This window comes from Prionailurus bengalensis, chromosome D1, assembly GCF_016509475.1.
Source record: "Prionailurus bengalensis isolate Pbe53 chromosome D1, Fcat_Pben_1.1_paternal_pri, whole genome shotgun sequence".
Lineage (NCBI taxonomy): Eukaryota > Metazoa > Chordata > Mammalia > Carnivora > Felidae > Prionailurus > Prionailurus bengalensis.
In genome coordinates, this window is record NC_057346.1 from 71,895,082 (window position 1) to 72,039,260 (window position 144,179).

The following is a 144,179-nucleotide window of genomic DNA, read 5'->3' on the forward strand; positions in this document are numbered from 1 at the left end:
ATTGTGTAAGCTTAAGGTATACAATGTAAAGATTTGATAAACGTATTTATTGTGAAATTATTACCACCATAAGGTGAGTTAATACATCCATCACCTGATGGATGACAGTTACGCTTTTTGTAACTGTGATGAGAATACTGAAGATCAACTCTTAGCCACTTGCAAATATACAATATAGTATTTTTTTTAAATGTTTATTTATTTATTTTGAGAGAGAGCATGCGAGCAGGGGAGGGGCAGAGAGAGACGGGGAGAGAGGGAACCAAGCAGGCTCCACGCTGTCAGAGCAGAGCCCAATGCGGGGCTTGATCTCACGGTCAAGTGAGAGCCTGATCTGAGCCAAAATCAAGTTGGATGCTTAACTGACTGAGCCACCCAGGTGCCCCAACAATATAGTATTGTTAACTATAGTCACCCTCCATGTCGTATGCTAGATCCCTAGAACTTATCCATCTGGCATTTGTAACTTTTGACTAATATCTCTTCATTTCCCCCAACCCTTAGCCCCAGGGAACCACCATTCTACTCTCTATGAATTCAGCATTTTTAGATGCTACATATAAGTGAGGTCATACAGTATTTGTCTTTCTCAGCCTGACTTATTTCACTTAGCATAATGCTCTCAAGATTCATCCGTATTATTACAAAAGGCAGGATTTCCTTTTTTATGGTTGAATAATATCCCATTGCATATGTATGTATGTATATGTACACACGTATATAAAGAAAATGTGTTATTTCCATGTCTCAGCTATTGTGAATAATGGTGTAAGGAATGTGGGGGTACAGATAGCTCTTTGAGATACTGATTTCATTTCCTTCAGATATATACCAAGAAGTAAGATTGCTGGATCATATGATATATATTTTTTAATGTTTATTTATTCTTTTTTTCAAATACACAATTTTTATTTTTGTTTTGTTTTGTTTTACTTTGAATTAATTTTTTTAATTAATTTTTAAAATTTACATTCAAGTTAGTTGTCATATAATGCAACAATGATTCTAAGAGTAGATTCCTTAATGCCCCTTACCCATTTAGCCCATCCCCCTTCCCACAACCTCTCCAGTAACTCTGTTTGTTCTTCGTATTTTAGAGTCTCTTATGTTTTGTCCCCCTTCCTGTTTTTATATTATTTTTGCTTCCCTTCCCTTATGTTCATCTGTTTTGTATCTTAAAATCCTCATATGAGTGAAGTCATATGATATTTGTCTTTCTCTGACTAATTTTGCTTAGCATACTACCTTCTAGTTCCATCCATGTAGTTGCAAATGGCAAGATTTTATTCTTTTCGATGGACATTTGGGATCTTTCCATACTTTGGCTATTATTGATAGTGCTGCTATAAACATTCAGATGCATGTGTCCCTTCGAAACAGCATACTTGTATCCCTTGGTTAAATACCTAGGAGTGCAGTTGCTGGGTTGTAGGGTAATGTTTATTTACTCTTGAGAGAGAAAGAAGAGAGAGAGAGAGAGAGAGAGAGAGAGAGAGCGAGCGAGCATGAATGGGGGAGGGGCAGAGAGAGAGGGAGACACAGAATCTGAAGCAGGCTCCAGGCTCCGAGCTGTCAGCACAGAGCCCAATGTGGGGCTTGAACCCATGAACCGTGAGATCATGACCTGAGCCAAAGTCAGACACTTAACTGACTGCACCACCCAGGTGCCCCAATAGTTCTATTTTTAATTTTTTGAGGAGCTTCCATACTATTTTTCATAGTGGTTGCACCAATTTACATTCCCACTGACAGTGCATAAGGGCTCCCTTTTCTCGATGTCCTCACCAACACTTACTTATTCTCTCTTGTCTTTTTGATGCTGGCCATTCTGACAGGTGTGAGGTGATGTCTCATTGTGGTTGTGATTTGCATTTCCCTGGTGATGAGTGATGATGAACACCTTTCACGTATATGTTGGTCCTTTGTGTGTCTTCTTTGAAAAAAAGTGTCTATTCAAGCCTTTTGCACATTTTACAATAGATTTTTATTTTTATTTTTTTTTAATTTTTAATTTTTATTTTATTTTATTTTTTTTTCAACGTTTATTTATTTTTGGGACAGAGAGAGACAGAGCATGAACGGGGGAGGGGCAGAGAGAGAGGGAGACACAGAATCAGAAACAGGCTCCAGGCTCTGAGCCATCAGCCCAGAGTCCAACGCGGGGCTCGAACTCACGGACCACGAGATCGTGACCTGGCTGAAGTCGGACGCCCAACCGACTGCGCCACCCAGGCGCCCCTACAATAGATTTTTAAATTAAAAAATTTTTTTTTGCTCTTGAGTTGTATGAGCTCCTTATATATTTTGAATATTAACCCCTTATCAGATATATAGTGTGCTAATTTTTTTTTAACCATTCTACAGGTTACCTTTCCATTTTGTTGACTGTTTCTTTGCTGTGCAGAAGCTTTTTAGTTTGATGTAGTCCCACTTGTTTATTTTTACTTCTGTTGCTTGTGTTTTATTTCGCTCTTGTTAACTTTAATGCTCCACATTTATCTTGATCACAATGGTGGTAACCTCTTCGTCAACAACCTTGTGAATTGACAAGTTGGCTCTCGTTCTTCTGTCCATCAGGCAGATGTACTCTCCTCAGCTGGTCTGACTTAAGTATGGAGCCTCCATTCTTCTTCTTTTTGTTAATGTAATTTTTTATCAAACTGGCTAACATACAGTGTGTACCGTGTGCTCTTGGTTTTGGGGTTAGATTCCCATGGTTCATCGCTTACATACAACACCCAGTGCTCATCCCAACAAGTGTCCTCCTCAATGCCCATCACCCATTTTCCTTTCTCCCCCCACTACCCTCTCCCCAATCAACCCTCAGTTTGTTCTCTATATTTAAGAGTCTCTTATGGTTTGCATCTCTCCTGGAGCTTCTACTCTTCACATGACAAGACAGAAAAGCACAGATTGCTGGGTGATCAGCCTTCTGAAGTGGGATGTTGGCTTCTAGGCACATTTTCATAAAGTCCCAGAGAACACTTTCTCTGTGTGCACAGTACTTTTGCACCGAAGGGATGCATTTAGGAGCCTCTGCTTCTTCCTCACCTTCTGCTCTTCAAATTCTGCCTTCCTCTTGGTATGAGTCTTTGACTTAAGGTGGTCACTAATGGTGGACTTGTGAACATGGTTCAGAACCACGATGTAAGAAGTACAGCAGAGTTTTCCTCTGTCTTTGTGCAGCTCACTTCAAAACTCAAAGTCAGTGGCTGGATCCAGGGGAGTCCCATACAAAGCAATCTTAGAATGGTTTGGAGCAGGTGGTGCTGTCACTACAAACCTTTCCATTGTGACTTCGAATAAGGTTCCAATCAGTTTCCAGTTTTTTTTTCATCTTGATACTTAGTAGTGAAGGGTCTCCAGTGCAAAACCAGGGATGCTTGAAATCCTGAAATTTTTGTTTGCTCAAACTTGGAGATGCTTTCAAATCAGTTTTTTTTTAGAAGTGGTGATGGGGAGTTAGTTTCTGGGGCTGCACCATATTTTCCGTGGGGTGCTGGGAAGTCATGCCTTTATGTAGGATTGGGGATGCCATTAGGGGAAGTGGATGAGACCTGGTGGGAAGAGAAAGCAGAAGGAAGAAGAAAAGGATCAAGGGAGTTAGGGAGAAGGAAGAGCCTTGCTGCGCCTCCCCCCACCCCTCCCCATCGCCCCTGCTATTGACCTCTAGGGGTTTTACAGTTTTAGGTCTGACAATTAAGTCTTTAATCTATTTTGAGTTAATTTTTGTGCGTGGTGTAGGATAGGGGTCCAATTTCATTCTTTTGAATGTGACTAGTTATTGAAGAGATTCTCTTTTCCTTATTGAGTGTTCTTATCTCCCTGTCAAATATTAGTTAACTATACATATGGGTGATTATTTCTAGGCTCTCAGTTTTTTTCCACTGGTCTATGTGTCTGTTTTTATACTTGTCCCATACAGTTTTGATTCGTATAGCTTTATAATATAGTTTGAAATCAGAAAGTGTGATGTCTCCAGCCTTGTTCTTTTTTTTTTTTTAATTTTTTTTTCAACGTTTATTTATTTTGGGGACAGAGAAAGACAGAGCATGAATGGGGGAGGGGCAGAGAGAGGGAGACACAGAATCGGAAACAGGCTCCAGGCTCTGAGCCATCAGCCCAGAGCCTGACGCGGGGCTCGAACTCACAGACCGCGAGATCGTGACCTGGCTGAAGTCGGACGCTTAACCGACTGCGCCACCCAGGCGCCCCATCCAGCCTTGTTCTTAAGATTGCTTTGGTTATTTAGAGTCTTTTGTGGTGCCATTTGAATTTTAGGATAGTTTTCTCTTTTGTGAAAAAAAAAAAAAAACCGCCATTAGAATTTTGATAAGAATTAGATTGTGTCTGTAGATGGCTTTGTGTAATATGGACACTTTAACAACATTAATTATTTTCAGCTGTGAATATGGTATGTCTTTCCATTTATTTGTGTCTTCTTCAATTTCTTTAATCAATGTCTTTTTTTTGTTTTTTTGAGAGAGAGCGAGTAGAGGAGAGGGGCAGAGGGAGAGAGACAGAGAGACTCCATGATCAGCATGGAACCTGATGTGGGGCTCGATCCCACAACCCTGGGATCATGACCTGAGCTGAAATCAAGAGTTGGGTGCTCCACTGACTGAGACACCCAGGTGCCCTTTCATCAATGTCTTATAGTTGTCAGTGTATGTATTTTTCACCTCCCTGGTTAAATTTATTCCTAAGTACTTCATTCTTTTTGATGCTATTATAAGTGAGATTTTTTTCTTTATTTCTTTTTTGGATAGTCTGTTATTAGTGTATAGACATGTAACTGTTTTTTGTATGTCGATATTGAATCCTGAAACTATACTGAATTCATTTGTTAGTTCTAACAGTTTTTTTTTTTTTTGGTGGACTCTTTAGGGTTTTTAAAAAATATATAACATCATGTCATCTGCAAACAAAGCCAGTTTTACTTCTTCCTTTCTGATTTGGATTCCTTTTATTTCCTTTTCTTAAATAATTGCTCTGGCTAGGACTTTCAGTACTATGTTGAATGGGAGTGTTGAAAGTGAGCACCATTGTACTGTTTTTGACCATAGAGGAAGAGATTTTAATCTTTCATCATTGACTATGATGTTAACTATGAGTTTGTTATATCTGTTTTTTATTATGTTGGGGTATGGTTTTTTGGTACTCAATTCGTTGAACACTTTTTTTTTCACAAAAAGACACTGAATTTTGTCAAATGCCTTTTCTGTATCTGTTGAGGTGATCATGTAATTTTTTATCCTTCATTTTATTAATGTGGTGTAAAATGTTTATTGATTTCTGTACATTGAACCTTCCTTGCATCCCAGGGATAAATCCCACTTGATCATTCTAACTGAATTCAACCACACATTAAAACATTCATATACCAGGTCATCTTAATTAACCTTTCCTTTCTCATTTTCAGAAGCTTTTTCATTGGCTTTTCCTGGAGATGGCTGTTCTTTTTGGTCTGCAGAAGGGGACTTTTAGAGCAACGCTTTTGCCTGGTTCTCTCTGGCTCAAACCAACTAGATTTTTGCTCTGGGACAAGCAGGAGCTTCAGGGAAAGGAGTGTGTGGTCAAGAAGGAGCTCACCTCTCATAGACCAGGCAGGAGCAATCACCCCTCAGCCCCCAACACACATAACCTCATTCACTTTCTGCTTGTGATTTGGGATGTGCTGTGTGCTCTGACTCTGACTCCCTCTGTTTCCCCCTCCACTGTCATTAATCATATTTCTACAGTTGCTTTGGTCTGTTTTGGGGCTTGCTACTTGATTCTCTAAGTTTATCCGGGGTCAGTATCACATGGTGTATACTACTTGAAAATAAGTCTTGTTATCTGGCAGGAAAAGTCCCTTAATTTATTTTTCTTTTTCAGGAATAATCTTGGTTATACAGTTCAGATTTAACTCATGAAGTTCTAGGGGAAAAAATCCTGTGAGGACTTGGTTGGGATTACACTGTATCTATATATCAGCTTATGGTAAATTTACATTTTCGTATCTATATCTATATGCAATAAATTTTCATTTATTTTGGGCCTATTTAATATCTTTTCATAATTTTTGTTTTTTTCATTAAGGAACTTGTACATGTTAAGATTCATTTTTATATACCTTAAATATTTTTGTTGCTCTTGTTAATGCTTTTTCTTCTAAATTTCACTTTATGTTTGTGCCAGTGTCTAGGACTCTACTTGACTATTGTGTATTCCTTTCTGTCCAACTTTCTAAGCCATTTTATGAATTAAAATAGTTCATTAGTAGGTACTTTGGAGTTTTCTATATTGACAACGAGAGTGACTTACCAGCTCATGCTGCATTTTAGGAACAATTAGGGAAAGCCATGTCTCTCCAGACATGACTGATGGATCCAGTCGTGTGTAAGGTGTGTGACAGGAGGGCACAGCAGAGGCCTGATACAGCCCGCACTCACTCCCTTGGCTGTGTGCACTGGCTGATGTGGCAGCCCATCATATCAGCTGCAAATGATGACAGTTTGGGTTCTTTCCATTCTTACAAATTCTCTTTCTTTCTACACTAGCTAAGATCTGTAGTACAATAATGAATAGAAGTTAGTGGGAGCTGGGCATTTTTATTTTGTTTTTGGTTTTATAGGGAATGCTTTCAACACGTCGTGATTAAGTATGGTATATATTTTTTTCTGGGCAGATGCCCTTTAATCTATTTAGGGAGGGTCTATTTCTTTACTAAAAGATTTTATTATAAATGGCTGTAGAATTTTATAAAGTTGGTTTTATTCATCTACTGAGATGACCATAACGTTTTCTTTTTTTACCTTATTAATGTAGTGAGTTTCCTTCATCTATTTTCTAATGTTAAAACAGCCATGAATTTTGGGGCTAAACCCAACTTGGCCGTAGTATATTATCCTTTTCATATACAGCTGGACTTCTTGCTAATATTTTGTTTAGTATATTTTCATCTATGTTCTTACATGAAATTGGCCCATGAATTTCCTTTCTTGTGATTTGCTGCGTTTCAGTATCAAAATTATGTCAGCTTCCTAAAATGATTGAAGTGTGCTTTCTTTTTTCTTGTTCTCTGGAAGAGTTTGAGTGAGTTTGTCTTTTTTTTTTTTTTTTTTTTTTTTTTGAAATGATAGAAACTCATCTGTGAACTTCTCTGTGCCTGGTGTTTTCATTATGGAAAGCTTTTAAAGTACTGATTAATTTATTTGGTAGTTATAGATCTATTTCTTCCTGAGTCAATTTTGGCTAATTGTATTATTCTATAAATTTGTCTAGAACAAGTAACTTATTTATTTAACTTGTTTATGATTTCAGTGATATTGCAGAATATTCTTATCCATATAATATTATCCATAACATTCTTTTATCTCTGCTGCATCTGTAGTAATAAACTCCCTTTTATTGCTAATATTGATTATTTGTGTTTCTTTTATTTTTTTTTTCTGATCTCTCTCCCCCCGCTCCCCACTGATCTTTCCAAAGGTTTGTCTATTTTATTTGTATTTTCAAAAACTAACTTTAACTCTGTTGATCCTTTTATTTGTGTGTACATTTTGTTTTGTGTCTTTGTTGTGTTTTGCTTAATGTTAGTTCCTATATTAACTATTTTTCTTCTGCTAATTTCTTTGGAATTATTCTCCTCTTGTCTAAAATTTCTTATACTGTTAGAAGTTAAAAATCTAATTTTTATATTTTCTTGTTTTCTAATTTAATGCTTCAATTTTTGCTTTTAATTTTACTTACCTGTATACTACATTATTTTTGTATATGCATTTTCATAATCATTTGGGTTTGTTTTCTAATTTCTGTTATAGTTTCTTCTTTGACCTCTAATTTGTATGTTTAAAATTTCTAAATATATGGGGGTATATGTATTGGGGTAGAGATTGCAATCCATAGGATACCACTCATTTGAAATTTGTGGAGGCTTGCTTATGATCTAGCAGTCACTGGTCATTTAAAAAAAAAGAAAAAGAACGATTCATAAATCCTTGAAAAGAATGTGTATTCCTGATAACTTGAATGCAGTGTTGTTTATAAACACTAAATCTAATCTGTGTCATTCAAATATCCTATACTGTTACTAATAATTTTTCTGCTTCAGCTATCAATTAATGACAAAATTGTGTTGTAATCTCCACCTGTGATTCTGGATTTGTTCATTTTTCCTTGAAATTTTTCAGTTTTTATTTTGTATATTTTAAGATTGTTGTTGTTATTATGTATATCCTCACTATTATATCTACTTGATGGGCTAATCTTTTTATTTTTATGTAGCAAATCTCTTCATTTCTATCATAGTTATTGTCTTGAAGTTTGTCTTGTATTATATGAATACGTTAGCACCAGAATTCTTTAGGTAAGTATTTCTGTGGTATATCTTTTGGAGCCTTTAACTTAAGCTGTTTTGGGTCTCTTTGTTTTAGGTATATTATAAACAGAACATAGCACACTTTCTCTCTTTTTTCTGTACTTCTCTCTCTTTCTCTTTCTCTTTGTGTGTGTGTGTGTGTGTGTGTGTATGTGTGTAATGCACACTTTATAATCTTTGCTCACAATTGGCTGATTTAATTCATCCCTCCTTACTGTGTTTACTATTATTTATTAATGCTTGCCCCCCAAACTTCTTTTTTTCTTCTTTTTTATTGCTTTTTTTATTACTCATTTATTTTTTCCCCTCTTAACTTATTTGAATGGTAATATTTATTTTTATCTTTACATATATTCTTTTAGTTATACATAGATATTATAGAATTTATTATAACCTAATAAGGTAACTCTAGATATTACAGCATTAATCATAACCTAATAAGGCTGAAGTTAATTTACATCTCTATTTTCCTCCTCCTCAAATAAAAGAAACTCAGAACACTTTGACTTACTTTAGTCATCCCCTTTTGAATTCGCATGCAATATTTTAGATTTATCTTGTTTTCTCTTACCCCATAAATGAGGTATAATTGTTTCTTATAGTCAAGATTTGTTTGGATTTCCTGAAATAGTTACAAGTAAGTTTGCTCACCATTCTTTCTTGTATCTCAAATTTTCCGTCAGGCATTACATTTTTCCTGCCTGAAATCAATCCTTTAGAATTTCCTTTGTGGGGTGCCTGGGTTTCTCAGTTGGTTAAGCATCCAACTCTTGATTTCGGCTCAGGTCATGATCTCATGGTTCATGAGTTTGAGCCTCACATCAGGCTCTGCGCTGACAGCACAGAGCCTGCTTGTGATTGATTGTCTCTCTCCATCTCTCTCTCTGCCCCTCCCCTGCTCATTCCCTCTCTCTTTCTCTCAAAATGTATACATAAACGTTAAAAAAAGAGAATTTCCTTTGTGGGATTTTTACCTGCTTGAAAATGTCTTTAGTTCACCCTTAGTCTTGAAAGAGGGTTTCTCGGTGTGTAGAATTTTAGGACCATTATTCTCTGTAATCAGATATTTTCTCATTGTCAGCTGACTTTCATCATTGCTCTTAAGTGGTCACCTATTGATCTAATTCCTCTCTCTCTCTTTTTTTCTTTCCCCTTTGGAAACTTTCAAAATCTTCTCTGTCTTTGGTGTTCTTTAGTCTTATGAGTTTTCTTAAAAAAAATTTTTTTTTAATGTTTATTTATTTTAGAGAGAGACAGAGAGACAGAGCATGAGCGGGAGAGGGGCAGAGAGGGGGATACAGAATCCCAAGCAGGCTCCAGGGTCCGAGCTGTCAGCACAGAGCCTGACACGGGGCTCAAACCCATGAACCGTGAGATTGTGACCTGAGCCGAAGTCAGATGCTCAACTGACTGAGCCACCCGGGCACCCCAGTCTTATGAGTTTTCTATGGTTTGTGTATGTTTTGTATTTTTTCTGCTTAAAATTCATTGGCATTCCTGGGTTTGAAAGTTGTTTTGTCTTTCAAACTTTCTGAGAAAAATTTCAGCCACTATTTCTTTGAATATCACTTTTCCCCCTGTTCTTTTTCTTCTCTCCCTTTGAAAATCTGATTAAATCCTTGGTAGACTACTTTTCACTCCTTGGTTTTACTTCTGTCATGTTTTCTTTCCCTTTGTCTTTCTGGGATGCATTTCAGATCAATTCTTTTGTTCTGTCTTTTACACTAATTCATCCTTGAGCTGTGATTAAGATCTCTAATGAGTTTTTTCATTTTAATTGTTATATTTTTAATTTATAGAAGTTCCATCTCAAATCTGGTTCTTTCTCAAATCTGCTTGGTTATATTTTATAGCCTTTGTTCCTTGAAAAATATTTCCATGACTCTTTTATTTCTTGAAGCTAAGTTCTCTAATTGAGTCCCTTCACCACCACCCCCCACCCCCACAATGGATAGTGTGAACTCAGGTCACAAACCTATATGAAGATCGTTAATTCTTGGGAGAGATTTTACTTTCCTTTACTCAGTGGTGAAATTGGGATACAACTTTTCTTGCATCTTCTGTATAGAAGATTATTTCTCATTTACCCTTAACATTGAGCTTCTGGTCTTTTGGACTCTATTTGATCCTTTCCCTAGTCCCTAGGCTTTGTGCCTAGTTTTCCCTACCCAATACACATGTGAAACAGAGCTTAAGGAATACAGTAGCAGATCTTCTTAGGGCAAAAACTCCCTTCAGTTCTTGCTTCTTTCCCCTGGTTCCTGCTTTTGCTTTCCTCCTGGCCTCTCCAGCTTTCTTATCTTTTTGCCAGTTCAGTGATGCATTTAAAAAACATCAAGCATCTTTGTCAATCCTTTCAAATTCTTCTCATGGAAAAGTATTTTAGAATATGTGGTCCATCATATTGCCAAACACAAAATTTCTGTGCGAGTGTTGTCTATAAGAAGGGGACACAGTTGTCAACTAAAAACCAGGTGCTGAAAAATAGTGGCATAGTGTGGAGTTCCTTAAAGAGAATGTTGTCTTGATCGCCACTCAACTTACTAGCTGTGTACCTTGGCAAATTTTAGAATCTCTCTGGGTCTTCATTTCCCCATCTTTAAAATGGGGATAATAGCAGTACTGATTAGTTTGGATTTTTTTTTTTTGAGAAATAAATGAATTTATTTGTATGAAGCACTTGGAAGAGTGCTTGGCACATAATTAAGTGCCCAATATTATATTTCATTGAGTTTAAAATGCCATAGATTATAAGATGCCCTGTTGCTTCATAAAAAAGAAAATATGCTTTCAGTTAAACTGTAACAGTGCAAAGATGCCATTGACTGAAACATGCATCCCAATGTCAGATGCTAAAATATGAAAAAAATGCACCTTAGAACCACCTGAGTATAGTAAAATGTAGCTATTATTGTGAATGGATACATGTGAGTGACAAGGCAGTGACTGAGAAACAGAATCGTAGTCTCAGAATTGATAGGACTTTAAATGTTTGTAGGTATTTATTCCATCCTACTGTCACCTCATCAACTTCTGGACTCTAGCCATATTGTGCCTGAACTGGAGCCAGTGTCCAGAGACTAACTGTTAGACAAACACAGCATTCTACCATCTCCTACAAGACCAAGGAAGATAGGAAAAGGGACTTATATTTACAGAGAGACTTCTGTGTCTAGCACTCTTCTGGATGCCTTAAATATAGCACTTACCTTAGTTTTCATAGTTAGGTTAATTCAGATTGTTTGCTATAATAAACAACCCCCAAAACACATTATGTTTATTTCTTGTTTATCCCTCAGACTGATGTGAGTTGGGTGGCTCTGCTCTAAACCATGCTCAGGACTCATCTTCTTCCATCTTTTGGCCTCACCGTGTTGGTGTGGCTTTCCAGTTGCTCTGGCATCACTTAACGGGCAGACAGGGGAAGAGAGAGGGCCATGGAGAAAGCATCCCTACCATTATAACTTAAAACTGTTCAAGACCTCGCAGCTTTATTGAGTCCTAGATAACTCTTTGGAGGGAGAAATCACATAGGTTAGAGTGGTTGGAGATGGCCTCCCAGATGAGGTGGGATTAGAGCTGCGTCCCGAAACCTTGGTATGACCTGGAGATAGAAAAAGAGAGTGGAGGAGATTTTGATCTGGATGTGTTGGGATGCCATGAGCAATGCATAGCATTATGGAAGAGCAAGATGTTTTTGGAGAACCACGGAATCCCCTGTTGGGTAATGACCAATATTTGTTGAACTCCTACTCTGAAGTAGACACCATGCAGTGAACCGTTTCAACCCTGCTGTGATATGCAGCGTACCAGGCAGAGATGAGCCTTGATAATACAGCATTCTGTAAATTGGCTGTTTTTTCACGTTTGACTCACTCTATGCCCCAGATCGTATGCTTCTCCCTCCTATGTCTTCTTTCCCAAGGGTATACAGACCCCTTCAACCTGGGGCCTCATCATGACTCAGAGAGGGAAATAGCTCGCCCAGTGTAACCCCTGAGCATGATTTATGAAACAGGATGTATCCAAATTTTCACCACGCTGGAGCTATTCAATTTTCTCTAATGGCTTTTATCTGAGAGTTATGTCTGTTCGTGGCAGTCACGACCAGTAAGTCATTAGCTTAAAGTATACTGATTGTTAATTTTAGCACCCTGGGATCTGGGCCCAGTGAGAGAGGGCTCTCGCTTTTGCAAATCGGAGCTAAGGAACATTTGAGCAGTTGGCTAACATTCACATCAGGAAAAGTTAGAAAGTAAGAGGGGATAATTAAAAAGTGAAAGAGTAAAAACCAGTTGACTAGCTGGATATAGTTCAGGAGGCTGTAGACTGGCCTCCATCTGGCTGCCCCCCCTGCTGCTGGCTACTTGTCCTCACCAGAAGAGAAACAGAACCAGTCTGATTCTGAGCACCCCTGTGTACCAGGTACTTCACATCTGTGATCTCCCTGATCCGCATAGCAGTGCCATGAGGAAGGAACCGTTACTCCCATTATCTTTATTATGTACCCCACTTCACAGATAAGGACACTTAATGCCCAAGGTCACACAGCTAGGCACTGACTCCGAATCTGTGTTCTTAAGCAACAGGGGTTCTGGATGGGGGTGGCCCAAAGGCCCGGCATAGCTTCTCTCGGGGGCTACACTCTGCCTAAGGTCTTGGACGTCTGGGGTACCAGTGTCTCACTTTCGCCTATTAGATGATCAGCAGCTCAGGGCCAGCTCCCAGAAGGCAGTAACTGCAGTTTCCTTGTGTGGTTCAGGGCTGGGTGCTCCTCTTATGGGCAGCTGGGGTGTCATAGCCCTAGAATCAGGAAGGGGCCACCCTGAGATACGAGATGGAGCAGCCATGGCTTTCCTGGTTCCAGGAATTTTGGGCTTCCCCCTGGGACAATTACACATGCTCATTTAAGAGAGGCTGCCTGGCAGTTGGCTTTGACAAGCTGGAGCCCTTTAGAGGATGGGCAATCATATTGATCAGGGACTGGGGCACCTGGACCTCAGCAGGGAGGCTGGCTCCTTTCTCTCAGACCTCTGAGGACTCGTGGACATCTCTGCATCAACCTGCCTGTCTTATTCCAAGGCTGAGCTGAATTAGACTAGGATTCCCTGAAGTTTCCTATCCACTGGTTATTCCCCTGTGCTTGATAGCTACAGCAAAGGAGAAAGAGCATGAGTAATTATCCTAGATTTATAGATGGGGAACTGCCAGAGCCATTGATTTCCCAGGGAAAATCACACTGAGCCTGAGTGGGGTCTCTGGGCTCTAACCATACAAAGCCTTGTTTGGATTTCTCATGGGGAAGTTTCTGGGAGTGAGAAAACCCGAATGCAAGTTCCAGATATAGCTCAGTTTGCTGTGTGACCTCAGGCAGATCTCTTCCCCTCTCTGAACAGGTCTTTCCATCTGCCCATGTTAATCTCTCCGTGATTCAGTTTTATCATCTGAAAAATGGGGCTAACATGAGCTGTTCATAAGATTATTCTGAGGATGAATAACTGTAAAGCATTTACAACAGTGCTTGACAAATAGCACCCTCTTCTCCCTCTTCTCCTCCTACTTATTATTAGCATCATTATAGTTTTTATTACAAGGGAATAATCTCTAAGGCCTCCTACTAATTCTAATACTCTAACAGTATGATGTGAGCTCCTCCAGGAAGGCTGCCCAGATTGTGGCTGGAGGGCTCTAGTCTTGCCCCGGACATATTTGCGCAGGTGGGATTCTTGTTACCTTTTAGGTAAAGCCTAGAAGGTAGATGTATCCAGTTAATCAAGGGGAGGCTTGGGGCCTTGTTTGTGCTTTGTTGAAACTGTTCTGGCTCTGGAATTGAGGAGCAGGGCTGAGGTCTGATGCACAGTCCTTCCCGGCTGCCTGGCCAGGGTCTTCAGGGCCTGAGGGGCAAGCCCAGCTCCTGTGAGCCCTGAGGTCTATTCTGCCCACCTGCTTGCCTCTGCTGCCTGACAGCTGTGAGTGGCCACCCAGGCTTCCTCCAGGGAGCCGGAGCTGTCTATATTTCATGAGGCTCAGTCTATTCAGTAGGGCTAGGTGACAGCTTGCTTAGTTTCTTGCATCTCCCCTGGGAATGAGGGTTCTTAGAGTATCTGATTGCTGCAGCATGCTGGTCACCCCAGCTAGCAATACTGAAATATCTCGAGGACTGCTGCCATGCTCCCACAGATCAACAGTGCCTCGAGTTGGGGTGAGGAGGGAAGCTCATTGCTGTTACCTCTCAAAGCTCATTGCAGCCGCCCTCCTTTTTGCCCCAGGTCTCCATGCCTCCAACCCAGGCTTTGGTGGTCCCCTTGGGAGTTGCACCTGTCTCTTAAATGGACCGCTGCTACTGGCCCCACTCCCTGGAGTCCATCCACTTACTGGTCACCATGGGAGCTGAAATTTCACTCTGATCATTTTACTCCCCTGCTTAAACCATCAGTGGCTCCCTACCACCCACAGGAAAGAGGCCGAAGAATCCATTCCTTTCGTATGCAGGACCACAGAAGCACCTTCCCTCCAGCGCCCTGCGAGAGATCTGGGTCCCTGAATACTTGCTTCATTTTCTGGTCTTTATGCCACTGTTCACACTGCTCTCTTGGCACTGAATGTCCTTGTCCCATTGCACCTGGCAAAATCCCACCCTGCATTCAGGACCCACTTCAGATGTCATCTCCTCTAAGAAGTGTGGCCTACTTTCCCAGCTGAAAGTGGCCACTCCTTTTTCTGTATTCCCACGCTACTGGGGTCGTTTCCTCTAAACTCCATCACCAGCCCGGGGTGCTCACTTCAGCCTTCTAGAAGCACTGGCAGTTCCTTAATCTCCCCGTGTTCTTCCCTCTGTCTGCCCACCCTTCCTTCCACACCTTCCTTTCTCCTGTGTTTTCACACTCCTCTTGCAAGTGTCAGCTTTGAAGTCAGGCCTTGACCCCTTTTCCCCACCTGTTCTCACCTAGTACCGCTGGGAAGCCCCCTGGACCTCCCTTAGCACCCACTTGCTTCTTTGGCAGTTTTTGCAGTTGTGATGCAACTGTCCATTGTCCCTGTCTCTCTGTCAGGGAGAATCTGCCGGGTCACAGCTCAGGGTGGGGAGGGAGCCTGCCTAGCCAGGTGTGATCAGACAGTGAGGGCCACAGAAACTCAGGAGGGGACAGGTGGCTTTGTGTCAGTGGGTGTAAGCATGCAGAGCCCTCTCCATGTAGCCTGCATGGTTGGAAAAGGCCCTCCTATCACCCTCTCAATGAATACTCATCACGGTGCAGAATAGGCACCTGCCAGGGCTCCTTCAGTGAGAACCCATCCAGGCAGTCAGGAAGTGTTAGTGGATCTGATAATTGTGCACCAGGTACAGAGTCAGGAGCGGGGTGGGGGATATGGCAGTGGGCAGGACAGACCTCTAGTCCCTGACCCTGGGATCCTCAGGGGGCAAAACTTTAAGCTACTAATTTCAGTTAATTGTTTAGTTACAATTATGATAAATTCTAGGGAGGAGAAAAATGAGGGGGCAAAGGATCACATAATGAGGGACATGACTGAATCCCCACTCTCATTCCTCTCCCAGTCACCCCTCCCCCGCCCCACCCCCAGCTGCTTCCTCCCAGTGCCTAGCGCTGCATTGGAGTTTAACTGCTTTCTACAATATTTACTGTCCTGCCCCTGTTGACAGCCCTAATGGATTCTGCAGATTAAATAATCTCAGCCCAGCCTTGAGCTGTATTGGGATTGGCCCATTAGACAATGGCAGAAGCCGCCCCAGTCATTGTTCTAATTGAATAATTTGCTGTAAATCGCCTCCATTTCCTTCTGAGCCCAAACTGGCTTGTTAGCCAAATGGAGGCGAGCTAGGGCTGCCTCTAATGGGATGTAGGAGTAGAAATGAGCTGTCTAAATGAGCCGTTGTCTCATTGGGCATGGAATTAAATCAGAGACACTTAAGGCTTCAAGTCCTTCTTGTAAACTAGCCTCTCCTGGGATGGGAAGGCATAGCCAAGAGCCTTCAGAACAAAGGCTGCAAAGCTCCAGGGTGAGATTTCCAATGAGTTAGGAAGGGCTTTGGGTGGGGTTAGGGGTTGGGGCTGGAGGTAATGGAGTTTCCTCTTTCTTGCTAACTTTTGCTTGTGTCTTTTCTACCCCTCTCATGGGCAAGACAACATCTCTGCCCTGAGATACATTTCTCAATAACTCCTTCCATGAGGAGGAACACTTCTTCTTGAAGCTACCCTGTGTCAAACACATGATTTTTATTTTATTTTATTTTATTTTATTTTATTTTATTTTATTTTATTTTAATCTATTAGGGGCTTTTGCAAGTGATCTCATTTAATCTTTATGAAGCTCCTAGGAGGCAGGTATAATGGAGGGAACCACATTCATGGGTGTTCATGATTTTCTCAAGGTCAGGTACCAGTCTGGTACAGAGTCAGGATTTGAATCCAGATCCGTCAGACCCCAAAATTCAAGTTCTTTTTGCAATAACATTGAGGACAGACAGTGTGGGGCAAAGGGGCTACTTTGAATCCACTCTCTGACATGCTATGTAGCTTTGGAGGTATGTAATCAGAATCTCTGCTCAGTAGGATGAGTCCAGCGCAGGGCAGTAGGGGAGGCGGCTGCCGGGGCAGCAGCCTTTGGGGGCTTTCCTGAGGGCTGCATGCTTGAAATAGGCCTCTCTGTAAAGCTAGTGACACTTCAGGCTTTAGCTGGGACTGTGGTCTGCTCATCTCCTGATCCCCTTGGGGCCCACAACTGTCCACACAATTCTCGCGAAAGGAACCAAGAAATGAGGAACAGAAGAGATGTCCCCACTGTCCGTGCCTGTCTTCTTTGTACCCTTTGACTGCAGTCTTTGCAATCTGCTTCATTTCTGCAGGGACCGTTGTTCTGTCCTCCGGCTGCGTTATTGAGAGCCGGCACTAGACGAAGCTGGAGGACACTCACAGTCCTTCCGGGGGATGGGAGCAGCGGGAGGCACTGGTGACAGGGAAGAGGGCTGGCTGGCTGTGAGGTCTTGGGGCTGGGTGTAGTTGCCACTATGGAATGGAGTCGGGCTTCCTGTTAGCAAATGCCAGACACGTGCCACTCGTTTGTTACCGTCATCATCTCCACCTGCTCTAGCACCTCCCCTCTAAATCCTAAAACCTTGATCCTAGTCCTCTGTCACCTACCAGCATTGTGATCTTGAGCAATGCATATGCCTCCACTGAATTTCTGGGTCATCAGTAACAGGGGGATGGTGATAGTATTCAATGAGTTAATACCATATGAGGCATTTAGAACAGTGCTTGGCTCATGGTACACACTCAGTAAATATTAGCTCTTATTATTGGTGGAGACATTTTATAAACATCAGCTGGGTTAAACTCTTGGTCCTTCCTATCTCACTTTCCAGATATTCTCTCTTACCTGTGCCTCATCCGCACTGAATATGAGCCATGGCTCTCCTGAGAGCCAGTCTGACTCACAATCCTGGCTTCAACCATGCAGGTCATTATGTAGGGTCCTGGGATCAGTCCCACATTGAGCAAGATTTGGTTTCAGGCATCAAGGAGTCTTGTCCTACTGGGGGAAAGAGGCAGGCATAAATAATATAGTCTGTGAATAGGTCCTTGATACAGATGCTTCCCAAATGTCCCCAAGAGGCTTCTCTAGCCTCGGGGAAAACATGCAATCACAAGAACCAAGGTTTTGTTTGCTGGAAGGCTCCACTGGCACAACTCTGGGAGGCTATGGGTGAAATGGTTGAGCAAGGACGTCTCATCAGGGCATTTAAGCGAAATCAAGATATATCAGGTTTATTGTTGTGTTCCCCTCGGCTAGGAGCCCAGTGGTCCCTAACGAAACGGAAGCAGATGGTTTGGACATGACTTGTTCCTACTGTGCTCTAGCTGGCTTCTGCCCAAAGGGCTCACAGATCAGCAGTTAGGCATCTGTTCTAGAATTTCATGGTCACCAAGCTATGTTTCTAGAATCTACCTCTTAGAAATTCACATCATTCTCTTGCATCCTTCTGCTCATGACCGCGCTCCCTTTTTCTAGGTCCATCAGATATGACTTGATCAGATCCAAAGGTCCTCCAATACCAAGGGCATGCTTCATCTCCTCACAGAACCCTAACTGCTTCACACTTCAAAAGGGCCTTGCAGCTTCCTTACCGTCTCCGTGTCCTCACCTGGCATAAGCTCAAATTCCTTCTTGACTGTTCTTACTCTGTACCCCTTTCTTCTTTGTGACGGAGATGGAGGTAAAATAAGATCTGCTTGCTCACTGCTATCTGATGACATCATAGCATTCACTCTGAAAAGCTGGTATTTCCCTTTGGAGTTCAAACAAATTGGAAAGGGAACAGTTACCTCCTTTTGTTGTTTTTTTCTTTTGTGCCATCCTTTTGTGCCTGCTGACTCACTGGGTTTCAAAAATATACTTTTTCAGTAATGATAATAATGCTAGAAATAACAATGGTGATACTCCTGATGTTGATGGGCACTATCAAAGCTTTATATGCTTTGTCTCATTTGCTGCATCTCCCTCAACCTAGCTGACCACAGGGCAGGTATACAATGGACTCTCTGGGCATAAGAATAACAAAGGCTACTATTTATCGAGCTCTCACCCTGGCCTGACACTTCCATATTCTTTATGTCTTGTCATTGCTGTAATAGCCCTGTACAATAGATATTATTACTCTCAGTTACAGATAAAGAATTAGGGCTCAGCAGAAAGGTACTAAAAATGTGTTCCACTCATCTTTTCAACAGACCCATAGAGTGCTTGCTGCATGCCCGGCTCTTGGCTCAGTGCTAGGAGCACAAAGGGTCCCTGCCCTTGAGGGGTTCATACTGTGGTGGGACCCACAGACTGGGAGACAGGCAGTGGCCATGAGTCTCTGGAATTACACAATTCCCTAGTTTATTCTGAGCTCCTGTCTCCCATACTTTTCAGATCAACTGACTTATTCTTTATTCCAAGCATCATAAAGGGTACTTTATGTCCAGCGTGATCACTATTAATTAAAGTCCTCCTCCGCTCTTTTCTCATAAGGGTCATTTGTAATCATGGAGTAAGAGTTTAATTTTTCTGGACTTATCTTCCTCTTCTCAGCTGTTATCTTCCCACAAGCTCATACTTGCATTTTCCCTGAAAGTCTTGAAATCTGCTGTCCTCAAGCGCAGGGCATGCTGGGTGATGGCCAACCCTTCTTCTGTTGCTTTACCCAGGCAACGGTGAAAGAATCTCCATTTTCCTCAGGGAGAACTTCCTCACCAGCTTGGAGAAGGAGGTGGCAGAGAGGAAGAACAAGGAAGGGACAAGGTAACAGGAGGAGTCAAACAGGTGGGCAGCTGATTGGATGGAGGAAGGGCACCATTGTCTTGGTGCAACTTTCGAGGCACAGACAAGCCAGGTGGGTCCTCAGTGCTGGGACGGAGGCCCCTGGAATCTGGTTTATCTTTATCAGACTGCTTTTGGCTGTCCACTAACAAAATTTTCACTTTAAACAACAAGGACTTTATCATCTTACATAACAGGGAGGCCTAGGGGTCGGCCAGACTCCAGGGTTCGTTGATTCAGTGGCTTAGTGACCAGGGACCCAGATTTATTATTCTCTGTGTGCCAGCTTTATTCTTCCAGCTAGGTCCTCTCTTGATTGCAAGCTGGTCTCCAGCAGCAATGATGTGACGTATTTCCTTGTTCAGGTCCAATGGGAGAGATACTGTCTCCTGTGGTTCGCAGTTAAGAGGAAGAAAACTTTTTGTAGAAGCAATCCTATCATGGCTCATTGGTCTGAATTGAGTCCCATGCCTATTTCTGAACCAGTTACTAGCAGTTCGAGTGAAATTATATCATCTGAAGTGGAATGGATTTTGGGAAGCAACCACTATGCCCACTACAGCGTCACATTTCCCATGCATAATCGACATGAATAACCCCACGCTGTGATGGTTATAGAGAATTAGCATGTAGACTTTCCAGATTTAGCAAATAATACAGGCTGCCCAGTTAAGTGTGAATTTCAGATAAACCATAGATACTTTCAGAGTATGAGTATGTCCCATGCAGTATTTGCTGGTCTGTGTGTCCCTGTGTTTGGTACAAAGCAAGATGGGTCAGGCAAATGTTTGATATTGGGAGATAAAAGATTGTAGGGATTCATGGTGAGCTTGGGACATTTGACTAAGTCCTGTACTACTTGTGTGAGGGCAGTGGAGTGTAAACCGGTTCAAAAAGGAGAGGAGGGTTAGGGGGCCTTCCCTCCATAGCTGCCTTGGCTCCTTGTGGCCTGGATCTGAGAGCAAAAGTGATTGCACCTTCTCTCTAAGGACATCTGTTGACCCCATCCTGCCCTCTCTTTTTCCAGGGTCACAACCACTGTGGGCAGGCTTTGCTGCAGATTGGGATCAACATGATGGCGTTGCCTGGAGGCCGCCACCTGGACTCCATCCCTCTGCCGGGTCAGCGGTAAGTCCCATAGGTGTCTCTTAAGGCCAGGCCTGCTCTATCTGGCCAATGGCTGAGGCCCAGCTCCAGGATCTTGAGGCTGCAGGTGGCTCCACCTCTCCATGCACTGTCCTGGGGTGGAAGCTTAAGACAAAGCATTGGGGATGCTATGTTCACTCAGCAAATACTGATGCAAGTGGGCCCTGAGACATGAAGGAAACAGGCATGTCTAGTCCCCCAAGGGACGGTCTCCTTAAGATACAGGCAGACAATGAAACATTTTTAAAAATTTTTTTTTAACGTTTATTTATTTTTGAGACAGAGAGAGACAGAGCATGAACGGGGGAGGGTCAGCGAGAAGGAGACACAGAATCTGAAACAGGCTTCAGGCTCTGAGTTGTCAGCACAGAGCCCGACGCAGGGCTCAAACTCACGGACCATGAGATCATGACCTGAGCCGAAGTCGGCCGCTTAACCGACTGAGCCACCCAGGCGCCCCATGTGTGTTGCTTTTAAAATCAGAAAAAAATAATGAGTATTTGCTAAAAGTCTACTGGTACTGGGTTAACTCCTTTGAGGCCATCATTACAAGGGAGTATACGGGTGTGACATGTATCTCATGCACGCTACTTAGAATGGAAAACACTGTTAGAGATGTAGTTAGGACTTTTCTGTGCAGGCTAACGTAGAGAATAAGGGATCACCTGGGGGGCCAAATATCTTTCCACACAGTGTGTCTTAGGCAGAGCTCAGGGATCGTGAGGTGCAAACCTGTTGGGATACGTGTATGTTGGAGTGGCTGATGGCCTTTGAATTCATGACTGCTTCCTTTCAAAGCCAGGTTCTTCCTCTCACTAGCTGTGTGGCCTTGTGCAAGTTCTCGAATCCTGTCAGACCCCCAGTTCCCTCACGTATAAAATGGGTAAAAATAGTACCTATTTCATAGGGTTAACGTGTGAATTGACTGAGTTGCTATGTGCAAAGTGTCTCACTCAGGGAAAGCTGCATAGGGGGCCTGTTGTTTATTGAGTGCCTACTCCATGTCAGAGGTCCGCTGTGGCTCTACATGAGGGTGATCTCAGGCAAGTCTTCTAGAAATCCTTTCCCTGACCCCTCTTGGCAAATGACCTCGGTGAGAAAATCCAAAATTATCAACAGACACTCCCAGCAGCTTAATATTTTAAGCCGGGAGAAAGTGGAGCTATTCTAGATGAAGTGTTCATAGTCTTTCTGGCTGCTGTCCACATCAGGCAGTAGCTCGGTACCCGTGAGCCAGGTGGGCAGAAACAGCTCTGGCGATATGTTGGTTGGTAAGCACCTGGGGAGCTTCCCAGGTGTAATCTGAAACCAGCCTCTGTAATCAAAGGGCAGAGAGAGACCAAAGAAGGAGGCGGGCCACCCAGATTGGTGGGCAGCAGGTTACACAGGCAAGGGAACTTATATATGAGGCTTGTCTTCAGCCGCCGCAAGATGTGTAGATTCCGCACCTGCCGCAAAATCTTAAAAGTGTATATGGAGGCCTTAAGTGGGTTCAGTTGAGTATACTACCCAGACAGTCTCAGCACCACATCACTATCTCAAGGTTGTGTCCCGAGGGCAGCCTCTAGGAGGGGGAAGGCAAGTGGAATGCACATTCCAAGGACAGGGGAGGGGGTGAGGAGCCTCGGGTGGCTGGGGTCCAGTGCACGGGTGAACCGATGGCCACGTCCTTTTGATAACCTCATCTAACACAATAGGGCTTTGGGACACCTCCTCAGAGCCTCCTGGGTCCTGGGACAGTCAGACCGGAGAGCCTGTGCTGGGGCTGGGGAAGCTGCTGTCACAGGGCAGTTTAGGATTGTGTGGGAGTCAGGACTGCCTCAACTTATCTTGGTTCTGCTGCATATTAGTTATAACCTCAGGGTTCAGCTTTCTTCGTCTATGAAGTGGGCATGTTTATACTTACATCATTGAGTTGTAATGAGAATTTAAGATAATATGTCGAATGCATCCTGCCTGCACACAGGAACTGCTAGAACCTCTTCAGATAAAGACTAGGTCCCTGGTCTAGAGAATGTGGGGCAAAGGTAGATCAGACCCTGGCACCCTTTCAGCCTCTGGGGACCACTGTCTCTCTCCGTCACACCTCCAATTGCCTCAGAAGCTTTAAGGATAAAAGGAAATTAAATTACATGAAAATGATTTAGAAGTTACATTACTCTTCTTTTTGGAGGCAGGCTAGGGTTTCTAACTGATGTTTTACACATATATCTTGGGAGGAGAGCCCCGGACTAACATGACCCCAAGAGTTCTGGCTGGACACAAATCTACAACGTGAGAAGGGGTTTGCTTAGAATGTCTTCAGCCCTAAAGTTCTGATAGGGCAGGGTGGGCTGCAGAGAGAAGGTGGTATTTCCTTTAATGTATTCATAGCCTGGCATTGCCGGAATATTAGGGGAACACAATCCCTGGGCCCTACCAGCCTATTAATTGTGTGCATGGGCCATGTTCGTGAAGAAGGCTTATGTGTCTTTACAGGATGTCAGAGGGGTTAATTTATCCAATCTGATGCTGCATTGTGGACAGATAATAGCAGCACCTCTTCTTTCCTCTTGTTCCAAGCTATAGAGGCCTCTTTAGTGGGGAATAACACCATGGTTATTGTCCCCAGACAAATAATTAATGCTGGATAATTGACTTCTCTCTGTCGTGTTTCATTGAAACTGAACTTCACTCTGAAGTGCCATTCATTGTTCACTTCAATGTGCAAAATAAACAAATACCGACAAGATGCGTGAGATCATCCAGCAGCTTGGGTGAATCATAGGGGTTAGGCCTTTGGTATTTGAGACCCTTATGAGTAAATAGCATTAAAAAAAAAAAAAGGCTTATCTAGGTGTGGGCTCCAGGTCAGGGGCTGGGATCCCATGCCAACTTGGCATGGACAATAGGAGAGGGAATGTCAGGGTTCTCAACTCCAACTACATCTCCTGGAAAGCTTTCATATTTAAAAATAATAAAATAAGCCAGAGAACAAAACCCTCCTCTTGGAAACTTGAATGTGGGTCTAAGTGGTTGGAAACATATAGGCCTTGGTATCAGACTTGGGCTTGAGTCCCAGCTCCATTTCCTACCAACCGTGTGACCTTGGCTCCCGCCGAACGTGCCCGCCAGACGGCACACATGTGTGCTGATTATTATCTCTATATTGCAAGTGATGGGCCACAGGTTGGGTTCTCTGGGAAGCAGCCTTTGGGACAGAGTTGAGAGTTGAGAGTGGCTATTAGGGAGTGCCTTTGGGACCAGCACTCAGGGAAGGGAGAAGACAGAAGCAGGACCAGGTGGAGGAAGAAGACTTGAGTGACTTCAGCTACCCTCACAGGGAGCCTGGGAATCACAGTTTTGTTCATTGTACAGGGTGGCCAGGGTCTTCAAATCCCACTTGATATGTCTTTTGAGTGGGGAGCCTTGGGCCAGGGTATGACCTTAGGTGAGGTGGCTCTGAGACAGTCTGAAGGCCTGGCGGCTGGAGGCTGTTAGCTAGTGATACTCCCAGCAGCTGGGGACAACACGTCCTTCCTTAAAGGGGAACCTGAGCAGCACATACATCTGCCCCATGAGGAAACTAAGGCTTGCGGAGGTTAAGGTACTTGCCCTGGGTCAGCTTTAAGGAACGGAGCTTGGATAGATGTTCCCAGATGGTGCTTGGGCCTGAGTGCTGGCCAATACTCTATCCAGTCTGTCTTTTCCACCGTGTTCTTGGGGGCTTCACACGAACAAGCCATGCACTCATTCATTCACACTACTCAATCCAGGTAGTTGTTTACTCATTAGCTTTCAACAAAATTTTTCTACACATATGTACTGAGTGAAGATCAGGTTCCTTGTACGACGCTTGGGTGCTTAAGGACATGTTGGTGACCAGACTGGGCATGTTCTCACCTGGTTTCCTTTCAGCCTGGAGTCTGAGAGGAGCCAGTATGGGTGTGGCTACAGCTAATGGCAGGCAGCCTCCCCGATAGCCCCTGGCCTGTTGGCAAGGGGTGTCCAGCTGGAGGCCACCGCAGGCCAGCCTGTCTCCAAGCAGATAATGGCTTACATATGTGCACCCCTGGTCTGTGGCTGCTTTTCTGCTGCTGGCCTGTTTTCTGTGCCTGCGGTGAAATGTGCAGACTGTAATTGTCAATGGGATAATTGGATATTTTTCTGTTGTTTAAATAGAAAGGAAGGCCAATCACAGTTAGAATCGAATTCCCTCACTTCTCTCGTCTCCCAAGAGAAATCCACAGGAACACAGGCGTGACCTTGAGAAGGCAGAGGGACAGTGATTCAATAGTTATTTTTAGGGCGAGAGATTGGGTTTAAATTCCCATACAGTGCCGGGAACTGGGATCATAGAACCATCGAATGTTACTGCTGGGAGTTACCTAGAGCTCATCTGTCATCCTCATAAGATGGGGAAACAGAGGCCCAGAGAAGGGAATGGAGCTGTCAAAAGACTCTTCAGTCCCCTACCCACCCATTTGTGGAGTCCTGCCTTTTCTGAGCTGTTCCTTATGCTGTTTCTAGAAGAGCTGTGTCCGAGCTCCAGGGGAATTCTCATGTGGCAGTGATCAGTAGTAGACCCCAACTTCATTCATCCACTCATTCAAATGAGATTTACTTTGGACTGAGAATTTACACAACCCAGGCCCTGGGTTGTGGGGTGATGATTTATGTAAATGCCATTACCTTTCTCAATGATGAATGTCCCAAGGGCCAAATTAATTTCTGACTCATATTTGTGCTCCTGTGATTAGAGTGTACACAGTAGGAGCTCAATAAGTGGTTGTTGAATGAATAAATGTTTAATGTTTGATGAGTGAATGACGAATCGCTGAGGAGCCTCAGGTGACTATTAGAAATTAATTCGATAGCTTGGATTTTGTTCCTTTCCCCAAGGCACTCCAGTCTTCAGCAAACTCTTCATTCTTTTTGGTAGAAAGTTGCTGCTTGGAGGGAGAGTAAGCTAGTTTTATCTTGATTAATTTAAATCCTCTTTCTGAGTTCAAGCCAAAGATTTAATTGTTTGATGGAATCAGAGAGCTGGAGAGACATTTTTTTTTTCTTCTAAAGACAAGTAACTTTAGTCTTTGGTTTTATGTTCACTGGAAAAAAAAAGTCCACAGTTTCATCATTAAATCTCTTACGGGAGAACCCAGTGCAGTGAGGAACATGGACTAGAAACCAGAGGCTGCCCTCTTGTCCTTTATCCCCTCCCTTCCTCTTTCCTTCTTTCCTTCTTTCCTTCTTTCTTTCCTTCCTTCCTTCCTTCCTTCCTTCCTTCCTTCCTTCCTTCCTTCCTTCTTTCCTTCCTTCCCTCTCTCCCTCCCTCCCTCCCTCTCTCCCTCCCTCCCAGTCCTGGATGTATACTAACCTTCTGTGTGTTCTTGGACAATCTTTCTCCCTCTCTGAGCTTTAGTTTCTTCATATGAGGATGAAGAGGTAGGCAAAAGTTTCCCCAAGGACCCTTCCAGCTCTAATATTCTAGGAGTTTGTGAATGAGTTTTGGAGAGTCTGTTCCCTTTGCTGGACAAAACTATCACACGTTAGAGCCTAGGACTGGGAAAGCAGTCCCATTGACCAAGGCAAGGTCTTCTCATTCCTTCCTATGAAATGCACAAGAGGTCTAGTGTTTTCCTTGAAGCCGGGATGGACACTGCAAGGCGCCCTAGCTTAGGAACCCCTTTCAGCATCTAAGGGTGTGCCCCATTTGGATTTTATGGAAGCCCTTGGTATATCTAGGAGAAATGTTCTATAGGGGGAATAGGGTGCCCTGCTTTGGTGGGATGTAATACAGATAAATCCATGAATCTCAGAACTCCAACATTTGAATAATTTGAATTCCTTGTTTTTGATTCCACCTCCACTTCTCCAGATTACACTTAGAACTTGCCATTTTCCCAGCATGTGGCTCCATGCCTCCACTGCTTTGTGCATGCTGTTTCTTCTGTCAGAAACCCTAGCATCTTCCAACTCTGATTCCTCTCCTGGGGCACTCGAAGGCACCCGTCCAGTGTTGGCCTGGGGAGCTTTGTCAGATATCATAGCTTGGACTAAGCCTCCCTTCTCTCTGCTCCCATGATTCTTTCTGCTGACCTCAAAATGCCATGTGGAGCCCAATGAGCCATAATTGCTTCTTTACGGCCATTCATTTACTCATTCAGTAAATGCTTATTGGTGCCTTTGAAGTGCCAGGCATGGTGCTGGGGGCAGAGAATGTGTCAGTGTGCAAGAGAAGGTCCTGCCCTCTTGGAGATTCTCCTCTAACCAACCCCTCTGTAATCCCAGCACCCAGCCAAGTTCCTGGCACATTAAGGTACACAGTAAAGTTTGGAGGCCATTACCAAGTATTCTTGGCATATGGTAAAGTGTTCTTTTGCACAGAACTCTCCACATAGCAGGTAGAATAGAGTAGGGCAGGGAAATCCAAATATCCAGACTTTGAAGGAATAAAGTTCCATTCTAACTGAAAAGAGATTGAAATGAGCCAACCACAGTGTAGGCATAGATCTCCGTAAACTATCAACCCCTGGGGTTTGGGGGAATGCTGGATGCCAGGGCTGTAGGATTAGCTGGGGATGAGGAACTGGTACCAGCAGCTGGGGGCCATGGTGTGGGTCTGCTGAGCTGAGAAAAATTGTTCCCTTTGGCATCTGAAGGGTCAGGCACAGTTACCTTTCCCCAGTGATGGGCTTTGATGAATGAAGGGGGCAATCTAAGAGACCAAAGCAGAAGCGCAGGGCAAGGAGGGGTGGGAGAGGACCCCTTTGTGGCCTGAAGTCCTGAGAGGGTCACTCCTCACCCTGTGTGCATGTCTCCCTGGCTTCTCAGCTCTGGTAGTATTTCTGGTGCAAACCTGTCAGACATATGTGATGAAGGGGCCACTGGGCCAGGGGTTCTGTCCTGAATTTAAACAACACACACCCAATTTTCTCCCAGAAAGAAATGTGACAAGGGTCTGAAAAACAATCAGACACGCCACAGTGTTTAAATGATTATAAGCTTTAAAAAGTATCGATATGTCACGTAAGGGCAGTCTAACCATAGCAGAGAGGGCCCTGGCTGTGCATTTTAGGGTTTGAATCTCAGCTCATTTGCTAAAGACCTCAAAGACCATAGCATAATTGTTAAGAGCAAGGCTCTGGTCTCAGATTGCCTAGATTCTTATTTCTACTTGTCCACTGTGTAACCTTGGCCAAGTCACTTAACCTCCCAAATTTCAGTTATGTGGACCTCATGGGATTATTTTGAAGGTTAAGTGAACAATTAAGATGGAATCAGGCCCTTAGCACAGTGCCCAGAATGTAATAAACACTTGATCAATGTTAGCTTTATTATCACTATTAGTGTGAGGTCTTAGACAAATGTGATGATTCGAAGCCTGTGTCTACATCCATAAAATGGGGATGGTAATCTCCAGCCATCGGAGTGCTGTTAAGGGCTGAAGGAGGGAGTGCTTGGTACATTGAAGGTGCTCTGTTGTCAATAAACCTCCCTGCTTGCTGTGTGGGTAGTTAATTCCCTCTGACTTTAGAATGAATATTTTAGGGGTCTCATTGTTTTCACACTGGCAGTTTCTTGGTACAAGACTATGCTGTACCCTTCCCCTGTTCCCACCTCCACCCTGGATAATTCCAGCTTAAAAAAAAGAATCATCCTACCAGTACCCTGGTATGTAGAGATGATTGTGGTTACCTCTGGCTCTGTGTCTGGAATCTGCCAGACTGCAGAAAGCCCAGATTTTAGGTCTTGGTCACCTTCTTCCAGATGTCCAGGAAAGCTGCCATCGGAGAGTAAGAGGGTTACTCAGGGAGTAGGCATCTGTTTCTCTCAGAGGCTCTGATGAGAACTGGGCGGGCACCGGGAGCCCCATTCACTGTGTGGGATGCCCTCCCTGCCCCAGGCATGGGGGCAGTCTTGACAGCATCAGGCTCAGATTCCAGTTCACAATGGAGACTGAGAAAATCCAACCCTAGTCCTGGTCCCTGGCCCCTCAGGCTCCTTGGCCAGAGCCCCTAACGTGTCCTGACTGTGGTGGTTTTCCACCATGAAGGGAATGTGACTCATTGCCAGTCCATCTGCTTTGACCTTAATTTTCAATTCCTTTCCTCTGTGTGAGTAATCAGATCAGTCGTCTGTACTTGCAAAGGAAAGATTTCATGCATAGGGGAATGGCAGCTCAAAGTTCATGGCTGAGGACGGTTGAACCCTGGGAGCTGCAAGGTTCGGGGACAGCAGGCAGTCCCCACCACACAACGAGAGCTGCCCTGTTTAGCCAGCCGTTCTATGCTGGGGTCAATCAGCAAATCCAAGAGGGGAGGTGGAGCCCAGGGAACCAGAGAGCTAATGACAGGGAGTCAGGCGAGCTCTGCAATTACGGGATGCTCGACTCTAACACAGGCCAAACCTTAATGAGCTGCAGTCCTTAGACTCTAAAATTGAGAAGAGGAGCTCATTATGTGGCGGCACAGTGGCCGCGGCTGGGAGTGGACCGACTTGTGGCGGGGGCCGGGTTCACTGGGCCTCGTCTCCTCCCTGGCAAAGCGTAGGGCCTCTTTGATGGACCTCTCTGCAGGGCCTGCCCCCCCACATCTGCTGTGACCTTGTGTACCCCACTTGTCATCCTCTCCTAAAACCAAACAAAATGAGAACTAGCTCTTTGCTCGATGGGTTTTCTATCTCAGCCAGGGAAGCACCGGTCGCCCAGGCCTCCTGCCACCCAGGAGCCCGCATTGCCTTCCCTCCTTCACTTCACCCTCACATCCTCTCATCTCCCTCCCAGACCTCCCACTTCTTTCTCTCCGGCATCACTGCCAAGTTCAGGCTTCTATCTTCTTGCTGTTTTATGCCTACCGTCTCCTGGTAGGTCAGCCTTCTGTCTAGTAGTTCACTTTGCTCTGGTCCAGTTTTCTACTGACTCTCTGCACAGTTATGTCACTGTCCTGCTCTACAGTGTTTTCAGTGGCTCCACATTGTCTTTAGGATTAAACCCAAATTCTGAATCAAGTTAGGGTCTTTGATCACCTGACCCTTCCCTTCCCAGCCACTCCCTCAACCCCCCCCCCCCCCATGCTTGAATCCAGTGAAACTCCTTGTTTCTATCTCTATTTTTATGCCTCTAGGCTTTTCCAACAGTCTTTTTGCCCTTGTCATCCTGGCCTGCTCCTCTTCTCTAAGAACCAGGGCAAATGTCATTTCCTTTGTGTACATATTCCCAGGCCAAGTCAGGCCCTCTGTCTCCTGTGGTCCTCGGCTGTCCTGCTCACAGCTTCTTGATGGCTTTGTGATGGCAATGTGCTATTTAGTTGATAAGAGCAGAGACTCTAGACTCGAGAGACTTGGTCTGAGTAATGGCTCGCCCAGTTCCTACCATATGACTCTCCTCACAGAAGTCTGCCTGTCTGTGAAAGGAGGCAATAATAATTTTCTCTCTCCAGTTAGTGGGGAGGATTAAGAGAGATAATACATGGAGAGGGCTTACAGCACTGCCTGGCTCGTTGCACGTTGGCTACTGTTGAAATGACTACGAGGTTTCCTGGTGCTTTCTTGCCTGTTCGGGGTCTTAGCTGAGCTCCGTGAGTGCTGGAATTTTCTCTTGGTTGGCTTTGTCCTCAGCTCCTAGAACAGGCTGGTGAGCAGGTACACAGAAAATGCTGGGACATCAGGGCTCCAGGCCTGGCCCCATCATGCGCTGGCTGTGGAACTTGATGGGACAGGCAACTTCTGGCCTCTACCTCTAGGGGCGCTGTAGGAGGGCAGCCCCGTCAGTGCAGCCTGAGGTGAAGGATCTTTGGTTCTCACTCGGCCCACAACTGGGGATAGAGAACCTTGGTCAGAGCCCGAGGCTTGGGGGTGGGAGCAAGGGTGTGGTGGAGGAGAGGAGCCCTAGTGGTGGGGACTGGAGGCCGTTGAGTCTATGGAGGCTTGCCCGTAGTGTAGACCGGCTCTTGGAAACCCTCTAGTGGTGCTTTTCTACTGTCACCGGCACTTCCAAGCACTATCAGAGGTACCCGGATGGCACCTGACACATTCCATCTGTGAATTCTCCTAAACGTTCCACTTTGGCAGATGAAAAGACTCTCCTTAGAGGAAGCGAACAGAATGGGAAAGACAAAGCTCAACCCTTTTCAGTCTATGCATCAGGTTCTGTGTGATAGCCATGAAGGCTGAGGGCAGACTAAAGCTGAGTTCTTCTGCGTGAGAATGCATGTATAATTACTACCTGACAGTGCTAAGCGTGCCGTTTGGACAGGGCATGGCCTTTCCTAGAGTCTAGAGTAGCACTTAAGCATGTGGGGTCTGGCGTGTGATGGGCTGGGTCAGAGCGCGGCTCTGCCACTTACAAGCAGGGCGATGTCACATAGTTCACTTTCCCTCTCCAAGCTTTCGTTTCTTCAACTGTAAAAATAAGACAGTAAGAACCCCCTCCTCCTAGGGGCATTATGAGAAATAAATAAGATAATGCACCTGAAGCCATCCACATGAGAGATGACACGAAGCCCAGCCTCGGTAAAGGTTGGCGATAATGATTACCGGTTTCATCTCGACTCTCACAAGCCAGTGAGGCAGGACGGTGGTACCAGTTAATGTTATTCCCATTTCCTGCTTCGTTCAGTGCCACACACATATGCCGAGCATCCCGTCCTCAGCGTATCCGGTCCACTGCTCGGGGTGACATGGAGGGAGCACATGACGGATGCGAGCCCTGCCCTTATAGTCTGGTGAATGAAGCAGATATTAATAGTCCAGCAGTGAAACAGTTGAGACCTGCATCACAATGGGGGGAAAGATGGGGTACAACAGACACGGGGGGCACAAGCGCATCTAGGAGTCAGAGAAACCTACTTCAGCAGAGACAGAGAGATTTTAAGGATGTGGATGTGGAGCCATCAGCAAGGTGAAGAGGAGATGGGGAGAAAGGGGCCAGCATGTGCAAAGGCTGGGAGGCCAGAAGTCACAGCAGAGGGAGTGAAAGAACTAAGTGTGGCTGGGACGGTGGTTAGGACTGAGGGGGAAAGCAGGTCAGGGAACTGTGCCCTCCGGAGGGCAAATGCCATGTGCAAAGGTGCAAGGCTATTAGAACACGGGTGATGGCGTCTCATGAGGTGTTCTTGGTGTTAGTACCGTCCTACTGGCTCTCCTACGTACACTGGCCATGCTTATACACATGTGTATCCTTTTAAGAGGTTAAGAAATGAGTCATTCCTTAGTTAACGAAAGGCCAGGGACTGTTAATTAGCAACCCCCCCCCCCATCCCTCAGGAGACATCTAAAATGCCTGCATTTGACAGAGTTAACAAGATGGGCTCTGACTCATCAGGAGTGGGCAGCTGTCAAATGAACATATTGGCTTATTGGATTGGAAACAGTTACCTGGAGCCAAATTCAAGTTCCTTGGCTTTCTGAAACAGAAAGAACAATGCACCCCACTGGGGTCCTGGAAAGACTGGGAATAGGTGACAGCACAGGCTTTGGAGTTAGCAGACCTGGAGGGAAGTCAAGGTTCTGCCATTGACAAGCTGTAGGAATTAATGTGAGCCTCAGTTTTCCCTCCTCTGTGAAATGGGGATACGAAATAGTGTTTCTGTGAATACAAGACCAAGATTGTACGTGCAAGCACTTGATATGTGCTCGGCTCACACAAGGTACTCAATAAAGTTTTCTTTATAGCATGCTTGAAGTATGCTAGATTTTTTTTTAAGTTGATCGTTTTAGAGTGGTCAGATCTCTTCCCTGCCTTAAAACCCTCCAAGAGATTGATGGAAGGCCACAACCTGGAGAAATGGATGGGCCAAAGTGACTACAGTAGCATTATCTATGCCCCCTTCACAAATTTTTCCTAGTTATTAGCTTTGGGGTATATTGGTAGACACCATTTCCCCTAACCCATACTTTTGGAAATATCTGAAATGTAGAATCAACTCTCTTACCATGTTATACTGGTCAGTTTAATGAACAGAAAATGCTGTGGACCACAATATATCAAAGTGGATAAGGATGAACAATGAAAGTGGGGATTTCTGGAAAACAATCTGAAAACTCTTTCCATTGCTACAGCCTGGAGCAGAAGGTCCGTGCAGAAATGGCAGAGAACACAAGAGATCATACAGGGGAAGAGAGCAGACCCAGCATAATAGGTGGGTGCAGAGGGCATTCTGCAGAGTCCCCTGCAGGGAGAGAAAGCCCCCTTCCTGGTTCTCACGTTGCCCGGATGGATCGGCTGCAAGTTAGGAATAGGACTTCTGTGAGCCTACCCAACACCATCTGCCGTGAAGGCTCTACACAGACAACGTGAACTTGGAGTAGTTGGGGATGGAGGGTTGCAGAGTGCCGACGCGCAGAAAGCAAAACACCTCAGTGTGGGATTCAGGCCGGAACGGAAGCAGGACGACGAAACCATTGGGAGATTTGGACAAGATCAGAGAAGCAACATTTCCTCTAGTCCCAAGTGGCTGGGGCTTCACCAGGGCCTTAGTGAGGAAGTTAATACCCTAACCACACTGTAAATTATTTATAGCCTGTTGCATAAATAGTTATGCTTAAATTAACTGTTTAGTAAACAGTTTACAAATCACTGCAAGGCAGAGGTTAGGTTAACTCTAAATGAATTTATGTGTTGTTTTTATTAAGACCTTAGAGAGCCTTCCAGGTTGGGTTGGAGAGAGGCATAGGGGTTTGGTGGCCCCAGCTGACATGCGGTGACAAGATTCCTTCAATGTTCAGGAAGAATTCTCCTCTTCGCCCAGAGTGAAAGAAACCTGGGGTGTTCACAGTGGCTTCCAAGGCCTTGCATGATCTAGCCTGAGTCTCTCCTCTGAGCTCATGTCCTACTAATCTTTCTTTCGCTCTAACCACGTTCATCTCCCTGCTGTTTCTCAGACAAACCAGGCATACTCCCAAGGAGGGCCTTTGCACTGCCTGGGCCCTCTGCCTGGATTTCTCAGTACCCATACTTCAGACAGCTTCGTTCTGTCACCGTTTTGAGGTTTTCGCTCATGTCTTACTTTCTCATTGAGCCTGACCACTTGTTTAAAATGGCAGTAACCTCCCTGCCTCCCCCATGACAATCTCATCCATACTTATTCTTTTCTTTTTTTAATTTTTTAAAATGTTTTATTATTTTTGAGAGAGATAGAGAGAGAGGGAGACACAGAATCCGAAGCAAGGGTTCTGAGCTGTCAGCACAGAACCTGCTGCGGGGCTTGAACCCACAAACTGTGAGATCGTGACCTGAGCCAAAGTTGGACGCTTAACTGACTGAGCCACTCAGGCACCCTTCATCCATACTTATTCTAACTCCGATAGAAGTGATCTGCTTTTAACACACCACAAACATTTTCATTTATTATATTTGTTATTACTATATTTGTTCCCCCTGCTCTAGAGGGAGAGGCAGACACGTTTGTGTTGCTCACCCATGTGTCCCAAGCAGCGAGAACAGTTCCTGTACCTAGTGGACACTAAGGAGATGTCTAGTGAGTGAACATTCATGGTGGGATTTGTGTGAGTCTGTGGGCCACATATCCTGCATGGATCCTGGGAGCACCTGGATGTTTCTGGAATGAAGTGCTACAGGAAGACAGCCCAGAGAAACGGACTGGACGCCAAAGGATAAATGGGCTCACTAAACTCAACGTGCCTCAAATTGAACTGTCTTCTGAACTTGTTTCTCCTCTCCACTCTGTGGCACAAGTGAAAAGTCTGGGGCTCAGCTTTGACTGTCCCTCTTATTCATCATTGGTGTGAATCAGCAACCGGGATCAAGGACCATCTGGAATGATTGTCCTCCAGCATCACACTGGTGTCACTTCCTTCTCCTCTCATACTCGAAAGTAATTTTGCAGAATGGAAGGTCTTCGGCTCACGCTTTATTTTTCTGCGTATTTTAAGTATGTCCTTCTACTTATTTTCTAGTATAAAGCATTGCTCTCACACACAAAAATCTGATGATAACATAATTTCCCGTCCCTTTCAAGTAACATGCACTTATTTCTAGATGCACAAAGCATTTCCTTTCTTTCTTTTTAAAAGTCCAATAATCTTAGTAGAATAGGTGTTGTATATTTCTTTTTATGTATGGAATATGGCCTTTCAATATGTAGTTCAAACAATGTTTTTTTCCCCAGGAATGTTTTCCTAACTCCTAGCCTTTCACATGTATTTTGTTGCCGTGTTTTGGGTTCCTTCCCTGGGAACTCTTATTGTATATATATTGGGTCTTATTTGCGTATCTTTAATATTTGTCACATCGTCACAAATCCTTTTAATTTCTGTCTTCATTTTTTTTTAAACTTTTATTTATTTATGCAGTAAATTTGAATTCAATTCTTTTTTAAAAATTTTTTTTTACTGTTTATTCATTTTTGAGACAGAGACAGAGTATGAGTCTGGGAGGGGCAGAGAGAGAGAGAGAGGGAGACACAGAATCTGAAGCAGGCTCCAGGCTCCGAGCTGTCAGCACAGAGCCTGATGTGGGGCTTGAACTCATAGACTGTGAGATCATGAGCTGAGCTGAAGTCAGACCCTTAACCGACTGAGCCACCCAGGCACCCCGTCTTCATTTTCTTTTAATTTAAAACATTTTTGTTTCTTTTTTGCATTTGATTTTCGTAAGGCATTATCTCATGTTTTCGTCTTGTGTAGTCTTTGTTTCTAAAATGACATTTTCTTTTTGTTTCTAATTCTTTTCTTAGTTAAGATAGCTGAGGTTTCATGCTTCTCTTTCACATCTTATATCATTTTTTAAAATGTTAAGCTTATTTTGAAATCGTGTATACATTTTAGTTTCCTTCTGTTTTGTGAGTACATTTTCCTGGAATTTTCCCATTGTAGGGATATTATTTTGTTAGTTCTTCTCTTTTGAAAATAACCATGCATGGGCTGAGACCTGAATAATTTTTGCGTTGCTCATTTTTATGTGAAATTAGTTGGCATGCACTTTGCGAGGGAGGCGGGGTTCAGGAAAGCTGTTCTAAATCCATCGACCTCCATCCTCTTCTGTTTCCGTGTCGGGTTCAAAGTAGGGTGCTCTGCTTTTCCCAGAGTTCCTGGCTCTCCTTCCGCCTCCTACACGGATCTGAATGAACATCTCTCGCCTTTGTCTCTGAGGCCTTTGTCCTGCCCAGTTTTGATTTTGCCCCCAGAAGTTTCTTCTCCACATGGCACTTCTTCGTTGTAGAAGAGATTCCTGTTGGGCTGTTTTTGAGAGTTCCTAGTAGGCACCTTGCATGCACTTGCTACTGGAGAGGGAAATCCCCTTCAGGTTTCAGCCACTCTTCTGGAATTGGCATGCTGTGCTTTCCAATAAATATCCTGCGGGCTCTGGTCTCTCATATTCATCAAACGCTATCTTATTGGGTCCTCCTTTTTCCTCTTGTACAGATGATACCAAGAAGGTCTTGTGGCTGTTAGTGTTTGGTCCCCAGCTGCTGATATTTTGAGGTTTGCGGGGATATTTTTATCATCCAGTGTTTATCCAAAGGGTTTTGGTTTTGTTATCTTTGTTGTCCTGTCAATTTTTCACGTGGGGATTTAGAGAGATCTAAAAACTGCTGTCACGGGGCGCCTGGGTGGCTCAGTCGGTTCAGCGTCCGACTTCGGCTCAGGTCATGATCTCAACGGTTTGTGGGTTTGAGCCCCGGGTCTGCTTCAGATTTTGTGTCTTCCTCTCTCTCTGCCCCTCCCTCACTCATCCTCTGTCCTCTCAAAAATAAATAGACGTTAAAAAAAGTTAAAAACTGCTGTCACTACTGCCATCTTACCAGAATTTTCTTTATTTCTCTACTTTTAAGTAATTAAGTTCTGATGATACAGCTGCTTTAATTGAAACTGCTCTAATAAGAACTAACACATGTGATACTTCCTGTCGGACATTATTCTCAGCGCACATACACACATATATTTGCACGTATGCATGTATATGTACGTGTACCCGTCCACTTCACTTCATAATCACAGAAAGCCTGGGGGCGCGGTGCTGTTACCATTTCCTTTCCACCATTGAGGAAACTGAAGCCCAGAGAGGTTATGTGACTTGCCCAAAGTTATGCGGGTAGCAAGTGACTGCTCTGGGATTTAATCCAGGCAGTCCGGCTCCAGAGTTCATGCTGTCATGGGAACAGTGATGCCCAACAGAAGCTACATGATGCTTAGGAGACCCAGTGGCATGCCTGGCTCTGATGGTGGCACGATGGTATCTAGAAGATGCAGCAGGAAGAGACTGAGTGGTGGCTGTGACCAGCCTGAGTTGTCTGGTGGAGTCAGCATGATGACACCCAGAAGGAAAGGTAGCCACGCTGGGTGGGCCTGGCAGGACCTGACAGCCAGAGTAACACTCTGTGTAACGGTGCTAACAGAAGAAAAGATGATAGATTTGGGGGAGAATCTACAGTTGACTTTTGAACAATGCAGGGGTAAGGGGCACTGACCCCCCCCACAGTTGAAAATCTGCATATAAATTTGACCCCTCCAAGACTTGTTAACAGCTTAATTGACTGAAAATCTTCCTGATAACATAAAGCTGACTAACACATAATTTGTACATTATATATATCATATGCTATATTCTTACAATAAACTAGGGAAGAGAAAATGTTATTAGGAAAATTATGAGGAAGAGAAAATACATTTACAGTACTGTGTTGTAAAAAAAAAATCCACATTTAAATGGACCTGTGCAGTCCAAATCTGGGTTGTTCAAGGGTCAAGTGTATAGGAGATGAGCAGTGGGGATGTATGGCGCATGGTGTTGGGATGAGAATGTGGGTGGGTTATGTTTATTTATGTTTGTCTCTCCTCTTAGATGGTGTGAGTGTCCTAAGGGCGGGGTTCACCGGCACAAAGCCTGGCACATGGTCAACATCAGTAGTGTTTCAATGAATCTGGTTGAGCAGGGATTGTCTGAGAGGTACTACTTACTGTTTTAAGCCTTACTGAACTGGGTGAGAATATTTTGTTTGTTACTGGTGTCATATGGGGACAGGCACTTCCCGAAAGAGCTAGGATCTCCCTTTAGCCACACCCCCAGAGCTTGAGTGTATATATATCCACACCTTACCATTTGCCTGCAAGTTCTGAGAACTGGGACTGTGGTTACTAAGGGTCCAAGCTTTATGCAACTAGAGCACTGCTCAGTGGAATATTGTAATGTTTGTAAAATGACTTGTGCAGAAGATTTCTCTGCTTCTACTGACACCTGCTTCAAGTATTTCTTTATATTTCAATTTATTTTAGTTTAGTTCTTTGAGAGAGAGACAGAGACAGAGAGAGAGAGAGGGAGACACCAGGGGGAGGACAGAGAGAGAGAATCCCAAGCAGGCTTCATGCTGACAGTACGGGGCTTGATCTCACAGACCGTGAGATCATGACCTGAGCAAAAATCAAAATTCAGACACTTAACCAGCAGAGCCACCCAGGCACCCCTCAAGTATTTCTATTTAAAACAAAAATTTTTATCATGGTGTCTTTTGTGGAATGTACTAAGCCAAGTCTTAAACTGTACCTCATTACGGGGAACTCACCTATGCTTTGCCTGACGTACCAGCCAAAGATAGAATCCACATCTCCCGAAATGTAATCCAGAACAGAGGACTGGGTGAGTTCAGGGGGTTCTTATGTTCCAGGCCAGAGCACTCATGCCCATCTTATAACACCCCAATAAGTTCAGGAAATATCCCCAGCTGGTGTGGCAAGGCTTACAATCCATGTTTCCCAGGCAGTTTCTGGTTTGCTTGATTGGTAAATATTTACTGATTCATACTATGTGTCAGGCCTTGTGCTGAGTGCTGGTGATCCTGAGCTAAGTTAGTACCTGCCTTTGAGGACATCTCAAAGTTGGTGGGAGACAGGGACTGGTGGAGGAACTGTAGAGTGTGGCCAGTAGGGAGATAGGCTTTGGAATCGGGTTGCCTGCGGGGAGCTCTGGCTCTCTTAAGTCATGTAAGTCTTCTGCACCTCTGTATTTTCATCTGTAAAGTGGAGACAAGGAAAAAGTACACTTAATCAAGTTATTGTGAGAATAAAATAATGCATGATAATTGCACAACCCTTGGGGGTACTCTAAGGGTCCAATAAATACTAATTATTATTACTAGTGGTTTTTGTTTACCTTCCCTTTTCTTCTGCCTTCTGAGCTGCTATGTATGTATGTACGTAAGTGTGTGTGTGTGCGTGTGTGTGTGTGTGTGTATATACATATATATATATATATTTTTTTTTTTTTCCAAACACAATTGTATTATCATCCCAATGGTTTAGTTATAACTTGGGCAGCTTGGGTACAAAGCATACTGGATAAAGTCAGGCTGGGTGGGAGGCATATACTTGTCTTGAGCAGCCAGCCCACTTTCCCTTCCACCTGCTAGGGGTCCAAACCTCTTGATGTCCTCCCAGCCCTGTTGGACTTGGCCCTGGACCTAAGGGGCCTGCTTGATGCTGGATGGGGTTAAGAGGAGGCAGGGATCCATGGGCTTGCTAATCTTCTCAGTTTATTCTTCTCAGTATGTTTGTTTGGTCCTTGGGGGAGAAAGAGGAGGTATCTGTTTAAACAATCTTTAGAAATGGAAGTTATTTTAAGTCCATTCTTAAAGAAAACCAGATTCTGCTTTCCCCAAAGGCGCCCCTGTCTGTCCTCATCTCTGTGGCTGTCACCCTGGAAGGCGGCTTCTGCAGTGGGGCAGGCTGGAGTGGGTTTGTCCTGAAAGCAGAAATCGCAGCTCTGGGTCCCAGGATCCTGGTCCACCCTCTACCACAGAGCTTTAGGCAGAGTCAGCGGCTCACAGCTCCCTTTCATCTTCCTGTTGCTCATAACCAGCCTCAGAAGTCCTTGCTTGGGAAAATTGCCCTTCCTGGGTCCCAGTGTGAAGGCTGTCTCCTCTTGCTCTCTGCTCCTCTCTGTCGACTTCTTCTTCTTCCTCCTCCTCTTCTTCTTCTTCCTCCTCCTCCTCCTCTTCTTCTTCTTCTTCTTCTCCTTCTTGTGTGTGTGTGTGTGTGTGTTTTGGTTTTGGTTTTGGTTTGATGGGTGGCCAGAGTGGGAAGCAGTAAAACAAAGGAGTTAAGGGTAGACTCTGGAGTGATAGAGATAATGTTTCAGTGTCAGAGCTACTACTTTTTCCCTGAGTGATTTTACTTCCTTGCATCTCCGTTTCCTCATCTGTAAAATGGGGACAATAATAATACTTGCTCAGACACTTGTCTTGAAGAGTAAATTAAACAACTCATGTAAAGCACTTAGCACAGTGCTCAACATGTGGAATGTACTCAATAAATTCTAGCCATTTTTACAGTAATTACTGTAGGTGTTCAAGCGTTACATGGGGGAAGGGAAGCAAAGAGAACTAACATTTTTGAACATTTCTTTATGCCACGTGATGTCCTAAGTCCTTCACATTCACCATTTGATTTAATTATCTCATCTACCTTATATGGAAGCTTCTATTATATTTTTACAGATAAAGAGATTGACGCTCAGAGAGGTTAAGAAATGTAATGAAAAGATTAATGTACGTTGTTAAAAAAAAAAAAAAAAGTCAGGATACCAGTTATCCTGGTTGGGGAGTGACCAGAAGGGGGCACAAGGGAGACTACAGGGATGCTGGTGATATTTCTTATCTGGTTCCTGGATACATGAGTGTGTTGACCTTATGAAAATTCATCAAACTGCATCTTGATATAATTTATTCATCTTTATGTACATATGTTATCTCAAAAAAATTAAGAAAAAAGAAAAAAAATCAGCAGCTGCTTGCCTTCAGCCACACAGATTATAAGCATCAGAGCCAGCTCTTTATGCCCTCCACATGTTAATGTGCAAGCCTTGTTGGCCTGGGCATTTTCTTCTGCTCAAGGCTCTTATGTAGTAGTCTGTTACAACCCAAGGAAGCTCTGGCTCAAAGCCTATTCAGGCAGCTGAGGAGGGAGCAGGATCATCATGGGCCATCTGAAGGCCTGACTCCGCCAGAGCGAATGTCCCTGAGGTAGCTAAGCACGGATGATGCGGACCCCGGAGGCCTGCCTGAGATGCACCTGTTGGTGGGCTCCAGGGCAGATCATGGGACCAACTGGAAGACAGAGCCCATCAGGTTTGCCATGCTCCTTTCACCCGAGAACAGCTTTCATCCCCTAGCCCAACTGGGGACCCCATTTCCTTCCACTTCCAGGTTCTTTGAGGGAGTTTTCCACTCCTGGCTCCTTGGCCAGCTTCCACGTGTCCACTGGGGCTTGGCTTCTCTAGGTCTCCTTTCCGTGAGGCTCATGACACAATGCCAGAAAGACATCCGGTCTCCGCCTGTGCTTCTGGTTGGGGAAGAAGCAAACAGAAGTGCAGTTCCTCCTGGGGGGAATGAAATAAGGAACCCTCAGACCTGTCAGCTGGAGTCCACATTTCTCCCCAAGCGTCATTTTTTTTATAAAGAAACTTAAAATTTTTAAATAGTTTTGGATTTACAGAAAGTTGTAAAGATAGAACAGACTGTTCCTGTATACCCCACACCCAGTCCCCCTGATTGCTAACACCTTCAGCGAACATGGTACATTTATCACAATGGAAGAGCCATTATTGGTCTGTTACTATTAACTAAGCCCCAGACTTTATACGGCTTCCACTAGTTTTCCACGAAGGTGCTTTTCTATTTCAGGATTCCATCCAGGATATACTGTTATAATTAATCATCACGTCTCCTTTGTGTCCTCTACTCTATGACAGTTTCTCAGTGTTTCCTTGTTGTTGATGATGCTGACAGTTTTGAGGAGTACTGGTCAGCTATTTTGTAGAATGTCCCTCAGTCGGTCCATGATGCCTTTCCCATGATGAGACTAAGGTTATGTGTTTTGGGGGAAGAAGCCCTTCTCATTGCATCATATCAGAAGCACATGCTGTCAGCATGGCTGGTCAGCAGTGAGGTGCGTTTTGATCACTTGAGTAGGGTGGTGATGTATCAGGGTTCTCCACCGCAAAGTTACTTTGTCTATACTTTTCTTCTTTGGAATTGAGTCATGAAATGCAGCCCACGCTCAAGCCCCATCCAAGCTGTTCTTAGTCATCGAGTTTATCTGATGCAAGGCTTGTAAGCACGCACAATCAGCTCACTATTTGCGCAGGTAGAGATATACAAGTTCCAAGCCAGACGCCCAGACATCGGCATACAGATAATATAGACAGACACCCAAATGAGTTCATATCCACAAACACAGACACTCATAGGCACAAATAACGCAGATACTAGAGAAATCAATAGTTTTGTCATTCCATTTCTCTTACCAGCCAAGCGATAAATCAACTAGGATTTTAATTAACACAGCTTCTGAAATCCCACTTTCTTTCTAATTCTTAAAGATCTTAAAGAACAAGAATAGAGTATGCCTCCGTGTGAGATGGGAGTGGAAGGGGTGACAAAAATGTGAGTCTGGGATTTAATCAGGCCTCCCGGGAAGGGCCCGGCCCAGAGGCATTTGGTGGCACCGATTCTCTTTTTCTCCCTTCCTAGCTCTTACATGGCTCTTTCGGGTCCAGGCCTGAAGGAAGGGGGTGTGAGTGTGTCCCGCTGGAGGGGCCCAGAGCTTTTCCCTGCCCAGCACCACAGACTTCCTCTGTGCCACGTGCTGGTCCCAGGTGCTGTGATTCAGCAGCTCATAACCCCTATGTTTGGGAGGAAAGAACAGCTGAAGCCTGGGCTGTCTCACCAGGAGGCAGCAGTGTAACTTGACTTTGTTATTGACAGAAGGAGGAGGAAGGTTGCTAGAAGGACAGAAATAATAGCTGTCCGCTGAAGTGTTTATGGAGTGAATGCGTCAGTGAGTGAGTGACTCGTTCGCTCCTTGCCTCTTAGAAGCTCTTCTGTCAGGTTGCTTCCATCCTCTATCTCTAGAACACAATGATCGTATGTTTGTCCAGCTTCTCTATCCCCTTTGTAATCATGTTAGTTTTGGAGCACCCTTTGAAAGCATTATTTCCAATAAGTGCATACCATCTAGATAGCCGTGTAGCTGTACGATAGCTTACGTAACAACATAACCAATATTTGATATGTAGGCTATTTCCATTTGCTTCTTCTTTTTTTAAAAGTTTATTTACTTATTTTGAGAGAGAGAGAGAGAGAGAGAGCAGGGGAGGGGCAGATAGAGAGAGGGAGAAAGAGAATCCCAAGCAGGCTCTTCAGAGCCTGACGTGGGTCGTGAACTCACGGACCGAGAGATAATGACCTAAGTTGAAATCAGGAGTCGGACGCTTAACCGACTGAGCCACCCAGGCGCCCCTCCATTTTCTTCTTATTGTAAATATCATCTGCTACTGTGCCAGACTTCATTGCCTGTTGTTTGTCCGGTCATCTGCTCCCCAGACTTCTGTGCCTCAGTCTTATTATCTGCAAATTGGAGATAATGGAAAATAAGAGGGTTAAGGTAAGTGAACACAAGAAACAGTGATGAGCATAGAGTAGATGTTTAGTCAACATCAGATGGCCTGAAAAGGAAACCTTTGGAAATCGTGGAGTGTTGACAGCCATCGTGGCGCTGTTCCCGGCTGCAGGCTGCACCTGATGCAGGTGGACTCGGTCCAGCGCTGGATGGAGGACCTGAAGCTCATGACCGAGTGTGAGTGCATGTGCGTCCTGCAGGCGAAGCCCATCAGCCTGGAGGAAGATGCACAGAGTGACCTCATCCTGGCCGGCGGCCCTGGCCCCGGAGACCCCCTGCAGCTGCTTCTCAAGAGGGGCTGGGTCATCAGCACTGAGCTGCGCAGGATCGGGCAGAAGCTGGCCCAGGACCGCTGGGCACGCGTCCACAGCATGAGTGTGCGTCTGACTTGCCATGCCCGCTCCATGGTCAGCGAGTACAGTGCTGTCAGCAGGAGCTCCTCGCAGGAGATGGGCCAGGTCAGCTGCCCGGGGCTGGGCGTGCGCGGGCACTTGGAAGGGAGGTACCTTCTAGAAGGGTGGGTGTGAAGTGTGTGGAGTTTGAACTTTTCCTGCTGCAGGGCCTCTTCCTCCTTCCAAAAATCAAGGAAGAGAGTGAGGACCTTTACTGAGTACCTACCATGCACTAGGCATTGAGCTAGGTGTTTTTGCACACATCTCATTTAACCTGTACTGCATGAGAAGCAGACATAACCACTGTGAGAAGCCATACAGTGGTTCAGTATACCCACTTGAATGTCAGACTGTCTGGGTTCAAATATCAGCCCTGCTGTGTGACCTTTGCAAGTTACTTACCTTCTCTGTGCCCCAGTTCCATCACCCTGATGAGTATACTAATAGTATTTTTTTTCATAGTTGTGTTGTGAGGACTAATGCATTAAAATAGTTGATGAAAAATATTAGTTAGTATTATTGTCCTCACTTTATACATGAGGAAACAAACCCAGAAATCCTAAGTACTTTGCCCAGAGTTATGCAGTGAGTGGTGTAAGAAGAATTCAGTCCAGGTTTTTCTGATTCCAAAGCCTCTGATGTTGAATCTTTTCCAAGCCCATAGTGAACCATTGAAAATCCCCCTCTGGCTTTCACTTCCCATCTTAGTGCTTTACCCTTTTCCTTGTCCCACTTTACAGATAGTAAACTTCTATTCATCCTTTGAAGCCCAGCTCAAATGTCCCTTCCTCTCTGAAGCTTCTTAGATCCCCCAGCGTTAACTAAGTGCTTGTTTTCTGTTTTGAGCTCTCAAACAGCTGATGATGGTGTCTTTTGCCATCCATACGACACTGTGTTACAGTTTATGTATCTATTTGCAAAATCAGATGATTTGATTCTTTTTTTTTTTAATTTTTTTTCAATGTTTATTTATTTTTGGGACAGAGAGAGACAGAGCATGAACGGGGGAGGGGCAGAGAGAGAGGGAGACACAGAATCGGAAACAGGCTCCAGGCTCTGAGCCATCAGCCCAGAGCCCGACGTGGGGCTCGAACTCCCAGACCGCGAGATCGTGACCTGGCTGAAGTCGGACGCTCAACCGACTGCGCCACCCAGGCGCCCCTGATTCTTCATCTTTATACCCAGAAGGCCCCATATAGTTGTTGATCTTCAACCAATGCTTGTTGGATTGAGTAAACTTGATCTATTTCTTCTACAGATTGAGAAACTGCTAATGGAGAAATGCTCAGAGCTCTCAGCGGTCACAGAGAGGTAAATCTGGAAGCTGGGTAAGACTGGACAGCCTGCCTTCAGGCACAGGAAGGGGCTGGCATCTTCTTCCAGAGGGAGAGTGAAAGTGGGAAGGCCTGATGGTGGTCTGAGAGTTTCCTTTTGCTGATGCTTATCAACAACCTTGAAAGACTCCCTTGGGATTTTCTGCCCATTTTAAGGTCCAAGGAGAATGTAGAAGAAGAGAGAGGCCCAGGCATAGAAAGTAAGAGGATTATTGAGGGCTGGTAAAAAAGAAAAAGGAAAAGGTTTCCCATAGCTTTGGGAAGCCCCCACTCTACCCCCAAAGTCAAGGCCAGGTGAAAGCAAACACTCACACCCTGTACTCACATACAAACAGACAAGGATTTCACAGACACGTACCTGCCCATACACAGATATATAAACACACACTCGTGCATTCACAGAAATACACTCACACTCTTTTCTCTGTATCTCACACACATAAACATATATACGTTTACACTCAGACACATGCAGACACTCAGCCTCACATGTATACACACCCAGGTGTATGTTAACACTCTCCCTTACTTTTTCCAACCCCATGCCCTGCAAGAGAAACATAGGGCTTGGCATCCCCCAGCACCCCCAGGGGGGTCTTTGCCCTTCCAGTGGAACATTCTCAGGCCACAGGGGTAAATTTAAACCTGATCCACCCCATATTCTTCTTGCCTGGGGAGAAAATTTTTAACTTTTTTTTTTGGTTGGTTTTTTAATTTGAGAGAGAGAGAGAGAGAGAGCAAGCGCAAAAGAGGGGGAGTGGGGCAGAGGGCAGGAGAGAAAAAAAGAATCCCAAGCAGGTGCAATGCTCAACTTGGAACTGGACGAGGGGCTCGATCCCATGACCCTGGAATCATGACTTGTGCTGAAACCAAGAGAAGGAGGCTCAACTGACTGAGCCACCCAGGTGCCCCTAGACAGCCATTAAAAATTTTTTTTAATGTTTATTTATTTTTGAGAGAGAGAGGCAGACAGAGCATGAGTAGGGGGAGAGGCAGAAAGAGAGGGGGACGCAGAATCCGAAGCAGGCTCCAGGCTCTGAGCTGTCAGCACAGAGCCTAATGCTGGGCTTGAACACATGAACTGTGAGATCCTGACCTGAGCTAAAGTCAGATGCTCAACCAACTGAGCCACTGAGGTGCCCTGAGATAGCCATTTTTTAAAGGTCACAGGTATTGCCATATACTTTGAAAGTGAGCACTGGGCTCACTCCTCTCAAGGAGAAGCTCAGAGGTATGGATTTGATCACTTTCTGATGGCCTTTCTTCCTAGGAACATGGACTGGTAGGTCCCATTTCTGGCCAGCACTTCTCTGAACACGAGGCAGCCAGAGTACAAGCAAGCTATTGAATATTCCATCTCTGGCTCCCCTGGAGCTGATGAGTTCTTCCTAGGTTACTCACATTACCACCAGGCCTGCGACAGGCCCAGATCTGACTTCTGCAGTGGCTCTGAGCTGAATACCTGCCCCTTCCAGTGGTCCACTCCATGGTTTCTTTTCCCCAGGTGCCTCCAGGTGGAGAATGAGCATGTCCTGAAGTCCATGAAGGCCTGTGTGAGTGAAACCTTGAGCACACTGGGCCAGCACTTTGGCCAGCTGCTGGAACTGGCCCTGACCCGGGAGGTACAGGTCAGTGCAAGCTGGGCTGTGGGGAGGGGCACTCGTGTATGTAGCCTGTAGGGGCGGGAGTGGAGGGGGGTGAGGCACTGGGCCCTATCTTGGAGGACACCCTCTTCAGACCACCAAAGTGAACTCCAGCACCTAGCAGACAGGACTGTCAGAGCTTGAAGCTTCCCCTGTTAGCCCAAATCTGCATGTTCCAGATGTGAAAACTGGTGCCCAGAGAGGGAAGAGACTTACCCAAGGTCACACAGCAAGGCTATGGCAGAAGCTGGCATTTCCCTGCTGCCCTTTCAGTATTGTTCCTACCACCTTAAATCTTCCCTGTGTGGTTATTGCCCACAGTACACAATATGGATGCATATTGTCCTGAAAGACTTAGGGCACCTGCAGGGAATTAGCCAATTCCAGACGTCCTGGAAATAGAAGAGAATCTGGAAAGGTCATATAGTCCAGCCCCTACCTTTAGTCAGGCTCCTGCTTGATTCTAGAAAAACGAGGGCTTTGGAATCAGACAGATCTACTTGCAAACTGTGGTTCACAGTGAGACCTTGGCCAAGTTCCTGAACCTCTAAAAGTCCTCATTTCCTTCATATATAAAGTGACCCCCCCCCCCCGCTCAACCCCGTCAGAAGTGAAAGGAGAGGATTAAGCAAATGACATATGGAAAGAGCTTAGCACATAGTGTGAGTTAAATATATGTTATTTCCGTCTCTTGCCTTTTCCTATTGTAAAAGTCTCCCAGAAAAGCAGATTGCATACGGTTTTCATTATGAAAGGTATTTACATGTTATTTATAGTTACAGAAATATTGTGTTACATATTTGCCATTCTTTTCCCACCACCAAATAAAAGCCTTCCACAAATAGCAAGTCCCTTCCCATATCAGCTTCTCTCTAAACTCAGCCTCTCTACGGAGCCCAGAGGCTTCCTTTTTCTCTCTCCTGTGTGTCTGGCTCATTTTGCACAGGGTACAGGTTCTTCCAACCTGGCTCACCTGCTGGTCAGAGGAGCTGGCCCCAGGCATTCTGACCCTCCCAACCCAGAGAGTCTGCAAAGGCCACTCTGTCCGAGGAGCCTGGGATGAGGGGAAAGATGGGGTGCTGGGGCTGACGCTTGAAGTCGATGTGCAGATGCTGACCGTCACGTACAGGGGCAGGTGGTGGTGCCAGCTGGGGCCGGCATTCCAAACTGAGTTCTCGAGTTCCAGAGGGACCCTGTGGAACATGGGAACATGGGGCCAAAGTGGGTGAAAACGTCAAGGGAGCGATGAGCGAGGATATGGAAGGTCGTAGTGGGGAGGAGGGGAGCCTGGAGGAATTTTTGAGCAGGGCTGCACGTGCCTATGATGCCTTTTTTGCTACTTTTGTGCCCTTTTGCCTGGCAGTACCAAGGTTAAAGAAAAGGGCTAAAATTGAAGAGTTATGTTGGAGTGTAAAAGGTAGCCAGGTGGGTTTGGAAGCAGTCATTCTACCAGGAGGCAAAGGGGGAGGGTGTCTTTTCTGTGGTCTGGTGTCAGAATCCTGGGGGGAGCTCCCTGGGCTGTCAGGAACCTGGACCTTGTGTACTATGTAGCTGATTTCCTGGGGGTGCTGGGTCCATTCTGGTTTTTTCCTCACCCTGATCTTGTTTGCAGTGGAATTCCTAATCTGGTCCTTCTGCTTCCATGGCTAAATCCTGCCCATCCCCAGGTCTGACTACCTGGGTTACTGATGCTTTTTGCTTGCGAGCTGAGCCCAATCCACTGCTCCTCTCTCAGAATTTGGTCCCTCACTGGCTTCCCTCTCCTCATCTGTCCTGCATTCCTCTGCATATTCGTTAGCTTCCTGATAAGCCCCTCTTCCTCTTCACATGCTCTGTGGGGTCCTCTGAGCCCTCCTATGGGTTGGGCTTGCTGTGCTTATAATATTTTTTGGCTGATCTTTAGCTTCTTTTTACATTAGAATGTTCCCATACAGGACAGTAGTGACATAAGGAGATACACTGGCTGAAGGCAAGGTGATTTGTGTTCAGTGGTATAAGTGTGTGTTTCCCAAATTTGTGACCCAATACGGTTCCCTAGGACATTAATAATTATAGCAGGATCCTATATTGGGGGTGTCTTGACATAAAGGGAATTAAGCCTATGTCCTTAGATTGAGGAAGTCTTCTAAAAGGTCCTCACACATTCATGGTATTTCTTGTCTGATCTGTAGCTTCCATAGACAGAGATTTGGGTTTGTTTTGTTCATGGATATACATCTAGTGACGAGAATAGTACCTCTTATCCAGTAGGCCCTCAATAAGGATTTATTAATGAATGGATATGAAGCAGTATATTCCAACTTATGTGGACGCAACAAATCTTTTTTATTCTTGAAAAAATTTCTTTTTACATTTATTTATTTTTGAGACACAGAGAGAGACAGCACGAGCAGGGGAGGGGCAGAGAGAGAGGGAGACAGAATCTGAAGTAGGCTCCAGGCTCTGAGCTGTCAGCACAGAGCCCGATGCGGGGTTTGAACCCATGAACCGTGAGATCATGACCTGAGCCGAAGTCGGACGCTTAACCGACTGAGCCACCCAGGCACCCCAAATCTTTTTTATTCTTAAAGCACTTGTTCACTTACTCTGGGATGCTGGCGTTTCAGGAAGTGCAATTTGGTAAAAGCATTGTTTGTACTGTGGAGGCTCCCACACCTACCCCTACCCCCACCCCTACCCCCACCACACACAGAAATAATACATGGTAGAACAATGCTTACAAGGAGGGCAGTGATAATCTAGCACACGACTCTGCACTGGTCTCCTGCATCCTGGAATGTTGTCTCCAATTCCAGACCCCAGATGTATCACTGGCAATGATTGGGCTCCGAGGAGACTTCTAAAAGGATGGGGGCCAGGCTGAAGATCAAGATATGTGGGAAATAGTTGGAGGAAGAGAGGATGTTTAATCTAAGGATGGGCACTCTGCTCCCTCCACAGTCCTGTGTTTTGGGGACCTGAAAGGAAAAAGGACCCTAGGCCAGCAGGCCAAATCTATAGGACATTCTATGCAAAAAGGAATTGGGGAATAATAACTCTGCCCTGCAATGGAAGGGGCCACCTTAGGAACTCCCCATTCCTGAGACAAGACAAGTCATGCCCCTGGAGGACATCAGCAGTAGACAAGTGTTTGCAAGACTTCTTCCAATCTTGGTAGTATGGATTTCTATGAATGTAGGTGTTGTGGGATAGTGGACTGAGTGGGGGGTTTGGAGGCATATCAAGGTTCAGATCCTGACAGTGCTACTTACTGGATATGACAACTTGGGCAAGTTACTTCATCTCCCCACCTCTAAGTGGCTTGTTGTGAGGGTGAAATGAGACAGCCCATGAGTAATCGGTGGCACTCTTCTGACTAAGTCAACTGCTTTATTCACGAAAGACTTGCTCTCCCTTAAGAGCTCACAGCATGCTTTGCTAAAGAGCCCGCCCCCAGTCACCTAACGAATTGTTTGTTAAGATAATTTAACTACTTGGTGAGTATGGAAAAATTTAAGGCTTAAATGTCAGGAGGCACCAATAGGAAATTAATGAACATTGATGATTAATCTATCTGGGAATAAAGGATTAGCTATGTGGGAGGTAAGAGAAGACTTAACTTATAAAAATTGATTTACTTTAAAATGACTTCTAAGGGACTCTCTATTGAATAAATTGACTCTCACCTGTACCTTTGAGTCCTTGACTCAGCTTCATGTGGGTAGATGTTATATTCATTTATCTTTTCATTCCATCAATTACTTTTGATTTTAGTTTAAAATAGCACCTTTATTCTAATAAAACTGATTAGGGAATGTAGCTTTGGCTCTGTGGCTAAGCAAACTAGTTAAAACTTTATCTCACAGCTAAATTTCCCCTCCCTGTCCTAGGCACAGCTGGTCAACCTCAGGCCTCACCTGAAGGACAAGCACCTACCTTGTGACAGAGCTCAGACCTGAGGGATACTCCCTAAGAGAAAAGAGACAGGGGCTAAGCTTAGCATACTCAGTTCCTTCTTCCAAACTCATGAACTCATCCCTACCCTCTCAGGAGGATGACACAGGGAGGTAGGGAGTGAAGCCAGGAGAGGCGTGTCACTGAAATCCCTGCACAGAGGACAGTAGGAGTGGGGACCAAGTACTGTCACAGTTCTTGCCCTACTGTGCTATTGGCCTTATCTATTGGGGGCTGTGGTCAGGCAAGAGTGTGCCTGAGCCCCTTGGGGGAGGAGGTCAGCTGCCAGTGGGGAAGTTCTTTCCCACCTTCATGAAGTCATTCTGCAAATAACAACCCCTACCTCTTCGCAGATCCTTCTGGAATCACAGTGGGACATTTAGACTCTGCTCCCAGAAGGCTTGGAAATGACTCATGATATTACATTTAATAAATGATCTCTAAGGAGGTTTTATAACTAAAGCTCAAAATTTGCTTTCCTGTTCTATTTCCTACTCTTCAGTTTCTCGCATATATGTTGTCCAATATAGATAACCAGACGCTGCAGTGCACCTAAATGGTAACATAAAGATCATCTGTACTTTCCAGATGAGAAAAATAAAGATGTACAAAATTTAGAGAAATAGTCTGTTTCATTATTAAGTTCTGTGGGAGAAAATAAAATTAAAGAAAAAAAACCCCAGTCTTTTCCTGTAGGAAAAATTCCAAGTCCCAAATACTTAGGTTAATAGAATTCTCTTCAATTTTCTTCTTCTGCTCATCTTAGTCAGAAGGGTCTCATCCCAGTGTGCGTGTGGTCATGTTACTTTGGGAAGCTACAGTCCAGGCTGTCTCTCCAGCTTTGAGAGGGGTTCCTTCTAGGCTTCTCAATTTGTACTGGTCTTTCCCAACCATACTTGAAAAAGTATGGATACACAATAGTATCACAGCATTACCCCTGCATTCACAGAAAGTGAAAACAGGCCAATCCTCAATCCATTAGGCAGGAATTCCAGGCAACATTTCATGCTGGGACTCTGTCTTAGGGTTGCTGAAGGCCTTAACTTATCTGAAGTTGAACGGAAGAGGGTGGGGAACAGACACCATCTTGACGGCATCCATGGGTAGGATGTCCATTTAATTCAGTTGTCCATCGTCCACAAGGCTTTGTGATCATATATTCACTGGGGGAAATCATCTACCATAGGTTAACTGTGGCATGATGTTTACCACATATGGGAGAAAAATGTCTCCTTTTTCATAGGAGGTCATTTGATACATTTACTTCTTCCTGCAAAGTCAGGCATTTATAATCCTTTTCCAACGACTTGCTTGGTTTGCACACTTTCCCATTCAGCATTTTCAACATTTCTTAATTTCTAGCCGCCCCCCCTAAACACCGTTTCTGCCACCCCAGGCTACATTGATTTGGGCTGCTTGAAGTGACTTTGGCTACATGTCTTCAAACCACTTTAAAGACACTGTATTCTCCAGGTTCCCAAAGATTTTCTAGGAGAAATGCAAACACATATACTTTTAACGGAATCAATTTCTAGATCTCCAATTTTTATTTCTTTCCTAAAAATTATCCTCTCAATAATACACAGTTTCTAACATCCCTTCTATTACTTTCCAAAAGAAGGCCATATTCCCCCAACCCCCATCCCAAATCTTATAGTACATTGCCCTGCTGTGTAAAACTTTGGAGGATTGGGGAGACCAAAGAAGAAACCTTCATCCCTGAACCACAGACCCATAGGCCTCTGTGAATTATTTCTGTGATTTTTCTTACATATTCTGTTGAGAAAGGCATTAGAAATTGTGTGTGTGTGTGTGTGTGTTATTTTAAAGTTCATATATTTATTTTGAGAAGAGAGAGAGAGAGAGAGCGCGCGCGCAAGGGTGGGGCAGAGAGAGCGGGAAAGAGAGAGAATCCTAAGCAGGCTCCGCACTGTCAGTGCACAGCCCGATGTGGGGCTCAGTCCCACAAACAGCAAAATCATGACCTGAGCCAAAACCAAGAGTCAGATGCTTAACCAACTGGGCCACCCTGACACCCCAGAAATTGTGTGTTCCCACTGTGGGGATGTATAGTAGAATGGTAGTGGTGTGTGCATGTGTGTGTACCTGTGTGTGCTTATATGTGTGTGTTGGAGGGGTGTTTTTGAAAGATTTAAATTTATCATATTTCTTCCATCTCTATTTACTTCCAAATTGTGCATGGCTCTTGAGGGACATTTTCCTTTGACAAAGTAAAGAGAGAACTGGTAAGACAAATCAAACACTCAAAATGGCTTTTGGGGCACATATTTAAATGCAAGCAATTCCCTTCAATTATATCTCACACTCAAACCTAGGTTATGTCATTCATCGCAGAGAAAAACATCTTTGAAGACCCGAAGATTCTAAAGGTTAATGATAATGATTCTTTTTTTTTTTTAATGTTTATTCATGTTTGAGAGAGAGAGACAGAGCACGAGTTGGGGAGGGGAAGAGAGAGGGAGATACGGAATCCAAAGCATGCTACAGGCTCTGAGCTGCCAGCACAGAGCCTGACGTGGACCTTGAACTCCCGAACTGTGAGATCATGACCTGAGTCGAAGTCAGATGCTTCACCTGTTGAACCACCTGGGCACCCCGATAATGATTCTTTTAAATGTAGCTGGAATACTTTTGAGAATGACAACATTTTGCAAGATATATTGTATAAAATCCACAGATCCAAGTTTTACATGATTTTTTTTTTCAGATTCGGAGTACATTATTTAAGAAAGCAGTTCAAGCCTATTTTGTCAACACATTTTATGAAATATTTATACGAATTTCTACTTCTTGTTAGCAAAATATAAAATTAATTGCTAGCAGCTGGACTAATTAGATTTAAGCAGTAAATACCTTTTTCCTTCTTTAAATATGTAGGGAAGTCTGATCGTGAGAGCTACTAAAAATAATCAAATGATTTCTGATATTTTTATTCTCAAATTTGAATTACTCCTTACAATGAACACCAAATTTCAATACATATATCCACCTATTTACTGAAAGAATACAATGCCTTTTTTCACATTCCTAGATTTATAATAAATTTGCAATGTTATCTGCCTGTTACTTTGCATTATTAAAAGTTTAGTAAACATATACTAATAAATCAAATTTTATTTTAGCTCTCTATTATTTTAATATTGACAGTTTTAACATTTTCCCTTAGAGAGTGATTTGTATAATTATTTGTCAGTGCATTTTGGGGCATTTCTTGAAACACATATCAAAGCATTTCGTAATCAAAAATGAAGTTAGGAGGCACCTGAGTGGCTCAGTCGGTTGGGCGTCCGACTTCAGTTCAGGTCATGATCTCACGGTCCGGGCGTTCAAGCCCCGCATTGGGCTCTGTGCTGTCATTTCAGAGCCTGGAGCTTGCTTGAGATTCTGTGTCTCCCTCTCTCTCTTGCCCTCCTCCACTCATACTCTGTCTCTCAAAAAATGAATAAACGTTAAAATTTTTGTTTTTAAATAAAAAATAAAAATGAAGTCAGTTCTGTACTGAGAAAAGTTGTCTTGACTGATTGGCTTGGCTGAAAGAACTGTCTATGCCAATTAGGTTTTAGGGTGGGTGTTTTCCATAAATTCAACAAGCAAAAGCTGTAGATTCAAGGTTTTGATAAAACATATTTGAAACACACACAAATATTTTATTAAAAATTGTATTGGCAAAGAAATTAATAATATTTTGATTTTCCTAATCCCGTCTGCATAATTTGGATAACCAAAGGTATTCCAAGTAAAAGAGCAATGGGTATAATTAATAATTATTTGATAAGTCTTGAGAAAGTACTGTTGGAATTCTTCCCAGAAATTGAGATAGTGAATGGGCGACTCTAATGATTGGGTAGCAATTGCTTTTGCAAGTCAAGTGGTTTCCATTTCTTTTCTTCTACCAATTGAGAGGATTTATCAGCTGGAAGATCATTAAAAATAGTGTCTGATGGGGTGCCTGGGTGGCTCAGTTGGTTGAGTGTCCGACTTCAGCTCCAGTCATGATCTCATCGATTTGTGGGTTTGAGCCCCATGTTGGGCTCAGGGCTGACAGCTCGGAGCCTGGAGCCTGCTTCGGATTCTGTGTCTCCCTCTCTCTCTGTTCCTCACCCACTTGCATTCTGTCTCTGTCTCTCTCAAAAAGAAATAAACATTAAAAAAAATTAAAAAGATAGTGTTTAATGACAGATCACCATGTGATTGCACAATTCAGAGTGTACTCAAAGGGTCAAGCAGCATGGCTATAAAAACTCCTCCCATTTGTCTCTATGGATTTATGGAACAAAATTTTTCAGGTTTACATCTAAAAATATGCATTGGAGCACCTGGGTGTCTTAGTTATGCATCTGGCTCTTGAATTCGGCTCAGGTCATTGTCTCACGATTCATGAGTTTGAACTCTGAAAGCACTGGGGTCCATGCTGACAGCGAGGACCCTGCTTGGGATTCTCTCCCCCTCTCTCTGCCCTTCCCCTGCTCACCCTCACTCTCTCTCTCTCAAAATAAATAAATAATCTTAAATAAACCACACAAAATAAATTAAATAAAAACATGCATTAGGTCAATATTCAATAATGTCTACATGAGTTAATGAGAAAGCCTAAAAAGGATACAAAGCCTCATTTATCTCATTAAGACCTATGTTTATAATAAAATTTTCATCTTTATTATGTATAGTTAGTTATCAAAATTAGTAATCTATGTTGTGTTGACCAATTGTACTGATACTAATTGTAACAGTAACTCAACCCAGAAGAGAGTATTTTTAAACACTTAGGACCTTATAGTCACAGGAAGTAAAATGACATTTCAATGTTTGTTTGTTTATTTATTTATTTATTTAGAGAGACAGAGCGTCAGCATGGGAGGGGCAGACAGAGAGGGAGACACAGAATCTGAATCAGGCTCCAGGCTCTGGGCTGTCAGCACAGAGCCCAACATGGGGCTCGAACCCACGAACTGTGAGATCATGACCTGAGCCGAAGTCGGACGCTTAACCAAATGAGCCACACAGGTGCCCCATTAAAATGACTTTTCAAATTTCAGTGATAAATATGACAAGGGTAATCAATAAAACACTGAAACTCAAATGTGTTACAAGAAGATGAAATTCTGAGGGGGGGGGTTGGAATGGGAACATACACTTAAGGATGAAAAGAAAAGATGTGAAATGTTCACAATGTGGAAGGAAGAGATTATTCGTACATTTTTAAGTGGATGATGATGTTGGTATCAAGTTACATTGTATTTAAGTTTCGTTGAATATGTCTAAAAGATGCAATGCTTTTATTTTATGTCATTATCTACAATCTGCTGGAAATTACACCCTTTCCAACTTTGTTCTTGAAACTTATGATGAAAAATTGTCCCTGTCAAATTGAAAATGTGTGAGGGGTCATAGATTTTTCAAAATTTCTTTAGGGATAAATAAGAAAATAAACACTGCCCTAGAATGCACAGACACTCTAGTTCTATATCATGTTGGCTGTTGTCCCTGCCTCTTGATGGAGAATTGCTTAGGTCATAAGACCCTGTCTTCTAAGGATGCTCCTGAAGACTGGATCCTTATAGGCTTCGAGAGGACCAGTCCCTGTGACGTGTGCTCCTCAGAACACAGTCTTTCCATACCTTTTGAGTAGGTTGACCTCGAGTAGCATTTCTTTCTGCTACATCTTTTTTTTGCATTAATGAACTATGCCTCCAATATTCTCTTTCCTTTCATTTATCTCCTACTCCTTTCAGGGAGACTCAGCTGAATTTCTGACTGTTTGCCCTGCTTCCCATGTTGGTATCTTTCCTTACCTAACTCCTAGCATGAGCACTAGTTGCTGGGTTTGAGCAACTTTATCACTTTGACTTTCTTTCCTTTCTGGCCCATTCTTTTGTTTTTCAAGAAAACTCTTCTAGATTTGGCATTTCCCTTATTGAGAGAAATTAAATCAATTAAAGTCTATATTTGCCCCAAACCTCCAATTCTAAAAGATCTTATCCACATTTGCCTCCCCACAATGTATACTCCTACCTAGGAGATATTTTCCTATCAGAACAATAACTAATCCAAGCCTGTATTCAGTTGTAGCTTTGTCTATCTCCTCTATAGTATGTCCGGTCTTTCTGTGCCTTTCCTCAGGGGCCTGATTCATGCATTTCTCCAATACATTCTTTTAGGACGTAGGCAATGCTAGATTTGCATTTTCAAAACCTTTCACCTAGAAATTTATCTAGCAATCCTTTAGATATTTCATGCTGTTCTCTGTAGTCCTTTCCTGTTTTCCAGAACTCTGTTAGTGTATAACAAGTATAACAACCCAAATAATAACCATTTTTATTATATCTTATAATCTGAAGGGCCAAGAATGTGGGCAGAGCCTGGATGAGTGATTCTTCTGTTCCATATGGCATCAACAGAGGTCATTTGGTGTTGTTCAGCTGGCAGATGGTTTGGAGAGTCTTAGAAAGCTTCACGACATGTAGAGTGCCTTGGAGGGGATGGCTGGAAAGCTGGTGTCTACTGAGATTATTGATCAGGGATCCTACACATGGTTTCTCCAGCATGACAGTCTCAGAGTTACAAAACTTCTTACATGGTAACTCAGGACTCTGAAAAGAATGTTACAAGAATCCTGGGTGGTAGCTTCAAGGTTTCCCATGACCTAGCCTTGGATGTCCTGAAACATTACTTCCACCAAGTGCTGGCTTTTATTTGTCAAGCAAGTCATTGAGGCCAGCCCAGATTTAAAAGGTGGTAGTGGCAGGAGAGAATTGGAGCTCATGTCTCTATGGGAGGAGTAGCAAAGAATTTGTGGCCATGTTTAATCTGCCACGCCCTGTCACATCAGCCCACATTTATGTCATTTCTTTGCGTGGCTGGGCTGCCCTAACTATGTCCAACTATGGATTCTCTATCTGAAGCTTTACACAGAGGCTTCACTGTATTTTCCTGGCTCCCTCTGAGGAACTTATTCCAGGCTGATGTATGAGAGTTTATCTCTCCTGATCAATTTCACAGGTCTGCAGTCACTGCCTGAGAAACAAAAATACTTTTTCCTTTTTGAATTCCTTATTTAGAGAAGCTAGATTGTGTACATTTCCTTAACCCTTCTTTATCCCTTTTTCCTGGTCTTCAAGATTCAGGGGTTTTGTGTGTGTGTGTGTGTGTGTGTGTGTGTGTGTGTGTGTGTGGTGTTTTTTTTTTTTTCTTCTCTGCCTAGTCTGTCTTTAAAAAACTATTTCTGTCATTCAGTCTCATCAATCTTTGCTCCATTATTTTGTCTCTTTTCTGCCACTCTTCTTATGATACAGGGTGAAGCGTACTTTTGACACGTCTTCAGTTTCTCCTTGATTGCCTGAAAAAAATCTTGATTTTAGAGACTGTGTTAGTTTGAAGTTGACACCAAGATAGGATATGATAGATGCCTGTGAAGGATGAAAGGGAGGAAGTGGGGCAGGCATGGAAAACCATGTTGCAGGTCTGAACACAGAAATAAAAGGTGGAAGGAAGACTTGAATAGGAAGAGACGTGGAACCTTCGGGCCAAAGGAGTCCCCTCTAATGGCCACGGGCTGCAGTAGTGCCCCTGCTCTGCTCTGTCACAGCTGGGAGTAGCTCAGGGAGGTATGGCCTCAACAAGGACACAAGGGGGGATCCAGAGGGACAGCAGCTGGGGCTCTCAGTCAGCTCTGCCCCCTGCAGCAGGAGCTCTGGCTCCCCCAGGGTGGAGAGCTGCAGATGCTAACGGGACCCAGGATGGAGAACCACTCTCCAATCTGGTGAGAGTTGCTAATGAGGCCAAATATTCTCCTTGTCTTGAGACTTCTATCTTTGCTGGTCCAGGTGAGGTCCTGCCGACTTTGAAGGAGATGGATTCACTGAACATGGAAAACAGGAAGTCAGATTCGCAGGATTTCAGGTCCAACTAACTCCACCACATATCACATGCTTGACCTTGGTCAGATTTCTTATGTCTCTGTTTCCTCAAGTGAAGTGAGGGTTGGACAAGACTTGCTGAGGGTCCTTCAGCTCTGACATACTGTGACGATTTCAGTGGGGCCTTTGATCTCAAATTTTTCCAAATTTATCTTTATGAAAAGGATGATTACAACTTTTCATTGTCAGAGAGCTGATTCACTCAGATAATCTGAGGCATAATTACGGTATACGTGCGTAGAGACATTAGCAAGAAATTATTCTCAGGCGTAAATGGTCTAGTGTTAGCAGATGATTGCAAAAGACATTGGGTTGAATTGTTTAACGTCATGCTAATTTGCTTGAAGTGCAAACACTAATCAGGAACACTGAGTAATTATGATTTAGGTACAAGCCCCCAGTATATGAAATCGGTGTTTTCATGTGAGCATTAATATGACTTACGTAAGTGCTTACGGTATGATGGGGGAGGATTCTAAGAAGGACGTTCATTACAGAGACTTGCAGTAACAAATCTTGGTTATTAATTTTACCTTTTGTTGAATATCTTATAAGAGGCATCTATCAAACCTTAGGGAATAATTTTTACATTTAATGTTGCTTGATTAAATACGCACTTAATCTTAGACTGCTCTCTGTAGAGAATTAGTTTATTGTATGTGTGAAGTATTTTATGAGTTTGAATAAAGAGAAAAAGAGAGTCATTTACCTTGAGCCTTAAACACACTTAATTTTAATCATTTTACAAATGGGGAAACTGAAGCCTAGTGTTTTTTTTTTTTTCTCTATCGCCCAAGATCACAAAATGGTAACCGCTGACAATTTTATTTTGCTTCTATGTGCCGAGTACCTTTAGAAGTCCTTTATTTATATATTGGCTGCCTTTTCTTTTATTAAAAAAATTTTTTTTAATGTTTATTTATTTTTGAGAGACAGAGACAGAGACAGAACATGAACAGGGGAGGGGCAGAGAGAGAGGGAGATATAGAATCTGAAGCAGTCTCCAGGCTCTGAGCCGTCAGCACAGAGCCTAATGCTGGGCTTGAACTCATGAACTGTGAGATCCTGACCTGAGCTGAAGTCCGACACTCAACCGACTGAGCCACCCAGGAGCCCCTGTATATTGGCTACCTTAATAAATGGGTATAGCCACCTTAAGAGATAGACGCTGTAAATTCCACCCTGTTTTACACAGATGAAAACTGAATCACAGAAGGGCTACATTCCTTGCTCTGGGGCACCCGGACACCATGGCAGAACCAGGATTTGCACCCAGGGCAGTTTGAGTCCAGAGTCCCTGCTTTCAACCTCAGGCACACTTCCTCATCAACGTAACATGTTAAAAAAGGCAATCTGGCACTAGAACTCAAGTCTATTTCCTTTTAAGTTTTTTTTTTCCCCGTAACGGTGGGTTTAATTAAAAAACAAATCCATTTTGATATTTTAAAATAACAGAGCAACTGCTCAGAGCCCCCAGCTCTGGAGGTGTGACTTTCTTGCATGAAGCACCCCCAGGGCAAGTCTTCCGAATCACTGTCTCCACATCTCCCGGGAGAAACTCCAGCAACTAGAATTAATTAGCAGGTAGGAATCATTTATAATCAATGAATCATATGCTTCAAAGCAAATGGCTGATTATGAAGTAGTTTCAAGATACGTGAAAAAGCTTTTTCCCAGAAATAAGCTAAACTAATCTTTATGTCTCATTTGTTGATGAATTTTCCATTTGCTTTTCTTCCTGGTCCTCCCTGGGTCCTAGGTCCAGTCCCTTCTAGCCTTCTTACCACAAACCTTAGTTCCCTCAGCTTGGAGCGGGGTGACATTCCCGAGTTACCCACTCTTAGACAGGAATCCCAGTATTGCTATTTTGGCCTGGCTATACAATGCAAATGTCCTCCCAAGGAGTAAGCTACTGTAGACTACTTCTCTTTGTTTTGTTTTGTTTTGTTTTGTTTTGTTTTGTTTTGTTTTGTTGGAGGCTACTTCTCTTGACTCAACCCCTGAACCCATTACCCAGCTGGATACCCACCCGTTGGCTATCAGTCATCCCAAACAAACCAATTCTTTGGCCATAGCAGTAGCAACCCCTTGGTTTTCAACTTTAGGGTTGAATTTAACTTCTGGTTTCTGTCGTCATTCGAAGCCAGAAGAACAACAAAGCAGTACTTGTTGAGACCATCAGTACTGAGAGCTGATTTTCTGTCGATTGGAACGGGGCACATTTGTTGTCGATGCCCCAGGGGTTTGAAATTATCCCGTATTTCTGAAATGTAGTTCAGACCTCATACAGGCTCATGTCTTTCCCAAAGCTAGAACCTCACCAGCCCCATACTGGGACTGTGAATGGGGCAGGATTATAATTTCTAGGGGGCTTTTAGGAGCATGGATCCATTGGTATTCCATTAAGGAAGATTAGTGGAGGATAGATGAAGTGAGTAACCATCAGACTTTGCTATCTTTTCTTAGGCACTGGTGAGAAAAATCAATGCCTCAGACAATATCTACACCACGGAATCCACCACAGGGAACCTGTTCAGCCTGACCCAGGAGGGGGCTCCCTTGTGCCGCATCATCGCCAAGGTGAGCTTCACGGTTAGAGGCCAAAGTGACAGGCTTGGGGAGAGTGGGAGGGAGCTAGTTTGGTGGGAATAGCTGGCTCCAGAAGTTGTTGGCTGTATGATCTTGAAAGAGTCACGTCCCCTCTTAAGGCCTTGGTGTCTCCATCTTTAATAGTGGTAAGACCCTCTGATCTCAGCTCCCTCTTGAGAAGAAAGCAGTGCCCCCAGGGTCTCATCCCTATACTCCTCTTAATGTGGTATCTGTTAGGTATATCAACCCTCCTTTCTCATCTCTACATATCTCACCAAACCCAAACAAAACATATCCCCCAACTCAGATTCTTGATGAATCCCCCAAATACCTGCAGCCACTGCAGTACCACATGAGAAGACAAAATTGAGGGTAACAGTGGTTTTCATCAATTACAATGGGAGTTCTAATTCACCAGCTTCGTGGGTAATTTGCCCCTACGCTTGGTGTGCAGACACTTAGGGTAAATACAGGCAATTGATGATCCTAGGCTCTCACCAGCGTCTTCTATTTCATTTTTGCTCATTTTTTTTAACTTGAGAAATGACATTGCCATGGAGATAGAACTAATGATCTAATTGGACACAAAGTTATGTCTTTCAGGGGATGTATGATGCCAGCCACAGGAAGATGCTGTGGTTCAGTGGTCCCCAGTCTTGCCTCTGTCTCACAATCTCTCAGGGGATTTTGGAAAACACAGATCCTTTTGCCCCCACTTAAATTTACTGAAGTCCTGGGATGAGACCTGAGAATCCACATTTTAATGAGCGCTACAGGTAGTCCTGAGGCATGGCCACTCTCAGAATCACTCACCTAAGCCCTTAAAGAAATCTGGAAGAAGAGTATGGAAAACAATTTGACAATAAACTTCATACATTGAAAAAAAAAAGAAAAAAAAAAGAAATCTGGAAGAGGAGGGTAAATGCTTGTCAACCCTGCTTAGGGGAGCAGTAAGTCGCATTATAACCGCAACAGGTAACATTTGAGCGTTGCTGTCTTGCCGTCCACTGTGCTTAATGGCATTCAGACATTATTTGCTTTAAATCACAAAACCATCCTAGGAAGTTGGTATCAAGTTGTTCTCATCCATAATTGAGGAAATGGTTTAAGGGACTTACTCAAGTTCACACAACTGATCAAGAGTGGAGTCAGAATTAGAGCCCAAGTTTATTTACTTCAGAGCTCATGGTCCCAAAGCCCACAGTGGTGACTTCTGGTTTCATCCTGGCCCTTTAGATTCTTGGGCCAAAGAGTGACTCAGAAGTTCTCAATCCTGATGCATGTTAGAATCGCTAGGGAGCTCTAAAAGTCACACAGCTAGTAAGTGAGGGAACTGGAATTTGAAACTGCCTGCTTGGCAGCAAAAGCTATGCTCTTGCTTACTATTCTGAACTGCCTCTTAGCAACCCTCCTCCTCTTTTTCCTTCTTCTCCTCTTGTTCCTTCCTCTGCCCTTCTCTCTGCCTTCCACAACCTTTGTTATTTTCTGTATCCTTCCTTCTCTCCAAGCATTGTGCTAAGCTTTTCATTCATTATCCCATCTGATCCTGTCAATGATCTGATGATGTGTTATAATTATAATTCCCATTTTTGAGATGAGGGAACAGAGGATCAGAGAGAAGGTAAATAACTTGTCCGAGGTCATGCACATTAAGTGCAGAGCTGGGATTTTAACTAGATGTTCTGCCTCCAGAATCTTCATCTCAATCTTCTTGTGTCTCGAGTCCTTGGGAGAGAGTAGACAGAAGGCTGAAGCAAAGAGAAGATTCAGTGATGACTCCCATCTTCCCAGCCTGGAAGAGGGTGAGACTTGTTCCTCCAGTGGAGTCACCATGTCTGAGTTTCTAGTCCTGACAGTGACACAGGAGCTGGGAGCCCCTGGTGCACTCTACACAGCATCCTCACTGTTGATGCTCAGGTAGTGTGCCCAACACTGTGACAAATTTGGGGCAAATCTGGGCCTCGAAGTGGCCTGCCCCACCTACCTCCTTAGGGCCCAGTGTGGTCTGTCTTTGGGCCCTTCATCTGTCTGAGGTCTGCCTTCTCAGCCTCTTGGGTTCCTTTGAAGACCAAAGAACAAGCCCAGCCCTCCCTGTGATGGTAGTAGTAAGCCCCATCCCTTCTTGAGCGCAGAGCAGAGCAAACTCCCTTGTGCTATGTCACAATTATCCTGCTCTTCTATTATTTCCCCCATCACTAGCCTACATCCCACAAGTAGCCTCCTCAGCTTTATGACAGCTTATCCCAAGTCTGTCTGAATAATAGATACCATTATACGCATTGGCTTTGAGCCCATAGCTTTCTATAAAATTAAACAAGCTCTAGCCAACAGTGCAATTCTGCTAGCTCAGGCGATTCCCAGCTCTACTCTAAGACGAGTGCTGTTCTTGGGTCCTTGAGAGGTTTTCAGGGTGGTCCACACAACTATTCCATGTACCTTCCTCTGGAGCCTCCTTCGTCCTCTCCCTTCCATGTATTCCAACCCTTGGGATACCTTTTATGAAGGTTTGAGACATTCTTCTAACCAGGAAGCTTTCCATAGACTGACCCTCACCTGGGTGAGGCCCTCTCACATACATGAACTCAGTTGTTCCCCCAACAGCTTGATTGTGTAGCTGCCGTGACCCTGTTCTGTGCCGAAGTTAACCTGCAGCAAAGTCAGGATTTGAACCAGAATCCCCTCAGTCTGGATTCAGCATTTCTTCCCTTGAGATTTCCCAGTAGCTAAAAATGCAAAGAAAGCTATTTTTCACAGGCTTGGCAAACAATGTAATGAGAACCCAATGCAAATGGGTACTGAGGCTTAAATATAGTTATGCTGAGTTCAGTGCCTCCCCAGCCAAAGGAAGGCTGCCACATTGATCCTGGCTCCACATTGAGTCTGGCATTCTTTGGTGCCATTTCTTTGTTGTCTGCTCCAGATGTAAATACCTACCTACCTGTCCATCTATCTATCATATCTATCAATGTATCTATCTGTCACTTACCATCTCTATCATCATACATATAAATATTTTATACTATATATGATTAAATATAAACACACGCATAAAAATATAAACATACATATGTGAACACACATATATAAATGTACCTACATACATAAGCACATATATGTGTATAAATAACTTATATCTGGAGGGAGGTCAATAATAACCAGCCGGGCTGGCTGGGGAGAACTTAGGACTTCTGTTTCTTCTTACCTTAAACACTAATTTGATTTTACTTAGTGACTCTGAGTAAGGTCTTTATGTGGAACCCTCATCAGATGTCCCAGAGACCATGAGAAAGTAGGAAGACAGGGATAAAGGATGGTGAAGCAGGAAGTCAGAGGGGGTAAGTGTCTTGGTGCACAATAGATTATATCTTCATCAGAGGAGTGATGTGTGTTTAACATCAGAGTGATTCTCTTTGACCCTTCCACAGCCCCCATGACTCCTTGGCTGCCAGAGCCTGAGTTCAATATGGACCAAGGCAGTCTTGCTCAGTGCTTAGCCCAGCGTCTGACATATACTGCACCATGAATAGTTTTTGGCTGCGCGGATGAATTTATCGGCCATATATGATATGCCCGTTTCCCACCAAATGAACCACCCCAACAGGAAGTAGGAATACGGAAGTTAAAGAACGCTCTCAGCTGATTGTAAAATGTCAGAATTTACGAACTCATCTTGGTGCCTGCAGTGATAAGCAGCAAAACTCTTAGAATGAAGAAGGCTGCCAGGCTGATCTTGGTGGGACGCCGGGAAGGGCAGATTTGGGAGGACTTGTTGCAGCGAGTCTGTGCTGGGCCCCAGAAGTCATCGCTGTGGCTTCTAGTTGCTCATTCATTATCTGCGCTGTCAGTCACAGCTGCGCCCCCAGAACATGAAACAGTGCCTGGTGCTCGGTACATTTTTTGTTGAAAGAGTTCTCAGAAATCTGACAGTGGATGATATTTTGCTGGACTCAGCTTCTTACATTTTTTTCAGTTTGGGGAACAGAGCGTAACGGGTTTAGTTAGAGCCAGGGGTGGTGAGGTTAAAGGCGAGTGCCCTCAGGGCCAAGTTCAGATCAATCTTCACAAGTTCTTTACTGCTGCCATCCCCAGGCACCCTTGCAGGCCTCGGGGAAGGGGATGATGGAGGAAACAGGGCAAAGCCAAATGTAGGGTGTCCAACTTCTCCTGCTCTGGACATCCACGGTGGTGTTGCCACAGGTTTGCTGGGCGCCTGGTGAATCTGCTTTGGGATCTAAGAGCCATGGTGGCTCCAGTGATTTCTATAGAATAAATATGGCCAGTTAGGATGAGTGCCTCACCTTACCCCTGGATTCCTCCCAGAAGTCCTCCCAGACTGCGGTGAAGTTCCACAAGTTAAAGGTGTTTCCATGCCCAGCTGTCACAAAACAAGTACGCGCTCACACTCAGCTAGGGTGTTTGTTGCTGAAGGTTTTTTTTTGTGTTTTTTTTTTTTCTTGCAAACTAGAGTAAAGAAGGGAAAACATGGATGATGTAGATTTGGGTGAATGATTTCACCCATCTGGCTTGCTTTTTTTTCCCCTCACAAAATGAGTATAAATTCTAGTATTGATATAAATAAAAGTCCTTTTTCGAGTGCCTGCCATGGTGGTTGGAAGGATCTGAGAAGTAATGGTGTTTTCTGGCAGAGGGAGAACCTGCACAGGGCACTAGGCTTCAGTTCCCTTCACTTGCCTCAGACTTGCTTCTAGAACCTATTTCTGAGGACTCCAGGCTTGTTCTGTGACAGGCTGCTGAGAGGGAGTTGCCACGTATGTGGAAACAGTGTTGACTGGTGTTGAGGCTGGCCCTCACAAATATGTCTGCCCTAGCCCCTGGCACCACAGCCTCAGAAGCATTTGGACAGTCCTATTTCCAGTTTGGACCATCAAGGGTGACATTACTTTTGGAGGTGGCATTTCATTGCAGTATGCTTTTGAGCATGGAAGTGTGTGTGTGTGTGTGTGTGTGTGTGTGTGTGCATGTGTGCGTGTGTGTGTGTGTGTGTGTAGTTTAGGTGAGGAAGAATTCTTTTTTTTCTACCATCTTCTTAGGTTCTCTGGCTGGTGCCCTATAAATCGGGCTACAATTTTCTCTTAAGAGAAAAACAAGCAAAAGTTTATTAGCATATGCATCACGATTACACATGGGAACACTCAGAGATGAGTGACTCAGAAGCTTGGTTAGAACTTGAACTTATACAGCCTCTTAGCAAGAGAACAATACATTTTTAGAGAACTAAAAAAAACAGATAACAGGCAACCTGAAGAGCACTTTGAGTCTCTAAGAGTGGCACGTTGTAGGAAGGCAAATCTATGGAAAACTGGTGATAGATGAAGGATAGTAGGTAAAGTTTGTTATGAGGATTCCCCTGATGGCATCTCCAGGCTGTACGGGTCTAAAGTTATCTCTGGTGATTAACTTTTGTCCTTCCTAATAGAAAGGGAAAGGGGGATATCTCTGTAAATTTATGTCCTCCTTCTGGCAAATAGGAGGAGGGCAGAGACCTCTGATATCTGCTTCTTCTCAGTTGCCTTCGGCTCAAAATAATCTTTACGGCAAAGTGATGTGTTTGGGGTTGGCATATTCTGCTGCCCTAAAGACCCAAAAGCATATCAGCTGAGTGAGGGATGACAATTATTCTTGAGTCAACCCCAGGAAAGGTGACACAGGGAGGTGAAGTGACATTTTCTTTTTCTTGGCAGGAGGGTGGTGTCGTAGCCCTCTTCAAAGTCTGCCGGCAGGATAGTTTCCGGTGCTTGTACCCCCAGGCGCTCCGCACGCTGGCCTCCATCTGCTGTGTGGAAGAGGGTGTCCACCAGCTGGAGAAGGTAAGAGAACAGCTGGCTGGCTGGGTGGGGCTCAAGGTCTCTGAGTCAGGTGGGTAGTGGGCGGGGCCTGACAGATGTGGTGACCACCTGGGCTTCTTCCTCTAAGAACCTATTTTTCCCAGGCATTGCTGTAGTGAGGCTGCTGGGATTTTGACTATGGAAGTTGATGAAAAGGAAAGGGATTGAGGAATTTGGCCAGGAAGGGCAGGGCCCAGAGGGGCACTCAGCACTTCCTGGGTAGAGAGGCCAACGGTCCAGTGGGCAGAACACAGCAGGAGGCAGGCAGGTAGGGTGTGGAGTGGTGTCAAAGTTCAGGGCTGTTGGTCTTTCACTCATGGCCCCAGTGAAGGAGGAGGATCCTGCTGCCTGGGGAACAGAGTGGGCAAGAGAAGGACGGACATTGGCCTGGGCAAGCAAGTGGGGCTCAACCAAGACAGAGGGATTAGGTAAGGGGAACTGAAGCCGAAGTCCAAGTATATGTTGGGTCAACATGGCACGGGATGAGTGGGGCCAGAGGGGAGGTAGTGATCTGGTAGACCTAGGTGCCTCAGCCCCTGGCCAACCTAGGGTGATGTGACTAATTCTAGCTACCACCCCCTTCCCCACTCTCTCCAGGTTGTAGGGATGAGATTGGGCATACCTTGAGTCTGGTCTGTATTGGGATGGGGCAAGCAAAATGCTCCCCTTCCTCTGTACCCCTGTCCCACAGTCTGGTCCCAGCTCCCAGAAAACCTACCCCCCACCCCCAGCGTCTTCACTTTGGTCTGGACTCCTAGTCAGAGGGTCGTCTCACTTTCCACCTGCCTCTTTCCAAATCTACTCAGGTTATGGGACAGTGTTGTAGGATCATGGACTCAGAGATGCTTTTAGCTGAGGGTGGAGGATAGATGGGGACTTGGCTCATTTTACAGATGAGAAGGCTGTGGATCAAAATGGGGAAGTAATTCGTCTGAGGTCCCAAAGCAAGATGGTGGAAGAGCTAGTGCCACCCCCCTGGGCAGAGCGCCCCTTCCTGCAGGGGTGGAAGCCTTTGTATATGTGTGCTTAAATAGACAGCGGAACGGGAAAGGGGACAGTGACAAAACAGACAGGCTCCAGGAAGTTAATGCATTGGGCACCTCCAACTTTCCGTGCTGAATAATCTTCTCTTCTCCCACAAAATCTTCTTCCTTGGGTAGTGGAAACATGGCCAGACTGGTTTTGTTTTTCACCTTCTTTTCCTGCTGGTTACTGGGAAGAACAGGTGGGAAAAAATAGAAGGGACTTAAATCACCAGTCCTCCAAAAGCCGTGGATTTCTTGGCTTCAGAGAGTTTGCAGAGCAGCAGGAAATTTTTAATCCAGGGAAGAAAACCAGCAGGGCTTTTTTTGTTTGTTTGTTTAGAGCTAAAAACCTGTGCAGCTGGGAAGTCTGGAGGATATTTTTCCTTCCACCTTCCTGCTGCTGCTCCAAAGCTAGAAGGCATGAATGCATCTTTGCAGGGGCTGCCCTGGCCTGTGCTGATCTAGCCCCCAACACATATCCCTTTTTAACTCACTAGAACCCTGTGAGGTGAGCTCTCTTTATGTCTCCATCTTAAAGGCAAGGAAACTGAACCTCAGGCAGTTTAAGTAACTTGTCTAAAGTCACAAAGTACATTCTAGAGCCAGAATTTGGACCCCGTCTGCCTGAGTTTAATGCCCAGTCAACCTCACCTCTTCCCTGGTTCACTTAGATACTCTCAGAGTGCCTAAAAGCCCCCGCAGCTAAATCAAGGTCACCTGGCTGCTCCTGGCCAATGTGCTAATAAGCACCCCCCACCCCCAACTGGCACAGGAGAAGGTAGTCCTAACTGGGCACTCCTCTCTTCCCTGGCAACTTACTTTCTATACACAGACATTCCTGAAACACCTCTTTGCCAGGCAGAGGTGGGGATGAGGTCGGCCTGAGAAGAGCCCCCTGGTGGTCAGAACAGCGCCTACACTGTACTGCCGTTGAGCTTGCCTGGTGGCTCCACAGGCCTCCTAATTACATTTGATGCTTGCCTGCGTGTGCAAGCATCCCCTTTGCACAGATGAGGAAGCGGAGACCTGGAGAGCGGAAATGACTTGTCGCACAGAAATACACGGCTTATAATTCATTCTTTTAGCAAATATTTATCTACTGCTCTTTGCCAGGCACTGTTTTAGGTGCTGGGAGTTTAGCAGTGAACAGAACAGACAACCCCCCTTGTCCTCATGGAGCTGCCATTCTAGTGCAAGGGGGCGGCAAGTCGTGGCCCGTGGGTCAAATTCAGCCCGTGGCCTGTTTTGAGACAACCATGAGCTCAGAATGTTTTTTTTTTCTTCTGTTTTTAAATAGTTAAAAAAGAAATCAGAAGAATAACATTTTGTGCCACATGAAAATTATGCGAAATTCACATTTACAGTTTTTGACCCATGAAATTTTAGTGGAACCGGCATGCTCACTTGCGTAGCTGTTGACTGTCTACTTTCGTGCCACAGCAGCAGAATTGAGTAATTGCAAGAGACCATACAGCCCCACAAAGCCAAAAACATTGACTATCTGGCCCTCGGCAGAAAACGTTCATTGACCCTGGTCCTAACAGGTAACGAGCACATCGTGACAATAACTAACATACATCAAATACTTGCTTTGGGTGGGCACTTTGCTCAGCCCCCCCTTCCATTGTGTTGGATGATGGTTACTCCTCTGGTGCTGTGATTATCCTCCCTGTTGCTAGAAGGATGGGAGACTTGGAGAAGTGAAGCACCTTGCCCAAGAGCACACAGCTAAACATTGGTCTAGCAGCCTTGTATTTGTAACGGCAGTTCTGCCCAGCCAGAGCCAGCCTGCGCTGTGAACCATTATGCAGACCCAGGACTCAAATCTGACATGTTGAGACCGATTTCCACCTTCTTTTCCTCCTATCATGCTGCCTCCAAAGTTATGAGAAGTTCTAGAGCCAGGAAGGGCCAGGGCCTCTCTCACCCCTGCCACGCCCCCTCCCCCAGGTCCTGCCGACACCTGCCCTGTGTGGTTTGGGCTGCTGAGCGTTGGCCTCAGAGGCTCCAGTGAGGCTGGCTGTTGTTAGCATCTAGGGGGGAGGGGGGAGAAGCCTAGAGACAGGCTGGACTGTAGAAACCCCAGCATGACCGGTGAGGCAAAGACGGGATGGGGAGTGTGGTGCCCAGGGCTGTTGCCAGCTACCCACTCACAAGGCCCAATTCATGCACTAGCCAGATAATGTCAAAGTTTCAGCCTTCGGCTGATTTACTGGCCTGAGCTCCTCACTGAGGCCACCTAATTAATTGGCAGTGAGAAATGTGCTGGATTTGGTGAAATTCATCTTTGTCATGTGGCTTTCCCCCCCACCCCACCCCCAATTCCCTCCAACCCTGAAGGGGTCCATTAAATCATGCACAGACCTCACTGTCAGAAGTGTGGGTCTAGCCAGGGCACCAGGCACTCTGCCGCGTGATGCCTGAGCTCTGCCTGGCTTGGGGATCTTGTGTGGTCCTAGATTCAATCGTGGATTCACTTATTCACTCTGTGGAATCACTTCGGCATCCGCTTCCTCATTCCTTCCGCCATCCGGTCATCCATTCACTCATTCATTCACTCAGTCCATCGCCCACCAATCATGCTACTCATCCACTCCCTCATGGCACATCCACCGAGAAGCAGCCCAGGGCAGTGGGGAAACCACGGCCTTTGATAGGCAGGCTCTCCTGGTTTGGAACCCAGCCTTCTCCACCTATGAGCTTGTGCTACATTTCCCTGAGGAATTTACTCACCTTCCCAGAGGTACAGTCTCCTCAGTTAAATGGGCATGATGAATTCTACCTCCTAGCACTGTCAGAGGAGGATAGATAGACACTGACAAATGGTAGCTATTACGATTATGGCAGGTGCAAGGCTGATCACTGGGGTTTAGAAAATCAGTGGCCTGAGGAAGATTACAGTCCGGTGGGCAGGGGGGCACTGACATGGCAGGAGGAGGGGTTGACGTGGTCAAAGACGCCACCCGGTGCACAGTATGGAGAAGCTGGGTGGGGCCAGAGCTCAAGTCCTCACGTCCTTTCCATTTTACCAATGGGGAACCTGAGATTCAGCAACTGTGTCCCCTCTGCTCATAAACGTAGAGCTTTAGAACCAAGTCTGGCTGGGGTTAAAGCATGTACTTTACACTGTGCTGCCTTGAGAAGAGCTGTCCCTTCTGAAGTAGGGACTGCAGGGGAATGGCTTCCAGGGAGCCAGGCCGTGGGTGTTGGCTTGGGCAGGGCTCAGACCAACAGGGCTGGAGGGGTGAGATATCAGAGACACAGTAAAGGCTGCTCCAGAGGTATCTGAAGGGTCTTTCAAGAATCTATCCTTTTTTCAGAGGTCTGGTTCATCCTGGCCACAGCACACCCAGCATCTCCCACTGAGGGTGGCCGGGGAGAAGCCCAGAAGTTTAGACAGTGGAAAGGGCTGTCCCATGGCTGTCAGAGGCCACAGGCTGATGGCACAACCTCTGCGTGGGATGCTGGTGAAGGCAGCCGCAAGGAGGCCATAGAGCTGGGCTCAGAGGGCCAAGGAGGAGCTCCCAGGGAGGCCAAGGGAAAGTGGCCTCAGTAAAGGCAGAGAGACTCCACAGCTGGCCAGTCGGTGGTGGGGCTGGAAGTCTTTCAGGAGCTCTATGTTCAGTGACCTCTGGGGCCCAGAAGGAGAGACAGTGTTCTCTGAACCCCACCTTGGAGAAGACTGGAGGAAGAAAACAAGGGCCCAGGAGGGAGTGAAGGCCCCAGAGCCATACACACCCCAATAAGAGCAGAGGGACCCACCGCAGGCTGGGTGGCCAAATGACCCAGCCTGCCTGGACTGGTCAAGGAAGCTTTCCTGCAGGACTGAACAGGGAAGGTGGACTGGCTTACCAAGGGGGAGGACTGTAGGGCTTGGGGAGCCAGATAGGGGGCTGGGGAGCAACCTTGCTTTCCTCTTTATAACATGGGGACACCTCCTCCTTCATGGAGCTGCCATGATGCAGCACAACAATGTGGATACAATGGTGCAATACAACAACGTGGGCGCGGTGCTCAGTGGGGTGCCTGCACAAGGGAGCTCTCAGCCTGTGTTTGCTTCCCTGCCCATTTGTCTCCACCATTTCAGATTGATCTGTAGAAACCCTGCTCCCAAAGAGGCTGAGTTCCGAGGATTTGACAACAGTCCCAGCAGATGTTCTAAGTGGTTAGGGGGATGGCCAGGGCATTGTTGGTGCAGGCGCTGGGGTTGGACAGGGCCAGGGGACAGGATGGGGTTGGAGGGGGCTGGGGACTAGAGAGAGACTGGGAATCTGAAGGGCAGGGACCTATGGGTCCAGGGCCATAAGGGGTGGGAGGGGGGCACTCAAAGCCCAATGCTAAGATGGCCTCAGATAACCTCTAAGAAAGTTCTAATAATTGCTTCCTCCAGCCTTAAGACCAGACACAATCTTGCTTTCAAAAGAGCTTCTTTTTATTCTCATCCCCTTCCTCGTTGTATTTTTTTCAAATAAGAAGTTCACCCTGTGCTGGAGCCAAAGGGAGAGTTTAATGAAAATCGATGGAGAAATTAAAAATGGAGAGAAATTAAAGATGAGCAGGGGGGAAGGGATGAGGGCCCAATATCAAGTCCAAGGAGGAAATCATCAGAGGAATGGGAAAAATTCCTGTCTGTCCCCATGGAGCTCCCTCCCCCTCCACTGTTTCCTGGGCCAGCTTCTCGGGATTGAGGTGCCGTGACATCTGAAGGTCTGGGCTGGAATCAGGGGGTGCTGGATCCAGCTACTGAAATCCCAGAGACCCTTGGCAGGAGGGAGCGGGTGCAAAGGGACTGATGAAGAGGTTTTGCCACTTCTGCTGCTGTTTCAAAGGACTTTCTCCCCACTGCTTTTTCCTCACAGGGTTGCAGGTGGTCATAAATAGGTAATATTACCCCAAAAAAGTTAGCAGTTTTTCTTTTCTTTTGCCCATTTGAATCTCAAAATCACTATGTAAGGAAGGCAGGGAGAGATGGTTATGCCCAATGTACAGAGGGGTACGTTGAGGCTGAAAGGCATAGAGACAGTGGAGAGCAGAGCCTGGACTGAGAACCCCATTCTTTTGGTCCCAGCTATGGGTTCCGTTTGCTACAGCCTCCCCTCCACACTCTCATTAGCTGAAAAGGGTGAAGTGTGTGGACGCCAGGGCAAGGCAGCTACCCTATCTGGATGGAGTCAGTTCTAATAAATGTGTCAGTGAGGTTGGGTAAGGAGAGTGGGGCAAGAAATCTTTGCTTAGTTTAACTTGCAGCCCCTTCTTTGCCTACGAGTAGCTGCTGGAGAGGGGGGTGGACGAGAACACTTCTGAATGGAGATCCCAGATGCCCCTCCACCTGGGGCTCAACCCACCCGGGCTTATCAGCTTCCCCCACCCCTCATGCCCCCATGTCTTTGACTGAGTTGGGAGTGGGTTGGGACAGTGCAGAGAACCCCAGGGTTCCAGGTCTGCTGTCTGTGCTGTGACAGACAGACAGGAGTCGGGACTGTCACGGTCACCTTCCCCTTCCCTGCAAGGGGGCTGTCTAGAAAGAGTGTGGTTCATCTGCTTCCCTGAGTTTTGAGTCCCCCAAGCTCGTCCCTCTGCCTCGGGAGCAGGGGTGAGGGGACTTGTAGGAGGCCAGGATGTGAAGAGACCAGAACAAAACTAGGCACACTGTCCCACCTCCGTGCAAGCCCCCCACCCCACCTCGGGAGTTCACGCTGGGATTACAGGCCAGTATTGTTCAGGCTGAAGGAAGGCCCTGCTGGCTTGGGGAACTTCACCCCATGCGCAAGCACAACCTGAGTTTGGAGAAGGCGTGGACACACCTGGCAGCCTGAGTGAGCTAAGTGCTGCTCAGAGCCAACTGCTCTCTGACACCGACTCTAGGTCCCCATGCGCTATGCAGCAGCGGCCCCTGGTGGATAAGAGCAGCAGTGGCACCCTGTCACACTGCCCCAGGCTCTCTTCCGGAGCTGACAAGGCTGGTGGGCTCAGGGCTGGGAACCACTGATCAGGCACAGTGTATCTTGTGTGTGTGTGTGTGTGTGTGTGTGTGTGTGTGTGTGTGTGTGTGTGGCGGGGGGTGGGGGGGAGGAGAGTAGGGAATGGGAGTGGGGAGGGAGATTTGCAAATTCAAGGCAACAGGAGCTTCTTCCTACCAACCTAACTTCCTCTAGCAGGAGGATGTGGATACATCTTGTAATCTAACATGTCTCTGACTTCCAGAACCCTTCCCAAGCCCCCCAGTTCTCACTGGACCCCAAGCCCCTCGGCCTGGCACGGAGGTGCCCTGTGAGCAAGCTGCCTCCAGCACATTGTCCCCTTGGTAAGCAGGCCTGGCTTCCACGCCCGGTTTCAGCATTTAGTGTGTGTTCACCTTGCATCCCCTCTGAGCCCTGGTCTCACCTTATGTAAAGTAGAGTGTTAATCCATTCCTTGCGGGCTGTGAGGATGAAATGAGTCTGTGTGCCACGAATGGGAGTTTTTCCCCTTTCCTGCCAGAGTCCTCTTCCAAATGTCTTCAGGCCTTCCTTGCCCCGGAGCACCTGCCTGGGCTGGGGTGGCTTTGGAGGGCATCTCACCTGCACTTGCTGAAATTGCTCAAGTGCCCTTCTCTGAATGGCCTTCCTGACCTCTCCTCCCTCTTGGTGCTCACGCTGTACCCGGTGCTGCTCCTGGAGCATGTTCCATGTTGCCTGGCCTCGGAGCTCTGTCTAAGCTTCCTACCAACAGACACCGTGTCACCCATCCCCCTCAGGGAAGCGGCTTGCATACCTAGGTGAACAGTGCTTGCTGCATGACTGGATCAGTACTGTTGGAAGAGTTCTGGTGCATTCCCCCTCGTTACAGAAGACAGGGTGGAGGCCCAGTTACTGTTACCACCCAGTGATGTGCAACCCCGCATTCCCACTGTTGGCAGCAGGGCTGAGGCCAGAATGCAGGTCATGTGACTTCACTCAGCTACAGCCTGGCACGGCCTCTGTGAGCAGTTTTGCACCCAGGTGTGGGGTGGGAGCAGGGAGTGCAGACATTGTAAGCGTCTCTTCAGTAAGGACAGAATGCCCCGAGATGCTCTTTATACCATCCGTCCCTAATAATTTGTCCCAGCTTCCCATCCCCTCCTTCTCCTATGGCTCTGAGCCCAAGTTCTTACGTCCCCAAGCAGACCTTGTCCCCAGGTTGGGGGTTAGTGGGGATAACCTGGGGCCAGCCCTTCCTTGGCCACTGGTTTGCTGGGGACCCAGAAGGAAGTTTTCTAATCTCTAGGAACCTCAGTCTTCTCATTTATTGGTGGGAAGTGTGTGTTCTGTTGGTACTGTGGGACGCGTGAAGTAATTCTGGAAGACAACTGTGATGAACAGAAGTCAGAAGTGCTGAGCCGGCTGGGCTAGGAATTCTGGTGCCTCTTCCCTGGGGTTGGGTGTGTGTTGAGGGGGCGCTGTTTCTCTAGGAGATGTCAGAGGGGAGCTGGGTGCCTCTGTCCCCTGTGGAATCCTGTGGTCATGTGCATGTCTGTGGTGGGGTGAGGAACAGCAAACCGGGCAAGGTAAAATGTTGGTCAAAGTGCATCACCTAGGCTGCACCACAAGCGATCTGGTGAGAGCAGCCATTAAATAAGAAGTCCGAGGTCAACATGATGCTAACGCTGGGGAGAAGGGAAGTTGTACTACAGAGAAGCCAGGGTTCCTCAGGGCACTGGACCAGGTGCAGAGATGGAGACAGCATCACCAGCACTGCTTGCCCTCTGGCTTCCGAAGCAGAACAGGTGCTAGTCCGGAGGTGAGCAGGGGAAAGGAAGTTGCTGGGGAGGGGAGGGGACACAGTGAGGAGGCTGAGGGGACAAGAGAGGTATAGGTTTGGGGCAGACTTGACCAGGGAGGACCCACTTCCTGGGAACAGCCCAAGCACTGACAACAGGTCTCCCAAAGCACAGAGCCAGGACCAGTGTCCTCGGTCCCTGCCAGCAAGCAATAGGGCCTCTAGTCCCACTCAGAGACAAAGAGACACAGGGAGAGAGAAGGGGGATGAGAAAGAGGAAGAGACTTAGAGAAGCATGAGGGAGGGAGAGGAGATGGGGAAACACTGGCACAGATAAGGAACGACACAGTTTCCCAAGGAGTGTTTCATTCTCTCTGGGTTGCTTCAGAAGTATGAAGTCCTTTGCAACACTGTGATAGCTGGACATGAAGTGCCCTGATTGTGATCTGCTCAGGCATAGAGTGATCTCTCATGATGGTTTTAATTTCAGTCTCCCAATAAGCAATGATTTTGAGCATTTTTCCATATCCTAAGTGACCATTTGGTTATCTCTTTCTGTGAAATATCTGTCTGAGACTTTTGCCCATTAAAAAAATGACTTCTTTGGCTTTTTGTTATTAAATTCTAAACTTGGAAAAATATATTGTGCATATGAATCCTTTGTCAAGTATATGTATTGCGAATATCTATTCTCAGCCTGTGGTTTGCTTTTTCATTTTCTTAATGGTGTCTTCTGATGAATAGAAATGCTTAGCTTAGGTAAAGTCTAGTTTATTGATCTGTTCTTTTGTAGTTGATGCTTCTTGTGTTCATTTAACATACGTTTGTTTTCCCCCAAATCATGAAGATATGCTATATTTTCTACCAGGATCTTTATTGTTTTACGTTCCATATTTATGTCTATGATCTATTTCACATTAATTTTTTTAATGACATTCAAAGTTCAGTGTTTTCCATATGATATCCAATTAAGCCAACAGCATTTATCAAAAAGACCATCTTTTCACCATTTAATTAAAGTGATGCCATTGTTGTAAGTAAAGTGATGACATACGCATGAGTCTGTTTCTAGAGTTTTTTTTGTTCCGTTAGTCTTTTTGTCCATTCTGGTGCCAATATGGTACCAAGTCACTGTTGTCTACAATAAAATTTGATATTTGGTAGTATCCTCCAAATTTGTTTTTCTTTAAGATTATCTTGGTAATTCTAAACTCTTTGCCACTGTATGTACATTTTAGAATGTACTTGTTAATTTCCATAGACACACCTGCTAAGGTTTTGATTGAGATTTCTTTAAATTTATAAATAAATTTTGGGATAATTGACATCTTAAACAGTATAGGGTGTTCCAGTCAATAAATGTAGTATACCTCTATTTATGCAGATTGCTTTTATTTCTTTCAGCAATAATTTGAGTTTTCAATGTCAATGTCTTGCACATTTTTTAGAGTCATTTCTGGGTATGTTTTTATGTTGATTAAGTGTTATTTAAAAATTATTATTTTCTAATTGTTGCTGATACATAGAAGATGCAATTTTGAATATACTGGTGTGTAGATTCTTTTGGATTTTATACAGATTTGGATTGTGTACAATTTATGTGATCCATAAATTATGACACTTCTGCTTTCTCTTTTCTGATTTTACTTTTTTATTTCTTTTTCTTGTCTTATCGTATTGGCTACAGTCATTGTAAAATGTGAAATAGGAGTTTTTTTTTTTAATTTTTTTTTCTCAACGTTTTTTTATTTATTTTTGGGACAGAGAGAGACAGAGCATGAACGGGGGAGGGGCAGAGAGAGAGGGAGACACAGAATCGGAAACAGGCTCCAGGCTCCGAGCCATCAGCCCAGAGCCTGACGCGGGGCTCGAACTCATGGACCGCGAGATCGTGACCTGGCTGAAGTCGGACGCTTAACCGACTGCGCCACCCAGGCGCCCCGAATAGGAGTGTTGATAATGGATATCTGTCTTGTTACTCATTTGGGGGAATTCTTTCAATATTTCATGATTTCATTGTTAACTGTGATATATCATTATACTTTTAAGGATTAGATAACAGGCTTAGAGAAAGTGAGTAACCTGCTCATTTCACCAAGTCAGCAAGTAGTACAGCTGAATTGTGAAGCCAGATTTTCTCCTAAGATTGTGCAGCTTCTACTGTATCACAGTTACTTCTGGAACAGTGGTGCTCAACTAGGGATTCCCATTGGCACTGAGGAGTCTTTAAAAATATTGATACCAAGACTCTACCCCAGATTAATTAAATCAGATTTTCTGGTGGTAAAGCACAGGCATGAGTATTTTAAAACTTTCCTAGATGATTCTAATCCTCTGAGAACCAGGCTAAGAACCACTAATCTAGAAGCACTTTTGGTACTGTTCCCAACCCAGCTGTGCCCGGTCATGCTTTACTGAAAACTTGACTTTTTTTTTTTTTTTTCACATCAGCACAGGCCTGCTCACCCTAACCCAAAGGGAAGTGAACTTGTTCTCACTGACCTTTTGGTAGTTTCTCACAAACTCCACTGCTTCTACCCCCAAATGCCTTCAGAGCATTTGTTTGACAATCTGCTTTAAAGAAAATCATCTGCTTGACAGGTGATTTTTTTTTTTTTTGGTCAATAAAATAAAGTGATTTAGTCCCTGATTTTTCTCCACCGCAATAACTCACCTCTCTACCTCACTGACTTGCTTGCCAGACTGGTTATATAATCCCTTTCATCCATTGTCCCATTCCCTATTACATATTCATATTTGTTTTATCCACTTTGACACTTAGTTTTTAATCAAAGACTCTTGTTTGAAATAGCAAAGGAGGTTGAGTGGTGTCTGGGATATGTTAGTTTGGGAGGAGAATGATATTATCCTTCTGGAGGCATGTTTTACTTTCTGTAGCTTTCTACTGAGCTGTCAGAACTACCAGCACTCCTTAAAACAAATACCTCATGTTATAAAGCGAGCCTTTAACCTCTTACCTTGTTCACAGATTCTGTGCTGGACCTTGCCCTGATCTGCTTTACATCCCGTATTCAGATTTTGCTTCTGACCGATGGATTCATTTATTCCACCTAATGCTTTGCCCTGTCCTTTGCCCCACACTTCTCTTTGCTTCCTTAGGTATGACCCTTGCTTCCTTCTCTATGATTGAATTTTCCCTCTGGCTATATCCTGGGCAAACAGATCTGTCCTGCCTGGTCCCATGAACAGGATTCCAGCTGCTCTTTGGTTCCCACTTGTCTTTTTTTTTTTTTCCTGCAGACTGTAGGTGTCTGAGTGGATAGAAAGGCAAAGGAGGAAATTTGGGGGTCTTTAGGTCATGCTCCCTCCCCTGTGGCTGAGTTACCACTGCATTTGTGTGATTCTGTTTAACTGTTACAACCGAGTGACCAACTCTTCTGCCTTTCCCTAAAACCTAAACATGCAGAAAGGAACTGGAAAATAGCAGCCCAGCACCAGTATATATTACATACTAGCCAGTGTCCCTTAGATACTTGCGTAAAAGTCACCAGTGATACTTTTCCAATAATCAATAGGAAAACATTGCTCATAAACCTGATGTGATGTTTACTGGGTATTTTGGGCTCTTCAACTGCATTGGTCTCATGCTCCTTCACCCTCACCTCAGGGAGAATCTCAGCATTCATCAGTTCCCTCTGTGTGCAGATCGCAGGTCCATCAGCCCTGCTGCCCAGGTGATGACCAGGCCAGACCATCCTCATCACCACTTGTACGATCTCCCACGAGGAAAGCTTGGCCTTGGGCCCAGACCCATCCCATTCCATGTAAAAGCTAATTACATAGAAGTGCTTCCACCCGCAATTTCTTTAGGGATATGAAAATGCTTTGATTAGATTGTTCTCCTGGAATCATTAAGTTTATGTCTGGGGATGGGAAGTGGGTGGTTTGAGAATGGAGACTTTCCAGAAATAGGACCAGTGTTTCAGGAAGCTGGCCTCAGGCTGGGACACTCCTGGGCCCATCGTAGGAGCTAAGCTAAGCAGCCCCCATCAACCTGATCCCCTCACCAGCTTCTTTCCTCACTGCCATTCCCAAAGGCTGCCCAGAGGGGCCCAGGGCAAAGAGTGGGGAGACTGGGATGGGAGTCCTGGCCCAGGCATTAACGTGCTTCATGGCCTTGGTGATCTCTTTCCATCCCCAGGTCTCTGTCTCCCCATAATTCAGCCTACTGTATTAACTGCCATATGTTGGGCCTCAGCTGGGTGCTGGGGACCAGAGAAGATTGAATACAGGAGCTGCCTAAAGCAGCTCAAATCTAGTGTAGAGTGGATATATAAGCCTATGAGGACAACCTGATGCAATAAGTGCTCTAGTTGTGGTCAGACCAGAGTGGTGTGGCAGCTTGTCTGGGGAGGCAAGTGTGTGTTCACAGGGGAGGTGACTTCTCACCTCGGTCTGAGGAGGAAGTGGGGAGGGAAGACATGGAAGATGACCACTCGAGCTTTAGGTGAACGGGTTTGAGGGGCCTGTGGAATATTTAGTCAAATTAGCCTTGGAGTTAAACATCAAGGGATCCAGTAGCAGGTTGGAAATGTAGGTGTGGGTATCAGGAAAGAAGATCAGGGCTGGAAAGCCAGGTTTAGGGGTCATTGTAGTGAGTCAGTCACTGAGGCTACTTGCCTTGGGTACTATTGACTGAGATGGCACAAAGGGGGCTGAAAGGGAGACCGGGGGCAAGCTACCTTAGGTGGATGCAAAGGAGGAGAGACTAAATAAGTGGTATTTAGCTGGGAGGAGATGAGCCCCACCCAAATGGAGTATCATGGAGTCCCAGGCAGGAAAGAGTTCCCAGCAGGGAGAGGTGTTATAAAGGCCAAATCATAGAGAGACTGGGAGGCTGGTCTCTGTACCAGACAAGTCCCCAAATCCTTTTTAAGCATGTAATCTCTCTCCCTCTCTCCTTTAATTTCTCTATGTGTCTGTCTTTGTTTTTCCATCTCTTGTTTCTTCCTGATTCTTCTTTGTACCAGTGCCTAGTTCAGCCCATCATAAGGTAGGTGCACCATTAATGTCTGATGAGCTTTAAAGAGATGCAGAATTGTACTATTTTTCTCTCTGTTCTCTTTCAAGGGATTATAGTTATTCCTCTGATTGGTGCTGGTCAGGTATTGAAATAGGAGTCACTCCCCTTTAAAAATCCTAGTTCTGGGCTGCATGAGCTCAGGTGTCTAAATGAGTGGGGAAACCCATGGGCCCCAACCGAAAGGGCTGAGGTACCCAGTGGTGTCTCAGTTTCAGAGGAGCTTACAGAAAGGTGAGTAGGACTCAGGGCCCCAGATCTAGAGATGGCTACAACCATCAGATGGGGATGGGGTGGAATGATGGTACCCCCATGTGGCAGGTGTGGTACATGCATTATCTCCATTAACTTCCAATATCCTCTGAGAGTGGTATTTTTACTCCCACTTATAGAGAAAGGCTCAGAGAAAGCACAAAAGTTGTGCAGCTAGTAATGTGCAGAAGCGGGATTCAGACCCAGGGAGGTGTAATTCCAGAGCGTGTGCATGTTCAGATGCTACAGGAATTGGTTCAGGTGCTGGGAAGCCTGAAGCCCAGTGGAGTCGTCCCCTTAAGGGCCTCCCACTGTGATGAACTGATTGGGTTGGGGCTCCTGAGATAATGATGCACACGGAAATCAACTTGGGCTAGTGGGATCTTGCTGACAACAGACTAAGTGGCAGGTCATTAGCATCAGAGCCAAAAGCCCAGGAAGTTGACCTATGTGACAATTGACCAAATAGAAAAATGAGCAAAACACATAAACAGGCGATTAAGAGAGAAAATCCAAATGGCAAAACCCAAAATCAAACCAAACCTAATCAAAGTAAAATGAAAACATGAAAAGAATATTAGCTTCATTATAGAAAGTGAAAACATGCATATTAAAATAAAAATTCTATATACCCACCAAACTGGCAGAAACTTAGAATCTGACAGTACCAAATGTTGACAAGAATATGGACTTAAAAGCCAGTTTATACATTGCTGGTAGGACTATAAATTGCTATAGCTGTTCTGCAAAACAACTTGGCAACACCTGTGAAATTAAAGGTACGCAAATCCTATGAGTTAATAATTCCACTCCTCATGTGAGACCCCTGGAGAATCTGGTATGGATACACCAGAAGACACGTGGGAGAATATTTATAGAGGCACTGTATATTACAGCAAAAACTGGGAAATGACTCAAACTACCATCAACAGGAAAATACATAAATGAATTACAATAAATTTATACAATGAAATACCACACGGCAGTGAAAATAGCCACATGCACCAACAGGGAGGAGTTTCCCAAACATAATGCTGACTGTGGAAAAACCAAATTGCTATATGCAGTGTGATACCATTTGTGTCAAGTTCAAAGCCTTGTAAAACTAAATGTACACATGCAATAAATCAGGGAATAATTAAGCACAAAATTCAGGATAGGGGCCCATCCAACACTGAAAAGCAGAGGTATGAGATCAGTAACTGCATACAGGGGGCTTTCTGGTGCCATTTCATTCCTAATATTAGAATTTCTGGATGGGACGCCTGGGTGGCTCAGTCGGTTAAGCGTCTGACTTCAGTTCAGGTCATGATCTCGCGGTCTGTGAGTTCAAGCCCCGCTCGGGCTCTGTGCTGACAGCTCAGAGCCTGGAGCCCGCTTCCGATTCTGTGTCTCCCTCTCTCTGCCTCTCCCCAACTCATGCTGTCTCTCTCAAAAATAAATAAAACTTTTAAAAAAATTTAAAAAAAGAATTCTGGATATTAGGCATATACATATATAAGTGTTCATTTCATTATTTTTTATACCTCATAAATTTTTAATACACACACATGACACACAGATGTATTCTCTTTTGAAGGGATGACATATTTCCTAATTAACAAGATACCAAAAGAGATCTGAAACATATAAAATAAATTAGAAGGAAAGCAGAACAGTGGACAGTTGCATAGATAGGACTACATAGATACTCTTCTCTGGGAACCAAAGGGCAGAAGAGGAATCAGGCTAGGTCAGGGTTACTTTCCTGGGGTCAGGAATCTGTGGAATCCATGTTCCCAAGTTGACTGTTTCTCGGGAGCTGCTCATTCTGGTAGTGGTCTTTGCTCCAGTATCTCCTCCATCTGCAATGCCATAACTCTTCTTTACTCATCTGAAGTGTGTCTTCTTCAGTCAAGTTTTACTCACTTGCATTTATTCCCCCACTTAAACCAAAGCCTACTATGTGTGAGGCCCGGAGCAGCCATGAGTGAACACACTGCGGTACCCAGGCTTACAGAGCGTCCAGGGGAACAGGGGAGATGGAAAGACAAGGGAGAGAGAATCACATCACAGTGGTGCTGCTCCAAATTGTTGGTGCATAAAGTCATCTGTGTGTTTTATTAAAAAGCAGATTCTGGCCTCCCTAGAGTCAGTCTTACTGAATAGGTCTGGGGGAGGGGGCAGGAATGTGCACTGAAGAAACCCTTAGTGAATTTAGTGCAGCTAATTCTCCCACATGGAGAAACAGTGTGATAAATGCTATGGTGCCAGCAGATGTATTTGGGCATGAGCTCCAAGGGCTACCTCCCCCAGCTGGAGTGTGGACATTAAGTCAGGGTGGCTTCCAGCGGCCTCCGCATAGGGCGTCCTCATTGGAAATCACATTATAAAATGGTTATTTGTGGGTGAGTCACCTGCCCCACTACATGGAACACCCTGCCCTGGCTCACTTCTACTTGGCACACAGTATGTGCTCGGGAAGATCGTACCCAGCGGGTTTCCTGAGGAGCAGTCTGGGTTGGGAAGCAGGTCTGGTGTCTAGGCCTTGATGGCAAAGCCCTTGGAGACTATTAAGTCCTTGGCCTTTCTAGTGTGTTCTGATTGGCCCATTTCCCTGGTGTTGGGGACTAGGTTTGGGTCCAGTTTGGGTTTGACCAGCATTCTCAACGGGGTTGGGGAATGCAACTCCATTTGTATCCAAGGTCAGACTGAGGAGACCAGATCATTGAGACCTGTAGCTATAACCTTGGGTGGTGCCGGAAGGGGAAAAGGGATAAAGGCCAGACAGGTCTAAGTGGTTTCTTACGTTGTTAGTAGGGCTGCTTCCTGTTTCTAGGCCCAGAGCAGCCCCTTTTCCTTTCCTGGGCTTAACTGAGGCCCCGCTCTTAAGGCCTATTAGATACCCGGCATGACTCCAGTCCTGCCAGTGGCCACCTGGCTGCTGTTTGTTCTTTTTTATTAGGCACACACAGGTGAGTTTTATTGCGGACAGCTCCCCCAGCTCCTGTTCCCACATTTGTCTCTTTTGAGTCTGAGATTGCCAAAGGCTTTTACAGCTAATGGACCTTACAGCTCCCAAGAGCCATTTAAGGGAGGCCCAGAACTCAGTGGTGGTAATTAGTCAAAAGAAACACTGACCTCTGGAGACCCGCTTAGGTTGAGTGGCAGTAAGTGAGGGTGTAGGGACAGGAGGCCCAGACCTATGGCAGGCATGGGGAGCATCAGCACAGGTTTCTCCCCCTTTCACCTCTCCCTGGTTCTTCCCTGGTCTCATCCCTACCCCCGACTCCCAACAGGGGAAGGACGTCTTGGTGCTTGGTGACAGGGTCCTCAGGCAGGCTGGTGTCCTGCGGCATCTAAGGGGCTGCAGGAGCCCTGCTGAGCCAACCTTGATAAGTCACTACCCACCCACTCACCCAGCCTTTCTCCAGAAAGCCTCATCTATTGACCTTTGATGGTGTCAGTAGGTGGAGGTCTGAGTTCCACTCCTCAGGAGGCAGTATGATGTCCTGATAAAAACCATGAGCTTTGAGGCTAGACAATTGGGGTTCAAATTCTAAACCAACTACTTTGAAAGTCTGTGATCTGGGGCAAGTCACTGAACCTTTCTGTGCCTCAGTTTCTTCCTCTCTACAATGGGGATACTAATAATACTGGCCTCAGAGAGTTATTACAAGAACTAAATGGTGCATGCACTGCGCTTGGAGGGCTGGCTGGCACGTAGTGAGCACTTGATAAGCAGAAGCTGTCATTGTGCCAAGATGAAGTCTGATCGGGGCAGAACTGGGAAGCTGAAGTCTTTATCCGGCATCCCTATCCCACCATGCCAGGTTCGTTCCTCTCTGGTTGGGAAGAGAGAGCAAGCCTCCAGGGAAGCAGCCCTCTTTTGGGCGTGGGAGGGGAGGGTGGTGGAGGACACGATGGGGAGGGAAGGACGTTGATCTCAGCCTAGTGCTGACCCAAGGAAGGGGGGAGGGAGCCAACATTTGACAAGCATCTTTCCTGGATCCGCATTGCCTGTTTCATCGCCTTAACCCCCAACACCCTGTTGGTGGATGGAGAATACAGAGTCTCAGGTTAAGCAAGTAACGCCAAGTCACACAGTGCAAGTAAGAGGGGGCTAGGGTTGGAGCTCGAGGATGTGGGAGTTCTAAGTGACTAGTCTTTCTACTGTATTTTGCTGTGGTGGATGGTCAGGGCCTAGCCCTTGGGCACTTGGTTTGATGTCTGCTCTCTAAGAAGCCTGTGGGAGGTCACTGATCTCTGCTGGAGCCAAAAGATAGGCCTTCAGATGCCGGACTTGGGGTCATTCTGGGGGCCTTGCCACCGGGTTGTCCCTGGCTCCACACAAAGTCCTGTCTTGCTCTGGGAATCCAGCACTGGACCCTGAAAGGGGTTTGTGTCTGTCTCATTACTGTCATGAGCAGTGGCACTCTCCCAGGAGACATGGGAACGTGTCCTCTCTTCCCCTGCAGGTGGACGGTGTTCTTTGCCTGGCCGACATCCTGACCGATGACAGCCACTCAGAGGCCACACGGGCTGAGGCTGCGGCTGTGGTTGCCCAGGTCACCTCCCCACACCTGCCCTTTACTCAGCACCTCGGCAGCTTTCTGGAGAGCATGGAAGAAATCGTGACAGCTCTTGTCAGTGAGTCACCCTGGGCGGGAGGGGCCTGCTGTGTGAGTGGGACTTGTCACAGTTGTCTTCAGGAGAGGCCAACGAGGCCTTCCTGCCCCCGACACCCACACTCGCTGCACCCCACGTAGCTCCTGAATTGATGTCACGCTAGCTGAAATCCCACTGTTAATGTGTCAGCATCAGGATTTAAAGAGCTCTGTTGTCACGTCTCCTGTTAAAATGCATGCCGCCCTCTGAGAAGCTCCCTGATCTGAGGTCACATTGGGATGAACTGGCCTTTCAGATCGGAGACCAGGACAAGCCCCATGGAGAAGTGTAGGACCTTGAATTTTGGGGTCAGATCCTTGGCCAGAGAGACTCTGATGGGCTTTGTTACTAAAGTTAAAGTCTCAGACTATTGCACCCAATGAATGTGGCAGCAATGATGAGGCAAAAAGCTTCTCAGAAGGCACTGGCACACCCCACCCCACCACCTGCAGTCCCCCACCCCGATCCCACGTTGTGAGGCCTTGAAAACTCTGATACTTGTAGGTTCCCCTATTCAGATTTATGTCCTCCTGGTTGGAGAATCATAGCCTGAGATCTAGAATACTCTCTTCCTCCGGTTTTCCTTTGCAAAACAGCATAAACCAGGACTTGTCTGGATCAAATCTTCAGGAAACTTGTTTGGCAATCCACATCCTTTCTTTTGTAGGTGCTGGCAAGGATGTGTGTTTCTACTTCTATCCTTATCTCTGCAACTGCGTCCATATCTTATTGAAACTGAATGAAAGTTAATCTCATCAGAAAATTTAGGGTTCACTCTTGGAATCATCACACCAGGGCTGGAAAGATTTGGAATAGCACAAATTTAGGGGCAGCACAGACTGGATTTGGAGTCAGAATATTCGGGTGTGGATTTTGTTTTGTCTTTCCATTCATCCCCTCAACAAGTAGCTTTTGTCCGGCAATCCCGTGCGGGCCCTGTGTGAGATGCTACCATCTCACAATTTCCCTAATATATAAACCATGGAGTTGGAACCATTTCTCTTGAGTCTTTCTGGCTCTAGAATTTTAAGATCTGTGAGTACTTTTCCCCTAATATATAAAACATTGGGTTGGAACCATTTCTCTTGAGCCTTCTAGCTCTAGAATTTTAAGATCTAAGAGTATTTTGAACCTAAGAGTCATCAGCTAAGCTGACTTTATGGCTGATTCTAGTCACTGGGGCAGTGGCACCGATAGGCCAGGCTGGGATAAATAAATTGGCCAATATCCACATTTATTCAAAGTTGAGAAAACACAGAAGTCAATAGTTGAAAGTCTTGGCTGGAGGGAACTCAAGAGACCCTAAAGTTAAATGCTCACTCTATAGTAGGAGAAACCTAGGCACAGGGAGGTTGAGGAACCTTCTTGAGGAAACATAACAGTGTTAGGATTCACTTATGCCAGGATTCTCTCCTACTCAGCCATCCTCCGAACCCAAGCAGGAACATAAATGAGTTGAAGAGGGCCAGATGGAAGAAGAAAATAAGAAAATTTGAATCTTGTATGGAATTGAAAAGCGTGAGCACTGACGAAAGAGGGGGGAGGTCACTGATAAACTCCTGTCAATTGTTGCCATGTAGAAAAGGCCAATTTTTAAAGATAAGACAAGATTCCTAAGTTTTATAGAAAATCTCCCAATGTATAAGTGATTGCCAAAATACCCACAAACAAACATACCAAAACCTATATAGTCTAAACGAGCTATCACTAATGCCATTTCTCCATTCCGACTTTTTGCTCAGGTTGGGTTTCTCCCTGAAGGAAAGGATCCTATTTATTTCACCCTGATGAAGATGCATTGTGGAGTTTGCTCTGAGAGTCAGCAGATAGGATACATCTTCTGGGCAGGATGCCAGGGCTCTGTTCTTTGGTGGGAAATAGCCCTCCAATTTCTTGCTATTCCCTGGAAACATTTATAAATGAGTCACTGGAATCCTCAACTTAATCTTTCTTACGCATCCCAGGTGACTCAGACTGTAGTTTAAATAAATGTGCACCCAAATTAAAAGGCACTTAGATGGTTGTGTTAATAATTGCTGCGTTGGCGGCAACCGTGACTGTATAAGAATTAGTGTGGGTGTTTGGATCTAGAAGAAATCTTTACAGCAAAGTGGGCCAGTGAGTCCTGTCATCTCACTCCAAACTTTGAGTATAGTGAGGTGGCCTGGAAGAGGTTGGCTGTCCCCAATGGTTTCCCAAAATTAGAGCATGGGGCAGTCATTGGAAAAGAGAATATGTAGAATTCTTAATTCCTGGGTGAATCTGTGGCCCTGCTCTGGGTGCTTAGATCGAGATTCTGAGTTGCTTCATTGGTCACACCTGGCTGAGGGGCACAGCACCACCCAGGGGCAGACATTGCCCTCCTGGTAGTGCTGAAGCCTAACTCTGCAGGATCATCACTAGGAAAAAGTCAAAGAGGCCCAGGGATGAGAGGCAGCCTGGGACACAGAAGGAATGGGGACTGGGATCAGGCAGACCTGTACTTGATTCTAGCCCGTGCCAGTTACTGATAATCTCAATTCCACAATTTTGGGAACATCGCTTAGTATTGGAACCCTCAATTCTTCAGCTATAAAATTGTGATGGAAAATTGGGTGGTTGTGAGGATGGAATGATTTCATGAAGTCGGAAATATACAGCAGTGCCTTGCACAGAGTAAACTCAATAAATGGGAGTCTTGCTGTTACTAGTAGTTTTCTTGAGCCTCGGCTTCTACATCTGCAAACAGAGGCAGCAATTTTCTACCGTAAGGGTGCTCAGAATGTCATGGCACAGGGCAGGGCACAACCAATACTGTTTTCTGTCCCTTTTTAGGTAGGGGCCAGGACTGCATTCACTCAAAGGGCCAAGGGGTGCCAGCTTCAATATTAGAACCTGGATGTACAGATTCTTTGTTTGGAAGCCAGAATTAGGGATCAGGATTGAACATAGCTCAACTCTTCCTGAACATTCTCCGCTGGGGGTAGATGTATGGTTTATCTTCCTGTGTTTTCATAAGGGTGTTATCAGTAGGAGAGGACCTAGACCCAGGAAGCACCTTGACCGATGGTCAAGTTGGAGCTGAGGGTCAGAAGTTAGATCCACTAGGATGCGTGACTAGTGCCACTGTGCCCTTTCATACCTCCTCCTGAGGCAGGAGTCCATTCTGGGCCAAGTGGAGCCTGTGGGGGAATGTGTGAAATTGTGGAGGGTAATGGGGTCTGGGGGAGATTCTCTCCTCTTTAAAGACCCATCAGACTCATCGGTACCATTACAGATGGTAAGTGGGGGACTCTGGTTAGGTCTGGGTTATGGCCACTAGAATCAGAAAGACAGAGCCTGGCATTCAGGGGCTTGGTGTAAGACTTTTCTGCAGCCATGTGACCCTTATTCTGGGATCAGAGGAAACCCTGAAGCTCTGTTGATGGCAGCTGGAAGGGTAAAGTCCTTATGTTTTAACTTCATCTTCTTAAGACAAATTCAGGAGCAGTCCAATGTACATTGCTGGAGACACAGACGGACTAGGAGCTCTTTTCTGCCTCAGGGCCTTTGTACATGCTGCGGTGTCTTTGGCCTAGAACATGTTCTTCCACAGGTATTCTCCTGATTGCTCCATTTTCCCCTTACAGTCTCAGTTCTCACATTCTTAGGGAGACTCTCCTTATGCACCCCCCTGGGCCTCTGGTTATTCTCTGTCTTAGCACTTATTTATTTTCTCCCTCACATTAGAATTTGCAATAATTTTATTATTTTCTTTTAAAAGCTCATTTTCTCTCACCCACTACTAGGATGTAAACTTAACAGGGGCAAAGACCTGCTCTGTGTTGTTCACCATGCCATCCCAAGACAGTGCCCGACATGTAGTGTTCACTCGGTAAATACTTGCTGGGTAACGGAGTAAATGCGGGTCATACACCAGGATTCAAATCCCAGCTCTGCCACTTACATAGAGAGATAAACTTCCCTCTTCAGTAATTACTTTCCTCATCTGTAAAATGGGTATCATAACACCTGCCCAGATGTTCTCCCAGAGCAATTGCGGGAACCAAATGAGATGCCTGATACGAAAGCACTTGGCAGTGAGGCTGCTTTCTCCCTCTTCACCTTGCAGAACTGTGCCAAGAGGCGTCGTCTGGGGAAGTCTTCCTGCTGGCTTCTGCGGCCCTTGCCAACATCACCTTCTTTGACACGATGGCCTGTGAGATGCTTCTGCAGCTGAATGCCATCCGTGTCCTCCTGGAAGCTTGCAGCGACAAGCAGAGAGTGGATACGCCTTACACCCGGGATCAGGTGAGAAGCTCAGGGGGGATCAGGCACGGGGCCTGTAGCCATGAAGACAGAGGTTAGGAGGCCAGGGCGAAGATTCTGGGGAAGAGGGAGACTATGAGGCCTGGCAGCACACAGTCCTGTTAGTCACGTTCTAGGTAAAGGAAAATGTCCTCCACATACCTCGTTGCCTTTGGAGCATCTTCATGAGTCTGCTGTGTACCTCGCTTTTCCATCCTGACCGCTACAGGTCCTTCCTCTGTCTCCATCCACAGCGGTGCATTCCAGAAGGCAGAGACCCATGGGAAGGTCCCCGGACCGCCTCTAAAATTCTGTGTCCCAGACTTGTTGCTGCCTGCCTGTCACGGTACCCTGCAGAGAGTTTCTTCCCTTCTCTGCCTCCATAGAAACAGGGCTGGGAGCAGAGCCTTGATTCAGAGCCTCAACCCCTCTATCAGTCTCAATGTTTTTGTAGAGTTGAGCTCCACAAAGAGTTTTATTTGGAGAAAAAGGGTTTCATTGCTACATGTGTTTGAAAACATTGAATAAGGGGACTTTTCAGAGCCTTGAGCTCTGAGATTATAGAACTCTATCCTGTCCCACCTCTATCATACTCAGCCTCCCTCTTCCCTACTAAGGGGTGGGGGTGGTGGATCAGGTGGGTGTTAAGCCTCTGTAAATTCCACTAGGTGCTGAGCTCTAAGTTAGAGGATCCTCCGGCCTCCAACCGAGATCTTCCCTGTCTCTTAGCTCCAATCTCTGTTTCTCCTAGCCAAAGCTGCCACTGCTTCCTGTTCCAACTTCTATCCCAGAAACTTCTGGAAAGCCTGCCCTGATGCCTCTCTAGAATTGCCCCCTTTCCCTGTAGGCTACGCCTCACAATGCAACGATGACTTTTCTAATGATGTTTATTCCTTGCTAGTTATTTTATATAGTTTGTTCCCCAGAGGGAAAAGAATAGAAGCCTCTCTGCTATATTATAATCCTGTAATAATCCTTTGGGCAATTCACTCTGAGCCTCACTTGTCTCATCTGTGAATGGGGTTGAATGCTATATACTTCACTAAGTTGAAATAAGAATTAAATTAAACTAATTTAACTTTAATTGTTAATTTAATTTATTAATTTTAAATGACTGGCTATTTAATTAGTTATCAATCATTTGCTTAATTTATTTGATTTTAATTAAATTAAACTAATTAATGCAAACTCCTGGTAGAGTTCTCAGCACTTAGAAACTTAAATAAATAAATGGAAGCCAGCATCAACGTTGTTATTACTGGCCTTTGGATGTGTGGCACACAGCCCTGAGTGGGGAGCCTCCAGACTGGAGTTTCCTTATCTGTACAATGGGCATGGTCTCTTCCAGCTCAGACATCCTGTAGCTCTATGTGCAAAGACCCTTTTTTTTTATCGTGAGCAGTGACTGGCCCCCCCTCCTGGAACCTCCTCGATCCCTTGGAAGGAGGGGGCTCGGGGTGGGGAGAGAGCATGAACAAGCTCCATGCAGATGGCAGTTCTTTCTGAATCTGGAGTCCAGAGTTTCACTGCCATACTCCCTCTCCCTGATCCTACCTCTCCCTCACCTCCCCCCACCCCGGTCTGGGCTAGACACATCCAGTCTCCCCCCTGCCCCCCACCCCCCCCCCCCCCCCCCTCTCCATCCTCAGGACAGCTTCACCTTCTGCCCACCTTCTGTCGTGACTCAGAGCAACCACTTAGCTAGTGAAAGCGCAGCCATTAAAGAAACAAATGGCTCTTTCCTGTGGCAGGGGGAGGATTAAAGCGATCAGAGAGTTCTCTGTAATGAAGACAACGAAGATGAATTAGGCTCTGAAGTGCTCACCGCCCCCTGAAACACTTAGGAAATTAAATGCCTGTGAGGCTTCCGGTAATGCATCTGCCAATGACGCCAGTGCTCTGCAGAGCCTCTGGGTCTTGGATCTATATTTTGTCCACCTCCGCATGAACATCTCGGTGAGAACCCCTCTGTCACCCCAGCAAGCTGAATACCCTTAATTTGTCTAACAAGAGCCTTGATGGCCATACCTGTCTTGCACCCACCATTGGGGTGTGGACAGCAGGGAGGGCAACCTTGGATCTGTGTTCTTTCACCCCCCTCTGCTAATCTAGGGGAGCTGGATGTGGCATCCAGAACCCCCTGCCTCACCAGACATCTGTGTGGCCTAAGTTTTCATTCTCAGGAAGTAATTTTTAGGGGGCATGCTGCCCAAGGAATCCAGCTACCGCCACGACCTGGGGTAGTGAGAAAGGGGCTGCCTCATCTCTGCCCTGCCCTTAAGGTAGTGACACTTAGGGTGACAGGGACCCAGTTATCTTGTCTAGGCCACCACAGAAGCTTTCACTGAGCATGACTTTTTATGGCCTTCAACAATTAATTGCTTTCATAGAGGTGGAGGGTTCTGGTAAACCCTGGTGGAGGGTTCATGTTTTCCCCTGAAAACATGTTGCCTGCTTGGTGTTTTAGAATGTTCAGATTTTGTAGTATTTCTGAAAACACCCTGTGAATATCGTCCTCAGGAGTCCATTACCAGAAATGCCAGTTACTAGGGATTACCATTTTGACTCACATTGCAAAAGCCCTCCATGGTTTATAAAAGCCTTTTATATATCTATGTGACACATAGGACATATTAGAAACAGCACAGGCTTTGGGTTCATTCAGACCTGAGTTCAAATCCTGGCTCTGCCTTTTCCCAGCTGTGTGACCTTAGACAAATCACTTAACCTCTCTGAGCCACAAGTTTCCTCATTTGTGTAATGGGGATAATCTGTTTCCTCCCTCTTCATGTCATTATGATGATTAGATGGCGTAATGCTCATAAAGTAGTTAGAACCAAAGTAGATACTCAGTGATGAATGGGCCTGGGGTATGTGACAGAACCAGGAACTGGGATGGATCTGAGACAGGGAATGCCAGCTTCAGGGAAGGAGAGTAGAGCCGAAAATGTAGGTAATGTGGTGGGAGTGAGTGTAGTGTGGTGCGAGTCAATGCATGTGTTGTTCCAGTCTGTGTGTGGGTATATGCAAGTTGTGTGCGTGTGTGTGCGTGGGGGCGGGGGGAGTGTTGATAAAGACTGTAAGCCACTTAAAGGATACGTTTATTTGTGTCTGGATACATATGAATATATAGCTGTCTGGAGAGGCTGGGAGGAAACCAGGTTCACAGCACCCAGTCCTGATCTGTCCCAGAGGCCCCTCCTGCAGTGCCTAGGGAACACTAAGCACAGAGCATCTGGTCGGGCATTTACATGTTCTCTGATCCTGTCAGGCACACACCCCACCTCAATGCAATCCCCAGGGACAGTCCTCTGGCCTAGTTCACCAACAGCTTGAGACCTACATCTAAGGCAGTTTTATGGCCTTGGTGGCTCTCTCTCCTGAGCCCAAATCCCAGCCCTCCTGTCTTGCCTCTTTTGGAGTGAGGGGGGCAGGCCAGGCCTGGAAGATCCCAGCGCCCGAGATTGGAAGCGCTGCGCTTGTTCTAGGACTAGGCAGGCACCCCCCTGGTCTCCATGCTTGCTCAACTCTCATTCGCCCAGGCCCCTGACCACGCCTATCAGATGAGGCAAGAGGCTCAGTAGAGAGAAGAGAAGCAGAGGGCTGCACCTTCCCTTGGACTGTGTGCCTCCCTGGGCAAAAGGACCACATCCTTCCTCTCTCAGAACCCTTCATTCTTCAACTTATGTCCCTGTCTTGACTCTTTCTGCTCTTTGGTAGACAACACGGTAGGGAGTGAAAATGGCAGGACAGGGAGAAGCGCTGGGCTCCCCCTAGAGGCTGAAAGGGATTTTGCTGGCTGGTCTTGGCTGCCGTTGACTTTGTTGCTATAGCTTTTAGAGAGTTAACACGGTGATGGCAGAAATCTGAATATTCCATCCAGCAATTAAAGAGTAATGCTAATTACAGTCATATGAAATGTTGGCCTTTTTGTCCTAATTACTGCACAGCATAAAAGCAACCATAAGTTTCCATTAAATGCATCTTAGATTTTCTGTGTTGAAAGTTCTATCACATGAGTGCACCTGCTTCTATCCAGGATAATCCTCACTTGATTTTTATAACGTATGGCCCCCATCGTGTATAGTAGAGAAAATGTTAGTTTACGATATAGAAGATAAAAGGGACGGAGATAGAGTCAGACTGTGATCACAGGCAGACATTGCTGAGGATGTGAGACAAGCCTGGCCCATGCCTCGGGATAAGTTTCAAACAAGGGTTCCAGGAGCACCTGCCGAGGGCCAGAACAGAGTAAACCTTTTTCTCTGTGTGTGTGTGTGTTGATATAAAAAGGCTTTGCCAACTTCCTTCTTACCACATGGGGCGTTTCTTCTTGAATCCATGACATGGGTGGTCCCCTGCTATTCTGGCCAATTTGCTATTCATCTCAATTTTCCTAAGGTGGTCAGTCTCTGCGAGGCCAAAAGAAAAATGATTTCAAAATACCACAAAGGTAGTGAGCACAGGGGTTTTATTTGGCTTCCTGCTGGGAGGGACTCCTTCTGCTGAGATCTGCCTCCCTTCAGGAATGATCTCCTATTAACAGCACATTTGGCAATAGTGGGTATTGCATTGGTTGCTACTCCTTGACATAATCTTTCAAGGTCTGGATATTTTCAGGCTGTTTCCCAGAGGGAAGTTATACTCATTTTATTTAACAAATGTTCTAGGTGTTTGACAAAACATTAAGTCATTTAATGCTCTTAACATTCTTATGACTTATCTAGTGGTACCTGGGTGGCTCAGTCGGGTGAACATCTGACTTCGGCTCAGGTCATGATCTCATGGTTCATGGGTTTGAGCCCCACATTAGGCTCTGTACTGACAGCTCAGAGCCTGGATCTTGCTTCGGATTCTGTGTCTCCCTCTCTCTCTGCCCCTCTCCCGCTCATGCTCTGTCTCTCTCTCAAAAGTAAATAAACATTAAAAAAATTAACATTCTTATGAATTACCTCATATATTTATCTCCTGTTGTAAGCCAAATAATGACCTCCCCCCCCCTGCAAAGCTGTCCACATCCTAATCCCCCAAACCTGTGAATATTCTACCTTACGTGGCCTAAGAGATTTTGCAGGTATGATTGAGTTAAGGATCTTGATATAGGAATATTATTGGTTTATTGGTGTGGGTAACTTATTGGATTATTGATGTGGGTAACTTAATGTAACCACAAGTGTTCTTATAGAATGAGGCAGGAGTATCAGAGCCAGAAAATGAGCTATGGCTGAGGAGGCAGAGGTCAGAGTGATGTACTGAGAGCCAAGTAATGGGAGTAGCATCTAGAAGCTGGAAAAGGCAAGGATGTAGATTCTGCCCGGGAGCCTCCAGGAGGAATGCGGCCCTGTAGGCACCTTGGTTTTAGCTCCATGAGACCCATTTAGGGCTTCTGACCTCCAGAACTACACGGTAAAATTGTGTCATTTTAAGCGACTAAATCTGGTAATTTGTTATAACAGCAATAGAAAACTAATATACCTCCGTCAATCAAGAAAGGTTAACTAATAGGCCAAGATCGTATGGAAAATAAATGACAGAGCCAGTATTTGGAACGAAGCGGATCCTTATGCTTACCCACTATGTTGCACTGCCTCTCACCTAGGGCTTGAGGCCTAGATCCTCTGTATTCACCAAATAACTGCAGAGGAATAGTGTCCTTTCGCTCAGGAGGAATAGGAGTTAATCGAAAATCATCAGACAGGATTGAATTAGCCTGGGCCAGGGGAAAACTGCCTGCCTCTTGCATTCTTTCCCCTCCGACAGCATTGTTATCATGTATCCTTGTAAACCAGTTGTCCCTAAAATCCCATCCCTGGACTTGACTTCAAGGAGAAATGTCGATCCCCCTTCCTCTCTACATCATGGTGCATACAAGGATGATTCAGGAGGGGAACTCAAAGCAGGGAATAATTGGCATTTATTCAAATTGTGCTTAATTGAATACTTCATCTGAACCTCAGAAAGCCACATGGGGTACGGGCTCTGCAAAGAGGAAGTAATTTTCATTAACGGGATCTAAATTAGTCTGACACAAAGACCTACCCATGCCTGTGACACAGTTAATAATTGCCATGTAATGAATGTGATGCTGCAGACAAAGGTTTCCTTTTCCTTTTTTATTTTGCCCTTCCTTCCTTGCTTCCTCCCTTCCCCTTTGGATCTGTATGTCCAGGAAGCATGTTTATTCATCTCTCTGGCTGGTGAACGGTTGGCATGTAGTGACTCTTTGTGGTGGGAACAGAGGTTGTGTCCCCTGCAACTGCGAAGCCAGGTGAATTGCAATCTGACACGGACTTGGCCTCATGTCTCCTTCCTCGTAAGACTTTATGCTTCTTGGGGAACCTGCCATTTTTTAACTGCATCTTCAACCCACATTTTCCTTCTAACTCCTTCCTCTTAGCCCCGCCTCCCCCCCACAATCTTAAAAGGGGAGGAAAAAGAGCATCTAAGGACTAGCCCTCCTTCACTCCCTTCATAAAGCAGCTGCTGGGGCAGAGTTGCCTTTGAGATAAAGCTTCTGGGGTAGTCTCCTGTCCCTTCCCTGGCAGCCCATCCCGGGAGTGCCTCCCCAGCCAAGCCCCTGAGCAGGTCTGAGCCACCAGGGCCTGACACACAGGGATCTGCCTCAGCACCCTAAGAACACGTGTCCCTTTTCAACATGTGTTTAGTGGGCATGGAGATAGATAGATATTCTATTAATACGGCAGACTTTTTCCTTTCTGTTTAAAAGGAGAGATTTGTTACATGCATTGATTATGCAGAAGAATATGCCAATATTGCACCAATGAAAATCTAGATAATACTTTCTGTTGGTAAACATCACATTATTATGCATTATCCAGTTCCAAAATTTAAGCTGCCTGAACTGTCCTCAGCAGACTGTCAGCTGCTGCCTCAGAGATGGGGACACAGCCTCCAGTTACAATATGCCACAAGCTTTGAAGAACCCTTTTGAGAGGGAGAGAGGACTGCACCAGTGAGAAGTGTTTTCCATTTTATTTTATTATTTGTTTTAATTACCACTCGAGAGTGCTCTCTGCTTCTGTGGAAGTGGGTGCATTTCATTTTGCCATTTACATCAGGAGCCATGTCTTGGGTGGTATCTGAATTAATAGTTAAAACACATTTTCCAATGGTGTTTTGGCACCTTACAGTTTGAGGTCTGTAAGTGGTCCCTTGATGGTCCATCCCTTAATCCAGTTTTATGCGGTGACTTCTCTCTACAACACTATGCCCAGGAATCAGGGTGGGGTGGGTTATTGGCTGCCCAGCCCATGCGGGTATAACCAAGGCTCACTGTCTCCACCTGGTGACAGCATCTCTTTACTACAGTCAGAACCCTTCAAGAATGACCGACAGGGGAAGCTTACAGAGGACAGACTTGTAAAGTCAGCTGAGCAAGAACTTTCTTACCAGATTCCATACAATACCTGACACTTGGGGTGTAATGCTGCCCTTTGATCTTACTCAGGTTCTCTAATTTCACCTTTATGTCCACTGATTTCAGATTGAAAGTAGGTGGGGTTCACTGTCAGGGCAAGAAGCCAGGATGAGCGAAACCCAATTCAGGGGAGGGGCTAGCCACGAGTCTGGCAGTTCTGACTGCATTTCAGGATCTGGGGCTAGAGGTACCCTGAGGAAAGGTGATGGGGTCCCCATCTTTACTCAGGTGACATGGTTATCTCCAGGGGGTCCTAGGGCCCTTGGTGGGGGCATCCCAGGGCCACATGCTGATGAGTGGGAACCAAGCACTGGGGAAATACATCTGGGAGGCAGGAGCCCATGAGGATGGACGAAAATACCACGGGAGTATGGGCCACATGGATGGTAAAGACTCACGGGTAAAGGAAAGCTTTGTAGCTCCCGGCTCGGCTGTCTGTAGACAGCACCACTTGGCGCAGGTGTGCCCCTTTCCTCAGATTCTCAACTCTCTTTTCCAGATTGTGACCATCTTGGCAAACATGTCTGTCCTGGAGCAGTGTGCCTCTGACATCATTCAGGAGAACGGTATGTCTTTCTGGCAGTGTGTGCGTGGCACGGATTATGTGGCTGTAAAGGACCACGTGCCTCTGTGTTTGTGTGAAGGCTTGTGTGTGTGTACATGTGTGCCTGTGTGTCTCCACAATTACATGAGTGTGTGTGTGTGTGTGTGTGTGTGTGTGTGTGTGTGTACAGCTGGGCCAACATGTAATGTTTCTTTGCTTTTGATGGGCTTTAATTCTAGTGGGAGACAGGCAATGAACGAGAAGATAGAGAACAGCGGATGATGATAGTGGCATGCAGGAAATACAGCAGCAGGGAAGGGGATAAAGTAGACCCAAGGTGAGGGGTTAGCGGTTGCTAATTTAACTAGGTGGTGAAGGGAAGACAACTATTTCGTTATGATCCAAAAAGTAAAAATCGATTCCTGCCACAGGATGCAGAGAGCCCCCTTAAGTTCAAGTTTGGACTTTAAGTCATTCCTATCACATTGGATTTGGCCTCACTTAGAGAGCTGATGTGCCTGAGGAGGGTGTGGGTGGGGGAGTAGGTCAGGGCATGCCTGATCCCCGGACCCCTCACCGGAGAGCGTCACTACCCCACCCGCTCCCCCGCTCCCACCTTGTGCCGAGGGGGCCACGAAGTCCAGGTGAGGTGGGCCAGGTTTCCTTGGCCAGGAAGCAGACCTGCACAGGCTCTGCTGGAGGATGGGTCTGCTGCCTTGCAGCTGGGAGCAAAGAGTGGCGAGGGCTTCCTGTGACTGGGAAATAAGGGAGCAATTAGCAACCGGTTGGAAACCAGAGACGCTAATGAGGACGAGTGAGCTGAGAGCCCGGGGCCAGCTGTTTCTGCTCTTGTTAAACCCCCTTCTCCCAGGTTGCCCCGCTGTTTTAACAAACACACACGTTCCCCATCCCCCATCCCCCTATGACTAATTGAAAGACATCATTTTGTGTTAATTTTATGTGCTTGAGCTAATAATGAAAAACTTCACCGAGCCAGCTGAGGCTGAGAGGCTGAGGGGTATCATTCCCTGCCTGTTCCTGCTGCACTCAGAGCCTCCTCAAGGTCAAGTGGTCAGCAGTAGTGGGTGTCCAGAGGCCTGTGGGGTTGGGATTGGAATATGTGGCCACTATAGAGGGTTTTATGGTTTACAAAGGGCTACTGACTGGCTCATTGAGATAGCAGTTAGAGACCTCCTACATTGTTCCGAGCAAATGAACAGAGATAAATCCTTGGCTTTGTCCTGGGAGGAGAGCCCAACTCGGCAAAAGTGATAACATGAAAAAGTGTGAAATCGACAATAAAATAATGCGGCAGAGGGATGGCATAGTGGCTGAGACGGTGAAAACTGGAAACACACCGGGTTTGAATCCTGGCCCCGTAATTTACTAGCTATATGACCTCTGCATTTCCATCTGCAGAATGGGAGTGTACCTACCTCATAGGATAACGTGAGGATTAATATAAAGTTTGTCAGAAGAGTATCTGGCACAGAATGGGGACTGTGCTGAGTGCATCTGCTCTTTTGGTGCAGATCAGTCTCAGGGGGCTCACTGAAGAGCATTTGAGGGAGAGACAGTACAAAGTGGGGCATAACTGGAGGGATCAGCAGTGTTGGTGACGCAGCCAGGGCCCCCTGGAGCTGAGTGAGATCCTGTGGGCTGGACCGGGCAAGCACTGTTGTGAGGACTGGGCTTTGAAAGGCAGTCCTCTTACCAGGATGCACAAGACTCTCGCATGCATTGGCCAGAAGCCTGGTGATTTTGTCTCTGTCCTGCCCTGAACTCTGCGTGAGTGTTGGTCATGGGGGCTGCACGAAGGAGGCCATCCTGGCAAGTCAGGCACTGTGGCTCCTGCCATCCTTATGCTGGGAGGCAGGCCAGGGCAGCCCAAGCTCTTACCTGTCAATCCACTGACATTAGTATCCCTCTTTTGGCTTCTCCCTCAGGAGCTGGGGCTGAGCTGGAGAGAATGTTGGGGAGGGAGCATGGTGTTGGGGGCTGGTCTCTGAAGTTGTAACCCCCAACTCTTAGGCAACTGTTCTGGCATTGAGCCTGGCCAGAACTTAGGAAACACAGTCCAGCTTTTCCTAGGCAGCCCCAGTTTGATAGCATCCTATCTTTTTCTAGATAAGACTTACAAGGTATACATTTAAAGGAAACTTGGATTTTATGAATATGAAATGAATACCTTCATATTCAAGAATACCTTCATATTCATTCATTTGATATTTATTCACCAAAGATTTGAGCAAAGCACTATTCTTAGATACTTCAGATATTTCCATGCAGGAAACGGGCACAAATCTTGACCCCCTGGAGCTTACCTGCTAGTGTGAGAAGCTCTTTGATTCTTTGTCAGGTTCCAGGTGCAAAGTGCAGGGTGGGAAAATGGCTTCTTTATGGGAACCTTAACCAGGAGTTAGTAAAATTTCCTAAGCTTGTGGCTCTTCCCAAAGTTGTCACTTTGGTATCTCCTGTTCATGTGCCCACAGGCCATAACATACATACCTCAGGACATTCACAATCATGACCTTGTCTTAGGAACATTGTGGGCATAGGGAGCCTAAAGACTATGTTCCGTTCAGTGGTCTGGGAGAGGGTTTGGAAGAGAAGTACCTTGCCCTAAGGTTAGAGTGTGTGTTGGCAGAGGTAATAGAGGTAAAAGGTAGGTCTTCTGGGTCCCTTGAGCCTATAGGAAGGAGAAATGGGTCACTTACAAGTCTCACCAGGAAGAGAAATGGCCCCTCCTCAGGACTGAATAATCTCAGGGCCATACCTAAGTAACTTATAGCCCCTGTGCATTGAGATCCAAGGGAGTTAGAAATTACATCTGGTTCAAGTACGATTCAGAGGGGCATGTGGCTGAGGTCCTAGACTGCAACCAACCTCTGTGTGAACTTGGGAAATTACTTTCTCTCTCCAGACCTCAGGTGCGCTTCTGTGAAATGGAGGGGAAGGACAGGTAGTGCCAGATCTCCAAAAACCCTCTGGCTCCACAGTCTAAGGCAGAGGTCACAAACTTAGATGCCTGTGGACCCAGACAAGTAACATAAATGGATGATACAGGCTCAGCAGGGACTGGACCAATCCTATTTAAAGTAGCAAGCTTATAATAAGTTTCAGCAAATTGTTGTCATGAAGAAATGTGGACCCAATGTCAGGTCAGGAGGGGATTTTTTTTTTTAGAAACTGACAATCTGGATTTTTATGGAAACCTTCCAATTTTCATAAGAGCGAAATTAAAAAAAATTTAGGCACTGTATGGAGCAACAAAAGAAAGCAAAAATACATCTGTGGGCCACGTCTGGTTTGAGTTCTAAGCTGGCCCGTGCCTCTGGGTGCAGGGAAGGGGGTGTGACCTGGGGCAGTTAGGAAGGATGTCCTGTAGAAGATGGACTTTTACTACAACCTGCAGGATGGGAATTCTTTAGATGGAGCATGTGAGGGAAAAGGACCTGCCATGCAGAAGAATTAGGTGACAAAGGCATGGAGATGAGAGTCAATGTGGATTTGAGTTTGGGGGACGATCAGCAGATAGATCTGGTTTCAGGAGAGGGTGGTAAGGCTTCTCAGCTACCCAAGTTCAGGGCTAAAGCTCTCAGTCTAACTACCTATACTCCTTCGGGGCTGGATCTATTGCTTATCCAGCCCAGGTTTGGGTCACGTCCCACGGAGGACTCGTCATCTCTGGACCAATCTCAGATACAGCTGCCTCAGAAGTGAAAGAGTGAGGGAATAATCAGGTTACCTGAGTTCTGATACCAGCCCCCCGACTACTGACTGTGGGACCCTGGAAAAGAGACTTCACTTCTCTCTGGGCCTCAGAGTGAATTATATTAGTACCTAGTTCATGAGACTATTGGGAGACTATTAGGGGATCGTGCATTTATTGGGCATTTAGTGCAGCATCACACATGTAATAAAAGCTCAGAAATAGCATTTGAAAAATCAAAATGGATGTCCTCCTGATGTCCCTTCTAAGTATAGTGACTTAGTACATGGAATCAGAGATATCTCCAGGGCAGAAGGAGTAAAAGATGTGGCCTTGTCCACCTTCCTTTCTGTGGTTGAGACCCCCTAAGTCTCAAGCTTTTGCAGCCATCCATGCAGCTGGCCCCGGGACGGGGCGCGGAGGGAGAGGCTCCTTGCTGGGGCAGGTCCAACTGTTCATTTTCTCCTGCCCAGGGGTCCAGCTTATCATGGGCATGCTGTCCGAGAAGCCAAGGTCTGGAACCCCTGCCGAGGTGGCGGCTTGTGAGCGAGTCCAGCAGAAGGCTGCCGTGACCCTGGCCCGTCTCAGCCGAGACCCGGCTGTGGCACGGGAGGCCGTGCGGCTGAGCTGTAAGTGCTGTGGTGGGGAGGCGGGCTTGGGGATGGGAGCACTCCTGATTTCATGGTGATGACAGATGACTCAGAGCAAAGGCGGGGCTGAGGTGAGCCTCGCTCTCTGGGTGCCAGAAAACGCTGTGATGGGGGCCCAGGGTGCAGCCCCTCATCTAGCTTGTAAGTGGGGCTGAAGCTAGAGAGGAGAGGGGCCTAGAGAGGCTAACAGTGGATAAAAAAGCAATTCACATGCAGACTTCCTGCCAAGGACCCTATTCTTTTACTCTCATTCCTTTTCTCATTCATTCGCTTATTCAGTTATTCACTCCTCATTTGTTGACTTACCCTTCGATTAGTCTGTTCACTCATTAATTCATCCTTTGGTTCATTCATTAACCACTCATTACTTGATTTATTTACTTTTAAGCCATGTGTTCCTTCAGTTAGTCACATTTACCCAACTCATATTCTCAGAGTGCCCACTCTGTGTTAGACTCTGTTCCGAGCGCTAGGTATATCGCATTGACCTGACCACAGGGGCTTACAACCTGGTGGGGTGGCAGATACGGAAAGAAAAATATGCACTTGAATGCCATAAAGCAGTGTTCAAAGCATGTCCATGGCACGTTTGGCCCACAGCGGAGGTAGCTCACATTTATCTGGGTGGGTCGAAGAATGTTTTAGCAAGGTGAGTCTTCAGCTGTAGGTTGAGGCATTATTCCAATGTGATGGTTGAGAAAGGGTGCTCCAGGCAGAGATATGAGATTAGCCATGGCATTGTCACCTATCATGTAGATATACCTGGCGAACGGCAAGAGGTGGCCCTGGGTTCTGGCAAACCTGCAGAATGTGTCTGTACACTTTTTATTAATATCTTCTGAGTTAGCTTTTTGTTTTATTTTTGTTTTTCAGAGTTTGTCAATTTACATCAAAAACAATTTACATTGAAAAACAAAATCGATTCTTTACGTTTCCTCTGTAAAAGACTAGGGACCATTAACCTCCCCAATCTGTAGTTTTCTGTAATTTAAGCTGCATTGTATTTTCCGACTGAAATAGGCAATCGGGGAAAAAATGGCATTGGGAAGTCCCACTGATAACAATGGAAACATTAAATATAGTTCTGGAAAAGTCAGAAGTACTTACACAGGAAGTTAGGTTCTGTTGCACTTTGACTAAGCTCAGGGTCTGCGGCTGTCCCTGACCAGGGACTATTCACATTCAAGGGGACAGAAAGTTTCCACTACAAGCTCCTCCAGGTGGGTTCAGCCCCCTTTCCCCAGCCAGTTGGTGAGCTGGTGGGGTCCTGGAGCTACCTGCCTCTATAGCGTCCCGTGCAGAGGGCCGTGTGAGGGAGGGGGGCACCTCTGGGTCAGGTCTGGCCAGGCCTGTCCCCATCCTGGGCATGACATTCTCATGTGTCTCACACAGGTATGTCCCGGCTCATCGAGCTCTGCAGATCGCCCTCTGAGAGGAACAGCAGCGATGCTGTGCTTGTGGCTTGCCTGGTGAGTTCTCAGTATTCCTCCGCTCCCTCCCTGGGCTTTGGGATTGCAGACCAAGGGCCAGGAGAACTGGTGATGCCTTGGTTGGCTTAAGTAAGCCATGAGACTTCTCTGCACCCAACTTTCCTCTTTAAAATGGCGATAAAGGTGTTTCGCTTCATTCATAAAACTGGTAAGAAAATTATATGAGGTCATATATGTGAAAGATGGGGAGTTGGGGAACCCCCCCACTCATACTTTTAGTAATCATAAACCTTTGAGTTTTTGAGGAGTCTTAGCAGCACATCAATACCAGAGTGGCTGGTGGCCAGAAGACTAGGTGGTGTTGGTAATGCCATGGTGTGAACTGGAATGGGAACTAGGGGATGGATGTTTCCTGCCTGTTCCCAAAGGGGCATTGTGAGGAAAGCCTTCCTTTCTCTTGGACAGAGCCCCTTTGCTGGCACTCTTCCAGCTTTCTAGCTCCCCTGTCTTTTGTGGAGTAGGACTGGAGGTGGTAGGACAGAACAGAAAGTGTGATTCACCAGGATCTTCAACCTGAACCCAACAAGGGCATCTTGGGAGGTCCCCACCCAACTTCTCCTTGCTGTTTGGGTCCACCATGAAAGAATAAACCATACCAGATGGGAATGCATGCCTAGTCTCTATATTCCTCCCTGCTGGGGCTCCACTGAATCCCAAAGCAGAGCAGCTTCCAGCTGGAAGCCAAAGGGAACAGGGAAGCCATTGTATAAACGGGCCATTTGACTTTCAGAAGGGAGTGCCAGATTCTTGGTTGGTCCTCAGAGAATGCAAGGGGGAAGCGATGGATCTGAAGACCCTTCAAGCTGTTTCACAGTAAAACCCCCTCCTCACCCCATCATTTTTTAGCTGAGCTCTTCTCATTTCTGGGAGCATCATATTGTCATAGAGACAGCAGGGCGTTACAGCCAGACACATCTGTCTTGGTTTTGCCATTAATGAGCTGTGTGACATTGGGTGGGTCACTAAGTGGTTATAAATCTTAGTCAATAAATATTTACCAAGTGGTTCTATGTGCCATGCACACTTCTAAGCCACGGAGATATGGCTGTGGGGGGAAAAAAGAAGACAAACATCTCTGCTCTTGGGGCTTTGATTCTGATACATGCAAACACCCTTAACTTTTTTGTGCCTTGGGCAATCTGGTAAAGCTTCTGTTGCCCTTCTAAGAATAATGTTTCAAATGCATAACCCAAAATATACAGAATTAAGAAGGAAACCAATTCTATTAAAATAATTATTAGAGTATTTGTATATATGGTATATTAATATACATACTTTTAATTAACACATTAAATAAGAGATAGCAGTGGGTCTAATGAGTATTGTAACCTTGACTAGCAAGGAGCATAAAGGATATTTGAAGGTACCTCCAACAAGTGTACGGGGATATGAAAGGATCTGTGATTTTTATTGGTCCACAAGTCATAGGAATTGCTGAGACTTTGTGGTTGGTTGCTGCATTCACAACTGAAGGAGAGGCTGAGTTTCAGTTGGAAGTTAATAAGCGTAATGATGTAATTTTTTCCTCCAAGTTCACAGGCCTTCTGAATTCTGTCTGGCTTAGTGTGTCAAGTGGAGAGAGTTAATGCCGGGCAAACCCAATCATTGGCCCCAACTACCATTATCTCCACAACTCGGGAAGCCCACAGGTGCCCAGCACTACAAGGCCCTGAGGCAATGGTGGGAAACCAGAAAGCTCCATTCATATATGTAGGCTTGTCACAATTCCTTTTCCATTTTTATTATTAGTTTGAAGTGAAATACACAGAAGGGCTTGGCTACCATCATCAATCACTTGAAGGACTTTCCAGTGGAAAAAGGATTACATTTCTCACCGAAGATGGGTCATTGGATGCTGAAGAGAGCCCTTCCCTCCCTAAACCACCCTCCTTGTGGTTGCTGGGCTAATCCTAATATTACAATCAAGACACTAACATGATCAGCCCTTCCATGGTTCTCCATTATCTATGGCCTACTGTCTGGCTCCAGCATATCCCTGGAGGCCTACAGGCCCTGTCCAGCTTGTCTAGAGCAGAGTGCTGTGAGCCACTATGACACTGTGCCTTGGCCCTCATCCTAAGCAGATGCCCTTTCTATGGCTTTGCCAGCAGCCTCCTCAATCTCGGACCAAAATCCCTCTCCTCTATGGAGTATCCTGGGAGGCATCTATGGCTCAAAGACAGGATGCACCTGGACCTGCTGGCTTAGACTTTTTTTTCTTCAGTAGGAAGAAAGTTATGTTTTCCAGTGTACCTGGTGTTATAAGAGGAGGCTCTTGGAATTCAAATACAGGCCTGTCTAATGCTGAAGGTCTTGACTTCTTGGCCAGGCCATCTTGTTTTCAGTCATGTTTCTCCCCCATGTCTAATGGCCCTGGTCTTGCCACCTTGGCTCATGGCAGGTATTTGTATTTCTCTCCCTCTAGTCTGGAACCTTCCTAGGGATGGGGCCCTTTTCCAGGTCTTAGTATCTCCATAGGACATTGGGTTTGTTCACTGTTTTTTGCCTTCCTGAGGGACTGGTAGTCTTGTCTCCCCACCCTTGGGCCCCAGAATTGGAGGGTGTTCTTGGTTTGGCTCCCATAAGGGGCTCCACATTGGAGTGTGGTCCCCTGGCTGCTGAGATGGGGGCCGCCAGAAGCCTGGCCTGGCAGATGGAGTTGGAGGCTACCTCTCCTGCCCTCCCCAAGGCCTTCTTCTCAGCTTCAAAGTCTCTCTTCAGGTGGAAGGAGGACATTTCAATTATCGTGTCCCACATCTGGGAAAGTGGCAGTGCAGATTGCTTTTCGCAAACAGAATTGATTTTTCCTTAATGAGACGGCTGTCAGTGGGCTGCTGGGCTTGTTTAATGCTTGGGTGTTTTCAGACTGTCTGGGAATGAGATCCTGGGATGACTGGCTGTTAACCCTCTGAGGGAAGCAGAGATGCAAAGAAAGGCTTCAGAAGGCTGAAGGGTCCTTTGAGCCCCGGCACACTGAGGAGGGGGTGCTCAGGGTTGGTTTGGGTTCTTGTCCTGCAGTCTTCCTGGGAACCCTGGAAAGATGAGGGTGTTTATTTGCCTTTGTGTTTTCTCAGGTCTATTTCTAGTTCACCCCTTCTTTTCCTCTCCCTCCTTCTCTCTTCTCCCATTTTCCCTCTTCTCTCTCATGTTATTTTTTGCTTTTCTCTCCTCTAGATGTTGCCTTCTTTCTCAGGTTTCTTTTCTATCTCTCCTTCTTTCCTTTACCCGCCTTCTTTTATCCCCGTAGTCCTCTCCACCAACTCCCTCCTCTGCCTCCCTTGCCGGCTCCTCCCCTGCTCCTACCTCCATCCTATTATCCCCCCACCCCCTGGGCTCTCTCTCTTTTTCTTTGTCACCATTTCTGTCTCTCTCCATCTCCCTCTCATGCTTGATCTCTTTTCTTTACCAGTTCATCTCTGTCTCTCTGTTTTATTTTATTTATTTATTAAAAAAAATTTTTTTTAATGTTTTATTTATTTTTAAGACAGAGAGACAGAGCATGAGTGGGGAGGGGCAGAGGGAGAGGGAGACACAGAATCTGAAGCAGGCTCCAGGCTCTGAGCTATCAGCACAGAGCCCGATGTGGGGCTTGAACTCACGAACTGTGAGATCATGACCTGAGCTGAAGTTGGACACTTAACCAACTGAGCCACCTAGGTGCCCCTGTCTCTCTGTTTTAACTATTCCTTCTTGTTCCATTTCTCTGTTGTCTCTCTTTCTCTATTTTCTTCTTGTACCTCATTCTCTCTCCTTATGAGTCTATTTTCTCCCCATTTCATCTTTCTTTGTCCCTTCCTGTCTCTTGCTTTATTTTTACCCCTGATGATGTAAAATACATCAATGGCCTCGTAGCCTCCTCTCCTGAAGATTTCTGTTTCCATCTTTGTGCCTTTTTTATAGTAATGGAATGATTTCTCCTAATTGGAGTGAAGAGGAATCAGAAAGTGCTATGGAGTTCAGCCTCTTTATTTTTTTTTTAAGTTTATTTATTTATTTTGAGAGAAAGAGAGAGAGAGAGAGAGAGCGACAGAGTGTGTGCAGGGGTGGGGGAGGGGTAGAGAGAGAATCCTAAGCAGGCTTTGCGCTGTCAGCCTGGAACTGATGCTGGGCTCAAACCCACAAAGTGTGAGATCATGACGTGAGCTGAAATCAAGAGTCGGATGCTTAACTGAGTGAGCCACCCAAGCACCCCTCAGCCTCTTTAGTCGTTAGAGGCAATCACACCCCAGGAGAGGCAGGACGCACTAGTGAGAGACTCCTGTAGTCTACTTCTTGTCACTAGGTTTCAGACCCTTCTCACTTGCCTAGAGACACATGTCCCTTTTTCTTGATCCAGCTTAGACCTGGCAGCACCTGTTTGTCCAACAGCCAACCTAGGCCTTCCTCTCTTTTCACCAGCTTGGTGGTTTCTCAGCAATAGGTATAGGCTACGAGCTCTCTGCCTGCCTTGGACTCAACGTAATAAGCCAGTGTCCTGGGCTTGCAGCATCCTGCCTGTGTGTATGGGTATGAGGGTCCTGGAGTGGGACTGCCGTGCAGTCTTGGGAAGGCCCCTTTCCCTCACTGAGCCTTTGTCTCCTTATTTCCAAGCTGAAGATCATGATACTTACCTTGTAGTAGTATCCTGTAGGGATTAAATGAAATACTATGTGTAGATACTCCCTTGCTATTCCATTTATTTATTTATTCATTCATTCATTCATCTATTCATTCATTCATTCTCTTCTGCCATTCCAGGTATTCTCCTCTCTTTGTTTCCCAACTTACACTCTCGCCTTGTTGTGTACAGGTATAAGAAGAGGGAAGGTATTAATATGCATTAAGGCATTAATATGCATTAATATGCATTGAACACTTAGTACACACTGCCTCAGTTGACCGCTAAAGAGGTCTAGCTAGGTGCACAGGCTACACTTACAGCTTCAGGTTGCTCTAGTGATAGAATTTGTTTTTTAAAGCACTTATTTTGTTTTGTTTTGAATTTTTTTAATGTTTATTTACTTTTGAGAGAGACAGAGACAGAATGTGAGTGTGTTAGGGGCAGAGAGAGAGGGAGACACAGATCTGAAGCAGGATCCAGGCTTCGAGCTGTCAGCACAGAGCCCGACGCAGGGCTCAAACTTACGAACTGTGGGATCATGACCTGAGCCTAAGTCGGATGCTCAACCGACTGAACCACCCAGGCACCCCTTCATTTTTTTTTTAACAAATATTTATTGAGCCCTGTGCCAAACCTTGTTCTACCTGCTATAGATACAGAGAAAAATAAAAGAGTCTCTATCTTTGAGGAGCTCAGAGTCTAGTGTGGGAGACAAACACCTACAAGCCAGTTGCAGCCACGGGTGAGAAGGTTGAGGTCAGCCCAGGGGCTGTGGGTGCACAGAGGAAGGAGGGGCTGTCTCTGTTTCAAGGACTCTGGGAAGGTTTCACAGAAGAGGTGATGGTTGGCCATACCTCACAGGATCAATGCACCTGCTGGCTAGAAAAGAGTGGAAGGGTGGAGAGGGACTTTGAGCTGAGCAAGGTCACACAGGCATAAAACAGGATAGTTTGCTCAGGGAGGAGTGAAATGCCCAGCGTATGGGGGCCTGGGCCGTGGTGTACATTCTGTCCCCACTCCTCCTACTCATCTCCATCTTGGTGGCAGACTCTCCTTCTCCTTCAGCTTTATGACCTCCCTTCCTCTCTCTTCTCCCACTTCCCCATCCCATGATGCTTTGTCAGAACTTTGCTGAATTTATGGCTAAATAAATAGCCCTTGCTATTCTCAGGCTACTCTAGGGACCTGGAAGCAAGGCTGTTATTCCACTGCTGCTTCTGGTGGATATGGTCTCTAGCATGAACAAATCTTGAGCTTCAATATGTCAGTCAGTTGAGCAGGTTTTTTGAATGGCAGATCTTTGGAATAACCAGATTCCTAAGGTGATTGAAAAACCAAAGTGGCAAGACCATTATTAAGATCATGAAGGCTTTCAGATGACATCCACCATAATGACCAATGTGCCAATGACACCGGATGACCAAGTGATAAGGTTACTGTAGTGACCAGGTAACCAAAAGGACTATATGACTAAGGTGTCATGTGACCAAGGTGACGATTAGCTCAAATTGACTAACAAATGAGCTACTTGTACTTCCCAGGACCGTTGAAGGAAATACATGCACCTGAGCAGAGCCTGGTCTGACCTGCATCATTTCTTCTGTTTCTCTCTAGGCTGCTCTGCGTAGACTGGCTGGAGTTTGCCCGGAAGGCCTCCAGGACTCCGACTTCCAGCAACTGGTCCAGCCCCGGCTTGTGGACTCTTTCTTACTTTGCAGCAACATGGAGGAGAGCTTTGTGTAGGAAGGGTGGGAGAGGAAAGCCATTTGGCCCCCTTCTCATGCCCCCTCTGAGTACATTCCTGCGATCAACCTGAGTACCCGTCAGCTTCCTCACCTCTTTATTTATACTTAATTTATTTTTTACATGAAATGGACAAGGGCTAAATACTCTAGTAACATCAGGCAGTCTGTGGTCCTAGGAGTCTTTTTTGTTTTTATTTTTGACTTCTGTGACTTTTCAGTTGCAGATGTTGAGATGCATAGTGACTAATATGGCAGACTGTCATGGGCGATTTCCCTTCATCTTGCTTTCTCTATTTTCACTATGTAACCTTGCCTCACTTTTCCTCCACTTTGGAACCAGGGTATGTTAACTGCCCAGCAGTCTTTTGGCTTTTTTTTCTTTTTAAGTTGGCTTGCTCCTTTCTAAAAGATTTTAAATAAATTTCATAGTTGGACAGAACATACTAGAAGGAAAGCTTTATTCTATACTAAATGAAATCATACGAAATGTGTCTTGTGTTTTCAGATTAAATTACATCTTAGACTTAAGTTCTTAATTCCTACGGTTTCATGTCACAAAATCTTTTCCAACTATTAAAACTCCATAGAGAGTCGTATTGTTTTCATAAGTGCACGAATGGGTCAAATTCTAAGGGGTTTAGTGAGAAGTCAAAGAGATTTCCAAAGTCCCCAGAAACTCAGTCTCCTTAGGCTTTTTTGCTCTTGTGTAACTTCCTGGTGAGTAGGATCCTCAGAGGAGGTGTTAGTAAACGATACCTTTTCAAAAGTATACTTTAAAGTAGCGGTGTGCTACATCTTGCTCATACCAGCTTGCAAGCGACAATTGTGAGAATTTGCCCCCAGTTCTGCATTCAGTGGTCTCATTTTGGTAGCTTGAAATTGGTAATAGTGGGAGTATTCATACCACAGAAATTAGATGATGTTATAATTCAGAGCTTTTTGTTTTTGTTTTTAAGAACTGGTTTATCCATCTCATTGCTTGAAAGTATCACAAGAATCTGTAAATCCTTCTGAGAGGCTTAATATCATCGTATTATGATATGATTTTATACAATTCAAGAAACATTTCTTGAACTCATATTACTACTCTAAACGAGTTAACCTAATGTATCATGTCCTGAGCTAAGCATTTCACATGTATTATCCCACTTATTTCTGATAAGAATCACGTAAGACGTCACTATATTATTAAATTACTGTCCAAGATCACTAACTAGTAAGTGGTGCCAGCATCTGAACCCAGAAATATCTATTACTAGAGCCTTTGGTCTGAAATCTTATGCTCTTAGAGAACGGTGATGTCAGGGGCTTTCTACCTAAAATGATGATGAAGAAAGTGGTGATAATCATAGTAATAGAAAACACTTGTACAATATTTACCATGTGCCAAGCACTTTTTATATCATTTCATATATCCTTATCAGTTTACATTAATATTTATTGCTATATATGATTTATTCAGTCATGATGCAACTCTATGAGGTAGGTATTATACCCATCTTACAGATGAGAAGACAGAGGAAACTCATTTTTCACAGTTGACCATGGAGCTGAAGTAGCAAGTAAATGGCAGGCCCTGGACTCAGACCAAGGTCTTCTGAGTGCTGATACCAAGCTTCAACTTTCAGGAAAAAGAAGGAATACGATTACAAACATTTTTTTTAATGTTCACTTATTTTTGAGAGACAGAGAGACAGAGCGTCTCTGAGCAGGGGAGGGGCAGAGAGAGACGGAGACACAGAATCCGAAGCGGGCTCCAGGCTCTGATTGTCAGCACACAGCCCGATGTGGGGCTCGAACTCACAAACCGTGAGATCATGACCTGAGCCAAAGTCGGTTGCTCAACCAACTGAGCCACTCAGATGCCCCAGGAACAAGATTTTTGGTATATCTCACTGAGTTATGCAAATTATCCAAATGTTGACACCTTTCATCATATGATAACGAATTTGATTAATATCATTCCTGATGTCTTCATCGGCTTGAAAGCTCAAATTTTATCATTGGCAACAAATACTGTCAGTTGTTTCCCTTGAGGAAACAAGCTCACTTTGTTTGTTTTTGTGACGATGTCTGCCAAATACTTCAGTCTCGGTAACCATAGTTTTTCTGTCAATTATTTTCTCAAGTGAAAATAGTCTTCCATGGGAAGTAATGAGTTCCCTTTGCAATTCAAACAATCACACAAGTGCTTTTTTCTTGAAACTGACACCCATCCTAGTTCAGCCGGCAGCGGAAGTGCCTTAAGTGAAATTCTCATGCCAGCACTCAGACCATGAAAAGAAGACACCGCCTAAAGGGTCAGTATTTACTGTTCACCATTTTTTACTACCTCATCAGGGATATTTCTAAGTGAAATTGGTAGTTGAAATTGGTAGTTGAAAGTGGAGGCAGTAATGAATACAATGAGTATAAGAATGGCCTGGTGCTACCTTGATCGTACTAAGGTACAATTTTGCCTACCATGGCTTTCGCACAATTAGTACAAGTATCAACAAGTGACGAAAGGTAAACACACGATACTGAAGAAGAACAAAATTGGAAGACTGACACTACCTGACTTCAAAGCTTTCTGCAAAGCTACTGCAATGACAGCGTGGTATTGGTACAAGAATAGACAAGTAGATGATGCGAACAGAAATACACACCCTCCCCAAATATAGTCAATTGATCTTTGACGAAGGAGCAAAGACAGTAAAGTGGAACAAAGATAATCTTTTCAACAAATGGTCCTGGAATAACACCCACATGCAAAAAGAAACAAAGAAATCTAGACACAGATTATATCCTTCACGAAAATGAATTCAAAATGGATCACACAGCTAAGTGTAAAACACAAAAGTATAAAACTCTTAGAAGATAATATAGGAGAAAATTGAGATGGCTTTGGGTGTGATGATGATGGCTTTTTAGTTACAACATCAAAGCATGATCCACGAGAGAAATAATGGATAAGCTGGACTTCATTGAAATCAAAAACTTCTGCGACAGACAATGCCAAGAGAATGAGAAGACAAGCCAAGACTGGGAGAAAATTCTGTGAAAGACACATTTGGTAAAGGTCCGTTCTCCAAAATGCACAAAGAACTCTTAGAATTTGACAATAACAAAATAAACAACCTTATTAGAAAATGAGCCGAAGACCTGAACAGATGCCTCAGCAAAAAGGTGTGTAGATCACAAGTAAGCAAATTAAAAGATGCTCTATATCATGTCATAAGGAAATTCAAATTACGACCATGAGATACTACTACACGCCTATCAGAATGGCCCACATCTGGAACACTGACACCAATTCTGGCGAGGATGTGGAGAGCAGAACTTTTGTTCATTGCTGATGGGAATGCAAATGGTACCCGTCACCTCACGAGACAGTGTGGCGGTTTCTTACAAAACTAAACATACTCTTACCATACAATCCAGCAATCATGCACCTTAGTGTTTACTCAAAGGAGTTAAGACCATGACCACACAAAAACTTGCACATGGATGATCGTAGCAGCTTTACCCATAATTACCAAAACTTGGAAGTAACATGGCCTTCAGTAGGTAAGTTGATCAATAAATTAGTGTATCCAGACCATTGATGCTATTCAGCACTAAAAAGAAATGAGCTATAAACCCATGAAAAGACCAGGAGGAACTTTAAATGCATATTACTAAGTGAAAGAGGCCAATCCCAAAAGGTTATATATTGTATGATCCCAATTATATGACATTCTGGCAAAAATAAAACCATGGACAGTAAAAAGATCACTAGTTGTCAGGAGTTGGGGTGAGAATGGTGAACAGGCAGAGTGCAGGGGATTTGGGGGGCAGTGAAGATACTCTGTATGATACCATATGGTGGATACATGTTATTATACATTTGTTCAAACCCATGGAATGAAAAACACCAAGAGTGAACTCCAGTGGAAACTGCGGACCTTGGGTGATGATGGTGCGTCAGTGTAGCCTTATCAAATGTGCCACTCTGGTGGAGGATGTTGACAATGGGGAGGCTGCTTATGTGTGGGGACATGGTGTATGTGGGAAATCTCTGTACCTTCCCCTCCATTTTGCTGTGAACCTTAAGCTAAACAAATGAAGTCTTAATAATAAAGGATAGGAAGAATGAAGAAGAAGAAGAAGAAGAAGAAGAAGAAGAAGAAGAAGAAGAAAGGATAGGAAGAAGACCTAAGACTGAGGGAACCAAGAGCCTATTCAAAGGCGCTGGGACTCATGGCACAATGGAAGCTTTCACGTAAGATTCTGGGCGAGAGCGCTCTGCCTTGGGGGACCTGCAGCTCAGTCATGTCTTTCCTCTGGCTATATTCAACTTCGGAATAATTCCCGTACCTCTAACAATATCTTTTGTAACACCCACAAATGCATGCTGTTGCACAGAAGGGAAACTTTATTAATAAGTGAAAGAGGAGGAGGAAGAAAAAGAAGCTGGACACAAAGTAGAAAACTCAGACCAAAGGCTCCAAGGGTCTGTTTTTTTGTTGTCTGTTTTTAAATCAGGTTATTCAGACAGACAGAACTTTTGAAAAAGAACGTTTGCAAGCGGGATGAAAGGGTGGCATCAGGCTGTGGATGGAATTTACAGTTAGAACCCTGTGATCGAGGAGAGCTCCATGACCTTCCTCTCTAGGCTGTAAAGGGTGGAGGCAGGAGGGCGGGACACAGTCTTAGCTGATAAGACCCTCAAAGCCCCTGGATTCTCCAGCAGCCTGCAGCATAGACTGTGTGTTTGGCTGCATCTGTGACAGCTTCTGGGCCTCTGGGGCAGGGAATCCCACTCTGAGACTCAGAACAAGGAGGGGAGGGAGGGAAGGAGACTTTCTTCACAGCTCAGTGGCTCCACCTGAAGTCTGCCCCAAGGTCAGAGCTGGTGCTGATCTGATTTAGTGAGTGCTTTCTGCAGTAAATGACATGTATTAACCCTCCCAATTCTCACATTCGCGCATTAGTTATCGATATTAATATTCGCATTTGCCATTACAGATGTGGAAATGAGGCTTGGAGAGGTTAAGTAATGTTGCCAAAATCGAATAATTAATACAGATGTGGGGACTGAAACCACACCTGTCTGACTTCAGACATTTATTAGGAGGAAAGCAGGCAGTCAGCACGAGGCACCTACGAGAAGGTAGATACAGTTCCGGACTTTCATAGAACCATAATCTTCCAGCGAACATACCATGAGGGTCTGCCTCAGGCTCAGGAAAGGAAAGTAAAAATGAGTAAGCGCTGGGATTACTTGTGATTTTGGTTGTCAATAAGCCAAAGCCCTTAGAAAAGTTGCAAAGCACACCGTGTAAAACAAATACGAGCTCCACAACCTATCTCAGTTTGAATCCTGGTTCTACTGATTCCTTACTGTGTGACTTTGGACAAGGCACATAACATCTCTGTGCCTCAGTGTCCTCATCTGTAAGAGGGGACAAGGATAGCATCTTAATCACAGAATTGTCAGAATTAAATGTGTTAAGACCTGGAAAGGGCTTAGAATAAAGCCTAGTGACAGATGTTTAAGAAATGTGGCCACAGTTGAAGTCCCAGATCCCACCTTTGCATGTATTCGGATTACCTGGTCCCTCTTGATAGTGCCTCATGTATAAACCCATAGTGTGTTAGAAACAGACTTTAATCCTGCAAAGGATGTAGGGACTATCTAGTCCCATCTCTACATCCTACACTTAGGAGTAAAAAGACTGGTCTAGAATTACAAAGCAAATTAATGGAAGAGCTGGGACTTGGGTCCACGAAATAACAACTACTATCCTTTGTTGGAGAACCTGCTCTGTGCCAGGCACTGTAACATACACGACTTCACTGCATTTCTAAGACAACCGTGTTAAGTAGCCTTTATTAATTCCTTTTTATGAATAAGGACTGAGGTTCAGAGAGACTTTACATCTTGCCCAATGCCATGTAACTGGTTACAGAAGACAAGATCTAGGCAAAGACTATCTGTCACCCAAGCCATGATCATTCCACTTTGGGGCATGTGTGTTTTATTGCATCCACATGCACGTAAGCTCAAACACCAGCTTGATTTTAAAAATATAAATACAATGTTTTGGCAAATTCTGAACTTTCTCTTTACTTGAAAAAAACAGTTTTCATTTTTAATTACATAATTGTTAAGCACAGATGCATGAGCTTAGTTATTCATTTGTTAAAATTACAATAATAGATATGAAGATTATTTCAGGGAGAAAGAGAATAGGAATGAGACAGTGAAATGTAACTTAATCAAAATAGAAATCCTGGGCAGTTCCTGATCAATACCACCAACACCTCTAAAACAGCTACTCCTTCATCTAGTTTCAGAATAAAGCATCAAAGACAAATCAAAGTAGACACTCTGTGTTATCAATTCCATTTTTAAAGCAATGACAACCTTTGAAAACAATTGTTTTAAAATTCCTTTTTGTTAGAGATTTCTGATGGTCCCTTTGTAGAGATCCTATTTATGTCTGCAGTCTTACAGTCTCCTTCCCTGTGATTTTTATATGTAATTTCTCTATAGCATTTGAGGCTATACATGACTGATGAAAGCAGAAATTAGAGGTGTGTGTGTGTGTGTGTGTGTGTGTGAGAGAGAGAGAGAGAGAGAGAGAGAGAGGGAGGGAGATTGTTTCAGACTTAAGACACTCAAAAGAAACCATGGATTCCAAATAGAAATCCATAGAAAAATCCATAAAGGGCTATTTGCATATTTTCAAATTTTGGATCACATAAAAAATGACTCTTGTCATTTACATGGTGTTTTCTTTAAAGCCCATGGCCACTCTCTTCCCCACTCTGAGACTGAATCAGCCCCACTGCAGCTGTGTCCCACCGTCAACCTTTCAGTCATCTCTCATTTTGGTGCAGGCCATGGTGACCACTTTGACAGCGGGGATGTAGGAGTGACTACTTGTGAGTGAGACTCCTCTGGCTTCTGCCCTCACGGAAGGCCGGGAGAGGAAAAGCTTTCAGGGCTGTTTTTCAGCTCCATCTTGGCTGTCCCCGCTGCCCCCCAGCTGTGCTGTGCTTTCTGCTAAATCGACTAGTCCCTTGAGGTGCAAGGTCGGGGAGGAGGAGGCTAATTTTCAATGGTCTTTGAAAAATTTGTTCTTGAGCCTGCAAACATATTAAAATGTAGCAATAACTTACCTATACATTTAAAGTACTTCTAAAGTTAAAAGTTCATCTGGGGAGTTCCATTTAGATGGTTGGTTATGACCAAGGGTGGTTCATTTGACTCATCTGGGGTCATTCATTGCCTTGTACCTGGTTGGCACTTTCCTCATGGAGGTCTTTAGAGAGAATTTCTAGTTTTGAACAAGACATTTTAAAGGCCCATATAGCAGGCAAGGAAAGTGGAGGTCTTTCACATCCAACCTCATTACTCACCTCCAGAAGACAAGTCCGATCTGATTTTCCAGCATTTTCCTCAAGGGATCCAGTATTTGGGAGTGACATGGAGCTCTCTTATCCGGGTCCTCCAGACAGTGATAAAGGTGGAGGTACACAAAAGCAGAAGGTGCTCACGAATGTTGGATGATATGTCACCAAACAGGAAGAAAATGGTCCTGGGTGAAGGCAGTCAACATCTCTTTCTCTGAAATTGCTCCTCAGGAAGGTTCCTATGACTCCATCCATGCTGGCAGCTCTCTGTCAAATGACCAGTGGACATTTGCACTTTCTCTAAGAACTTGACCAGGATGGCCACGTCCTTGTCTATCTCCTGGCACCTGAGTTTGATGGCCTTGTGGAGTACGTCCATGTGCTGGTTGGCCTCCCTCTCCTGCCCATGGTTGGCCACACACACGCCCCTCAGCTGTGCTGTATCTTCTACCTTTAGGATCAAGGCTTCCTTCACTTTGCTGAATCTCAAGTGAGTCATGGCTAAAACCCTTGGCAAAGGAGACCCCAGAGAAGTAGGTGAGGCTCAGGACTGCTCACTTGTAAGAGACTTGGGAGCTTTTCTGCAGATTTCACATTACTATTTAACTCCCTTTTGTAGGGTTGGACGCTCACCATAACTGTTGATCAAAGGGCGGTGGGGTCAATCTCCTGCCCCAAAGACCAGTTCAGAAGAGTCAGGACCTGAGACACAGAGCTCATCTTCAGTCTCTCTGCCTTCCTCCTACAGGCATGTCCCGTGGGCTGGGGACCCCCAGCTGTCACCCCAGGACTCTATCAAACCAAACTCAGATCTTAAATACTTATTCATCAATTAAAATATCTTCCCTCTCTCCTTTGTTGCTTAGTGATATTCCCCAACATTTATTTGGTTCTCCTCCTGCTGCCGGAAACTTCCCAAATGATGGAAACTCCTCAGGCCTGACATCGTGAAATTGCAGGATCACAAAATGCAATTCAAGATCCACATAATCTTGGCAAGGACTGGAACCAGAGAACTCATGTAGTTCAAGCCCAAGACTCATGTATCTGTTATTACTTACTAATCAGATGACATTTTGAACCTTGTAGATATATATTTTTAAATGATTATTTATTTTCAGAAAGAGAGCTCAAGCAGTGGAGGGGCAAAGAGAGAGGGAGACAATCCCAAGCAGGCTTCAGGTCAGCGTGGAGCTCCATGTGAGGCTTGATCCTATGACTGTGAGATCATGGCCTGAGCCTAAATCAAAAGTCAGACTCCCAACCCACTGAGCCACCCAGGCGCCCGGAGCCTTGTAGATATTTTACATGTTAGAATAGAGAGGATAGTGGTACATTCATACAGGGAAGTACTATAAACAAAGTGCCTCAAATTTGCCATGTTGATGCATCTTAAAAACATACTGTTGGATTAAAACAAGTTACACAAGATACCTACGATGTCATTTATATAAACGTTGATGTACACAAAATACTATAAATGTCTGTGGAAAAAATTATAGTTTAAATATTAATTCATGGATAGTGTTATGAGTTAAATTTTGCCCCCCCCTCCAAATTCATATGTTGAAATCCTAACCCTAGTATTGCAACATGACCTTATTTGGAAATGGAGTCATTGTAGACGTAATTGGTTAGGATAAGGTCATACTGGAGTAGGGTGGGCCCCTTATTTATTATGACTGGTGATCTTAGAAATTTGGGCACAGAGACAGGCACCTGGGGCAAACACCACATGAGCCTGGAGTTACACTATCCGAAGCTAGAAGCAAGGCCTGGAACAAATCCTTCCCTTGTGCCTTCAGAGGGAGCGTGGCTCTGTCGACATCTTGGTCTCTGATGTCGAGACTCCAGAAATGGGAGGCAATAACTTTTTGTCATTTAGGCTAACCAATCTGTGGCATTTTATAATGGCACCCCCCCCCCCCCCGGCAATCGATATAGGTGGGAAGAATACACATGAACTGTGAGATAATGCTTGTCCTGGGAAGGAAGGGAAGGGAATGGGGTTGAGGAGGAATATATGAGACCTTTAGTTCATTCATAATAAAATAAGAGACCTGCAGTATTTATGGTAAAATCTTACTAATTGTTAAATCTGGGTAGTGAACAGGTGGCTGCTTGTTTATTATTCTGTACACTGTTTTTTTAATGTTTATTTATTTTGAGGGAGACAGAGAGAGAGAGTGTGTGAACAGGGGAGGGGCACAGAGAGAGGGAGAGAGAATACAAAACAGGCTCCAGGCTCTGAGCTGTCAGCACAGAGCCTGACTAGGGACTCGAACTCACTGACCACGAGATCATGACCTGAGCTGAAGTCGGACACTTAACCGACTGAGCCACCCAGGCGCCCCTCTATACTCTTCTTAATACACAAAGTATCCCAAAACTAATCAAAAAGATGTTTAGAGGAGTGTATCAGCATACTTACAGCAATCATGGCATGTTGTCCCTGGTTGCTGATTCTAAAGCCGCAGTAAACTTAATGCCTGGTCCCAACTTTAGCGGGATTAAGCCCGCAAGGTAAGAGATTGAAGTTGCTGAGAAGCAATCCAGGCGGGCAACACAGGGGAAACCAGAGCTGACACAGACTAGATTTATTTTTAGAAGCAACCACCTATTCACGTGCTCGTCCCTTGAAGGCTTTTTATAATTGAGACTGCTTCATTCATCCTGCTTTGGGGTTGAGATGAAAGGTCAGAATTTTACCAATTAGAGGAGTAGATCCTTATGGAAAATACTGTCTCTGAAGTAGTTACAGCTCACACAATGCCCCGTCTGGAGACAGCTCTTCAGGGCAGGGGGTGAGGTAATTTGCTGTGCTCATACTCGACTTGGAGACAATCAAAGAATTCTTACTGACACCTGCTGGACCTTTTGAATACTTCCCGGTCTAAGGTAGAACCAGGAATTCTGGAGCACAGCTCCTCACAGGCTGATTTCAGAGCTCTCTGCCCTGGGGCGGGTCTGGTAGCATTCTGGATATGCAACTTGAAATCAAATTTAAGATCTTTTGCTCACTGTACACATTTAGCATAATGCATCCATGACAGAATGAGGCAGGACATCTAGGGTATAATTAACAATCACTATTCTACGACAGTCTCAGCAACACAAATGCCAATTTGCTTGTCAAATTCCAACGAGAGACGAAGGGGCCATGTGGTAACCATACAAAACAGAGTCCTTTTTGTTTTGAGGACCAGACCCAGCAATTGCTCTGTGTAACAGGAAAGGAAATCTTGTCCAATTTTGGTCCCCTGAGCTGTAGATGGAAGTTCACTGCCTGAACATCTCTCCCGAATCAAATTCCAATCCCACTGGTTTTTATGGATCCTTGTGAGAGTCAGTAAAGGTATAAACAGAGGTCCAAGAACCAAGAAGAGGCAATTCAAATAACTAACACCCAGCACCTTCGCTTGGGTCATGTGGGATACATGCCAATTAAAAGCTCTAGTAGTCATTTGATTTTGTTGTTGCTTAACAAAGACAAGAAAGTGAATTATTACTTGATAACTGTGGTTTGACAGGGAGATTTTTATCTAAAAGTGGGATTATCTTTGAAAATTAATGAAAAGAAGTCCCTTGTGGTATGAATGTTAAAACCTGCTTCTGTAGATAATATTGAAATTACTTTTTTTCCTCCTGAAAAGAAATATTGATCAAGACACAAGTAACTAAATTTTTATCTCTTCCACCCCATAGTCTCCCAATCTAAGAGTTGTATGATTTGAGTTAAAATTAGATTTTCAAGCAAATTTGACTCCTATTTTCATATTTTTGAATGAATGTCAGTTCTCAGATTCTTTCTGTTTAGGAGACAAGATGAAGGAAAAGAAATAAGATTTATTAAAATGCTTGACACTTTACACGCATCCTTGGGTTTTATTTTTAACAGGTACTATTATGCCCATTCTACAGATGAGACACTTTGTCTCAAAGAAGTTCAATATTTTGCCATCCGTTTCATGACTAGCAAGCAGGAAATCTAGGATAGGAACCCAGTTTTGTCTGACTCAAAAACCCATGCTCCCTCCCTTCTATAACACTGTCTATACTCGATTATAATCGCTGGATGCAAAAATTTACCAAGTTCTACTTGGGTCTCTTTTGTGTACCTAAGCAATTGAAAACATATGTATTTCCAGCATTCAGACTGAAATCCCTTTTCTGTGCTCCAGTGTGGGAGAGAATCAGATGGTGAAAATGGCATAGTGATCAGTAGGCAAAAAGTGGTAACAACAGAGGTGGAGCTTTGGTTTCACGGCCAAGGCCAGCATGAATCCAATAGGCATGGGGCGGTGGAGAGGATTCTTCCCAGCCCAGCCTGACTGGGGACTGGGGGAGGCCTGGCTCACACTCCCAAGGCCCTGAGTCCTTCTCAGTCTCTAATCTTAGATGCCAGAGACAAGTTTCTAACCCAGTCTTCCCTCCCAGGATGCAGAGTAGTAACTGTAGATATCACCTGGGTCACTCCAACCACTGCAGTCTTGACCAGGTTCTTTAAAAGGCAACCATAGAACGCAGTTGAGAAGCATGTGTATAATGAAGCAGGTGACCAAATTTGTTCATTTCATAAATGTTTATCTAGCACCTCTTCTTGATGTCATAGGACAGAATGCAGGTATATGGGCCATCTAGATCTAGGTATAAATCCTTGCCGAGTCACTTACTATTTAATCTAGGACTATTATTTCATATCCCGGCACCATATCCATAAAATGAGAATAATGCCAGCACACGGGGTTGTTGTAAGAGTTAGAAAAAAAAATATGGGATGCATCTAGTATGGAGCTCAGCACATTGAAGGTATAGAACAAAATGCTAGCTATTATTGCTTTTTAAAATGACGCATTTAAAATGATTTTGTGTTGGGGCGCCTGGGTGGCTTGGTCGGTTGGGCGTCCGACTTCGGCTCAGGTCATGATCTCACGGTCCATGAGTTCGAGCCCCGCGTCGGGCTCTGTGCTGACAGCTCAGAGCCTGGAGCCTGTTTCGGATTCTGTGTCTCCCTCTCTCTCTGCTCCTCCCCTGTTCATGCTCTGTCTCTGTCTCAAAAAAATAAATAAACGTTAAAAAAATTTGTTAAATAAAATAAAATAAAATAAAATGATTTTGTGTTATATGGATGGGATAGAACCTGTGAGAGGCCCAGGGACAAAAACAAACAAAAGAAAAAACCCCCTGAAGAACAGGGAACTGTCGCTATGAGCCTTTGAGAAGTGCACATCCAGTATGAGAACCAGAGACATAAACTCATACGGGTGACAGGGTGGGGTAGGTCCCATGACTGAGGTGAGGCCAAAGTTCTCCAGGAGTGCCTCTTATCCTTTACTATGAGTTAATGTTAGTTACTATTATGATTATAACTAACATAATTAGTTATTATTAGAACTGTTATAACTAATGACTATTAGTTAATGTAAATATATTTTAAAAAGCTACAAATAATTTAAGGCCTAAAGACATCGGGGGTCTATTGCTTCCATCAATGCACTTCACCAGAGCAAAACTATAAGCCAGAAATCTCTGGGCCAAAGATGGAAATTAGATACTGTTTCATGTATTAATTCTGACAGTTAATAGTGGCTTCCTGTGATGCTCTGTCAGTGGGAATTCTGACAAGAACGGGATAGCATACGCTTCTTATATCAAAGTGGCTATGGGCTTGGATTCTGGAGCCAGGCTGCTCTGTTCCTTAATCCTGGACAAGCTTCTTAATTTCTTCATGCTTTAATACCTTCATCTGTAAGAAGCTAACAATAGCATTACCCGAATCATGGAATTGTGGTCAGAAATAAATTAGTTAATTTAGGAAAGAGCTTAGAACAGCAACATAGTTAGCTATTATTATTATTACTATTATTTTCATCATCACTGGTAATTCCTGCAAGTGGGGAGGGAGGAGCAATGTAAGAAATTTCTGTAACATTGTTTACTAGACCTGATCTAACTTCTCTCCTGCCCCATTCTGAGTTTTGAGTTTATTGTCAGCCCTTTGTACACACTGCTTTGGTCCATGTTCCATTTTGGCCTCACGGAGTCCATTCCACTTTCCTATACCAGAGCCAACATCTAGCAGCAGACTTTTCATTCTTTGTGCAGTTTCTCAAAGTCCAGTCTTCAAGGTATAGAGTGACATAGTCCCAACCACAGAAAACTTTGTTTGTATTCTTCCAGCCATTTGGTACCTGATTAACCACCTATTTTGCATTAGATTCTTTTTTTTAAAGTTTATTTATTTATCTTGAGGGGAGAGGAGGGGCAGAGAGAGGGAGGGAGAGAGAGAAAATCCCAAACTGACTCCGCACTGTCAGCACAGAGCTGGATATAGGGCTCGAACTCACAAAACCATTCGATCATGCCCGAAGCCAAAACCAATAGTCAGATGCTTAACTGACTAAGCCACCCAGGTGCCTCAGCATTCGATTCTTTATACCCATCATCTCTGGTACTTAGAATAATCCGACAAAGATGTATTTACAAAGGAGGAAATGGAGACTTAGAGCATGTAAGTGGCAATTCAGTTAAGGGGGTAAGACCTGGGATACAACTTTGATATTTTTGGTCTCAAAGTTTGTGCTTCTTCCTTTCTTACCACATGCTGCATTCTGGAACCTACTGTTGGCAGCACTTGGTTCTAGCACAAGTTAGGGTCCAGAAGTTGGCAGTGTTTGTCCTGAGGAATATTGGGAGAGACGGGGAAGTTAGCAGGAGATCCCAGAAAAGAAACAGGCAATGACAGATCAAGTGCAGTCAGGAACCCACTTGTGTGCCAAGTATGGGACTCAGGCTGGACTGACTGGGGTCAGAGGAACAGAGGGGTGGGGGAAGATTCAGAGCTGCAGGGAGGCACAGTAGGAATGCCAGGCACAAAGGGAACAGTGGGACTGGGGCTCAGTGGAAGGGACGGGCAGGACCAGCAGCTTGAAGCAGAGAAGCCTCTCCTAATTTTTGGAGTGTGGGCCAAGACTCCCATCTTGCTGGGTCCTATTATCTTACAAGATACCCCAAGAGAGAGAGGGGAAAAGGCAGGTGGTAGCTTGTGCTCCCCTTGGAAAATTAATCCTGTAAAAGGGCAAGAGAGCTTGGAACTTCCATTTCCAGCAGTGTGCCAGATACGGGGTACCCTGATTGGCCCTCACTGAAAACAGCTGAAAACAGTGCATAAATTATAGACAACATCTTATTAAAGGCTCTAATGAGCTGGCAAGAGAATAAGAAGCTATAAACCAAGTGAAAGGAGAAACCCAAGAGGAAGCCTTTTACCAGGAGGGCATTTGCTAAACCGGATGAAAAGGAGCTATGGTTTTCAGAACCTTGCATGGCACTGCTGAATTAAAACCAAGTCCAGAACGTGCCCGAAGCGGAGGGTCTGCAGAGTCTAAAGAGAAGCCTTCCAGCGCAAAGTTAGGGCTCTAAAGAATTACACCTGCGGTACAAGGATGGGCTAGAAATAAATCCAAACTTCCAACCCGGAAAGCTGGAAGGAAAACCACCTGTCTTGGTTTTTGGCCCCAATACAGGAAAATGTGCGCCACAAGATGGCGCTCGCGCGAACTTGTAGTCTGGATTCACACTATTTGGGGGATTAAAAAAAAAATCTCCAGGTCAAGGATTTTGATCAAAGCGGCTCTTTACTCAGAGAAAAGTAAAATTCTCTGTGGAAGAAACAATTTCAAAGGCCTCAGAGCATTTCCACAGATAAAGTTCTAAGATGTATGACGCAGTCAACAAAACAAAACAAAACAAAACAAAAACAAAACCCATGTGGAACAAAATGAAATAAAGCCCTTTGAGAAAGGGCCAAAACAACAACAAAAAGAGCCAGACCTACATTAATATAGATGCTTGATTTTTCAAATACAGTATATAAATAAGAATTTTTTTTTCAGAGAAATGAAAAGAGGATTCACAATATTTGAAAAGAGCAAGGCTATTATAAGTAACCAAATGGATTTAAAATAGAAACAATAAAACTTTGGGCTGCCTGGATGGCTCAATCAGTTAAGCGTCTTCAAATGATTGTTTTCAACTCAGGTCATGATCTCAGGGTTTGTTGAATCGAGCCCTGTGTGGGGCTCCGCGCTGAAAGCACACAGCCTGCTGGGGATTCTCTCTCCCCACCTCCCTCTCCCCCTCCCCCACTCGTGTTCGCTCTCTCTCTCTCCCCCTCTCAAAAATAAATAAATAAACTTTAAAAAAGAAACAATAAAACTCCTAAAAATAAGTTAAAAAATAAAGTAATTGAAATGAGAATTCCATATGATTTTTTTTTTAAGTAGGCTTCACAGGCAACGGGGGGGGTGGGTGGGGGGGGTGGGGGGGTGGGGGGGGGGCTTTGAACTCACGATCCCAAGATCAAGAGTCACGTGCTCTACTGACTGAGCCAGCCAGTCTCCTCTCAATAGATGATTTTAAAAGCACATTAGAAGCTGCTACATAGTGAACTGATGAATTGGAAGATATGTCCAAAAAAAAAAAAAAAAAAAAGTGTCCATAGAAGTCCCTGACGGACAATGTGAAAGAGAGGTTAAGAAAAATGAAATAGAGTCAATAGGTACAACATATGCTAAATTGGAATTCCAGAAAAGGAGGAAGGAAAGGAGGGGGCAGTGATTGTCTTTGAAAAATGTCAGGGCTCAAAATTTTCCAACACTGACGAAAGTCATCACTTTCTCACTCAGAAACGATCGATTTCCCAGCAGGACAAATTAAAAGAAATTCACATGTAGACATATAAAAATAAAACCACAGAATATCAAAGACAAAGACAAGACCTAAAAGTGTGGGGGGGGGAGGGGGTTGGGGGGGGGGAGATGGCTTAAAAAATCATCATTAGCGCAAGAGCTTGTTTTTCAATAGCAAAAATGAAAGGCATCAGTGGAATGCTGCTATCAATGTATTGGTTTTCTACTGCTGCTGTCACAACAAATTACCACACATTTTAGCAGCTTAGAATAACATAAATGTACGCTCTCCCGATTCTGTGGGTCAGAGGTGTAGGCTGACAGCCAATTTCTCTGCCCTGAGTTTTACAAGGCTAAAACCAAACTGTCAGCCAGGTGGCTTCTTACCGGGAAGAATCCACTTCTAAGTGCACTGTGGTGGTTGGAACAATCCAGTCCCTTGCAGTGGTAGGAGTGGGGTTCTGTTTCTCTGCTGACAATCAGCTGGGGGATGCCCTCAGATCCTGAAGACCTGCCTCTGCTCCTTGAACCTGGGTCTCTAGATTCCAGAGCCAGCAACAGTCTCCAATTCTTTTCATGCACAAATCTTTCCGTCTTCCTCTTTGCTACATCTCTCTCCCTCTTCTACTGCATTATCTCTGACTTTCTCTGCTTGTAAAGGCTCTTGTGGTTAGATTGGACTACCTGGATACTCCAAGATACTCTCTCCCGCCCTCCCTTTTTTAAGATCAATAACCTTAATTACGTTTGCAAACTCCCTCTTGCCACGTAATGTAACCTATTCACTAGTTCCTGGTATTAGGACGTGGACATTTTTGGAGGCGGTGTTATTCCGCCTACCATGTATTGAGGGAAAATAACTATTTATTTGGAAAGCTTTTTCAAGAATAAAGGGAGAATGGCACTCTCAGATAAAAAGAAAATAACTAAAAGAATTTGTCGCCAAAAAGAGTTCACTAAAGGGAAATCTAAAGAATATATTTTAAGTGGAAGAAACGTAATCCTGGAAGGAGAATCTGGGAATGAAAAAATGAGAAGTAAAGAAAGTAACAAGTATGTGGGTAAATCTTAGTGAACACCGGATAAAATAACAGGTTTTGAGAATCAAGAAAACTAAGGTTACACTAAAATATCTGATGACAGTAATGTGTAAGTGGGGTGGAATGAATGTATGCTAAAGTCTTTATATATGTTCTCTGAATGCAGACTTACTGTAAAGGATGTCCTTTAGGCAAATCCTTGCAGGGTCTCTTTGTCATCAACTGATTTCTTTCTTGTTTTATCTGTGTTAGGTTTTGAAATCAGTTACGCTGTCCTCTTAATAAAAGTTATATACATTTCCTTCTAGAATAATTTTTTAAGATAGGGATATTTTGGGTAATCAGTAAAATTAATCAACTAGACCATTTAATATTCTTTGTGGGAAGTTTTTTTTTTTAATTTCAATTCCATTTATTTAAGGGTTATTGGACTATTCACGTTTTCTTTTTCTATAGTCCATTTTGGTACATTTTTTCCATAGTCAGTTTTTGATGGATTTTATAATTCATGTCTCTTTTATTGGCATATGAATTTCAGAGTATCCCTTATCTTTTAAAATTCTACCTTATAAAATTTAAGATTTTATAATTCATGTCTCTTTTATTGGCATATGAATTTCAGAGTATCTCCTTATCTTTTTAAAATTCTACTGAATCTGAATTACATCTCATTCTCCATTTCTAGCATTTTTGAGCTTTTATTTTTTATAGTAACCAAGTTTTCCAGAAGCCTGTAAATTTTATTAGTATATTCAAAAAAACTAATTCATGGTTTCATATATTTTTTCAATTTTATGTTATTTTCTATTTTATTTCTAAAAACCCTTATTATTCCTTTAGTATGGTATTTTTCAGGGATATATTCTTTTATTTTTTCCCTTTAACTTTTTTTTAATGTTTATTTTATTTTTGAGAGAGAGAGAGAGACAGAGTGAGAGCAGGGGAAGGGCAGAGAGAGAGGGGACACAGAATCCGAAGCAGGCTCCAGGCTCTGAACTGTCAGCACAGAGCCCGATGCGGGGCTCAAACTCACGAACCGCGAGATCGTGACCTGAGCCGCAGTTGGACGCTCAACCAACTGAGCCACCCAGGTGCCCCTCCCTTTAACTTTTAATCTTTTTTTTATCCTTATATTTTGGAAATAGTTTTTTTTCCCCCAATCATCATAATAAAATTTATCTAAAACTTGGAAGTGCATAGCTTTTGTCATAAAATTTTCCAATAGGTTTGTGGTTCTCTCAGGCTAGTAATTCCTGCAGGTACTCAGGAACAAAGTCCATTAGCTCTAAGACCACAGACAGATAAACTTGATATTTGCAGTTCTGACATGATTTCCAGGAACAGGGAAATGTTCTTCCAGAATATAGGGATGAAGTTTCAAATGCTTCCTAGGTGTAGAGAAAATGTAAGAATCTGCCCAGGAGTTAGTTTTACTCTTAGAGGTGGGTTATTTGTGTTTTTGGAGAAGGGAATAAAATAGTTTAAAATAAAGGCCTTTCTAGAATGAGACCAAGAACAGAGCAATTTGTTGTATAGGTTATAAAGTTGTTTGCCTATGAAAAGGTGGAGTCCAATCCACGATCTCATGGTAAATATAAGGAAAGGTCCTTTGAGTTCCAGAAAAAGAGAGTTGTACATCTGTATACCATCAGTGATGGGATGAGATGCTCCAATACTAATAGAAAGAATAAAAGAGATAGCAAGACCACTATTCTTCAATGAAACATCATCTGATATTCTTTAAGGCTCAATCTGATGTTATTAAGGCTGTATATGAGCATTTCCAGGCACAAGCCCACTATTAAAAGAAGAGAGAAACACATATCACACCAAACTGAGGCCAAAAGCGGCACCTTACCAACTGTTCATCAAAGAGATATCATCAAGGCTCACATCAAAGTAAGATGTTTTATGAGATATCCAAAGGACCAGGACCAGGAGGAGATCCATATAATGTGTCTAGGTAATTTCTTGGAATTTTTTTTTTCCAAAAAGAGTAGAAGAATGAGACTTCACAGTTTTTATACCAATGATATGGAATTTTGGAATACAGTAGGCTCAGCACCACAAAAAGGGGTATTAAGCATTTCTTCACAAATAAGACTACACCAAGAGAAGACTGAATAGGACCCAGATAAAAGGAGCATATCGTTTAAAGGCCCCATTGGAATAAGCTGAAGCCCTTCCTATCCTCTATTTTGGGCACATATGCTTTAGAAGGAAAGTTTAGAGTTGCATCCAGCTTCAATAAGAGATGCCCATTCATTCATGGGGAGTGTGCCAAAGAAGGAATGTATATAACAGTTATCAAGGAAGCACTGAAATAGACAAAGGCAGCTGTGGATTCATACACTCCAGATGTTTCTTCAGAAGTAGTGGAGCCATCCTGCATCCCACAGATCAGCTCTTGACCCACATTTTAAATTACAAATCTAAAGGATGTGTCACACTTGTGTTCATCTTTGCTTGGTCAGGGATGAAATTCAAACAATGGATGACACGATGTGATTTTAAAGAGCCACTTTATACATTATTCAAGATTCGAACGTCATAGACACACATTAGAATAGGAACTTTTACAGATGTCTTGGGAACTGCACTGGCCTTTATAGGGGTCTGTTAACAATTTTCAGATCACTTATTGTTACATGTATTTAATTCAGTTGAAACTTCCTGGTTCTGTCCATCATCTGTGAGGAGTGGATCACTAAATTTTCCAGGGAGTAAGCTAAGAAGGGCAATAGACCATTTTTTAAATGGGAGGAACTAGGGACCAGAAGAAAGGCCAGTCAGTATTCTCCCCCATATACCCTGGTTGCTATTGCAGAACTATATGAAATCCCATGTTCAATGATACATAATCTCAATATGTACATCTATTAATAAAAGAATACTCTGTTGGGGCGCCTGGGTGGCTCAGTTGGTTGAGTGTCCGACTTTGACTCAGGTGATATCTTGAGGTTCGTGGATTCGAGCCCCGTGTCGGGCTCTGGGCTGACAGCTCAGAGCCTGGAGTCTGCTTTGGATTCTGTGTCCCCCTCTCTCTCTGCCTCTCCCCCCCCTCATGCTCTGTCTGTCTCTGCCTCTCAAAAATAAACATAATAAAAAAAAGAAGAGTTCTCTGTTACAGTTGACAAGATTAGTGAGCCATGGGATGTTCTAGTGCACATAGCAACTGGGCAGTTTGAACAATGGTCATTATGAATTGGAAAAATGCCCCAGAAGAATGCTATATCTTTCCACATACATTCCAGAAGTCCCACTTGTAATGTTCAATCCACTTTCCCAACCACTTCATATCATTTTTTTTTTAATTTTTTTTTTCAACGTTTTTTATTTATTTTTGGGACAGAGAGAGACAGAGCATGAACGGGGGAGGGGCAGAGAGAGAGGGAGACACAGAATCGGAAACAGGCTCCAGGCTCCGAGCCATCAGCCCAGAGCCCGACGCGGGGCTCGAACTCACGGACCGCGAGATCGTGACCTGGCTGAAGTCGGACGCTTAACCGACTGCGCCACCCAGGCGCCCCACTTCATATCATTTTTAAAGCAAGTTTAGAAAAAAAAATATTTCATGTTTGGGTCCAAGAGTGGGGGGAGGGGTGACCCTCAGAGATGATGGGCTTTATGTTACATCAAAGTCTTTGTTAATTAAGTAGAAAATAGATGCCATTTTCTATAGTTTCCTTTTTTTTTTTGGTGTGTAAATTCAGATTTCTATCTACTATCATTTTTCTTCTGCCTGAAGAACTTCCTTTAAGATATCTTGTAGCAAAAATCTGCCAATACTGAATTTTTTTTAAGTTTTGTTATGTCTGAGAAAGTATCTCTTGCAAGATATATAATTCTTAATTGACAGGCTAAGAAAAACAAGACTTTTTTGATTTTGTTTGTTTTTTTCCCCATTTTTGCTCTACCATCTTCTAGCTTGCATTGTTTGTCATCCTTCTCTTTGTTCCTCTTCATATAATGCATCTTTTATCTCTGTTTTTTAAGATTTTGTTTTTATCATTTACTGTAAGCAATTAGATTCTATGATATGACTTAATGTAATTTTCTCATGATTATTAGGATTTGGGTTCTTTCAGCTTCTTGGATCTGTTTATTATTCTCATCAACTTTGGAAAAGTTTGGCCCATCATTTCTTCAAATACATTTCCTGTTCTACTCCCTCTCCTTTCTTTCAAGGACTTCAGTTACATGCATATTGGGCTGCTTGAAATTTTCCCACAGTTCACTCATGGCCTGTACATTTTCTTCTAGTTAAAAAAAAAATCTGTGTTTCATTGTGGATTGTTTCTATTTGATCGCTATGTCTTCAAGTTCACTAATGTTTTCTACTGCAATGTCAATGTCTAGCTTGCTGTTAATTTCATCCAATATATTCCTCATCTCAGACTTGGTAGTTTTTATCTCTATCTGTTCAGTTTGGCTCTTTTTTATATCTTCTGTGTTGTAACATGCTTCATCTTTCCTTTAACTGCTTAACTTAGCATGCTTCTTGAACATACAGAATATGTTTATAGTAACTATTTTAATAAGCTTCTCTCCTACTTCTATCATCTGTGCCATTGTTAGATCTGTTTCTGTTGATTGATTTTTTTTATGGGCCCTAGTTTCATCCTTTTTTTGTATGCCTGATGATTGATTGAATGCATCCCAGTCATTGGGAATTTTATTTTGGGGGGTACTAGATATTTTTGCACTCCTATAAATATTCATGAACTTTGTGCTAGAATACAGTGAGTTATTTGGAAACAGTTTGGTCTTTCAAGGCTTGCTTATAATTTTGGTTAGGGAGAAAGAGTAGCCGCCAGTTTGGGGATAAATTCTTGCCCCTACTAAGGCAATGCTCCTGTGAGTACTCCACACTCAGATATAGATACCTGTTATGTTGTAATTTAATTATAAGATTTTTCCATTCTAGATGGTGGGAACACAGAATATTCCTGGCTTTGTGTGTGTACTGGAAATTGTTTAATTCCTTTGAATGATTCTTCCCCTAGACTTTGGTAGTTTTCTCACATGTCCACATTGATCACAAGGCAACCCAAAACTCAAGGGAGACCTGCTTATCTACAGATGTCTTCTTTCTTCTTTCTTTCTTTCTTTCTTTCTCTCTTTCTTTCTTCTCTCTCTCCTCTCTCTCCTCTCTCCTCTCCCCTCTCTCCTCTCTCTCTCTCTCTCTCTCTCTCTCTCTCTCTCCCTCCCTCCCTCCTTCTCCTCCTCTCTGGCAATCTTCCCTGAACTCTAGCTGCCTTGTACTCAAATTCCATCTTCTCAATTTATGGAGACTACTAGGCTCTGCTTGCATGCCACCTCCCTGCCTGTGGACTAGAAACTCTTATCAGGTAGGATCATGGAACAATCCAAGGTCTCACTCTTTTTGTTTCTCCTCTCTCAGAGAATTTATTGTACTGCATTGATTGAGGTCAAGTTTCTGGAAACAGCTGGTTTATATATTTTGTTCAATTGTTTAATTGTTTCAAGTGGACATCAAGTCTAGTCCCCGTTAGTATATCTTGACCAAAAGCAGAATTTCCCTCCCCATCAATAATGACATTCAGATATTCATTGACTATAAAGGACTTTGTGTGTTCAGAAAATCCATTCTTGCATTTATGTCATCTTTAAGTACATAATAAAAATATAGTTGACATGGAATGCATTCCGACTGCTCCCCTTAAGTAGATAGGGTCCTTGGGGGCGCCTGGGTGGCTCAGTTGGTTACACATCCGACTTCGGCTCAGGTCATGATCTCGCGGTTTGTGAATTCAAGACCCCGTCGGGCTCTGTGCTGACAGCCCGGAGCCTGGAGCCTGCTTCAGATTCTGGTGTCTCCTCTTCTCTCTGTCCTGCCCATGTTCATGCTCTGTCTCCCTCTGTCTCTCAATAATAAATAAACATTAAGAAAATTAAAAAAAAAATAGGGTCCTTGTTTAGTGAAGGATTATTAATTTTTTCCATGTCAGAAACAATTGGATACAAGAATCTGAAAAGCAAGGTGGCAGAAATGGTCATCTTTAAAATATCAGGTAATATTTTGAAACAAATGATTTGAGATATCAACTTATAAGGAGTATGTTTTCAGCCATCCAGAAGAAAGAATGTTGCAAAGAAATTGGGTACTTGAAGCAGCAAGCTATTTGTCATTCACAGCAAGATTGGGCAGGTTTCCTGATTACTCAGGCTCTGCCTATTTGATATTGCAGGCACAGCATTTTTAGAACAGTCCTGTAAACTCGACCTAACCCTTCTGAACAGTGGTTATGAAAACTGAACTTTTATATGACTATACAGTTAGCCTATGCACGGTGGAGTTTTTCTTACAGTTTTAGTTCCTTGAAAAAATGCCAGTTGAAAATAAGAATTACCCTAAATACCTACATTGCTAACTTCTAATTGGCACAGAAATGTACCATCTGTTATTCATAGAGAAATACAGGATAATCTGCAATTTTTACATTTTTCCATTCATTTGAATCTGAATTCCTTGTGATAAAATATCCCAATTAACCATCAGTCACTGCTTGTGGAACAATGATACTGTACTCAGTATGTCAACAATTTTGTCTTCAGAGGTATAGCTATTTCATTAGCAGTTATTATTATATCAAGACAGGAATACTTTTTCCCCTCCAGGTGCTCAAAACATTTAGAATACTCAGTTATCCTTTTGGAATGGGTATTCTGATTAAATCGTTGCCTATTATACATTAAAGTAGCCTATTAAATATTCAATTAACCAGAGTTATGAGACTTTTTGGCCTTTTCTACGTGTTCTGAGCCTCCATTCAGGAACTAATGTCTGTTTTTCTAACCTGTAACAAAATGGCCAAGGCTTCCTAGCCATCTTTAGGCACCCACAGTGTAATGATATCAGCTTCTCCATTTCAGGACGTCATTGTTCCTTCCTCAGCTGTGATATGGTGCTTCTTTTCTCCAGCTATAGCTGATTGCAATTCCTGGTAACTTTTGGATTTTGCCTCTTTTTTTTTCAAAGACTCTCGTGGAAGTTTCTTCAATAGCAGTGGTGAGGAAGACCCTGCTGTGGAAAGGAGGTGATTTGCAATGCATGAAACAAATCATTTTTTGAAAAGCATCCCGCATGACATCTTCATTGTTCAGCTCTATGGGAGTCACAGTCTTGCCCACATTGCTAACATTTGTGGTTTTCCAGGAATAAACACACACACACACACACACACACAAACAACTTCTCAATATTGCCAACTTGTCTACATTACAGGTCAGATTGGCTTTCTAAGCCAATCTCCAACTTGATTCTGTGACAGGTTCTAGTCCAGGAGAGTTCACTTTTCTTTTTTAAAAATTTAGTTATTTTGAGAGTGGGGGGAGGGCAGAGAGAGAGGGAGAGAGAGAATCTCAAACAAGCTCCTTGCTCTTAGTGTAGAACCTGATGTGGGGTTCCATCCCACAAATTATGAGATCATGACCTGAGCCGAAATCAAGAGTTGGACATTTAACCATTTGAGCCACCCAGGGCTCCGACAGTTCACTTTTCACCAAGGAAGTTTTGCATTGCAGGTACCACCTGAACAAGTTCACTCTCCTCTTTCTTCTCAACTCTTCAAATAGAATTAGATTGGTCAGCTTAGGGCCACTGCGTTGTACAATTCCCCGGGGCACCATTCAATTGCAGCATAGTAAAATGGTGCCCTGGAGTTATCCAATACTACATCCTTGGGCCAGATTATCCTCAGATTCCCCAGGGCCAAATTGTTGATTACCTGTATGCACGAAATCTTGAGAATCATTATGGTTCTTTTGTATAATTAATTAACCTTGAGTTCTTCTTCAAGGGGGATGATCTTCTGCATTTTCAGAGTGCTAGCTTTTTCGTTATTCTAAAATACTTCACTGAAGACATGTATATGAATACTTTTCATGAGATGGAAGTCTTTTTATCAGATGGCCTAGCTGCTTTTCTATATCCAGGAGGGTTTTGTCCTGTGTGCCTACAGTTGTCGTATCTCAGATGGTGACGAACCACTGTTGCAGGTGCTCAGGCTGCAGGGCTCAGATCAAGACGAGAATCTTCCCTTTCCCATAGACCAGAGCGTGTCGAACAGCCCATTGGCTTATCTCCAACTTCCCTTGAAACATCAACATTACTTCTTTGGGGCCTGGTTTTTCTTTACTACATCTATGAGGAAACTTTATAAATCACATCCAAACAGACGGCCTGAGAGCTGAGTTGGGGCTAACATTTAAAGCAAAAGGAAATCCAATGGTGCTGAAACTATTTCTGTCCAGGAACAAACACGGAAAGGTCACAATTTATTTCAAGAACTCAATATAACATTAATACAAGCTCTGTCCCCGGAGCCTTGCACCCACAGCCTAACGGTATATATTCCATGTGGGGTCACCCCTCAGTCCCAGAGAGCCTTGTGTGAGGACTTTGTGCATGAGTTGGGGGCACCTCCTTGTCAAAGAAGCTGATTTAAAAAAAATCACTATGACTTATTTGTCTTTAGATAGATCCAGTCCCTTTCTATTATTGTTACTATTTATTCTACCATATTATTTTGTGTGCTTTCTATGTGTCTTACTCTTCTTTTTTTCTTTCTTCCTGCCTTTTTTTTTTTGGAATTGAATGTTTTTTCCCTGTGTTATTTTTTAAAATCTTTACTTATTTCTCGTCTTTTAATGATTAACTTGGAAATGTGTTACGAATAGTTAGCATGTCAAAGTCAAAGATTAAACATATACTTATCATCCTCCCAAACATTACAGGGATATTTTAACTTCAGTCATTCATTTGACTCCGCAATGCTTGTGATAAAATTTCCCGATTAACCATCCATCACTCCTTGGAGACAATGATACTGTATCCAGTATGTCCATGATTGCGTCTTCAAATATCCTTGCCAGAAAATTGTTATTGTTTGGGGGATATTGATCCTTGCTTGTTTTGTTTAACTTTAAGACATTATTATATTGTTTTACTTAGTTAAAGTTTGTTTAGATTCACGCTAATTGCCAACTTCTATGCTTATCGTTTCTACTCACATCTTCAGACATCCCATCTTAGATAACGTTATGTAGAGAAATTTTTGCCCAAGCCCACCTGGAGACGTGTAAGAATGTATACAGCAGCACCCTCTATAATATCCCAAACTGAAGGCAACCTAACTGTCCATCCAACAGTCTAATTAATAGATAAAGAGTTCAATGGGCTGTGGGCCACTGCTGTGTGTGTGTGTGTGTGTGTGTGTGTGTGTGTGTGATATTTCTGAATCAAAGCATGAACAAGTCAATGTGTGACCTCCAGCTTACTCACCCCCTTCCATGACCTCATCTTGGGATGGAGGAGCCCCAAGATCAAAGCAGCCCGGACTGCTGAGTTTCATTCTTCTAAGAAACTTACCTGAGGAGGTGTCTGGATCAGCAGCAGATTTGGTCGAGGCAAGGAATCTACATTTGTGATGTGAAGTCACCCCACTTTTTAGGGTAGTTTGTCACTGCATATAGCCCCGCCTATGTAGACTAATGTACATACTTTTACAAAGCTTCTTTTGTCTTCACTCAATATTTGATAAAGTCAACTTTGAAGGCCCGCACTAAAAATTCTAGACAATGCAACGCATAAAGAAAGGTGCCTTTCAAGACAGGTGTAAGTCAGTCATGACTATTTCCAAATTCTTCAGGTTTGAAGGGTAATGAAAATTGATACGCTGAACTGCTGACCTCTTGTTATTTCCAGAGAAGAGGGAGTGGGCAGAGATCAGCGGGCATTCATTAGAATCAGCTGGATGGGGGTTGGCCCGGGGTGGCCTTGTCATCTCTGGCCTGCTTCACATCGTTGTGGAACTTGACCACAGGAGTAGGTCTGGGCTCCCCAGTGAAGTCGAACATTCCTTGTCAGGGATCATGGTGTCTCTTACAACTCCTGCCACCCCCTTCCTGGTTCCGGGCCCGTGCGCCATCCAGAGGTACTTGTTGCTTTGAGCTCAGGAAGCCTACCTTCCACTTCAGCTGAAATTCTTGACAGCCGCTGCATCCTCCCTGCCTTCTCCCACCTTGCCATGCACCTTTGGCCTGGGGGCATGCCAAACAAGACCCAGGGGACGCAGTTTTCTAAGAAAAGCTGACTTCTCCAGCAGGGGGGATTTGCCAGCCGTTGGATGTCATGCGAGACAGATTGCAGACGCCCTGCGTCCGTGGCCATCGGAATCAGAAATGCTTGCCTGCCAATCAGCATTACGGCGAAGAGCTGTGACATGACAGTTGTCTGACTTGTGTTAATACGTCCTAATCTTGCAAACTAATTTTTCTCCCCACTTGGCCGGCCCCGCATTGTGTTCGGCCTGCCAGGGCTCGAACCATCCATCAATCTTAGTTAGTGGCCCACTTCTACCCTGCAGCTGAGAGTGTCCCTGATCTCACTGACACGCCCGCAACCCCCTCGACAAAGCTTCCTTTGCAGCCAGCTCTGTAAGAATGCTGTCATCCGGCTCAGAACAAAGATGCACGTCCTTATCCAGGAGGGCCGACACATGGCCATTGTCTGGCAAGGTTTTTCAGGATGGCTTTTCTGGGGGAGAAAAAATTCCCTGTGGCCTAAGGACAGCATTGTGAGCCCAGTTGTCACTTACGAGCCAGTGAAACATGCTAAATTTGTTGGAGTCAAGCTCACTGACCTTTCTTTGGACTTAGTTTCCCCATCTGGACGTAGAGGTCTGGGCCGCATGATCTCTGAGGCATTTCTTGTCTCTGAAATTTGATGACTTCGGTCATCCTGCAGCTCAACTGCCTCTCCTGTGTCTGGTAATAGTGACTCTCTGGGTTCCCTTTAGCTTATTATTTTAACATTTTTGAGGTGCAGGGGATGTTACAAATCCCTTGAGAATCTGATGAGAGATACAAACTTCCTCCCTAGAGAAGGTACTAGCAGTATATCTCCTAACATTTCCCGAGGGCTGTAACCCTGAAAGCCCCTTCATGGCTTCCTAAGCTGACAATATTTTTTGTTTTATGTCTTACTCTGATTTTATTTCTTACCCTGCCATTTACTTTATTTTCAAAGTTGCCAATGAGTTTTAAATTCTGTTTTTTGCATTTTCCCCAAATTTATGTTTTGAAATATTGCAAGACTACAGAAAAGGGGAAAGAATGATACAATGGCTATCCATATATCCTGCAACTAGATTCACCAACTACGGTACTTGCAATCTTCTCCTTCCCCGCCTCCCCTCCCCTCCCCTCCCCTGCCTCTTCCACCCCCTCCTTCTCTTCTTCTCTGTCTTCCTCTCTTCTTCTTCCTCCTTCCTCTCCTCTCTTCCTTCACTCCTCTCTTCCATCCTTTTCCTCTGAATCATTCAAAAATAAGTTGCAGAGATCATTTAAATACTTTCTAAATGCAGGTGGGCCGTCCATTTGAGATGGGGACATAGATAACTACAACTATCTTTATCTGGGAAGTCCTCCTGGAAAAGAATGCATGCACTTTGGGACTAGTGTACCCTCAGACTCAGCCTCATCCGGCCCCTCTATCATGGAACAGAGACATCCAAGTGCATGACCAAGAACATTTATCAGATGTTTCTTAAGCACCTCCTTTGCTGCAGGCCCTGGGCTGGAGGCTCGGTCTTTGGAGATTAATAAAACCCAGCCTCTTCCCTTTCCTCTTTGCTGTTTTGTTGGGGGTCAGGGAGGCAGGGGGGTATGACAAGGACACACACGATTGCAATAGAAGCAGACCTGCTCAGTGCCACATTTGAGTCTGAGATAAGATGCAGTGCGGGGTGGGGGGGGGGAGAGAAAACACTTCCACTGAGGTAAAGGGCTGGGGAGAGGCTGGTAAAATCATCACAAAAGGGATGCCATCTATCCAGTTCTAGAAGGACGAGCATTTGGTGTAGGTCGCTGTGCAAGAAAGGCATGGGGATGGCTTGGAACAGGGTGCTAGGAACAATGAGGGGTTCAGTTCTCCTTTGGATTTGCTGGGATCATTTTTCTTGCGACTGGCCTGTCTCCAGATGAGTCCACGCCCCCTCCCCAACGCCTTTTGGGGGCATCCCCGAGAGGAACTGGTGCTTATTGCTGGAGTTCTTCCTCCTCTAATGATGTGAGAGAGGAGCCGGGTCCTTCTCCTCATGTGACGCTTGGCTAAGGAGCAGGTGATGTCTGTGGCTGCTGTGCAGGCTGGCCTTCCTCCCTGGGCTTGACCCCCCTGCCTTTACCACAACTGCCAGCCACGACTGTTCACCAGTTGTGAAATCCACTGGAAGGCACTGAGCACTTGTGATTTTCTCATGAGCCACAAGAGGGGGAACTATGAACACAAATGAGAAAAAAGACTTCACCAAAAAAAAAAAAAAAAAAAAAAAAAACCCAGCTGGGAAATGAACAGCTTTTCTGAGGCCCTCATTCCTGACGCCAGGCTAGCAGTTTCAATCTGTTCTGCTTCTCTATCTCTGTCTCTCTCTGTCACTGTTCTTTCTCTGCCCCTCTCTCACTTTGTCTCTCACTTTCTCTCGAGAATTTCTTTGGGAAAGATGCAAATCCGTTTTGCTGCCTCTAGGCTCAAAACTCCGTTGCATAATTCCAGTATGGGGAAAGTCCAAGATCTGAAAGGGTTTGACTCTAATTTTCATATCAGTCAGTGTGGAGGTTTAGCAGGTCAACTCCTGTCTCCTCACAAAAACAACCTAAATGGACACCGTGCGGCTTCAGTCATACTGAGAGTTAATACTGGCATCACCCTCTGTGCGCCGGGAAGTGTTCTAAAGACTTTCTATGGATGAACCTCATTAATCCTCCTAGATACTCGCTGGGGTAGGTGTATCATTATCGCCATTTGCTCTGAGGCACAGAGATGCCCAAGAGCTTGGTCAATGTCACACAGTGTCAGAGCTGGGATTTGAATCAGGCAGTCTGGTTCCAGACCCTCTGCTCTTAACCTCTTCACTGTAGCTGGATCTCAAGATTAATGAGTGCATGGCGTTCTGAGCATGAGAAGTGATGGCCCTGATACAGCCTGTCGCGGTTAAGACAGATCGGGAGGTATACTTTAGGAGTGATAGTTGAAATTGGGGAGCTGTGGCCGATGAAAGTAACCAGCGATGGAAATAAGATCGTATGAATGAGGTCGGTTGAAGCAAGGGAAGGAGTGTAATGTGGCAAACATGAAATGAAACAAAACAAAACAACCTGAGCGCGGAGGCCAGGAAAAGTGTTCTCAAATATTTGCAGGGATTCTGAGAACTCTTTTAGCTTCCAGAAGCTCTGTGACCTTCATCCGAAGGCTCAGGGAGCTTTCCTGGGCATGGAGACCCTTGAGGGCTTATTTGGCCCAGGTGTTCAGATTCTGATCTGTCCCCAGTCAGATGGGTAACCCATGAGCTTGAAGGAGATTGACCCGAGGTCCTTTGTACCCCCTTTGCATCCCACTCAGCTGTCCAATAAGAGCTTACTTTCTAAGGGTGTGGGATTATGTTGTGTATGTCAGTGATGAAAAGCAATCTGAGATTTACTCACACATCATCGCAGACGTACCAGGACTGTCCTTTTCTTTTTTAAAATACTGTTTTATTACTATAAACACATTGTATGTTGGCTATTGAAAAAATTTTAAATTACAGAAAAGTATGGAGAAGGGTATCCCACATTGTCCTACCATCCTGAGAAACTCAGTGTTAACATGTTATTATATTTCCTTCTGGTCCTTTTGTTATTCTCCTGCATATATTCTTGTCCATAGTCTTCTTAACAGTCCTGAAAGGGGTCCTTCCTGGAAGAGCTATAAAGAAATGTCACAGTCCATTATGGGGCATGGGCCGGAACTTCCTCCAGCCTCAGAAGAATGGTCTCTGGTGGAAATATTTCAAAATCATTCTGAATGAGAGGAGTGATGTGATTTCTTCTAGAGTCTCCGGGAGAGGGCAGGGATTTTTAAGGTACAGAACGGAGTGTGGACTATTCAGATTTTATAATACCAGAAGGGAAGACTAGAGACTGTGGTGGGCCAGGCTCTAGGCTGGGCACTTTACTCACTCATTCATTTATTCAAGAAACACCTGACTGCCTACAGTGATGAGTCCTGGAGGTGTAATGGAGAACACATTGGGTATGCATGGATCCTGCCCCATGGGAAAAAAACAGTCTCAAGAAGGAGGCTGGCAGGAGGGCACAGCCAGATAATAGAAAAAGGACCTGGTTTAGCCTGAGGCAAGGGTGAGGGGGGCCAAAAAAACCTTGCCCTACAGAAGGGGGACTGAGTCTGTGTTCTAAAGACTTCCTTTAATCTTCCCACTCTGCTCTATAGCAAGGATACCACACCAGCAGAGAGGGCCAACTTCTCATGGGCTTTTTAACTCCTAAGATCCTAACATAGTCTTTGAAGTTTCCACAGAATAGTGAAAGGAACATAAAAAATAATCAAGATGAAAGAAGTTACAGGCTGAGATTGAGACATAAACAAAGAACTGTGGGGATCCAGAATTGGAAGGAGCCATGTCTTGATGGGTAGGGAAAACTTCATAAAAGAGGCGATGTTTGATATGGGTTTTAAAGGATGAATAGGAGTTTGCCATTCAAAAAGCGTGGAGAAAGATAATTCAGGAGTAGTGAGAAAAACATTAAAAAGTCACTGAGGTATAAGACAGCCTGACATGCCAGGGGAATAGGGGTGATGAAATGGAGTAGGGGGAATGGTGAGGTGGGGAAAGGACATGCACTTGAAAAGGTAGTATAGCTCCAGGGCCAAAATCTTTGGGTGTCAGGCTAAGAAGCTTGACCTTTCATCTGCAAGGAAGGGGGGATTAGCAGAGTTTTTCTATTTAGTATATGTGCTGCCAAAGCGAGCATGAGAGTTTTTCTATTTAAACTTAATTTCTTTGTTACAGGAGCAAATATATTTATTTTGAAGAATTAGATAATACAGATATACAAAAAAAATCATTTGTAATACCACCAAAGATAACCACTGGTAGCAAATTTAAAAAAAAATTTTAAATGTTTATTTTTGAGTGAGAGAGACAGAGTGAGAAAGAGTGGGGGAAGGGCAGAGAGAGAGAGAGAGGGAGACACAGAATCCAAAACGGGCTCCAGACTCTGAGCTGTCAGCACAGAGCCCGACGTGGGGCTCAAACCCACGAACCATGAGATCATGACCTGAGTCTAAGTCGGATGCTCAACCGACTGAGTCACCCAGGTGCCCCTCCACTGGTAACAATTTGATCTATGTTTATAGACCTGAATTCTGTCAGTCCATTTATCTATCTTTCTCTCAATATACCTTTCATCAATTTATGTTTTAAATAAGACCATCCTGGGGCCCCTGAGTGGCTCAGTCGGTTAAGCATCCAACTCCTGATTTTGGCTCAGGTCATGATCTCACAGTTCATGGGGTCGAGAGGGCTCTGTCCTGACAGTGTGGAGCCTGCTTGGGGGCATTTTTTCATTCTCTTCAAATATATCCCTTGGTCTCATCCTTCTTATGGATGCAGGGTATTTCATTGAGCAGATGCACATCTAGATTTTAGTTAACCCGTCCTCCATTATTGGGGATTTGTTTGATTTCCAATTTTCTCTACTGTAAACAATTCTGTAACAAAAATATTGTGTAGTTTTCTGATTCTTTCCTCTGGATAAATCCACAGGAGTGTAATTTATGGTTTCTTAGAATGCTGGATGTGTAAAAGTCCAGGAAAGGTTTTAAATAGACGTGGCTATAAGATTTTTATGTAGAAAGATCATTCTGGGAGCTGGATGTTGGTAGAAGTCAGAGAAAAAGCTGCTACAAGAATCTGAGTGAAGGATGATGAGGACTTGAAGCAGAGAAATAAAAGAGAAATTTAGGAGATAAAGGTCCAGAGAAATAGGGGATTAAGAGGTACAAGTGTCCAGTTACAAAAATTTTTAAACGGCAATAGAAATATTTGTAATTTGATACTGGTGACAGATTCGGGGAGTGTAAATGTGAATATTTAAGAGGAAAAATTTTAAGGCAGTGATATTCTCTTCTTTAAAAAATAGAGGAAGAAAAGGTTAATATCTACCAATGTTATGGGCTTAATTGTGTCCCTCACCACCCCCTACCCCACAACCAGTTTCCTATTTTGAAGTCCTAGCTTCTAGTACTTTAGCATGTGACTGTATTTGGAGTGGGGTCTTTAAAGAGGTAATCACATTGAAATGAGGTCGCTAGGGTGGGCCCTAATCCAATATGGCCGGTGTCCTTATAAGAAGAGGAAATTTGGACACAGGTAGATGCAGAGAGAAGGCCATTTGAAGACGCCGGGAGAGACACGTACAAGCCAAGCAGAGGCCTCAGAAGTAAGCGACCCCGCCCATATTTTGATTACTGACTTCTGGCCTCCGGAACTGTGAGAAAATAAATTTCTCACTCAGTCTGTGGTGTTGTGTTATGGCAGCCTTCACAAACTAATATCACTTTAAAAAAAGAAAAAAAGAAAACAAGGAGAAGAGAGTGGAGTAGGTTGTAATTTTAAAAATGTATTTGAATCCTCCTTCCACACTTTCTTCTGAGCCACTAATGGCTTTGTAATATTTCTGCAGAAAAGGAGCTCAGCGGTATAATCAAATTCTCTTTACTAAAGATATAAAAATAGTACAACTAATCAAATCAAAATGGTGTTACCAAAGGAATTCCCATCAAGTTTTCTAACCATTTGCTAGATAACTCTCTCATTTGATTAATTTTTTTCTTTTTCTTTTTTTTTTTACGAGCAATTGATCTTTGTAAATTTCCTGTGTGCTAGTAAGTTTAAGTGTTTTAGTGTATAATTATCTTACATTGTGTTTGTGAACATCCAACAAGCTGCCCTCCATTCATTGTAGACAACTTCAGCCTTGGGTTTGTTTACCTATGATTATTAACATATTGAAATGAAACTGCAGAATTCAGACGATGTATTTCAAATTGATATGTTGAGAGGTTTCAAGAGGAAATTAATGTAGCCAATAAAATAATTTCTATGATCTCCAGGCACTTGATAGTAAGAATGTTATAGAAATTTGTTAATGAGATTATTAG

At 44.5% G+C, this 144,179-nt stretch overlaps 1 protein-coding gene and 1 pseudogene across 1 annotated transcript; one reads left to right on the forward strand and one right to left on the reverse strand.

Moving 5' to 3' along the window:
• Positions 1–2,485: 2,485 nt before the first annotated feature.
• Positions 2,486–3,615, reverse strand: LOC122483593 (annotated as a pseudogene).
• Positions 3,616–20,001: 16,386 nt separating this feature from the next.
• INSC (INSC spindle orientation adaptor protein) lies at positions 20,002–110,479 on the forward strand. The gene is made up of 12 exons (XM_043580735.1): positions 20,002–20,809; positions 43,332–43,677; positions 44,870–44,922; positions 46,450–46,573; positions 60,925–61,038; positions 66,750–66,875; positions 85,406–85,577; positions 89,686–89,864; positions 97,799–97,865; positions 102,029–102,184; positions 103,598–103,674; positions 109,910–110,479. Exons 1-12 carry the CDS (start codon positions 20,754–20,756, stop codon positions 110,036–110,038), a joined length of 1,599 nt encoding a protein of 532 aa, XP_043436670.1. The 5' UTR covers positions 20,002–20,753; the 3' UTR covers positions 110,039–110,479.
• The last annotated feature ends 33,700 nt before the right edge of the window (positions 110,480–144,179 follow it).

Coding starts and splice junctions, on each gene's coding strand:
- INSC (XM_043580735.1), top strand. CDS start 20,754: ATGATGGCGTTGCCTGGAGGCCGCCACCTGGACTCCATCCCTCTGCCG. Junction 43,678..44,869: donor CCTCGCAGGAGATGGGCCAG/GTCAGCTGCCCG, acceptor TTTCTTCTACAG/ATTGAGAAACTGCTAATGGA. Junction 102,185..103,597: donor GGAGGCCGTGCGGCTGAGCT/GTAAGTGCTGTG, acceptor TGTCTCACACAG/GTATGTCCCGGCTCATCGAG.